Source organism: Malus sylvestris, chromosome 15, assembly GCF_916048215.2.
Source record: "Malus sylvestris chromosome 15, drMalSylv7.2, whole genome shotgun sequence".
In the NCBI taxonomy this organism is placed as follows: Eukaryota; Viridiplantae; Streptophyta; class Magnoliopsida; order Rosales; family Rosaceae; genus Malus; species Malus sylvestris.
Window position 1 is genome coordinate 35,286,651 of NC_062274.1, and position 143,427 is coordinate 35,430,077.

The 143,427-nt window shown below is 38.4% G+C and overlaps 9 protein-coding genes, 2 long non-coding RNA genes and 1 pseudogene across 18 annotated transcripts; 7 read left to right on the plus strand and 5 right to left on the minus strand.

The window, feature by feature from the left end:
- Positions 1–19,499: 19,499 nt before the first annotated feature.
- Positions 19,500–21,571, plus strand: LOC126602932 (uncharacterized). The gene is made up of 2 exons (XM_050269741.1): positions 19,500–19,828; positions 21,517–21,571. The coding sequence occupies exons 1-2, from the start codon at positions 19,500–19,502 to the stop codon at positions 21,569–21,571; spliced, it is 384 nt and encodes a 127-aa protein (XP_050125698.1).
- Positions 21,572–21,896: 325 nt separating this feature from the next.
- Positions 21,897–23,903, plus strand: LOC126604604 (uncharacterized). Its single transcript, XM_050271890.1, has 2 exons — positions 21,897–22,485; positions 23,672–23,903. Exons 1-2 carry the CDS (start codon positions 21,981–21,983, stop codon positions 23,710–23,712), a joined length of 546 nt encoding a protein of 181 aa, XP_050127847.1. The 5' UTR covers positions 21,897–21,980; the 3' UTR covers positions 23,713–23,903.
- Positions 23,904–28,169: 4,266 nt separating this feature from the next.
- On the plus strand, positions 28,170–32,367 carry LOC126605300 (transcription factor TGA4-like). 5 transcript variants are annotated; one of them, XM_050272669.1, is made up of 10 exons: positions 28,170–28,402; positions 28,575–28,676; positions 29,500–29,668; positions 29,767–29,841; positions 30,231–30,290; positions 30,376–30,453; positions 30,550–30,616; positions 30,762–31,033; positions 31,509–31,736; positions 31,822–32,367. In XM_050272669.1, exons 3-10 carry the CDS (start codon positions 29,510–29,512, stop codon positions 31,972–31,974), a joined length of 1,092 nt encoding a protein of 363 aa, XP_050128626.1. In that variant the 5' UTR covers positions 28,170–28,402; positions 28,575–28,676; positions 29,500–29,509; the 3' UTR covers positions 31,975–32,367. The 5 variants fall into 5 exon arrangements, with proteins under 5 accessions (XP_050128626.1, XP_050128627.1, XP_050128629.1 ...); XM_050272670.1 differs by having other exon boundaries at positions 28,170–28,372; XM_050272672.1 differs by lacking the exon at positions 28,170–28,402 and having other exon boundaries at positions 28,418–28,676; positions 31,540–31,736; positions 31,822–31,970.
- A 2,470-nt stretch (positions 32,368–34,837) lies between these two features.
- Positions 34,838–40,532, minus strand: LOC126603933 (alanine--glyoxylate aminotransferase 2 homolog 1, mitochondrial). Its single transcript, XM_050270966.1, has 9 exons — positions 40,055–40,532; positions 39,696–39,926; positions 39,326–39,496; positions 38,499–38,642; positions 38,214–38,393; positions 37,797–38,022; positions 36,272–36,385; positions 36,042–36,128; positions 34,838–35,200 (listed from the first exon to the last, which is right to left on the minus strand). The coding sequence occupies exons 1-9, from the start codon at positions 40,322–40,324 to the stop codon at positions 35,157–35,159; spliced, it is 1,467 nt and encodes a 488-aa protein (XP_050126923.1). The 5' UTR covers positions 40,325–40,532; the 3' UTR covers positions 34,838–35,156.
- Positions 40,533–49,217: 8,685 nt separating this feature from the next.
- On the minus strand, positions 49,218–74,616 carry LOC126602345 (uncharacterized). Of its 3 annotated transcripts, none has more exons than XM_050269180.1 (26): positions 74,449–74,616; positions 74,032–74,222; positions 71,719–73,950; positions 70,444–70,519; positions 69,375–69,497; positions 68,755–69,001; positions 66,850–67,326; positions 66,589–66,774; positions 66,158–66,454; positions 65,153–65,797; positions 61,550–61,949; positions 61,324–61,442; positions 60,925–61,101; positions 59,781–59,969; positions 59,018–59,578; positions 58,850–58,909; positions 58,425–58,753; positions 57,797–58,229; positions 56,479–56,946; positions 54,894–55,010; positions 54,676–54,797; positions 53,862–54,594; positions 52,669–52,923; positions 51,035–51,217; positions 50,318–50,659; positions 49,218–50,121 (listed from the first exon to the last, which is right to left on the minus strand). In XM_050269180.1, the coding sequence occupies exons 2-26, from the start codon at positions 74,213–74,215 to the stop codon at positions 49,372–49,374; spliced, it is 9,705 nt and encodes a 3,234-aa protein (XP_050125137.1). In that variant the 5' UTR covers positions 74,216–74,222; positions 74,449–74,616; the 3' UTR covers positions 49,218–49,371. The 3 variants fall into 3 exon arrangements, with proteins under 3 accessions (XP_050125137.1, XP_050125138.1, XP_050125136.1); XM_050269181.1 differs by having other exon boundaries at positions 60,931–61,101; positions 74,032–74,226; XM_050269179.1 differs by having other exon boundaries at positions 74,032–74,226.
- Positions 74,617–78,798: 4,182 nt separating this feature from the next.
- On the plus strand, positions 78,799–80,721 carry LOC126604689 (uncharacterized). Its single transcript, XR_007616714.1, has 2 exons — positions 78,799–78,961; positions 80,481–80,721. It is a non-coding gene; the product is annotated as an uncharacterized LOC126604689 (long non-coding RNA).
- A 3,579-nt stretch (positions 80,722–84,300) lies between these two features.
- LOC126605389 (glucan endo-1,3-beta-glucosidase 8-like) lies at positions 84,301–86,373 on the plus strand. The gene is made up of 2 exons (XM_050272772.1): positions 84,301–85,092; positions 85,219–86,373. The coding sequence occupies exons 1-2, from the start codon at positions 84,758–84,760 to the stop codon at positions 86,321–86,323; spliced, it is 1,440 nt and encodes a 479-aa protein (XP_050128729.1). The 5' UTR covers positions 84,301–84,757; the 3' UTR covers positions 86,324–86,373.
- A 342-nt stretch (positions 86,374–86,715) lies between these two features.
- LOC126602933 (glucan endo-1,3-beta-glucosidase 8-like) lies at positions 86,716–88,402 on the plus strand (annotated as a pseudogene).
- A 94-nt stretch (positions 88,403–88,496) lies between these two features.
- LOC126605390 (protein SLOW GREEN 1, chloroplastic) lies at positions 88,497–92,138 on the minus strand. 2 transcript variants are annotated; one of them, XM_050272773.1, is made up of 4 exons: positions 91,228–92,118; positions 90,409–90,555; positions 90,073–90,153; positions 88,497–89,061 (listed from the first exon to the last, which is right to left on the minus strand). In XM_050272773.1, exons 1-4 carry the CDS (start codon positions 91,909–91,911, stop codon positions 88,873–88,875), a joined length of 1,101 nt encoding a protein of 366 aa, XP_050128730.1. In that variant the 5' UTR covers positions 91,912–92,118; the 3' UTR covers positions 88,497–88,872. The 2 variants fall into 2 exon arrangements, with proteins under 2 accessions (XP_050128730.1, XP_050128731.1); XM_050272774.1 differs by lacking the exon at positions 90,409–90,555 and having other exon boundaries at positions 91,228–92,138.
- A 495-nt stretch (positions 92,139–92,633) lies between these two features.
- On the plus strand, positions 92,634–93,008 carry LOC126605391 (uncharacterized). Its single transcript, XR_007616937.1, has 2 exons — positions 92,634–92,828; positions 92,874–93,008. It is a non-coding gene; the product is annotated as an uncharacterized LOC126605391 (long non-coding RNA).
- Positions 93,009–106,076: 13,068 nt separating this feature from the next.
- LOC126603521 (probable ATP synthase 24 kDa subunit, mitochondrial) lies at positions 106,077–111,259 on the minus strand. The gene is made up of 7 exons (XM_050270397.1): positions 111,093–111,259; positions 110,724–110,817; positions 110,284–110,428; positions 109,395–109,505; positions 107,368–107,514; positions 106,691–106,813; positions 106,077–106,430 (listed from the first exon to the last, which is right to left on the minus strand). Exons 1-7 carry the CDS (start codon positions 111,129–111,131, stop codon positions 106,367–106,369), a joined length of 723 nt encoding a protein of 240 aa, XP_050126354.1. The 5' UTR covers positions 111,132–111,259; the 3' UTR covers positions 106,077–106,366.
- A 1,190-nt stretch (positions 111,260–112,449) lies between these two features.
- Positions 112,450–116,797, minus strand: LOC126603522 (iron-sulfur assembly protein IscA, chloroplastic). Its single transcript, XM_050270398.1, has 3 exons — positions 116,566–116,797; positions 114,192–114,410; positions 112,450–112,735 (listed from the first exon to the last, which is right to left on the minus strand). Exons 1-3 carry the CDS (start codon positions 116,723–116,725, stop codon positions 112,593–112,595), a joined length of 522 nt encoding a protein of 173 aa, XP_050126355.1. The 5' UTR covers positions 116,726–116,797; the 3' UTR covers positions 112,450–112,592.
- Positions 116,798–143,427: the final 26,630 nt, after the last annotated feature.

Sequence of the window (143,427 nt, forward strand, 5' to 3'; positions counted from 1 at the left end):
TTTTCTCTCTTGTACCGATGTTTAGGAAGATTTATATTTCCTTTGCTTGATTTGTGCCACATGTCATTGATAACTTGTCCATTTGTGATGAATCATATGCCACGTGGAGCTTTGTGATGCATCATTTGTATGCAACGAAATTTACATGTCTACAACTTCTTCAAACCATGCTGAGATTCTCACCCTACATGAAGCTACTCAAAGATGCTTCTGGTTGAGAGCAGTTGTGGAACACATTCGAAATACCTACGAAGTTTGAAGGTAACATAGCTTAAGAATAGATACATCAAAGAAGACAACACCAAGCACATTGCACTGCTTTTTCTTTCATCAACAACAAAGTGCATCAGAAGATTGAAGTCAAGCAAATCCATTTCTAGGACAATCTTGCCAACCTCTTCACTAATCTTTGTCGAAGACGACGTTTTAAAAGCTTGTTCAAGGAATTGGTATGCGTAAACTTCCTAAGTTGTAATATTATTAGTTCTCTTTGGAATTATGTTATACTTAGGGGGAGTATCTCAAAGATACTAGCTTAAACTTAATGTAGTATTTTTCCCTACGATTAGAAGCATTTTTCCCTTTGAAGTTTTAATGAGGCACCATCTTGGGCTGGTCATACACTTGTGTAGGTCCCGTAGACATTTAAATTGGTTTTGCATTTAACTTACCGTTTTCTTTTGACTATGGGCTTTTGTCCCATATTGGGTTTTACCATATCTGGATTTTGTGAGACTTATTTCCATATGCAAGTTCCTCCTCTTTGAGACTAACGCGTTCCTAGTTTAGTATTGATGAGTCGACTTCCTCAACTTTACTTGATGACGAATCTACTTGAGTAAAATACACACTCAAGGGAAAGTGTTATAGATATTGGATTGGGATTGTGTAAATCCCAGATAGATTTGGTTCCGAGTTATTCTTTCCCTGTAGGATTGTATTACTTAGAGGACAAATTAATCTTCTCCTGATTCTCTACTATAAATAAAGCCACTGGGTATGGAGAATAACCAGCACACAAGAAATCTCTACAATTTCTCCACTCTCTTTTTCTCTTGCCACACCCCTTTATTCCCTTCCAGTTAAATAGGCCACAACACACTTCAACTTTTCCAAAATAAATGGAAGGCAAAATAAAACCTTCAGTCAATATAAACACCCAAATTGATTTTTTTATTTTTTTATTTTTTTTTTTTAATACAATACCCAAATTGATTTTATAATCACTACAATATAACTAGGTCACTAATTTGTAATCGGAATTTGTAGCGTAAATCCTACAAAATAACCAAACTGATTAGGTGGGTTGTTAATGGATAGGCCCATTAAGCTGGTGGATGGGTTGATGTGTTATTATTTATCTGTTTGTTAATGGACATGAGTACGTATCTTTCAAATCCATTAAGCCCAAGCCTAGGCCAACCCTCTTATTTGGGTTTTTTTCTTTCCTTTTTTAATTATTTTTTGGCTGGATTGTGAGATATTTTCATGACTCATATAAGCAGATGGGAAATAACAAGAATTTAGAAGATGCTAAAGTGGTAGGAAGAGGAAAGTTCTTCATATCTTTTTTCTCTCTTATTTTATAGTTTGAATCAGTTATCCCTCTTTTTCTTGTGTGTCTACTTGTTAAAAGGAGAAAAATCGTCTACAATCGGAGTCTAATCAAACCTAAACCTCTGATACATATAAGCAAATGAGGAATGACAAGAAGTTTGAAGATTCTAAAGTGGCAGGAAGAGGAAAATTCTTCAATTTTTTTTTCTTTCTTATTTTATGGTTTGAATCCGTTCTCTCTCTCTTCTTGGACGCCTACTTGCCAAAAGAAGAAAAATCGTCTAGCATCAGAGTCGACCCAAAACTAAACCTCTAAAGTGGTATAAAGAGGAAAATTCTTCATTTTTTTTTTGTCTCTCTCTCTTATTTTATGGTTTGAATCCGCTATCCTTCTTCTTTTTGGATGTCTGCCTACCACACTTCGCGCCTGCAGCGTTTTCGCCAGACGGTCTTTGCCAGTAGTGCCATCCTCCCCGCACTTGTCAAAAGAAGAAAAACCATCTAGAATTGGAACCAAACCAAAAATGAACCGCAATCAAGTTAGTCTGATTTAGTTTAGTTTTGTTGATTAACTTTTAGTTTTCAAAGTGGATTGATACAAAAACTATTATGCGATTTGGTTCACAATTTAGAGAGTAAACCAGTTCGTGCTCACCACTAAATACATACATCTTCGAAGACAAAATAGGAGAAATTGCAATACGAAAACTTGAATTGTCAGGCAATACATGTGTCAAAATTTGTCTGAAAAAACGTGATATCTTCATATCCTAACTCATATATTGAATCTAAAATTGGTGACGCCAACACTTAGCCATTGTTAGTGGCATGCCGCTTTAGATTGCACTCAAGAATAAGATCACAAATACGAAAAAGCAATCGTTTAGGTGACGTATCTTTTTGTTTATTCAACCATATACAGAGAGAAAGAGACGGAGAATATGAAATGGAAAATCACTAAGGAATCGGCCAACCATGACCAGTCACCACCATTATTCCAAACTTTATACACGTCATTGCCATCAAGTCCTAATTTAATTATAGTTATTATATTTATTTATTTATTTATTTATTTATTAAGCTTATCCTATCTTGTTTTCTCCAAATTATTTTAATCAACTCTTCTCTTGAATAATTCAAACTAATTAATTTTTAGGTAAGGTTTACTCAGATGATTAGCGATGCCAATACACTTCTCATTAAAATAATACATCAAAACGACAAGATCATATAGCAGAAGTACAGCCTTCTCTCATTATAATATGAATTGTCATAATTTTTTTCTCTCTTAATTATTAAAGAACATATTCAACCATTACAAATAATGTATTTTCATCATATAATTTTTGTATAGAAACCGTTCAATTTCTTAATATTCATCGTTCATACAAAAATCATTTGAATCGAATATCGTTTAATAATTCAAATGTATCAGGTAACAAGTAATAGAGAGGATCGTAACTTCTTTGCTATGTTGGTGTGGAGTATTTGGACAACGAGATGTGAGGAGCTTTTTGATGGGAAGAAGTGGAGTAGTCATGTAATTTGGAATCAAGCAAGAGATCTTTGCCGATGCAAATTTCCGTCGTCTCTAGCTTTGATGAAAATGTACCTGCAAAACCATCAACACCTTTGATCAAAGACATAAGCCTCACGCGCCCATGAGGTGGGGGGGGGGGGGCTAGTTAGGCCAATGGATCTTTAATGCCAAAGTTAGTTCATCTGAAAGAGTATAGTGTTTAGGGCTTTTTAGGGTAGCAAAAGCCTCTGAAATTTGGTAGAATATGGGGTACATATAGGGGAGAGGGTCGGCCATAGTGTTAGGGTTTTATCTTACACATCGCATCCTATTGGCCAAGGTTTATGGAGAAATAATCTCAAGATATTAAATAGGAAATAATATCTTGAGATAATGGAGTAATTATCCCTAATTGATTTAAATTGGGATTACTTACTTGAATAGAGTCAATCTTCAATTAGGAATGTATTAAAGATAGAATTTGGGTAATTAATCCTTATCTTTAATGCTTTAACTTTTCCTTGCCAAGGGTAGGTGAGCTGTGGGCAGTCGTATTCAGCTACTGGGACCTTCAGCGGAGTGAACTACACATGGAAGTATTTGGGATTATTTTAGGCTCCACAAATGTCCCCACACCTCTTGAGCTACACGTAGGAAAATGGCAGTAGGTATAGAAATCCCAAGCTGCATGGGTTTGTAGAGTTATTTCCCAATGTGAACTTGATCTCATTTCTTGATTTGGAGATAGACTTCTTCTAGGAAAAGGAAACCAATTGCCCCCAATACCTATTTAATTATGCCTTAAGCATGAGATTAAATAAATTTGGAGAACAATCATCATTCCAACAAGGAAGAGAGAAGCCAGAGGAAATGTTTTCCTTCTCCCCTAGCTTTCTTCCTCTCTTGCCCTTGCAAAGAGTCGTCTCTTGTTGTTGTTGTTCTTCTCCATGTCATACCAAGTAAGGAAAATTTGAATTTTCTTCTTCTTGATTTTTTGGGAGTCATGAGACTTGAAAAATTGGCTCGACAAAGGCCAAGGAGGCGAGACTGACGTGGCAAGGATGCCACAGGGCTACTATGCATGGTAGGCAGCGTGGGCTGCTAGTGGTGTGGCGCAGGCACTGGCTGGACTAGGCTAGGAGCTTGGCTTAGCTAGGGCCGAGGGGACAGACGTGGGGAGGCCGGCTTGGGCTGGGCCTTTAAAGCAGCTGGGCACGGGGCCATGCAGGTGGGAGGTGAAAGAGTGAGAGAGACCGGCGTGGGCTGGCTCTCGAGTCCTAGTGGCCTGGGCCTTGTTGGGCTTGCATGCAAGAGAGAAAATGAGAAGGGAAGCGCAAGCCTCCTTCCGTGTTGGGCTGGAGTGGCATGGGTCGCATGTATGAGAGATTATGGGCCCTTTAAGCCGTGTTAGGCGAGAGATAGAGAGCCAGGTCTGGGCCGTGGGGCCTGCAGCTACTAGGATCTTGCAGTTTGGGCTCGTGCTGAAGAACAGAGAGGAAAGGGTAAGCTAGGCAGCAGGGCCTGCGTTGGGGCGCTAACTTCTGCAGTCTTTTTTACATATTATTTTTTTTCTCTCTTCGTAAGTTGCCTTCTAAATATTTTTCTTTGTACTTTTTGCAGAGATTTTGAGATGCCTTCATCCGATCACAAAAGTGACGAATATCCTCCACCTTGGTACTTTCAAGGTGGTTCTTCCGGTAAGGTGGGCTACTTCAAGGCTGCATATGTCAAGATCAATTCCGACTAGTTGATTCGGGATTTTCTTGAGACGTACTAGCATGTGATTCTGTCAGGGGTTCTATTCAAGCTGGTGAAGGATGATAGCGACCATGAACCGTGCGACGAGGGTGCCACTGCTAGGAAGAGAGCTATCAAATTCCATATGTATTACTTCATGTTGGGATTTACCTTTCCCATGCCGCGTCTTTTCTAGGAGGTGATCTGCTCTATGAAATGTGCGCTTGCTCAGTGCTCCCCAAATGTAGTTCGTGCGATGGTGGGGTTCTCAAACTTGAGCAGGTTCTTTGATCTTGGCTTAACCATAAATGAGTTCTGGTACTTTTTCGAAATTGACCACAAGGAAGGCGTAGGGCAATTGAGGTCTTGCCATAGACTACTTGATGTTTCCTACAAAGGTAATCACGAATGGGCGAGAGACACTTTAGAGGTTAGTGGAGAGTGAGACTTTGACTTTTCTCCTGAGCTGCATGTCCCGACTATCTTTATCAGCAGTAAGTGAACTGCTTCATTTCTGGCCTGCTTGAATTTTTGTTGAGTTGCTCCATAACTTCGTTAACTGATCGTCATTCTTACTTTGTGTAGATTCAAAATTTGGCTCAACTCCAAGAACTTTAGCGAATATGAAGAAAGTGCACATCACCTTAGGCATTCCTACTAAGTACCGTGAGTGGCCCTGGCTGCTCAGTCATCTTCGTAGTGAAAAAGGCAGATTGCATCCAAAGCAAAAGATAAAACAAATAAAGGATGAGGCGCTTACTCGTCCGATCACTATTGTAGAGCCTGCTGCCAATAAAGGTGGAAATAAGAGATCTTCCTCACTTGCTTTTGAGCCTTTGGTTGAGAAGAAGCCAAAGACTTCTTCTGCTGCTCGTGGTGGCTCATCAACTACTAAGAATCTTATTATCAACTTGACTTCTTCAAAGGGGACGAAAGAGTCCGTCGAGTCTGAGCCTGTGAAACTTGTTGCTCTGAAGGTAGCCACGTCCATTGTTGAGAAGATTGCCTAAAGGAAAGGCTCGGTTGTGCCCCCGGTGTTTGGGTTTGTGTCGAAGCACGCGTCGAGAGCTAAGTCTGGTTCTGCTTCTAATAGGCTCACAGCTATGAAGAGCGGAAATGTGGATTCTACTACTAAGGTGGTTGCTGGGCCTGTCCCTCCTCTTATCGTGATTGATTCATCTGCTGAGAAGGGGAAGTCTGCTCGCATGGGCAATTGTGAGAGATCTATCGAGTCTGAGGCTGGGGAGTTTCCTGAAGTTTGTGTGATGCTAAAGGCTGACTTGTTTAAAGACATTGAAGTATGCGTCAAGTTTGGTGACAGTGTTAGGAAAGTTGTTGTCCGCTCAAACTCTTTTCTGAAGTGTCCTGCCTACTTAAGGAGGTTCTCCCTGATTGCTACAATGCATAAGACTTTGATCCTAGTAGCTGAATCTGTACGCGTTGATCAGGATGTTGTCAAGTACGCTAAGGAGGTCGAAATGGCGTTGACGACTCAACTTCGATCGGTTGCTAAAAAGATCAATAACCTCAAATCTGAACTCACCGTTTTGAAGGGGTCTGATATCTTTGCCCCCACTTCTATACAGCTTGAGACCGCTTATCAAGAGGTCTCCCATTTGAAAGCTAAGCTTAGTGCGACTCCGACGATGTTGGAAGTTGCAGGGAAGGGAATTAGTAAAGTTTCTCAGGTGGTCAATGACTTTATGCGTGTCATTTCAGAGCTACAATCTGCTTGTTTTGCCAAGGATGAGAAGCTTGTCTCCATGCATGCTGAATATCTCGTCTCAAGGATGTTGCCTGTAAGCTTAAGAACAAGGAAGTGGATCTGCAAGGTGTGCTATCTGCTAGCGAGAACTTGAAAAAAGAACAGGATCAGCTGCAAAGTGCTCACATTGGGCTTGTTGAGGAGAATTTGCAGCTGAAGTATGAGAAAGTCAGTCATGAAATGGCGTTTGTTTCTTGTCAGGCCGATTTCTACAAGTTTGGCTATGTAGACCATCTTCAGGGTAAGTCGTTTAATTATGAGTTTTCCGAGAATGACTTCGAGACTTTCTCTATTTCTCCAGTTGATCAGCTTGATTGCTCATTTGAGGCTGCCCTCGGTGGAGTAGCTGAGGGTCAGGTAGTCCAGGCAGGGGCAGTTGAGGATGAGCTTATGGAAGCTATGGCTGCTAAGAGCAATGCGGCTGCTGAAGGTGTGGCAGTCGAAAGACCAGTGGTTGCACAGGTTGCCAATGAGTAGTCTTTTTGCTTAAACTTAGGAATTTTCTTCTTTTCCATTTCATTCTGCTTTATTTGAACTTTGTCGACCTTCGAGCCAGTTTATCAATTTGCTAGAAATTTAATAAGCAGATTTCCTTGCTTCGTTTCATCCTTCTATTTTGCCATGTCTTTTTGCAAAACTTTACCGTAAGACGAGCAGCTGGATGAGCTACTTCAATGAAGCAGTCGATTCCACGTCGTCACTTAGGTTTTAGTCTCGGCTTTGATGCTCAAGGAGCTTTACCTGCAAGAGAAAAAAATGCAAGATTTCTAACTTATAAAGCTGGCGGCCGAACTCGTAGCCTCCGAAAGAAGCAGGTGAGTTCATGTAGCTGTTATAATCGTGAATCTTGGCTTTAGAGGCTTCACTAGCCTTGGCCCTTCCAAGGCATAAATTGCAAAATGTTTAACTTATAGAGCCGACAGCCGGATATGTGCTTCTCATAAAAAAAAAAGGAAATTCGTGTAGCTATTATAGTCGTACATTTTAGCTTTAGTGGCTACATGAGCCTTGGCCCTCACGAGGCATGTTATGAAATTTTTAACTTATAGAGCCGGCGGCCAGACACATGCTTCTCGTAGAAAGCAGAGGAAATCCGCGTAGCTGCTATAGTTGTACATTTGGGCTTTAGCGGCCGTACGAGCCTCGGCCCTCTCGGGGCATGTTGTGAAGTTTTCAACTTATAGAGTCGACAGCCAGACACTTGCTTCTCGTAGAAAGTAAAGAAAATTTGTGTAGCTATTATAGTCATACTTCTGCTTTAGCTCTTGTAAAACTTAAATCGTAGACCGTTGGCCGGAAGCGCTGCTCTTTAAATAAGCAGACGGGTCCGCATAGTCATAGCAGGTGTAAGTCTCGACTTACAGATTGCCTTGGACTGCCAGTCGTTGGGTCGTCTTACTTACAGAAGTAGACGACCTGCGTGACCACTTTAGGTGTCATCCCTGGCTCTTGAAGGCGTTTTAGGCTTACGGTGTAGGCAAAATTGCGCCTCAAAAGACATATCCTTCGAACTTGTAACTTGACTCCGCAGGTTACCTAACTAGTATTGCAACATTTTAAAGCCGAGCTACATTCATGAAGACTTGCACATTGAAGACGGACCATCTAGTCACACAAATTATTTCATGGACAGGAATCCTGCACTTAACGTCTCTTCCGGTTAAAGACCCGGGCTCCCGCGGAATTGAATCCTTCAGTCGGCTAAGTCTTTCTAGGAAAATGACTATTGTGGCCAATCCTTGAAGTCATCCAACTCAGGTAAACTGAGTAATCGTACAACCTATCCACATCTGGATATTCTAGATCAGTTTACCCTCTTCTAATGGGAGAGCACACGCCATGTTTGCAAGAGCAGGGGTGTCTTCTGCTGTCACAGAGGTGGTCAGTTTTTTATACATTCGGCCCAGGCTTGTGAATAATTCCTTCAATCTTCATTAAAAATAGAAAAATGTATTAACTTTGCTTATAAGCAGTAATATCACAACAACTGATAATCATCAGCATGCAAGGTCTTGTTCGTTGAGCTGCTTAAGTCTTTGAACTTTATTTGTCTTGAACAGGGTCCAAGGAATGGCGGGAGGTTACACGTAGTACTTTCTCAGGTTGTAGGCATTCCACTTCTTTTCGATCTTTTTTTCGCTCATAGTGGTAAGGAAGTAGCTTCCCTTACTACCTATTCGACTAATTTGTACGGACCTTTCCAGATGGGAGCCATCTTTTTGGAGCCTTCTCGGTGGGCGGTGATGAAGGCTTTTTTTAGGACTAAGTCTCCTACCTAGAACTACCAGATCTTTGCCTTCTTGTTGTAGCTAAAGAGAAGGTGCTGCTAATAGGTCGCAATGCAGATGATAACCTTCTCTTGTGCTTCCTCTGCCAAGTCTAAGTTTATGGTCATTTCCTTCTCGTTCTACTTGAAACTTGACAGTACAGTGCTGATGTTTGGCACCACGACGTCGGGAAGAATAATCGCCTCAGAGCCATACGCTAGGGAGAATAAAGTTTCACTGATTGTTTGTCTCTTGGTGGTGTAATAAGCCCACAGAACACTTGGGAGCTCGTCTGGCCACTTGCCTTTCTTGTCAGAGAGAGACTTCTTGAGGCAGTCTATGATGGTCTTGTTGGACGCCTCGGCCTGCTCGTTGCTTAGCAGATACTAGGGAGTGGACATGTGCTGCTTGATGCCATATTTTTCGAAAAACTTCACCAGGTCTTTGCCCACGAATTGTAGTGGTCTGTGACGATGAAGTGAGGGATGCCAAAGCGAATGATGTTCTTCCATATGAAGCGCTCTATGTACGTTTGGGTAGTTGTAGTCATGGGTTCGGCCTCAATCCATTTTTTGAAGTAGTCAGTTGTTATGATCATCATGCATCTGCCCCTAGTGGCAGGCGGTATTGGTCATACCAGGTCAATCGCCTACTGCATGAATAGCCAATGGCTTATCTGCGGCGAAGTTCCTTGGTGTCTTGATGTATGGTTGGTCATAGTAGCCAACGTTAAGAGCTTTTTACGCCAGGAAGCGACCTTTAGAGTGGTTTCCATAGACGTTTTCATGGATTGAGCTAAGAATCTTTAGGTCGTCGGGAGGCGATAGGCAGCAGAGATGTGGTCCTGAGAAGGATCTTCGATCGAGCATGTCGTTCCACATGTAGTAGCGTGTTGCCTTCATCTAGAACTTCCTAGACTCCAGTCTGTCTGTGGGTGTCATGCCCCAACCCGCGAATAAGACTATTCATGAGCTAGGGTGTGATCCATATCGTAGCTATAGAAATAAATTCTACAACCAAGATATAGTGGAAATTTTGAAATAAAATTGATTAATACCTACCATTTTGTCACACCCTAACCCACCAATAAAGGCTATTCACGAGCTAAGGTGAGAGTCATATCTTAGTTATAGAAATAAATTCTACAACCAAGAAATGGTGGAAAAATTGAAATAAAATTGATTAATAACTGAAACACAATACATCACATCACAAAATCTTACATGATAAAAGTTGAATATGTAGCGGCATAATTATAGTGCACAAATTAATTTACAACAAAAACTACAATAATTAAATTGTAACAATTCTTTTGAATGCATGAAATGTATGCAAGTGAAATGCATGAATGGACTCACTCCCTTCTAATCCCGTCAACACATACCAAATGCACCTAAGCCTGCACGTCTCATACCATGCTTATACCACTTGACTCCGAATACCTTAGAATATGAGTTAACTCCCGTTAATCCCTTAACCCCAATTTTTGTAATTAAACTCTCAGTTTCCACTTTATTATACAGGCACTTCCCCCGACGTCCAATTGTATATTCAAGCCCTTCCTCCGACGCTTGACATATACAAGATTTCATTATTTTTATAATCAACCAATTTGTATACTCAAGACCTGCACCCTACGCCTGACATATACAAGGTTCATTATTTTATATTCAAGGTAAACTTCATCCCTTGAATATCCTCACAACTTAAACACTTTACACAAGTGAGCACTTGACACAACACAACTCTTTTTCTTTTTTCTTCTGCATGAATGTTTATGTATATGTCATGTTCATATAGATATCAATACTCACCTGTTATCTAACAAACCTACAAGCTTCTACATAAATCAAATTGATTAGTAAGAGTAATATAATCATAATATTAACAAAATAATAATCTTTAATGTAAATGATGAGCAATATGTTACCATTTGCTCATTTTTTTTATTGTTTCAATTTCATTTCCTCCCTCTTGTTCTCTTTCTTCCTTCACTTCCTCTTCCTCTTCTTTAATATAGCTGAAATTCTACATATGTAATAGGAGTAGGATTGCTGAAAAACTTCCATGAAAGAGAGAGAAAGAAATTAGAGATGTTGGCCATGCAAAGAGGTTGGCAGAGAAGGCTAGCTCAACCAAATATCAGTTGTTCGAATTGGGGTACAAGTCAACACATAGATTGGATTGTCGTGGATTTTGGATATGTTATAGATGAGATGATAAGGAAGTGTTTTGATCAAAGCTCTAAAAAAAATGGGGTTTTGGTGCTCATAACATGGCTGTCCAGTTTTCTGCAAGATTAGAGACTGAGGGGCATTTTAAACATATTGGACGATTGCACCGTTGGATTTTCCTACAATTTGGATATATCATGGTAGAGAGATAGACATACAACTCTCATGAAGAAAGTACTATGATATAAACTATGGATGATGATGTTTTGGTCTGTTAAATAGGCTGGACGAATTTCTAGTTTTTGGATATCTTTCTTTTGATAGATGAAAATGACAGTGAGTTTGGGGGAGATTTGTTGGGTAAGGTCTCATGTATTTTTCTGGGATTTCTCTCACACTTTTTGTACATCATTCTTAAGGGAAATAAATAGAGATTTTCGATAGTTTGGTGGAAGTGCTTCTCATGGCAATGATCTCCAAATGTAAATGCATAAACAACACAAGATTTAAGTGGTTCACCAAATCGACTACATCCACTGGGGTTTGCTTTCATTGTATTTCACTATATATATATGAGGGACTTACAAATACAATGAAAGATAGCTTAAAGCCTTAAGAACATGTAAAAGAAAGATAAGGAGGTAATATGTGATGCGAAATATATAAGCACACAAATTAAACCCTCTTTTTATCAATTGTAGTAAAGTATGTAAATAGGGATCGTTCTAGGCCGGGGATTAGGAGGGATTGCTAAATCACTTGGAAACTGACTTGAAAACGTAAAAACAAAGTTTAAAACACTAACTAGACTCAAAGAATGCAAAACTATACTTTAAAACACTAAAACAAACCAAAAGACTCAAAACAGCCCCTAAACACTCAAAACTACCTTAAACACACAATCTGGGCAGTTTTGGGACTCTAACACAAACTTGGACGAATTTTGGTTTTCTAATGAACTAAAACACTTAAAAACATAATCTAAGACAAGTTCTAATTAATATGACTCAAAGAAATAAGATGGGGTTGATTTTGGACGAAAATAATTAAATTAAGACAAGAACAAAGTAAACAAATTCTTAGACAAATTTAAGTGAATCAAAACATATTGTAAAATGAATTTGAATGAAACTTATGGATGGAAGGCTAGCTAGGAGGTTCTTCTCCACACATGTCACACTTGCATACAAAACGATTTCCAGTTGCTTTTCGATAAGCTATGAATACTCAACACCCCAAATTAACCGTGAATTGCACTAATTAACCCTCAGTTTTTCCACAAGTTATTGGGTTGGATGATTGCATACGACAACCCAAAACATTCCCTACAAGTTCCCTACATGAATTGCATAATAGAGATACAAGCAAGAATCATTAAGTTCTATGAAAAACATAAGCATTGACGAGGCACTCATTACTATGATTTGCATGAAACTTATGCCAAGAATTTACTTAATGTGATTGTGACTAGCAACCTTCACTACTTGTGAATATAAGTTCATAACGATTAGGTGAAACTCCCTTAGATTCTAGCGTTAAATTCATGCATGAAAATTAAGCGTGCACTCTCAACCAACATACACAAATCATTTCTTATACGATCGGATAAGTAAATTGAATTCACAACTTATGAATCACAACTGGATGTAATCAAATCATATTGCAAGTATGAACATGGTTTCGAATCACCCCCTAACTAAGAGGGATTTAGTTCCTCATACTCACAAAGCAAAGATACATAAAATTAGACACTAAAATCAAAGGAAAGAAAACACCTAAAATGCTCCAACTTGGGTAGCAAGTGCATCCAAGAATTCTCCTTTGCTTGCTTGCGGCAGATTGCTTTGTGGACGGATTTTTGGGTAGTTTTATGATGTAGAATGGATGGGGAATGGTATGGAAAGGTTTAGGGTAAGTGTGGAGGAGTGTTTGAGGGTTGGAGGGTGGTGGAGAACTAGGCAAAGAGGGTGGAAGAAGGTGGAGTGGCTGTTATGTTTTCTAGGCACTAGAATGGTGTTTTTTGGGTGTTTTGCTACCTAGAGGTTGTATGGACGAATTTTCTGTGATGAATGATGAATATGAGAGTGTGAACCCTTTGCCAAGGGGTGTAAACATGTATATATAGGCCCCAAAAACCTTAGAGAATCAGGTTAGGCTAGGGAGAATGCATGGCAAAGAGTGTATGTGGTGTGCAATGGTCCAAGGGTGAAAATGAAGTGATGATGCAAAGTGTGAAGGGTAAAATGGAGTGGTCTTGAAGCTAGGGAGCATGAATGATTGTGTACATTGCATAGAGATGGAAAGGGAGGTGAAAATGTGTCAATAAATGGGTCAAAGGTGCAGCAACATGTGGTACACAAGGCATGAGATTCCAAATGTGAATGATGGAGCATCAATTGGTGCATGTTATGGTTGTGAAAGTTGTCTAAAATTTTTTGGGTGAAGGGAACAAGAGGTATCAAGCAATTAAGTGTAATAATTAAATGAATTGAAGCATGAAATCAGAAATTATGTAGGGGACAAGAGTGATCAAGCATGGCATGGGAATCCAAAGGGAATTCTATGTTGTTTTGCATGGCAATGAAGGCAAGTTGGGGTGACAAATTTTTGGGCTGAGTTCTTCATCTTTTGGACCATAATTCTTCACATTCTTGGCCTCTTTAGTTCTCAAATTCGTCCATCCACTTTGGCCCAAATATGTGACATGCATTCCAAGCTCCATTTTGCTCCAAAATGCTCCAAAATGCATCTTCTTGCCTACTTTGTCCATAAAATCTGAAAACACACAAAAATGACTTTAAACATTAAAATAACTAAGGAAACACGACATAAATGCACAAGAACAAGCCAACTAAGTCGCATAAATATGCTCCTATCAATATGAAAGGGAGAATGGCTTTTTTTGGAGTGGTTCTTTCTTCTTCTTTTTTTCTTCTTCCTCTCTCGTTTTCTCCATGTCCCCCATTGGTTCTTTGCTCCTTCCTTTATAAAGATTGCATGACATCTTCATCTCCAAAATATCTCCCAAGTGTGCCAATAGAAAGAAACCAAGTGTGGTGCCAATCATTAGACATAAAATGTGTTCCAATACCAAGACAACAAGTGTTGTCCTAATGATTAAGAATGATAAGTGTTCAAGCGGCAAAGCAATAATTGTCAATTCAATTATGAACAAATGAATATCATGCAAGATGTTCCTTACATCAAAGGCCACGTCCAAACTCTAAGGAATATGAATCCCACCCGTTCTCACCCCATTGGAAGATTTGGAACAAAATTGAATAGAGAATATTGTAGCCAAATGATTAGCCTTGTGAATCAACACTTTAAAACCATAAAATATTGTCAACTTATGTACTTAGACACACGTATAAGCCAAAGGCTTCCCACCTCCACATTTTGGAGTGGTGAATAATCACCAATCATTAACTCCTAATGATTACAAACTTTCCACCTCAACCTATCTAGAGTAGTAACTAACCCCTCCTCTTTATTCTCTGATGGTTGCCAAAACACCACTTAGCCTTTGTGAGAAAAATCAAGTCAAACTCATCCTAATCCCCTTCTCCAATTCAAACTAAAAATATCTCTAATTACATTTGAACTTGAAATAATACTAGTTAGTTTTTAAAATAATCTTGTAGCAAAATGAACTTACGTTGACACTAGTATCATATCAAAAGTATAAGTTCTTGTACACATAGCGTATAAAAAGAATCCCAATAAAATTATTACATAAAAATAACTTTGCTCATACAAACACACATATATAATTATCATTTTTCAAATATGGGGTATTACAACGGGGAGCGTTCCATTGACTATGTAGTCGATGATGGGATCTTGCCAACTCAGGGTTATGTCGATTTGCGCCACCTCAAATGTTGGTTCCTCATCTATGCTCGGCTTCTCCAAGTACTAGACTAGGATGGAGCCTTGAGTTGATGGTCTAAGGCAGAGCCTAGGGCTGCTAGTGCGTCTACGTGGGCATTTTCTGCTCGTGGAACTTGAGTGAGCTTGTACGCCTGGAACATCGCTAACTACTCTCGTACCTTCTCGAGGTATCGGGTCATCCTTGGATGTTTGGCTGCATACTTTCCTGAGGTTTGGTTGGTGATCAGCTGGGAATCGAAATAGATTGGGAGCTTCTTCACCGCTAGGTCTTTCGCCAATCAGAAACCTGCTAGTAAGGCTTCATACTCTTCTTCGTTGTTTGACGCCTTGAAGCTTAGAGTGATCACTTGCTCGAGCATCGAACCGTCCGGTGTAATGAGAACTAGGCATGCTCCCGATCCTTGGTAGTTGGATGATCCGTCAACGTACAAACACCAGAAAACTCCTCCAAGTGGGGCTGGTGCGGTTAGGGCGTGCTTAGCTGCCTCTAGGGTGAATTCTACTACGAAGTCAGCTAATGCTTAGGCCTTTATCGCCGTGCGGGGTTGGTATGCTAAACCGTATTGGCCAAGTTCTAATTCCCACTTCATCACTCATTGAGAAGCGTCTAGACTATGCAAAATTGAATGTAGTGGGTATTCCTAGCAGTCTTCTCCGGCTGCTGGGGGTCAAGAATGATGTTCTCAGCGTCTTCTTTGGGTTTCCACCCTGATTCCTCTGCCAAGGCATTGTCGACCTTCATGCCATCTTTTAGACCTGCCTGCTGTAATTGCTATTTGGTGGAGGTAGAATCGTTTTTCTGCACTTTAGCTATTACTGCTGGGGTAAAAGACTTCTTCTTCGTCTCCTTGAGAACTTGTACAGTGTATCATCGAGACATGGCCTGGTCGCCTTTGATCTCTCCAACTACTCATTCCGGATGTGAAATCGAATCTTCTGATACTCGATCAAGGTCACAGCTCCAATCTTCACTAGCCAAGGTCGGCCCAATATCCCATTATGGGAAAATGGGTAGCTAACGATCATGAAGGTCTGTGATGAGACAATTGAAAGGCTGGTTATGTCGAACATCATAGTGCTAATGGTGATTGAGGTGAGTCCGTTGAATCCGGTCAAGACCTCCACTTTGCTTTTGATCATGTTTTCCAGGCCCATCTTCTGGTGACTGACAGTTGTAGAATGTTGACTGAGTTGTCGTTGTCCACCATAGTTATGTCAACGCTAGTGTTAGCCGGTTGGACAGAAATCACCAAGATGTCGTCATAGGGAAAGTCTACTCCCTCCGTGTCCTACTTGATGAAGCCGACGATTGGTCCAGGTACAACATATATGGCTTGAACCTAAAAGATAGATCTTGCCTGCTGGATCTTCCTTTTCTTGGAAGTGTTAGTGGCCCCCAAATGTTCAGACTCGACAAAGATTTCGTTGATTCAGATCGTCTTGGCTAGAGGTTCGGCATCGATGTCTGTTTTTCACCTTGGCTGGGCAACTAGTCTGTCGACATACTGGTCACACTTTCCTTCCTTCACGAGCTTTTCAAGGTACTTCATCCATGTGGTGCAGTCGTTAGTTGTGTACCCAGGACCTCTGTGGAATGTGCAGTACTTCGTCTGGTCCATCTTGGAAGTGTCCCCTCTCATGGGTGGCAACGTCTTGAACCACAACTTGTCCTTGAGGTTGCGAAGGATCTAGTTAATCTAGACTAAAAACTTGGTGTATGTCTTGGGCACTATGCCTCTCTTCGTCGGGGATTGGTCCCTACGTCTGCTTCCTGGCTTTTTTTTGTCATTGAGTGGTTTATCACTCGCCTTCTTCTAAGTCGGCTCTGCATCTTTGCACTGCTGTTCAAGCGACTTTTGGGAGCGCTTAGCCTCATCCTAGATGGAGTGTTTTTTCTGCCAAAGCATAAAAGTCTGCTAAGGTCAGGTTCTCACCATTGATCAGCTCTCCGAAAAATGGGTGATCTACTAGGAACCCCTTCGGGAAGGCTAAGCATGCAATGCTGTCATCGTATCTGACGATCTTCGCCTTCTCTACCTTGAACCTCTTGACGTATGTGCAGAGATCCTTCGGGTCTTTCTTCATGTTGAAGAGGTGGTCAGACTTCTTCTTGATCAAGCGGTAAAACGAATATTCCTTAGTGAAAACAGTTCACTGAAGTTCCAAATTGAGCATGGTGGTAGGGTGTGGAACCAGTCTTGCACCTCACCTTGGAGCGTCATGGCAAAGATTTTGCATATGAGAGTGTCATTATTAGCTTATAGGGTTATAACATTTTGGTAGTGCATCAGGTGCCTGTTCGGATCTTCATCTTCTTTTAACAAAGTGAAATGTGGTGGGCTAAATTTTCGCGGTGGCTCCGATTGCTTGATCTCGTCTGTAAACGGTGACCTGCTCAAGTTGGCCATGACTCTACGAAAGGCATCGTCGGTAATATCAATGCGCTAGAATCTGTGCAGCTATTCTGCTACGAGCCTTTGTACTTCATCTTGGATTTGAGCCTAGTAGGGCAGTAGCATGTCCTGCTTGTCTATGCCTCGATAGCAGTACACGTGGTTTATTCTGCGTTGCTGGCCATCACGCTTGACAGGGCTACTAATGAAACTTAAGCTGGACTGTTATCGTGCTATCTTTGGTCAGTCATGTGGCTACCTACTCCGGTGCCTCGCATGAGGATCTCCTTGTAGGCCTAGCCTCGTGTAAACTCTTCGTCTGGAATGTCCTGAATGCTCGTCAGAGTATGGACCCAACCTCGAATGCACACTTACTCGTGAGCCGAGTCAGGAATGAACGCTTCTCTGTGCATCTAGACGAAAGAAAACGTTTTCCTGAGTACCCAAACGAGAGGGCACACTACTAGAACGCACATTTCGTAGCGAGATGAGCGGTTCTTTGCCAGGATTTCGCTGGAATGAGTCACGTTCTTATGCTCTTGTCCTGCTTTGAGACACCTCGTCGGGGGCACGCTGCATCTCGATGAGCTCCATGTGCTGGTTCACTAAGGTGGTCTACTGCGCGAGGGCATTTGTCAAATTGGCGACCTATTGGGGCAAGTGATGCTTACCATTTGGATTGGAAGAGCTTGGATAATGGGCGTTTCCATGTGTGGTGGAAGAGTAGTGGACTGCAGGTACAAAGCTCGAGCCCATAGCAGGCATTCTTACAGGAAAATGGGGTGAAAATAACCTTGAGTCTATTGCAGGACCGGTGGTTGGAATTTGGATCGCTAGAGGTGGCCTCGGATTGGATTAGGCCATGGGTCGAGTCACCAGAGCGGGTTGAAGGGCGGGTCAACCTGGCTGAATGGTTAGGTCGTGCGTGTGAGCGCGTTGGGCTCACGCTTGTAGCTATTGGCCTTAGGCCTTGGTGGTTTGGGCTGCCTGACTAGAGGCTTGAGCTGCTGCGACTTGGGCCTCTTGGGCTCGGCTTGCGGCTTGGAGGTCCTAGGCTCCTGCCCGTGGGCCAAATAATGAACATGAGCCTCCTACCTAGAGTTTTAAAGGTTAGACCGCTGCAAAGGCAGTGGGGTTGCTATTTATGTTGTGGCCTGGTAGCCTTGCCATAGCTACTGGGTCGCGGCAACGATAGTGGTGCGGCTCCTCGGCGGTGGGGCTCCTCCTGCTATCACGTTGAGCCTTGAGGATCACTATTGTGGGGCTATATCCTCGTCTCCACTCTCCAATTCAAATCCTTGTATGTACGGGGTTCTGTTCGTCATGGTTTTTGAATTTCCTACCATTGTATTCTTTCTCTAGGGATTGACCAAGAAACGTTTCTAGGAAAAATTAATTTATACAATTCAGCATAACAGAAAATTCAATAAACAAATGCAAAAGGCTTCTTCGAGTATTTGATTCAACTCTCACTGAAAACAACAATTTGTCGATGCAAATTTCTGGCGTCTCTAGCTTTGACGAAAATGCACCTACAAAACAATCAACACCTTTGATCAAGGATCTAAGCCTTACACGCCCACAAGGTAGGGGTGGTTAGGCCAATAGATCTCCGATGCCTAAGTTAGTTTCTCTAAAAAGAGTAAAGTATTTAGGGCTTTTTAGGGTAGCAAAAGCCTCTGAAATTTGGTAAAATATGGGGTATATATAGGGGAGAGGGCCGGCCATAGTGTTAAGGATTTAGCCTACACATGGCGGCATCCTATTGGCCAAGGTTTATGGAGAAATAATCTCAAGATATTAAATAGGAAATAATATCTTGAGATAATGGAGTAATTATCCCTAATTGATTTAAATTGGAATTACTTACTTGAATGGAGTCAATCTTCAATTGGGAAGGATTTGGGTAATTAATCCTTATCTTTAATGCTTTGACTTTTCCTTGCCAAGGGCAGGTGAGTTGTGGGCAGTCGTATTTGGTTACTGGGACATTCAGGGGTGTGAGCTGCTCGTGGAAGTATACGAGGAGCCTGCCCATTTAATGAGGGTAATCTTGTCTTTCTTGGTCAAAAGCCCACGTGTTGCCTCTAGAATTTTTGAGATTATTTTAGGCTTCACAATCTCCTTCTTAACTTTCAAGATGCCAACAAAATTGACCAAGTGTGGGGTGATGATGCTATGGAGGATCCGGCAATGGCAGCATCCACCAGCGACGTATTCAAAGTCAATGTTGATGGAGCAATATCGTTAAAGGGATTGAATATAGGTGTAGGAGTTGTTACTAGAAATGACGATGGGGCTTTAATGGCAGGTTGTGCAACACAACTATATGGTTATTTCGATGCTTTAACAACCGAATTGCTCGCAGAAAATGAGGGTTTATTATTTGCATACGATGCGGGATTCACTTCTATTATATTGGAACTAGATTCCAAAAGCATAGTGGATTTAAATGTTGCAAATGATGCTTGTTTTGATAGGGATGGTACTATATTGAAAGAGATTGATATCTTGAATAAGAGGTTCTCTTATTTTTCATACCAATGGCAACTACGCGAAGGAAGCATGGTGACTCATGAATTAGCAAAATTTGGCCTTCACAATGGAGGTTTTCATATGTGGATAGAAGAGGAGCCATGTAACGACCCGTCCTTAATTTTACAATTTTATTAATTTTAAAAGAGTGAATTGACGAAAATGCCTCTAGATGTGAGATTGTTGACTTTCATTAACCGTCATTTCGTGATGCGTATAAGCTATTATTTTACCATATTCTCAATGTACTCAATGGTATGAATGTGTAGGCGCAAGCAAAATCGAATTTGGAGCTACGATGGAGATTTTATGGACTTACGAACATGAAGGGCGATTTGGTAATTTTCATGTATCGGGAGATATTTTATGTTTCATCCTTTTGTGGCTTAGAGTTGTGTGCCACGTAAGGCCCACACCCCATTCTCTCTCTCCCCCGTGTCTCCTACTCTCTCAGGATCCCTCTATTCCCCATCTAACTTTCTCTCATTCTCAAACTCTCTCATTGATTAGGATTATTGAATTATCGAATTATCGATTTACCTTTGCATGATCATCGTGTACTATTGGTGTTTGTACTCGCCCAGGCCAAGGCCAGGCTTCACGTGTATGTTCACATTGCACCGTACACTCACTTGGATCCATTGTAGGTACCAATCCCGTCCTAGATTGCTATAGGCAATTAGGACTCATGTGACGTGCATAGTGCCAGTCTTCATGTGATTGTACTACTAAAGCGTAAATCATTGTTACACCCAGTCCTGTTCGTGTTAGAATATCTCTGCATGAACTCGTGTGTTAGTACATGTCGATGAGCACTCGATATGATATATACGCTTATGTGAGATGTTGCGATTATCGAATGTTATGTGCTTACGTATGAGATATTGTGAAATATTGCATGCTCTAGATATTACAATTTATGGAAAGTATTTTCTTACTATCTATATATAGTATGTTATTTTGGAAACTATACTTGTTTTACAAGGGGTTATTATATTTTCAAAAAGATTTTACAAAACTTTATTTTTAGGCACACTCACCTTTGTTTTTCACCCATCCAGGTTTTAGTGGCAAATTTTGTGTTGACGAGGATTTCTGGCATAAAGTAGGTATTAAAGACTACTTCCGATGGTATAATTCTTATCCAACCTTTACTGTACTTTGCTTATGTTCTGGCATCACGTGTGAAATGGGTTCATGCCCGCTCACATGCGCACTCTTGTAATTAGGCACTTTTAGGATTAAATGTACTCACTTTTTCCACATCACTACACTTTTGGCTTCGTCACTCTCCTGGTGTCGGCTAGCACAGCTTGATTCAGAGTCCAGGTGGACTTTCTGGGTCGGGGTGTGTCAAGCCACTTTGGCTCAATCCTTTTAAGTACATTTGGAGAATGATAATTGAATGTAAGTGGGGAGCAACTTGGTGAAGTACTTTTTTTCCCTCTACATTGGAGGTTTTTAATGAGGCTTCCCTTGCTCCCCCAATCTTCATGTACTCTATTATTTTTACAGAAATGAAAATTCAGTTTCAGATTAAAAAAATATGATTCAAATGTATCAAATAAATGAATGGTTCATTATAAATATGTTACTTGGTACTTATAACGTCATCTAATTCCATATACTTGAATCCATAAATGATCTCTGATTTATTTTCTCTTTACTCTTGCAGTATTTCTTTTCTCATTGTTAAAAAAGATTTCACACTCCCCTCTCCTATGGATTAAGCTAAATAACTTCAATGGAAAATAATACCATCCTAATAACTAGAGAATGCTCTTTGTGTTTTTTGTCCATTTGGTTTATAAAACCAAATCAAATTAAAGGAATCGGTTTACCATGCGGTTTTGATTTTTATAAGTCGGGAGTTAACTGAACCAAACCGTTTATAATAAATATATAAAATAATACATAATATATAATCTTTGATTACCAAAGTTTACGAGGAGTGTAAGAGAAATTAAAAATAGTGTATATATAGGAAGTTTTAAGATAATATTTCTTATTTTCCCAAACTTAATATTGTGGGAAGCCTTATGAAAATAAGAGAAAATAAACTATTGCGGGGAGCATGTGTTGCATATTGCATAAAGAATACGGGCCCACAAATTCTGTTTGGTCCTCACTAGTGTGGATATGATGGATCTAATCAAAAGTGAGAACAGTGTGAGACTTCTATTCCAAAGTAAGAGAACTAGGTTTATAATTATTCCAAAATCTGGCTTTGCTGGAGTGGTGATGCGAGCAGCGGGGGCTGTGTTTGTGGCAGCGGCTCGGTATTCAATCACGGCGCCGAACGTCGCGACGGCTGAAGCTTTGGCGTTGCTTCATGAGTGTGAGATGGGTGCCTCCTTGGGTCATAGGTCGATAATCTTTGAATTTGATTCCCTTGAATCCATTTCTTGTTTATTGGACTCGTTGGAAAATGACAGTTGGGAGGCTTTTCCTATCTTGGCGAAAGTTAAAGATTTGGGGGAGTCCTTTCAGGATTGTCGTTGGTCTTGGATTCCAAGATCAGCCAATATAGCGGCGGATTCTCTAGTGTCGGCAAGTAATCCGAAGATGTGCAATGTTATATGGGTCGACCAACCCCCATCTTCATTGGTGCATGTTCTGAACAATGATGGTAACCCTGTCCTAAGTAAGTTTTTTTGTTTCGACAGTGGAGGAGGTGACGTTGTAGCATTACTGCGGCGTCTTCTCTGCTATACCCTCCTGCATTGCTCAATTCTTTTGCTTGTCTAGCTCTGTGCTTGCCTCGTCCTGCAATAGATTACCCAGTTTATCAAAAAAAAAAAAAAAAAAAAAAAAAAGGAGAAGTGCTACGCAAGTGCAACTTTGTATCTGTTTTTCCTTTTTTATTTGACCAATTCACAAAATTTGGTGTTTGTGATTAAAATCATTAATATCGTAAATCAGTCGACAAATATCATCTCTTCAAAAAGTCAATGAAAAAAAAAAAGATCATTTGGTCAATTAACTATAGAAAATAGATAGACGATTATTAATACTTATATCAATTATGATTATATGTTTTCCACAGTTTGATGACTAAATGACCTCATATTTTATTGTGATTTTACATAAGTGATCTTTACAAAATCATCTATAAAATAAACGGGTCAATCGTAAACACGAAATTTTGTGAATCAACCACGAAGCGTTTTGAGAGGCAATTCTTTCTTATTCTTTGAGTAGCCCGGTATTATTATTTTTATTTTTCAAGAGATGCTACTACAGTCTGGTGTATTCCTCTTCGCTTAGAAGTGAGAGATCTTAAGTTCGAATCTCGTGGATGATGAATTCGATACCAAATTAGGCTGCTTATTGTGTGATTTAGCCGAACTTCCCCTCCCTTTAGTGTAAAAATATCGATGTACTAAAAAAAGGAGATGTTATTTTCACTTTAAAAAACTATTTTCGCCCCGAGAACCATGACATTGGATAGAGGAGACCTAAAGACATTGCATAGTTGCCCTTCCAAATAAATTTGAAGGAGCGTTGTTGCGTATGACATTAGGTAACTAATTATCCGTGTTACGGTTACTTACATTTTAACTTAATGCCTAAACAATTATGATATGGCTTATTATATTAACACCCCACAAATTGTTAAATAAATCTCACACACTTAATACACCTCACATTTGCTTTTTCAATTAAAAATTATTTAAATACACCCCACATACTTCCTCATAATACCGTAACATCCCACATTCTCAACATACACCTTACATTTTCTACATAGACCCCACATTCTCTATACACCCCACATTTTCATACAAACATTGGTTTTTATATCTCATTTTGTTTTCTTTTTCGAACAGAAATTTTGCAGAGTTGCTGCTTTCCATGGAGCAGAAAATGAGATTGAATCGTTTCTCCAAATTTGTGGGTAAATTATAAGGTGTCTGAACCTGTAAATATCTTAAATGCTCTCTGTCCAATAGGGAGGATCACCTTCTATAAAGTGCATCCATTTTCATCTGTCTAAGCTTGTGTGTTATTTTTCTATTAGCAAAGATTTCATAATTCTTATTGGAAATCTTTCTTCTTCTACATTTGTCATCTTTTTTAGGTGCGTTATTGTGCCATTGTGTTCCCAATTTAACTACTATATATGGCTGGAAAAGACCAGATTCTCTAGTTCTATTTCAATATATAATATCCATCAATACTTGTCATTTTCTCGGGATGCATTCTCTAAATGATTCTCACACTCTTTTGGTTTACCTCATGTTAAGTTTCTGAAACATCAATTTCGTGTTCCATTCATCAAAAATAATTTTTCTCAAGCAACGTGTTGTAGTTTCGTTAGTTAGGGATTTGTTCAACAATGGAAGGTGGAAAGGGGTTTTGATAGTTGAAGAAGATAAATAATACATTAAGTGATTTGGAGTGTATTTAGAACCTAATAAGGTTGAAATTGTCATTCCACAATAAGGAACACAAGTTATTTAATATTAAATTTTAATGTGGGGTGCTAATAAAAAAAGGCTTATGATATTAGCATATGATGTAATCGCAATTTAAAGAGTGCCCAACTTGTAAGGAATTTTTTTTTTATCAACTAACTAATAAGTTTTTTTTTTTTTTTAACAAATGATATGGGTGAGGAAGTGAGTTAAGCCTCACAATGGACTAGCAATAATGTAGTTCAAATTAGCTTTTGGCGAGAATCGAATCTAAGATCTCTCACTTACAAGTGAAGATGAATACTATTAAACCGTAATACTAAGTGGCCCTTATGAGGAAATTATTTTTTCATAATTTGTACAAGGGTTAGAGCCTATAAGTTATTAATGGCTTCTTTGTTGTTAGATATGGAGCATGGAACTTTTGGTTGCTGGAATCCTAACCTAAAATCTTTCCTTCCAAACGTGAATCAAAATACATGGAAATTTAAGTAGTAATCAAAAAGTTATAATCGATATTGCACGTTTGGTTTCAAGCATTTCAGAGTGGTTTAGGTGAATTTGATTCTTGGATAGTTTGAGTTGGACTTTCATTGCTTATAGACACACGCTTATAGTGTGAGTTTGATAAAGGTGAGTAGTGTAATACAAATATATTTTATAAACACACTCATGAGTTCAATATATTGTATAGAAAGAAACACACTCATAGTTCAATGTATTGTGCTAAAAATAAGAATTACTCTCATTGTACTCATATTTTTAGCCCACTCTAGGAGAGATTGCTATATTAATGACATCATACTCAATTTTCGGCCCACCATCCAAGGCCTTAGGCCTTCAAAAGTGGTTTAGGTCAGTGTGATGTTTATGTATAAAAATCAAACACTGTAAATTTGATTCGTATCACACTATTGCCGCAATGAGTTTGATAGAAGTCTGTTTTTATAGATTAAAGGTAAGACCCATCTACTTTTTTTTTTTTTTTTTTTGTATTTTATGATTGGTTACGTATTTTCTTTCTCTTGTCATTTCTATCACAAGTTCAATTAAACTTTAAAAAAAAAAAAAAAAAAAAAGAATCTCTCTCATAACACTCATATTTTCTTGCCCATTATAAAGGCCTTAGCCATTAGATATATTGCCCTGAATATCTAGCCAAGTGAGCGATATCCCTTAGTATTAACATGTTGGATATCTTACTCGATGTGCGGTATCTCATTTTGCTCAACTGACTGAATATCTTATGTTGCTTTGTTAGCGATAACTATTTTAACTTGTTAGATATCTAGCTCTGAGTGCAACTGTTTTTGAATGCAAGTGATCTTGAGGAGGTGATGCGTGGGAGGACATGGTAGCGGTGGTAACATTTATTCCTTTTTACTTAAAATGTAATTTGCATAAAATCTAATTTTATGCAGTTTGACTCACATGCTTAACAAAAGTGAAATTGCCTAATTTTCACTCAACATTGTTACTAAAAAAACTCACTTTTCTTTCTACTCATATTGCCTTACGTCCTATTAGAAATGTGGTATCATAGTGCCTATCTTGACATCGTAGCTTTAAGTTAACACATATCCCTTTTTAACCTCATTAAAATAATATGTAGCCGTAACCTACTAGTATAAGCCTCTTAAAGAAGTCCACAAAACATCCACAAGAATGATGGATCTGGCTACCAGGCTCGCAACATCAACCCAAGAAGCTCCAATACCGAGTGCTACACCTTGAGTGATAGAAAGCGTTACAACCAGAACGATCCACTTGAACACTTTCCGACCGCTTAAACCGAGTAATGGACCAGACAATTTCCCGATACAAAGTTTCAAAAGACGGATCTAGTCAAATGTCAGCTCCATACTACATATCGATCTTCAACAGGGAAAAAAATCTACGGTGAGACCCAAGGAGCAACTCAGGAGAGCGCTCTGTCTGACTACTTTCCGATTGCTTGAGCCAAGTGGTGGGTCTGACAACTTTCGGATGCGTTACCCCAAAGTGTAGACCTTCTCAAACATTAACTCTGTTGCATGTGTTGATCTCCAATATTGCATGTAGGCCTCGTCCGTTAAGCAAACCCCCAGAATTAAGGCCCCAATATATAGCATTTGTATTGAGAGACTTTGTGAGCCTAACAAATATATAGCATACATTCTCAGTTGACGTAGCTCATTTCTTTGGAATGAACCACTTAAATCTTGTTGTTTTTACTCCTACAACACACTCACACCTACCAGGGTTGACTATACTTGACCTTCCCGTATTTGAGCATTAACACATTACATTGTCAATAGATCGTGATACTTCTCTACTCGATGGTGTGACTATTTGCCCTAACGCATTACATGATACTGAAAAATTGAAATAATTTGCTACTCTACTGTATATGAAATGCTAATTTCTAGTGGCAATAGTGACACGTTCCCTTCATTTTATGGGACAAGTCATTTTCCTTTGTGATTTTGCTACAATAAAATTCCATTTTGTGATTTTAACCATTGCAGAGAACAAAAATTTATGGTGTTTTGCAGTATACAATAATTCAAACTTTTTAATTATTAGATTTAAATTTTATAACTTTATTAGAAGATTTAACGATTAGAGGTCGCACTTGGTGCAATGGCAAGTGCTTTCGCCCATGAGCGGTAGGTCTCGGGTTCGAGACTGGGGAGCAACCTCTCCATAAATGGGGGTAACGCTAGCCGACATTCACCTCTCCTAGACCCTGCGTAAAGCGGAAGCCTCCTTTATTAGAAGATTTAACGATTAAAATGTCCAAGAAACACGATAAAAAAATCCATTGTAAAATGAAATAGTTACAACTTACAAAGAAAGAGTATTTGTAGCCGCTGCTGTTCCCACTCTCAAAAAGGTTGGAACCCCAACAACAAAGTCAAAACCCTAATTAGAGGCAAATTAGACAATAACACGCAAAGCCGACCCCACCTCCAAAAACTGCCACTCCATCCATTCCCGCGAAATTATCAACTCCCCCACTTTCTCTACGCACTTGTTCACGCACCTACATCGCGCGTTAAGATCAAACGCCTTCCGGAACCCAAAACTCTACTCGAATACCCGGGAATTCCCGAAACCTGGGCAAATAACAAACCGGGAATACGAAGCGAGCGGAGCACTCGCGGGGAGTGCGTAGGTTAGGAGAAGCGTAGGAGAGCCATCCACCTGGTGCGCACATTAGCTGTGGGTGGGATATTATAGTGGGAGGATGAGGATTACGACGCTCCTTCTTTCAGCTTCTTAATCTTTGACACGCACACACTCTCTCCCTCTGTATCTAACACTAATACCCACATCAGCTTTCAGACACAGAGGACCAAAAATACAAATATAATTTTGTTAAAAATATTGTATACGCCATGTATTTATTATTTATTTAAAATTAAAAAGAGATTTTTCTTTTTGTTCCAAAAAGGAAAAAGAGATTAGCGGGAAATACAATTAAGGGATTATAATAATTTTTTTAAACAAACGATTATCTTCATTAAAGGGAGGAATGACTTAGCCTCATAATAACTAGTAATAATGTGATTTATATTCGTTTTTTGCGAGAATCGAACATAAGACTTCATACTTACAACTGAAGAAGAATACCATTAGATCGTAGGTCCATAATAATTTTGAATACAATCGATATTTCTAGGTTAATTTAAACATTTTTTCTTCTATTACAAAATAAAATTATCAACAATAAAGAAATTTTGCACAAACTAAATTTACTGATTATTTTTTTAAAAAGTATAGTTACATGTGATCCTAACAAATCTCTAATTTAAAAAATAAAAATAAAAACAAAAACTCATTCCCATTCCACTTTATCTCTTTCTCTCCCTCTCGCTTTCTCATTTTAAAAATTAAAAATAAAAAATTATCCACCTACACAAGTTGAGTGAGCTTATGCTAGTTTGATTGAAAAGAATGAGGGTTTGAAATTTAGACGGAGTACTAGATTCTCGAAAAAGATTCTAACCACTAAATCAATGCACTACTTGCAGTGGTCAATAATTATATTGAATGGAAGTAATTAGTACATCAATTTACATTCAGCACGATGGAGAAAATGTTTGAATTGGGGAAGCAGTGAGTCGATGAGTAAGAGATTTCAACCGACGAGTTGCAATGGTGAATGATAATTAAGTCATTGGGATATATTTATTTATTTGTTAATGAGTATGTTAAAGAAAGATTAGATTAGATGGGATTAAAAAGTTTGAAAGTTGTGTGTTTTATAAGCTGTCGTCGTGTTCTTTCTCTCTCTCTCTCTCTCTCGCTAAGTCGATGATGGGACTTGCAGAGCTGAGACTATCGACCGAGAGCAGCAGCAGCAGCAGCATCAGCAGCTAGAGCCAGAGTTTTCGATTCCAAATCCATATCTCTGCTTCAATTCAGATATTCAGTGAGTTTCTGATCTTTTCTTTTTTTTTTCTTTTGTTTATGTTTTTGTGTTTTTGTGGGAAGCACGAGGGGGAACTGGGAAGAGATGATTGGTTTCCGAGAAAAAGTAGAAGAAGAAGAAGAAAAGTAAAGCAACTAGTTTGTTTTTAGTTGTTGATGCTAACGCAAGAAGAAGAAAAAAAGATGTTTGGTTGACTTGGTATCGTGTCTCAAAATATTTGTCGTCCTTCCTCCTCTGCCTGCTTCTTCCATCTCTTTTTTCTCTCTGTGTGTTCATATGATCAACGTTTATAACTTTTGTTGTTAATCATATTGCATAAGTCGTAACCATATATGGAAATGGAACCTGTCCACCTTAGGAGAAACCTTGTGCAGTTTCAACGCCTAATACATTTTGTATGGTATATTTTTCGACAACCTTTCGTTTCGTTTCTGTCCTTAAAAGTATGGGAAACCCTTGTTACCTTAGCAACTTCACACTTTTGATAATTTCTTCAGTCCCTTCGGAGTGTAGGGATATATACTTGTTTCTCTCTAATTTTTATCAATTCGTAATGCAGTCGTTTCTTGTTTTTTTTTTTTTTTTTTTTTTGGGAAACTTGCAGTTGTTTCTTGTTTTATTGTTAACTAATTGCAGTGTATTATTAGTTACGTTGGAATTCATATACAAATAGACCTTAGATGGATATCGGTTTTGGCATATCGATCGAGATTATAGAAATCTGGTTTTCCAACTTCCCTCTTTCTGAAAAATCTTGGAGGTTTTACGATCAACATGCTTTTATATATGTAAAAAAAATTCATTGGGTTTCTTCCATTGCCAGTTGAAGAAGCATGAATTCTCCATCCACCCAGTTTGTCACCTCAAGAAGGATGGGAGTGTTTGAGCCTATCCACCAAATTAGCATGTGGGACGAAAGCTTTAGGAGTAGTGGTAATTTTAATGCCTCAGCATCCATGATACTGGATGAAGACGCAAAACTAGATAACCAGGTGAACTTTTGAAATTTATGCCCTTTGTTCTTGTTTCCTGGCGCCCGCCCACATTAGTCCTTTTTCTCAGCTGTTGTGTTATCATTGGATTTCTCTAGTCAGAGGATGCTTCTCATGGAATTCTGGGACCTTCTAGCAAGTATGATCAAGAAGCAACTAAACCTACGGACAAGGTAAGAATTCCAGAATTCTGCTTCACCCTCATGGTGAACTCTTTTTTTTCTTTAACAAAGCATGCAGGTAACTATACTGCCCACATCGCTTCTGACTCTCTGTTGATGATTCTTCTTTATGATACATAGATATTTCTTTTCGATATATGCCCACTTCTCTTTTGTGCGTTGTCACGAAATACACATGTACCTGCAATTCCTCTTTTACTGTCATGCTTGCTTTGTTAATGTTCACGATTTCAGCGATTAGTCATGACTCATGAATGGAGATTGAGACTAATGAAGTATTAGTTGAAGTAACTGTCATTTTCCTTGTTCTAGTAATTCATCTTGGTAGTTAATGCTATCACACCAGCAGCTTATACATTAGTTCTGTGTTGAATATTTAGGTGCAAAGACGTCTTGCACAAAATCGGGAGGCTGCTCGTAAAAGCCGGATGCGAAAGAAGGTAGGAAGTGTACTAAGTATTTGAAAGGATATGATACATGCAACCAGTGATGTAATGGACTAAGTTGATGAGTTTTCCAATACAGGCCTATGTTCAGCAGTTAGAAACGAGTCGTTTGAAGCTTATTCAACTAGAGCAAGAACTTGACCGAGTGAAACAACAGGTCAGGAGAAGATTACTTTGCTTTTATGTGATTACTATTTATTGATTGATTCCGAAGAATAACAATTGATATAACTTCTTTCCTCCTAAATTATAGCAGGGCGTGTATATCGGCGGTGGATTGGATACTAATCCTCTTGGATTTTCTGGCACCATAAACTCAGGTTTATTTGTTTGTCTGCATTTTGCCATATCTTCATTGTGTTGTGTCATTACCTTTATTACGTGTTTGAAAACAAATTTTTTTGCCCTTTCACCTTTGATTTTCATGTCCTTGTATTCTAAAATTCGAAACTCCAAGTTCTGCAGGTATAACAACATTTGAGATGGAGTATGGACACTGGGTGGAAGAACAAAATAGGCAAATTTGTGAACTGGGAAGTGCTTTGGACGCTCGTATAAGTGATGTAGAGCTTCGGTTCCTTGTGGATAACGGCATGAGTCACTATTTTGAACTTTTCAGCATGAAATCAACAGCTGCGAAAGCTGACGTTTTCTATGTGATGTCTGGGATGTGGAAAACATCAGCTGAACGGTTTTTCTCGTGGATTGGAGGGTTTCGCCCTTCAGAGCTTCTTAAGGTAATTTATGGTTTGACAGGATTCAAAAGTGAAGATGATAGATGCATTTTTGTTCTCTGGACTTGTCGGGTTGCGGTAGAACTCATAATATTAGAGTTATTCATTAAAACCAAAAAGAATCAGCAATTATAGGATGTCAGAGGATCTAATGTTTGCCCTGTAGGATGATTGTATGTTAACTTCATCTTCGGGATTTCAGACCTCAAAATGTTAGAGGGAATTAGAAATGCACATCATGAGCATTTTAGAGGGATTTGCAAATTAGTACTTGGAATGATTCATTTACAAATCATTCGTACATGTCTTTGCAAGGCTCATGACTATTCTCCGCTAGCTAAAATTTTGTGGTTCATTCGTTACTAACTTGGCCTCAATCTCTTGGGATTTGGAAATCCCTCGCCAAAACGTGGCCTTATTATTCATTTGGCATATTTTTTTCAACACTAAGTTCCAGCATTGAGTACATAAATTACAGGTTCTTCAGCCTCACCTTGACCCGTTGACAGACCAACAACTTTTGGATGTTCACAACCTTAGACAATCATGTCAACAAGCAGAAGATGCTCTTTCTCAAGGTATGGATAAACTCCAGCACACTCTGGCCGAGACTGTGGCAGCTGGTCAACTGGGCGAAGGCAGTTATGTCCCGCAGATGGCTATTGCGATGGAGCGATTGGAAGCTCTTGTGAGCTTTGTGACCCAGGTAATGTTATACTCCATCCGCCTGTTTCCTGTTGGAGTTTTATTAGTCCAAGTTTTCTGACTAAATGATCTTTTTACCCAAACAGGCTGATCATCTTCGGCGGGAGACCTTACAGCAGATGTCACGCATCCTCACAACCCGCCAGGCTGCTCGAGGCCTTCTTGCCTTGGGAGGGTACTTCCATCGCCTTCGGGCTTTGAGCTCACTCTGGGCTGCTCGTCCGCGTGAGCCTGCCTAACTTTAGCATCAAGAGCATTCAAAGTGATGAGGCTCAATATATCAACAGGATAATTACCACCAGAAAAGAAACCAGAGGTGCTTTGGGTAATGTTGTTCCATATCCATACATATGTAGACATAACATAATCCAAGCTGCCGAAAATTTTCAAGCAGCATCCCATATTTTCAGAAGCTGTAAATATGGAGTCATTTTATCTGCTGGAAGCTTCTATGTAAATAAGTTTATTTTCGATGTCTTTGTATGTTAGAAAACGAGATTTACAGAAGTTAGGATTTGAGTCTTATCGACGGAACTGGATCATGTTACGAGGTTATCGTCCTTCTTTGATGTGTACTGACTGTTAGTGCGGTTATCGTCGTGCTTTGAACATGAACGGTCTTGTTCTGGAAAGGTTTGTTAAAATAGGTCTTGATAGTACGTACTTGATTGATATGTATAGAAGCCATTCACCTGATGATGGACATTTGTTTTCAGTGGGGATGGGATGCTCGTTTTCAGGTACGTTGGCGAAATTTTCAGACTAGTGCGGGCATCGGAAGAGAAGTTTTCTACTTGCAACTAGTGTGCGCAATCAGCCCTGTTTGCGAGCTACTGAAAACAAATTTGTGGTGTCCGGCAAAGGTGGCTGGAGAATCACTTCTGGCAACTACAAAAGTCACGTTCCGTTTTGCAGCTGAGAAGCAAATTTTCGAACAAAGTCCAGCTCCGAACCGAAACCCTTTGCCTACTCCCTAAAAGCCAGAACTAGTTGTGTGCTTTGTTGACATGAAACCCCAAATCTTGCCTCGCGCAAATGCAAATTGCATCGTTGGAATTTTCAAGCTAGGGTTCATCTTTTGTTTGAATAAAAGAGACGAGATTGGTTGCTAATTTGTTTGTGAATTAAATTTGAATATTTGAATATTTGAATTACGCAGGTGAGTAATAAATGGTGTCGAGTTTTGCTCGGCGGTAGAGGAAGTTCAAGAATCCGTGGACATGTAACATTTGATGGCTTGTTTCCGTAGTTTTAACCATATTAACAATATCGTGAACGTAACATATCTTACATGTATTTTTGTTATCAACAACATTTTATCCGACTTGTATTTTTGTTATCATCAACATTGTGAACACATAGACAATTTACGCACAACATGAACATCGTATCAACAATATCTAGACTATCAATACTAGATCTATGATATCAAGGTTATATCCATGATATATATCAATGTAGGCCTAGTTGAGGATCCATGTTTGAGAGACAGGTTGGTTTGGCCTTATGATCGTCGAGGGATTTATACTATTAAATCGGGATATCACTGTATGCATGCCAAGCTAGCTCAAAGGGTCAATTTGGGTTCATACTCCTCCTTGACTGTTCCTGGAAAGTTATGGAAAGCTATATGGAAGATTCATACCCCACCTAAGCTGCGAAGTTTCTTTTGGAAGACAGTTCATAATGCTTTGGCTACGTCGGCGGGCCTTTTTAGCAGGCTGGTGGCGCCATCACCTCTTTGTCCAATATGTCAAATTCACGAGGAGACCATTGAGCATCTCTTTCTTTTATGCCCGTGGGTGGAATTGATATGGTTCGGTGGTATGTTGAATCATAGAATTAATCGCAATTCTATTACTACTTGGGTGAGTTGGCTTGTCACCCTCACTAATTCCACTTTGAACTCGAAGGTTGAGGTGGATAGAGTGTTATCCTATGTTGCATTCACGTGTTGGCAAATTTGGAAAACTAGATGCAATTTCCTTTTCCAAAACCTTTCTATTATCCCGAGGAATGTGATTGCTGCCATTGACACCTCTGCCCGTGCATTCCATGAAGCCTCCAAGGCCACGGTGCTTAACTCTTCACTGACCAACCTTGCTGCTCAGGTGCCAGCCCGTTGGAGTCTTCCCCCTCCTCCTTTTGTCAAGCTCAATGTCGATGCTAGTTGGGAGCAAGATACAAAATCGGGTTTCTCAGGGGTTGTTGTTAGGGACTCTTATGGAACCTTTATTGCTGCTAGGAGGAGTTGTATTGCTGCTCAATCTGTGGCTGAGACAGAGGCGATTGCGATCCGTCATGGCTGTGAGATGGGTGTTGCTATGGTGGTTTGTTGTGATTGAATCTGATTCCCAGGATTCTATTTCTTACCTTAAGGGTAAGATTTCAAATGGCAGGTGGGAGGCTTTTCCAGTGTTGACGAAGTGTAAACTGCTTGGAGATTCCTTTCAAGACTGTCGCTGGTCTTGGACTCCAAGATCAGCCAATATGGCGGCGGATTGTTTAGCGTCGCAAAGAAATAGGGAGATGTGTGATTTTACTTGGGTCGATAGGCCGCCATCTTCTTTGGTTCATGTATTATGTAATGATGGACTTCCTTGTCCTCCCTGAGTTAGCTGTGGTAATGGGAGGGGTGACGCTTGTTGTTTGTTGGTTGCGTCTGATTCCTTCAACCCCTTGCATTACCCGGGTTCCTCTGTTGTTTGCCTCTGGGTAGGCTTCTGTTGTTCCTTTGGCATCTTTGCCCTGGTTTTAATCGGATCTAGTTTCTCAAAAAAAAAAATGTAGGCCTAGTTGAGAAATTTCACGTCTTTCTTCCAATCCTATGTCATTCTTGTCTTCTTTTTTTCTTTTTTCTTTTTTTTTTCATATCTTTGGCAAACGAGATTTCAAACTTGTGATCTTTTCTCAATTTTGTGGGATATGGATTTTTTTATTTAAAATTAAACACAAACAGTACATAGTAATTTCTAGCCGCACGACCATGAATGGATAGGATTCCTAGAACCCTCACAAAGAGGATCCGGAGCAGATCCTCATCCAATTTTGTGCTTCATGACAATGAAAAAAATATATAAAAAAAAAAGCAACAGTGGAGGGTGTTGAAAAGCACTTCCGGCTTAGTAAATATGAAACATTCATCCTTAATTCCTTAACAAGGAACAAACATGCACAGCTTGTTTCACTCTTGTAATGGCCTCTAGCAATAAACTAAAGGAATCCATTTTGGAGCACAAATTTGTGTCCTCGCTCCTCATACATGGATTCGTTCCATCCAACGACTTCTAGACACCTTCGACAAGAGGATCAAGCTGCTCCTTCTCGTGCTATATGAGCACGAAAGCTTGGGATTTAACTTCACATTATTCAAAGTTTTTTACAAAGCACATTATCAGGTTGGCTCTTCGTTTATTAGCCCTCACAACTTTGACATAGAGTAGTCCAAAGCATCAACAAGGAAATCTGCAGTCATACAATTACAATCTAAGTATGTATTCCAACCATAATAACGTAACCCGAGCACAATAATTTCATCATTTATACACAGCCACACACACAGTTAAGCATGGACGTCAACCATTCATACAAAATTTAACAGTTGAAAACATGATGTAGGACAGTAGGAAAAGATAGGAACATCAAAGATATCCGGACTCACTCCGGCCTTTGGCATCGTGGAATCAGTTTAATAGAGAATTTAGAAAAACTCCAGCATCACACCAAAGGTGCCTTGGAATCACTCCAAGGTTGCTGTGCCTCGCACACAAGCAGGAAATCCAGAATTTCCTTTCACTAACACGTATTTTAAAAGCTTATGCAGTGGCCATTTTTATAGGCTAATTGGTACATGAATTTGGAAAGATCCACGTTAATAATGTAAACAGAGATAACAACTTACATGGCATGGTTACACCGCCACATGATGTCATGTGCCAATGAAACAAGGACATGTGGACAAAAATTTACACATTTCTTTCTTTCATTGGCACAGGATGCCACCGTGGTGGTGTACCCGTGCCATACAATTCCTCAATCGAGAGACTCAAAGACGATGAATTTGCAGACGACATGTGCAAACTGCATTTGTTACTTAAGCAGAAAGACTCTCATTTGTTGAACTTTTGACTTGGCTCCTCCATCACATGTCAATCATTTAAGGACTTGCCAAAGAATAATTGTATGTATGCATGCATGTAATATACACCATGTGTGTGTCCTAGGTTGATTAGATTGTTCTTTCTCAGCTCATAGAATGTTTTTCGGTTACCACTAATTTATACCAATGGTAAGAGATGACAAGTACCTGCATCTTGTTTGGTAAAACACATCGGTGGCTTTATCCTAAAAACATTTCCATGTAGTCCTCCTTTCCCAACTAGAACTCCGAGCTCTTCAATCAATAACCAAACTATGATTAGCATGTAAAAAGGAATTCCATGGGGGCAAATGTAAGCAGAGGGAGATAAATGTAACTTAAATTTTGAGCTTTGAAAAATAGAACTAACAGTATGAGCAGGGAGGGTGTCTTGATACCTCTGAGTTTCTCAAACAAAATAGCGGTTTCTGCCTTCGCAGGTGTCTTCTCTTTCCTGTCAGTAACAAGTTCTATCCCCACCATTAAGCCTCGGCCTCTGACATCTCCAATGACTGAAACAGCATTTAGAGGTCAAAGTATGGCACCACACCAGGAAGGGAAGTGCAAGTTTTTTAACTCAATCAGTTGCGACTCAACTGATTCTACTAGGCTTAGTGTAGTAAGCGGGCAAAATCAAGTCGGAACATTTAAAACACTAACAGGGTTATTTAAATGATATGGAGAAACTGTTTTATAACTAAAAAGAAAGCAAAGAAAGGGATATTTAAAACCAGTCGTGCATGTAATGATTAGGCACTCAACCATACTCCTGAAACATCCTTTTCACAGTTCCCTTCCGTGACCAAAATATTGTAAAAGGTTTGTTGAACCAATTTGTTCTTGAAAATCTATTTGTTTGTAACAATGATTGGGCATTATGAGCAGCGTTCATAAATATATACAACTTTTTATGGAAAAAAAGCAAGGGTGATTTATTCATTACCCATACCAACTATTATAAGGTTTATTTCATAACAGTCATCGCCCTTGTAGTATGGTCCCTTAGATCTGTTAAGTATTTTGTTTATTTAAATAAAAATGAAAGAGAAGAGGAAGAAGACGAATGGATAGAAGGAAATCACCCCACGTAGCAAACCCCACCATGTGAAGCCAACACCAAAAGCGCAAATAGACAAAGCCACAAAACAGCTAGACCACAAGCACTGAGAAGGCAAACCCAAAATGACACCAACAAAAACCCCTTAGCAACACAAAGAAAACAAGCATAAAACACGGACCAAAAACACAAAAATGTAGCTGGTGGAGAAAGCATTAACCCCACACTGCTGTCACAATGAATAGGCAGTAGCATGCTAGTAGACCCGATTAAAGTAACAAGAAACCAAGACAACAAGAAGCATCACCTACAAAACCTCCACCATGCCACAAACATATGAACCCTGACTTGCAACAAAATCCCTCATTTCCATTCTTTATGCAGATATCAAACCAAAAAAAAAAAAAAAAAAAAAGAAACAAAAATCAACTTAGTAATTAAAACCATCAAATTTATGACCCTTAAAGGCTTAGTATGGAATGGTTTCTCTCAAAGTGGACTTATCCCACGGTGGCAGAGTCTCAGCCCATGTGCATGAATGGATGAGGGAGATGATCACGTTAGTCCTCTGAAAACATTTGGAGACAAGGAAAACTGGAGCAATCAACTCCAATTTTCAGTGGCTTCCAACCTTTGCCTCCACCCAGCCACCAACATTATATTCCATCATTTTGGAATAATGTTGGTGGAATACCACAAGGAGCATAGGATAGCTCTGCACTCCTCGATATTTAATCTTTGCTTAAATATAAAAGAATTAAACTGGCTCAGTGAACTTCTCAATCAATAAAGGGCCATGGGATATATAAGTGCTGGAAAATTCATATTTAAATTAAAGAGAAAGCACTGAGTTCGAGGGTGGTTACTTTCATATCTTTCCTGAAGGTCTCTCAAACGCCCCAGTAAGTGAGAGCCAACATCAGCACAATGAACTTGACGCTTCTCCTTATCAATAACTCTTAGCACTGCAAGCCCTCCAGCAGAGCATACAGGGTTTCCACCAAAAGTGTTGAATTGAATCTTTTGGGCTAGTACACTTGCTATTTCTGGTGTTGTCACCACTGCTCCCAATGGCAATCCATTTCCAATTCCCTGGAAGTAAATTAGGAATAAATTTTGTAAATTTGTAAGTTATTTCTTTTCACTACAGCCAAAGTCATCATCCATAGAAAAGGCTGGAAATGAAATATACATCACAACCGCATAGTACTGACATACACCAAAAAAACATAATCCAATCCTTTCAATAGTGAAAGACAAAATCTCGATTGAAATATAAAGACCTTTGCCATGGTAACTATATCAGGAATGACATCCTGTGTTTCAAAGCCCCAATAATGGCTTCCTGTGCGGCCAAATCCAGTTTGTACTTCATCAGCAATGCAGACACCACCAGCCTTGCGAACAAGGTCATAAACCAGTTTTAAATATCCAGGGGCCAGTTCAACTGCTCCTCCAACTCCCTAAAGTTAGATAAAGCAAAAATACTTCATTAACTATCGGCATTCTCATCACAGTGTTCTATGTATCAATTTTTAGCCACATTAAAAACAACAGTAAGTTCTCACCTGTATTGTTTCAGATATAAACCCAGCAATTTTTCCTGAAGTTCCATAGTCAATGTGATCTTGTACATCCTTAGCATAACTTTTGGCATCAGATCCAAAGATCCCATGGTAAGGATCTGGATTTACAACGTGATGAATTTCACCCTGAGATGAGAAATCAACAATCAAGTAGATAATGCAAAGAAATTGGCATCTCTCACCAAGCGTTCGTGTATGATGGATTATGTAGTTTTAAATTGGGTAACACTGGAAAAGTAGTAGTTATCCAAACAGTGAAGACTCGGCAAGTGTATGGACTGATGAATGTACATGGCATAAGCATATGTTAGAATGAGTTATAGATAATCTAATCATTGACTAGCAAGTTTTTTCAGTCATAGGACACCATCTACAGTGAATGTGTATAACTGTTATTTGAATAAGAATGGGGAAAAAATTAAATTCAGATATAGTCTTAATAGCATTTGTAGAATTTTACTTTGAGAATGTTGCGCCTGCAAAACTACAAAACATGTCAGAAAGATGAAAAAGAAAAAATCATGGATAACCCTGGGTGTACATCAAGAGACCAAATTGAACAGCATACACACCAGTCGCGGGTAACAGTTGTTGGACTAGTAAGGATATACATCCAATTAAAATTTGATAAACTGGTTAACTTAACCAGAACCCCTTCCCTACCTGGCTACCTCCCCGAACAAAACTATAGTTACCCCCACCAGGTTCTACATAGAACTAATAATGGCATAGCAAGTTTAGATGTATTCTAAAAAGAGCACGCCTGGTGATGGAACTTTGGAGCAATGCTGACTAGTGATTATACAAACCTGTGGAATTGGATACTTCCATGTGTTCAAAGCCGTCAAACCAATTGTATTAGAACTTCCCCCATGATATGCATTTCTCAACGAAATCATACCGAGACTACCACTGTATAGACGAGCCATCAGCATTGCTAATTCATTTGCTTCTGTCCCAGAATTCACAAAGTAAACAACCTGTATTTTACAACCGTCTATCTAATTAGTAGTTGGAGACAAGAAAAAAGTGATAATGAAGCACATAAAAAGGGTAAAGCATCTACCAGAAGTTCGACGAAGATGCCAAAATGAAGTACATGTTTCCAATTATAATACAACCATAGTTAGTTATTAAACTTTGCGATGCTTGAGATGAGCGAGTAATCGAACAACAGACCTTTAAATTTCCAGGCATTTTGGAAGCTAATGCCTCAGCAAAATCAGCTATTGCGTGGTGTAAGTAAATGGTTGTGGCATGCTGCAGAAGCTTGCTCTGTTCTATGATAGCATTCAAAACATCTGGATGGCAATGTCCACAAGAAACGGTTACAATCCCGGCGAAAGCGTCAAGATACCGCCTGCCATTCTCGTCGAACAAATATTGCATCTTCCCTTCAACAATATTGAGCTGTGCAAACAACGAGAAATGGAACTAATTTCAATTCCTGAGTGAATGAATTTAAAAACCCAAAACCCAAATCCAAAATCCGAATCCGTAGAGAAAAAGCAAGCAAACAAACAAACAAACATACATACAGGGTTCTGATAATAATGGAAAAGAGAAGGACCCAGAAACTTTTTTCGCTTCTGGAATACTTGATCGGCTCGAGGTCCATTGTAAGGCCGAGGCTCGTAATCAAAAGGTGGCAGCAACGGTTCACCAACACCAGCGGCAGCAGAAGAAGAAGAAGCCGTAGTAGTAGAGAGAGATGGCCTGCGATAACAATGGTGGTAGTCAGCAATCTTGGCCTTAGCCTCTCCCCTTCCTCCTAAAGCTTTGTTCAAGAGCTGCCTTCGGAAGGCCATGGATGATTTGATTCAATTTGACGAGAGAGAGAGAGAGAGATCTAAAGGCCTGAAAATCAGAAATATATTGAGTGGGGAAAGAAAATGGAGTGGATTGACCGAGGAAGAGGGAGGAACAAGGAAGTTAGGAACTAGATTACAAAAAAGCAGCGTCAGCCAGTGTTCAGTTTAGTGCGTCTGACTCGAAAGATTCCTTCGTAAAGCATCGGTCTATGAGAGCAATTCCACCGGAGTGGAATTTGCCCAGCCCTCAGTCCAAAAAACGTGCCGGGCCTCTGTCAATCAAGTCCAGCGGGTGAAATGAACTGGTACCCAGCCCGAGCTGGGCAATGGACCAGCCCAAAATAGACTGAGCAAGAAGCCGGCCTATTGGCCTGGCGCGTGCGATTCACGCCGGTTGGGCGCGAGTGCCCGACACGGTTTCAGAGCTCGGGCCCGCGTGACAGGCGCACTGACTCCTCCCCCCGAGTTGGCGACGTGGCTTTCTTTCGGCCGTTGGATTTCCAACGGCTAGTTTTCTAGACCGTTGGATTTCCAACGGTAAAAAAAATTTAAATTTTACTTTTAACATAGACCGTCGGATCAAAGATCAACGGTCCACGTTTTTTTTACAAAAAAGTAAATAAAAAAAAAAAAAAAAGGCCCCAACGGTCAGAAATATGACCGTTGGCCACGTGGCAAGTCCCTGGCTCTTGGATTTGAATATTTTTCAAATCCAACGGTCCAGATTAATTAACTATATTAAAATTCATTAAAAATTATTAAAAAATACAGAAAAATTATTAAAAAATACAGAAAATTTTAAAAAAATTACAGAAATATTTGAAAAATGTTAATTTTTTTCCTATAAATACCTAACCCTCATCTTCTACCTTTACATCACATTCCAATATTTTCTACACTTTCTATACTATCTACATTTCAATATTTTCTACACTTTAAGAGAAAAAAATGTCTTCGTGGGAGCTCATTATTGTAAAATCTTATCGAAATCTTGGCTAAATTATTGTAAAACGGAAGTGACACGTGGCGTGTCGGGATTGGTTGAAAATCTTAGCGGAAATCTATTCACAAAATAGTACGTTCAGATAATGACATGTGGCATGACGAGATTGGTTAAAAATCCTATCCGAAATTAAAACTATTTGATTTTCTTATTCTTTTAGACAAAATTTAAAAATATTTTAAATGGGCTGGGTGCCAGCGCATTTTGTAGGGATGGAGATCGTTTGTGCCAGCACATTTTTTCACTATGTGCCAGCGCATTTTTTTAGGGATGGAGATGCCTTGGCCTATTACTGTTCATTGGAGTCTGTTACTGTTCATTTGAGTGGATAAATGCGCTGGGTGCTGGCGCAAAGTCCTTAGGGGTGGAATTGCTCTGAGGAGATAGAAAGAGAGGACGGTTACTCACGTCACCTACGTTATTGGGGTGAGCTAATACTTGCTTCCGTTTCCCAGTGAGAATCTAATTTACTGGATACTATGGTTTTAATGCTATTAAGTTTTAAATTCGTTTCTTGTTAATGGCGAGTTTGAATCATATTATTGCTACCCCTTTATGAAATTAATCTCATTCATTATCTTTAGTGTAGATAATATCATTTGTTCAAAACAAAATAAATAAATAACTGCATAATTGACAATTATTGCCTAGGGAATAATAATTGACCGACTGTATGTCCTCTTCTTAAATAAATTGCTTGGTGCTGATAATCCATCTTATTGTTCTATTTTCTCATCCCCATTTTTTATAAAATCTCAATATTGTGGCCAATTTATTTAACAAGGGAGAGAGAGAGGGTTCGGCAAGAGAGGAGAAAGTTTAGGGATTTCTCTGTATGTATGAGATGTGTTATTCTCCTTACACAATGCTTTTATTTATAGTAGTAAAGAGTAGACAAATACTTGTCCTCCATAAAGAAAAGTGCGTGAGAAAGTGCAAAGTCAAATTAAAAGTCTACGGGACGTACATCAGGGATATGACCAACCCAAGATGGGTGCCTAGTCAAATCCTCTTTAGGTAGCAAAACCCAAAGGGAAAAATGCTCCTAATTGTAGGAAAAAAGAGTACATTAAGATCAAGCGAGTATACTTCAGGATACTCCCCAGCTAACAATGTTATAACTCAGAAAGTTTATGCATAACAATTCCTTGAACAAGCTTCTAGAACGTCATCTTTGGCAAAGATTTGGTGAAGAGGTCAGCCAGGTTGTCCTAGGAGCAGATTTGCTTGACTTCAATCTTCTGATGCTCTTATTACTGATGTGAGAATAAGAACTTCGATGAAATGTGCTTAGTGTTGTCTCCTTTGATGTATCCATTCTTAAGCTTTTTGATACATGCTACATTCTCTTCATAGATTGTTGTAGGGACGTCAACGATGAAATAAGGATTGCAAGTACTTCAAATAAGTCCCACAACTACTCTCAGTCAAAAGCCTTCCCCGAGTAGTTTCATGTAAGGCGAGTATCTTAGCATGGTTCAAAGAAGTGGCAACTGAGGTTTGTTTGGTTGGCCTCCAAGATATTTCAGTGCCTCAAACAGTAAAGATGTAACACATTTAAGAGTGCACCTTGTGCTGGTCGGATAAGTACTATGCATCAGCATAACCAACAAGGCATGAATCGACTCAAGAACTGAGGGGGGCTGCAACACCTCCCATGGATTTGTATGAATAGAACAAACTCAAATTCGTCGTACCTTTGAGGTAGCGGAAGATGTCTTTAACACTTGTCCAATGTTTGTGTGTGGGCGCATTGCTATATCTTGCCAAAAGATTGACAACATCAGGGTCTAGTGCACTTAGCTAAGTACAATAAAGTGTCTATCGCACTTCGATATGGAACTTCAGGTTCCAAATTCTCTTTTTCATCTTCCTTTGGACGGAAGGAATCTCATTTGGCATCTAGTGATCGAATGACCATAGGAGTACTCGAAGGCTTCACTTTATCCTCATTAAAATGATGCAACACCTTCTGGGTGTAATTCGACTGATGTACTAGGATTCCATTTGAACAATGCTTGATCTCCAGGGCAAGACCATATTAAGTTTTCTCAAAATCTTTCATGTCAAATTCCTACTTCAGGTGCATGGCAATTTTCTCAAGTTTTTCAAAAGTCCCAATGAGATTCATGTCATCTACATAAACTACAATGATTGCAAATCTTGAATGTGACTTCTTAATGAACACACAAGGGCATAGTTTGTTGTTCACATATCCCTGACTTATCAAATACTCACTCAGACGGTTATAACACATCCAAGCAGATTGCTTCAATTTATAGAGTGAACGCCACAACCTAATAGAAAGGGTGTTTAGTGGTCTAGAATTATTTGATCCAGCCAATGTAAGTCCTTCGGGAACTTTCATATAGATTTTCGTATCAAGATCCCCATAAAGATGCACTGTTACCACATCCATAAGCTGCATATCTAGTTTTTTGGAAACTAGCAAACTGATAAGGTAGCGGAAGGTAATCACATCCACTACGAGCAAATATGTTTCAATTTTCAATAACCAATCCCAGGGCGTTGAGAAAAGCCTTGCACCACAAAACGTGCTTTGTATCGCACTATTTCATTCCTCTCATTACACTTCCTTACGAAAACCCACTTGTAGCCAACAGGCTTAACATGTGGTGGTGTAGGAGTTACAGGGTGTTTTGCAAGAGAATCGAGTTCGACTTGGATTGCTTAGTTCCGGTTTAACCAATCAGTTCTACAGTGACATTCATCAATAAAACGAGGTTTAAGGTCATCGCTCAGCATGATCTCGGTAACTGTTGCCTATGCTAATGCATTGTCGATTATTATCTCATTTCTACACCAAACATTATCCAAGCTAGTATAGTGGACCAAAATCTCTCGATTCTCGGGAGATGGATTGGTTTATTCCAAGGCCCTTCTATAGTCTATAATTTCCTCATGTGTTGGATACAATAAGTAAGCGATGGTCATATTCACGGTATGATTAACAACTTGTATTGTGGGTTGCCCCTTCTAGGGTTGTGAATCATTTAAACCAAAGGGTCTGCCACGCTTCAAGGTAGGAGCAGAGGATTGGTTAGCCACCAAAGTATGAGGGTTCACCACGGAGGCGTCCCGTCCTTCCAAGAGGGAAGTCTATCGTACATTTGGTACATCTATCTTTCCAGGCACGTTTGTAGCTGGTATATGTGATCTCTTCACTCTCGCTAGATCAGTGAAAGCATCTGCCATGCTCTGAGCTCCGCTCTATCTAGGATGCATCGCACTTCAGTCTTAGGAATGTTGACATTTTTATCTCCCCCTAACGACTGGAAGACTATCTCATAGAAGTGACAATCTGCAAAACGAGTGGTAAAGAGATCACATGTCAAAGGCTCTAAGTAATGAATGATAAAAGGATAATCATAATCGACATAGATTCTCATCCTTCTCTGATGAGCTATTTTAGTATGTAAGGGCGGCGCAATCGGCACAAAAATCACACAACCAAAAACGTTTATCGCATGTCGAGTTTGTATCTGGTAACCAACTGAAAGGCGTTATATGGTTAGGTCGCAACAAACCCCAAACAGACCAACATAGCTGGGTGCAATATTGCATAGCCCAAAGCAACGATCGAGAGCTTGGTATGTATAACCAATGATTGCATAATCATTTGAAAGCGCTTAATGAAAGCTTCTATCAGGTGGTTCTGAGTATGAACATAGGGTACTGGATGTTCAACTTCAATCCCAACCGACATGCTGGATGTTCAAGTTCAGGGCACACCATCATGATTATCCGATCAAATTTATTCAATTGAATAATGCTAGAGGAAAGTTTTCAATGTGAGTTCTCCAACATTATCGAATCGAATGAATTTGATCGAATAATTAGGGTGGTGAGCCCTGAACTTGATAACCTGAGCCAACAATTTCAAGAAGACAATGTTTCTTGTAGACAATAAGCACACATGTGGCCAACATGTGGAAGTGTCAACCAATAACATAAAGTATCTAAATGGTTCGCAGAGTGGTTGAATTGATCCACAAATATCCCCCTAAATCCTTTGTAGAAAAGTAGGAGGATAAAAATGAATCTTATCATAGGAAGGCTGAAAGATGAGCTTTCCCATATAGGAGGTTTGGCATCTTATATCCTTCTGGATCGTGCCTAAGCTTCGTGTTAGGGGATCCCCGTGTGAAGATTTGAGGATACGGCGCATCACAACTCGTCGAGGATGTCCTAAATGGCCACGCCAAAGAAAAATTTTGTGTGCAATCCTTAAGGTAGGGCCAGCCACATAGTGGCATTCAATGGGCATATGGTTGTAGTATACAGTTCACTCGGGATACGCTTCATCTTCTCTAGAATACGCTTCTAGCCATATTCATAGGAAGTGATACACAAAAATTAAGCTCCTTTTTCTACATAGGTTTTAGTGTGATAGTTATTCTCTCGAGTATCTTTAAAGCTCAACAACGTTATTCCTGAACATGGAGCATAAAGTGTCTCTTTAATGGTCAAATCAGTGCCATTGGACAACACTATACGGGCATGTCCTTATCCTTCGATCAAGTTGGATGGACCTGAGAGGGTGCATTCTTAGGTACAAAGTTAGTGAAATAGGTGCATTCAACGGTGTGCGTGGTTGCACTATTTGCAAGACAACTAACTTCACTACTAGTCATATCTAGAAATAAATTAATTGAATTGTCACATACATAAAAGGTTCGTAAACATAAATTTTATTCAATTCATTATTCGAGAAAATAATCCATAAACTTAATATCCAAAATTAAGACAAACATCAACAAAATAATCCAAACATAAAGCAAAATTGTTTAAAACTTAAACCAAGAAATAACATAGGGGTTCGCCCAACATAGGGAATTCGGCTCGAGGGGTAAAATTTGGCCAAATGTGGGCCCATGACCAAGAATCTAATCTTCCATCGGGGCAACATCCTCCTAAAAGTCAGAAACCTCCATCTTCGTATTCTTTGGTTCATCCACTTGAGCAAAGTTTGATTAAAACCTCTTACGACAAGAATGATACTCAGCTACGACCTTGGGAGGAGCTCGCCAAACATGGGACAACGGTCCTTCGAACCACAGCGGTAATGTTGTATTTTTATGCACATATATAAGCAAATTCTATCAAAGTACCAAATATCAACATCATATGCGAAAACTAAAAACAATCCCAAAAGAACACAAAAAATTTATGTGATTTGGCGTAAAGTATACGTCCACGGGTGAAGCACAGCGAGGAATTTCACTAAACAAACGGAGATTACAAAAGAATGTTTAACCCTTTCAACCCAAATCACAAAAATTACCAGTGTTCTTAAAATCGGCCCATGTGGCTGTGTAGGTGCTAAACAGTGAAGGCCCACTGCGATTCAATGCAAATCATTAATCGATCTGGAGCTAGGCAGCCGCCTAGGCGGCACCTAGGCAGTCCTAGGCGGTTTGGTTTTTTTCTTTTTTTTTTAATTAATCGTGTGCTTTTTTCTTTTTTAGTTTCATAGTGGTATACTTATGGAAATGGTGTACCTAATTCGCAAAGGATGGACTAACAAAGAAAAGAAATAAACTAGATACAACAAGGTTAAATAATTTAGTCTATGTCCACCCCGGCGAATTTAGAGCATAAATCTCAACAATCTCCACCCCGGCGAAAAATTAGCAAACTTCAAAATCAAATACAAACTTCAAATTGGAATAACAAATACAAACACAAAGTGATCACCAAATTCTTTGGAAACTGATCTCCACCACGACTCAAAAAATCCATAAGTCTTCAAATCTTGAAATTTCCTTCAACACTTCTCCAACAAATTCCATTACGGAAACTAACAAATTGAGCCAAAAATTCTATACAAAGCTTTGAAAAACCAAAAAGTACGAACATTTCAAGAAAGTCATGAACATCAAACTCCACCTTATGACAAATGCAGAGTGAACAAACATTGCCTCAAAGACAAACAAAGGATTTGGTATACAAACTCCCAAGATCATTCCTCCCATCAAATTCTTCGAATATCAAATTTCACCAACGATGCAAAAAACTTCATAATGATTGGCAAGCAAGCCTAAGCCGAACCTGGCTCTAATACCACTTGTTGTACTTTTTATGCACAAACGGAAGCGAATTCTAACAAAGTACGAAATATCAACATCATATGCGAAAACTAAAAACTACCTCAAAAGAGCACAAGAGATTTACGTGGTTTAGCGTAAAGCTTACGTCCACATGCAAAGCACGGCGAGGAATTTCACAAAAAAAACAGAGATTACAAAAGAGTGTTTAACTCTCACAACCCAAATTTCACAAATTACAAACCTTGAACCAAACAAGTAGAGAACTCGAACAAACGGAATTCTCCCAAATTGTTCTCTAACTTATAAATTGGTTCTCACCACATTGCTGAATGAATGAGCCATGAATTTGCCACACACTCATGACTCCAAACGGTGCCCTCCACCCAAAACCCAATTTAGAGAAAACTCTCTAAACTAATGGTGTGGCACACAAAATAAACTAACTCTAAGGTCCTATTTATAGCGCATAGGACTTAGGTTACAATGAGAATTCTAATCCTAATTGGAAGTAAAATCCTAATCCTAATCAAATAGTTAATTAACAAAATCTCTCCACCAAGCAAGGAATCCAACCAAGAAGTGAAATCCAAACTCAAATAGGACACCAAACAAAATAGGTAACGCAAACTTAATTTTTGCGTCATCCTAATTTTGAGTCGTAAATCCCAACAAGTAGCACATGTCCATATCCATGGTGTCAGGTGCTTTTCCCTTATTCTTGAAGTTCGAGAACTTAGGAGCGAGGTTAGAACGCTTTTGGGGCCTGGTTTCCTCCTTTATGTGAGCCTTGGCTCTATTGACCTTGGTTGGACGACTTCTCGTTGCGCCTACCACGCTTGGAACGGCAGTTCGGGCATCAATTTTCGCTATTGTGTGCTTCAGGCACAGCGATCCCGCTAGTAGGTCGAGCTTGATGATTTTTCATCAATAGTTGATTCCACTTTTCAGTAAGAAGTAAAACAGTGATCAAATCCAAAAACTTAGTGAACTTCTGAGCCCTATATTGTTACTGCAAGACAATATTGGTCGCAGAGAAGGTCGAATAGGTCTTATCCAAGAAATCCTCCACGGTCAAATCCTCGTTATAGAACTTGAGAAGTGATTAGATTGAACAAACTTCAGAATTGTATTCATTCACAGACTTAAAGTCTTGGACGCGCAAATACTGCCAGTTGTGTCTTGCTTTAGGGCAAGAAGATGTATCTTTGGTGATCGAAACGATCTGCCAAAGCGACCCATAAAGCTCGTGTATTTTCCTTAATGAGGTACTGGGTTTGCAATGCATCATGAATGTGTCTTTGAATGGTATCAAAGCCTATGACTTCATATTTGATATATTCTTTTGATTTTTGGTGGCATAGAAAATTAATTTGAAGTTTTATAGCAATAAAATTGTCTTTATTGCCATTCCAACCACCATTGCTACAAACACCACTCTCGCCTCAACCACCATGTCTACTACCGGTCCACCCCAACCAGCATTCAAAGCGCTGACAACCCCCTTCCGTTGATCTCTTCTTCTCTTCGTCCTCTCTACAAACCACATGCATGCTGACTTTGAGCCAGCCCCAAGTCAAAAACCGATATCTTCTTCCCCTTTTCCGATTGAATCCTTGGTTGCCAACGCCTTCGTCTGGTAGGTCCTCATCTTCGCATCCGAGATCGGTTTCACCAGATGATCCGTCTTCTTCAGCATCGAAAAATAGGCCATGTCAATGTTTGGTCATGGAGATTGGGAGGACGAGAAAGAAAGGAAGTTCAGGGAAAGGGGAGGTCGAGGGTAAACGGAGTCGGGTCTGTTGTTAACAATTAAAGATTTAAAAGCAATTTTGAATTTCATACCAAACACGTTTTTAATAGGATACAAAACATGCCGTAATTTTCTCGCAAACCTGTTAAATAATTTACAGACAGAGACTCTCCCGAATATACAAAATCCTCCTGAGGTTTGAACTAATGAAGTGAGTGACTCACATTAGCGGGAGATAGGCACCACCATGACCTTTCCTGAGTACAAGTGGTCCAACATTGTCCGGAACCCTATCTAATGCGTTCATGCATGCATCAATGACATCCCCAAAGCCAGTAGCGACAGTAGCCAGTTGTAACCGCAGCTTCAAATCTCTCGTCCTTCTCAACAAGCATCTAAACGACCTCCCCAGATACTTGGCCCAGTCAGCTGGCAACCCTCCCCCCGTTAGCCAAACCGAGAGTTGGGATTGGTCCCCTCTCGCTGCCACCTCTGCCCTATAAAATCTTGCTAGATCAGCAAGCATCGAAGGCTGGAGAGGAAGCACGGCCACAAATTCAGCCACAAACTCTTCCATTACTTCTGGTTTCAGCATCTGGTTCCAAAGTACCAAAGCCCACTCGCTTGGCTGATTAAGGCCATAGGCTTCAGCAACAATGAGGGCTTCTTGAAAACGAGACTGTTCAACAAGGGCCCGCCTGGCATTGGTTTCCGAACGGTACAGCCACTGGAAGTCAGGCATTCGAATTTGAAGGGACACAAGGGAAGCCTGAGCGCATGCAGCGCGTGTTTTGTTGCCAGCATCGATGGATTTGTGAACTTCAGCAGCTTCAATGTAATACCGCATAGAGTCTAAAAGATCTTCATTCTGATCCTTGTCATAACGGCCAAACCACTGCTCAGATGACTGCTCCGCTCGTGACTCTAAGAGAGCAGCCGTTTCATGTTTCATGTCAAAATGATTGTAGACCTGACAAAAATGGTATAAAGATAACAGCTCTTGTATTAGATAGCTGTTCAGAGGCATATGTAGGCTATTAATTTATTTTATAGCCTGGATTAAGGTGCAATCCAGTACTAAAATATCAAACACATAATTTTCCACACAATTTACTGTACCACATAGGCCGTAAGGGTCACAAGAAATCAAGACTGCATATACTAACCATAGCAAAGGCATCAAGGTCATTTGGATTGAAATGCTTGAGTGATGTGAGAACAGCCATTCGAAACCCTCTAACAGCCTCAGCAGTGCCAGCACTTGCATCTGCCGCAGCAGAATACTTCTGAAGAAGGAGATCCAGTTGACCATTTTCTATCAGAATTCCAAGAATGAAATTGAGGGCATGGAAGTTTCCTACTCCAGTTATGAGACGGGCCAAACATGAAAAATCACCCTCAGATACATACGCTTCTACCCTAGTAGCTGCGAGGGCTACAAGAACATCAACTCCATCAAGGCAAGATGATAATTTGTAGAAGTGGTGGGACAAAATTAGAAGCTCAACCTGAAAACACGATTGAAGGCCAAAAAAGCATTAGCGCTTGAACATGAAAGATGGTCCAATTAACCGTATCAATAATTGATCCTTTTCAATGATCTTCCTGTGTCCACTCTCTTAGTTTCCCCTTCTCACTCTAAGGGACCCTCTGGGTGGAGTCATTCCAAATTAAGGCATTTTGATGACATTATCAGGTTTAATTGTTTGCTTAGACTACTACAATCCACATATGCCAAGATTCAAATAAGAAGAAGAGGAAGACAACAAATAGATTCAATACGTTATGCTTTGATTGTAAATGTTCAGCTTAATATTGTCGGGCTCGTTGTTTGACAGCGTAACCTTTTCAGACTCAACAATAACATCAAGATATATCAGTACCTCACAGGCATGTGGTACTTCTTGTCCGGTAATAACCAAACGCATCAATGCATGTCCAATTTCTTGCTCAGAAGAGCAAAGCTCTGCCCACTTCAAGAAGTCTGAAAATCTCCACAATAAAGGAGCAGGTCCTTCTTCCTTTTGAGAATCCATATACCCTCCACGATGAGCAGCCAATAAGCCCTGAAACATAAGTTTGACATACTTTTAAAGCCATTTTGTTGTCCAAAATGTAACTACCATTAGGTAGAACATACTGCACAAAGCGTAGTCAAAATCCAAAATGAAACTATATTCCATAAGTGAATCATGTACGTGTTCATGTACAGGTGAAGACTCGAGAAATACACAAGCCAAATTTAAGCTATTTTCTTACTAATAAAAAAAATTACATAGAAAATGAAAAATTAATCACGCATTAAGAAGAAAAGTGTATTACCCTGAAAAGAAAAATATTTTTATTAATACCAAAGACAATTATGAAGTGTCGATATTGTATCCACAATCTGAATATCTAGCCTAAAGTAAAATACTGGACCTCTCAAATAGAGCTTAGTTACAAAAACCTCAAGACTTGAAACCTAAATTCATTTGACAGCTGCTAACACAGTCATCATTATAGAAGAGCTACATTATACGTTACATAAAATATTAAAAACTATACTGTCAATGGTTAATAAGTGGTTTGATATTTGAATTTTCAATTTTTTGCCTACACATCTTGTATACCGACCAAATTGATTATCAATTACAACTCTGGAGATTTCCTAACAACAAGAGTTATTGTAAAAAATTTGATACAAATACGATACGGTAATTGACAGAGAAGGGATAGATGGCTTGTCTTTGCTTTCTTTGAAATCAATTCATTACCAAAACAACTGGATAACATGACACCCAGAAAATAACCAATCAAAATTGAGGAAGAGAGAGAAGAAAAAACAAACACCTCCTTAGGAAGAAAAATTTATAAAAATCTAAAAGATGAAAACTGTTGAACATACTTATTGAAGGGGAACTATAGATAGTTCAATTAGGGTTCAGAACTTGTGTTGTGTCTTCTAGACTGTTTATTGTGTTGTCGATTAAATTACTGTTGGCACACAAGAACCATTTTTTTTTTTCAGCTAACGATTATATAGACTATGGAAGTGGTTCAAGTAGAGGTGACAACAACAATGGTAAAATATAATTTGCAGGATATATAAGCAACTTTCTAGATTCACAATTAGGCGAATCATGCCTGAAAGAGACGCGGGGGGGGGGAGGGTGTGGGGGCCGTGGTATACACACAGAATATTTTGTATTGGCAAGTCACCATTTCTCATGTATTTATATATACCCTTGAAGGAAGTTGAGGTTCCACCCAAAAACCAACTGGAAATTAGGGGAGTGGCCCAACCCCTTACAAGCACATGGAAGGTCCCTTAATTCCATAATGTGGGATTCATAATCTCAACAATACTACACGTTTTGCATATGTATATGGATATACACAAAGTTTCTGTTCACAATGAGAACAAATGTGTCTAACACCACGAATGCTGACTTCATCCCCCCAACCCCCCCCCCCCCCCCAAAAAAAAACCAGCTGAACATAAAACAAGCGAACAAGTAAATATTTTTAAACAAACCTTTAGAAAGGATTCTGCAAGAATTTGAGCAATACTGGCCGCTGGCATTGAATGAGTTCTTACAAGGAGATGCGCCTCCTCAAATGACTCCTGTGCTTTAAGGGAAAGCAGCTGTAGTAATTCAATTGGCTGCTTATCAAATGCCTCGGAAAATGAAATGCCTAAGATGGTTGCGGCTTTGGCGACTGCTATTATCTTCTTACATATTCCACGCCCACAACCTTCAGAAAGATTGGTTGCAAGACTCTCCAAAACCTTCGATATTCAGAATATCACGTTAATTTAAGGACATTAAGTGCATCATCCAAGTAACCGAAACAATATTGGGTCTCTGTTAGAAGAGAAAGAAGGGGTAGACCACAAATAGCCATTAAGAAAGCTATTGAGCTTGAACTAAAAGTTCCAAGTTAAAAAACCAAGTATTTACTTGAGCCGTGCTAGCAACCAAGTATTAGCTCAGGTGCTCAATCAGTCAAAGTCTTTTGATTAAGTCACACGTCCCATTTTTTATATTGCTTTTGTTTCTTGTTTTGAAAACTACTTTTTTCTAATTAATTACAGAGCTGCAACTGAAGTCCAAATTTTATTTTATTCCATCTTCTTCAAATCGTATGATGGAATAGGGTCCCCAAAAACTGAAAACAGGGGAAGCTGGCAGCACGGTAAGAATCAGAAAATATGCTCCGATGAAGTAAAAAGCATAAACATGTTGAAACATGTTGCTGGAAATAAAAAAGAAATATAGACAAGTTGACCAGTACCAAATAGAGCTTCCAATAAAGAAAACTTTAGATACCCATAATCCCAGAGAATGAATTAACCGACTATTCCAATAAATCAGGCGCAAGAAGTTGCAACTCAGGATGAAAAGTTTGATGGGAAATTCCACGCTGTGATGTTTGAAGAACTGAGGGTTGAAAAGAAAATCAGTGGCAGCTCTGTCATTATTTAGAAAAATCAGTCTCTGAAACAAGGAACAAAAGCAATGTAAAAGTTGCAGACGTGGCTTAACTAAAAGCTTTTGCCTGATTTAGAGCCTGTGCCAGCATATGTTGCTAGCACGGAATTTATACTTTATACATGTGAAGAGAACATGAACAAAACCAAAAAAAAAAACAAAGAAAAAAAAAGAAAAAACATAGCGTGCAAGAGAAGGAGAGAGAGATGAGAGAAGGGCAGATTTGCAAAATAACCTGCACTGGGTCAACTTGATGCTGTTCATTCAGTATGTTGTACGATTGCATAACAGAACGCACCTCCTCATCTAGCATTGATAAGGATACTTTCTTACTTGAAGACATTCCTGCAAGTTTCAATGCAGCATCCACAACTACAAATTCATATGGGATTTTATCTGGAGATAGCTTATGCTGGAGTTGCTTTGCAGCTGCTATTTGTCCAAATTCCAATAAGGAAAGAACAGCACTTTCCGGCTCTGCTGGTCCTACCCCTTCCTCCCATCGTGAAAATGACATTTCCATTTTTATGTTTTCGTCCTGAGATTGTAAATCACTTCTAACGTTGGGAGGGTTGGAACCATCATGAAGATCAGTGTGTTTCTCTACCGCATCAAGTGGTGGCCGTCTTAACAGCCCGTACCCCTTTGTCCTCCGCTTTGTCTTTGTACTCCCCCCTGTGGTCATTGGAAAGCTAGTATCTAATACATAGTTCTTGTTATGTGCCTGGTTATTTTCTCTTGGATCATGTTTCTCAACCGTTCTATTCTTAAATGTACCAACATGATTGTCCATTTTTGTTATTAGACATGCAGTCCGGTCAATAATACTGGAGCTATTTTTCATAATCGGGTCACGGCTGGAACTGCTTAAATTGAAGTCTCCTTCATCCTTAATGTGTGCTTCTGATTCTACTGCCAAGAGCCACACTTTAGTCTCGATTTCTCGAATAAGATGAAGTGGATAAGCTCTGGAAAATTGATTACCCCAATTAGTGAAGTTATTAAACAAAGACATAACAATGAAATAAAATGTGTTGTATGTAACATACGGACTGGACAGGGTTATCATCCCGCTTAACCATTGTAGAGAAAGCAGCAACAGCTCATGAAGCTCTCTAGCTGGAAGATCTTTTTCCAAAGCTTCTGCATGTTTCAGGAAAAATAACCCAGCCTGGAAACCACGTCGTAGCAAATAAGCTCACAAAATAAACAACAGACTGTCAATGAATTTTGGTTCAAAACTGTTTCAAATAGAAGGACAAAGTACCTGTAAAGCTGGGAAAGAGTATCTGATGAACAACGTTTGGCAATGGCCCCATAATGCAATTCTCTCCTCTGGAACATCCCAAAGAAACTCCTTCCATTCAGCTACCATTGATTCAGCCTAAATTGGTAAACAGTAGAAAACAAAAAGGAGAAAGAGGTCAGAATATTCTCACGATTTAGGTGATGCAATATTACCATGTTCATATTCCTTAACCAAGGATCACATTTTGACCAAGGGAACCTAAAGCATACATACATATTACAAATTTTGAAGAAAACATAAACAAAGAAAATACCTGCAACCAACCTTACTAGATAATCAATCACTATCTGTCAACTGATTAATACTGATAGCTAACCCATACCTTTCCTAGTTTCCTTCTATAAATTATAGTGTGCTTAGGATAGATGACCTGAAGAACGTTGGGGTTCCACCATAAAACCAATTGACAATATGGGGAGTAGCCCAACTACTTATAAGCACATGCAAGGTCCCTCCTTCCTCCAAAGTGGGATTCACTCTCAACACGCCCCCTCACGTGTGGCGAATTATCGAGCCTAGCTTGTGGACAACACAAAACCAATTGGCAATATGGGGAGTAGCCCAAATACTTGTAAGCATAAGCAAAGCTTCCTCCTTTCCCCGGTGTGGGATTCACTCTCAACATGACCCATACAGTACTGATGCGTACATGAGGTATCCATATGCCCTTTTAAACCTTTTTATTTTTCTCAAAAAATAGTCATGGTTCTCAGTAGATGGGTTGCAATGTGCAATATTGTCAAGGAACTATCCAATTTTTGGAAACTAAAAACAGGTATAAATAAGATTAGAAGGTGCATCCTCTCCTATTTCCATACTATTTAATTGTTTATTACGGCGGATATCCAGGAAATATAACCATATCTAACACCAATCAGGCATCTGTAGAAACTTACTAGAGACATAGGTTCAAAAATTTTCAGACCCTTGGGAGATGCTATATGTATACAAGAATGTAGAATAATCACAGTTTCAGTTAAGTTCTCCTAAATAAAGTGCCTATCAATCTCAACATGTTTAGTAATACCAATAGCATCCTAATTGTGGCAACATAGCTTCATTGGATCCCTATGAGCAATACTGATAACTGCCTAATTGTCATAACACAGCTTCATCGGGTCCCTATGAGCAATCTTCAAATTTCTTATTGAGATCTTCAACCACAGTAGTCCACACACTGTAAGGCCCTAAATTCTACTTCCACACTAGATCTGGCCACAAATGACTGCTGCTTACTCTGCCATGTCACTAAATTGCCACCACCAATTGCAATACCCTGTAGTTGAGGTCTAAGTTATGAAATAGAACAGGCCAATCAGGATTTGTGCAGGCCTCTACTCAAAATTGTCATGCTTCAAAACAAAAGGCTTACCAGGGCTTATTTAAAGTATCAAAGAATGCAGAAATCAACTCAATTAATATAGTTTTACCAGCCACCAACCAACTAGTCTAGCTGCAGCTCAAAGTCCAAAACAGTTGTTGCACAAATTCTACAGCAGTGGCTAATTGCACAAAGTCATTAGTATTTAAATTCAAAGAGCACCTGATTTTCAGTTACACGATGAACAGCAGATTTCCAAGGTGCACCACTGGCCTCCAACTGTCTGGCCCAGTTCCGTGCCTGCTCCCAGTGCCTGTTATTCTCCAGTCCCGTTGCAAGGGAAACATCATCTAAAGTCTCGCTCCCAAGATGTAAAATGTCATCCTTGCGTAATAATGGCTCTGCTAAATTAATTTTCCAATAAAGACGTCGGTAGTATGTTGCTGCGGACCCTCCATCTCCAAAATCAGTTGAAGCAAGCAGTTGCAGTAAACATCTTTTCTCGTAAGGAGATGGACATGTCAAAAGCATTGAATCTGCAGCTTTAATGGAGGTGAAGCTGATCCATGATGTACCAATCTGCGCTTCTCGTCCAACATTTACTGGCAGGCGTGTTGATTCTTCTTTAATTCGGGCAGAAAATGAACCCAAATGCGCTGAGGCTTCAGATAGGCGCATTTGTGAAAATGCCTGAGGTGGGAGAAAAAATTTATACATTGTCATACCCATCTATTCAGTTCCAGAAGCAACAGGATATCAATTGAACAATGTCAAAATCTTTATAAATTAACGAAGACCTTTCAACAATATTGAACGAATCCCTTCCATCTAAAAGACAGTAAGAAAGACAATAAAAATCCTTCAATATTGATAATAGCACAAGGTTATTTAATCTATGAAGAAGTATGCATTCATGATTTCTATCACGCTGAGAAAGAGTAGTAAAGCATGACAATGTCAGCGCACAGCTTGATAGCTCAAACTTCACCAGGGATAAACCAAGAAATTCTAACATAAACAATGCAAACCATATGCCAATTGCTGATCATCGGAGACAGATATGAACTGTCCACACATACTAGCAGCTCTAGGAGCAGCACGTTGCATCTGACAACATAAAGTCTCAAGTACCAGCAACTAGACATCCTTAAGGCTATGTTTGGGAGAGGGATTGAGGTCTAAGTTATTAAGAAACGGATAGCAAAATGGTAGAATGAGGGATTAGAGATGCCCTCCATGAGCATTACAAGGGCATGTGAGAGATATTTGTAAATGACTCCTCCCAAGTAGGAATTTGCAAATCAGGCATTACAAAGGCGTGCTCATATCAGGCATTTCTAATCCCGCCTAACAAACATTTTCTAATCAATTTCCTACTAAATTGACCTCAATCCCTTGGGAAATCCCTCACTCAAACATAGCCTAAAAGCAAAGGACGGGAAAAAAAATCCCTCTGAAATAGCCTATTGAAAGGAGGAACCCTCTTCAAATGAAAAATCACAGATGGAAGGGATTTTTTATTTTAATTTTATTTACAAACCTGGAGAGCACGTATGAAAGGTAAGAGAGAACATGACGGAAGGAACATTTCAAATGCCCTTAACAAAGGCAGGAACAAGTGTTGCTCACAAAGCACTGCAACCATCTTGGACAGCAAAGCAGGCCCTTCCTCAGAATCACTGGAAACATTCATACGTTCCCCAAGTTCTATCTTTCTTTCCCCTTTAGAAATAAGGCCCGGGGAATCAAATATATTTGCACGTGGAAGAGAATTTGAAATATTAGAAATTGAAGCATCTGAGGGATCTCTTGAGATGGGCTCCAAAAGCCGCCTTCGTTTTGAATTTTTCCTATTGTAATGAAAACACATGCCTTTACTTCCTGCTGGAAGGGAATTAGTAGCTTCCACGGCTGCTCCAACATTTCTTGCAATTCTGGAAGCAATATCATTCACCTTAATAGAAGAAGTTTCCCTGTGGAGCATAAAGTTGCAGTCAGAAGAAAAATAATGCATCAGTAATGACACCTGAGAAATTCATATCACAAAAATATCTAAACCAAGTGCGGAGTCAGTGAGTCTCAACATAAAAATATTCATATAGATATAGTTTTAAATGAATACACAATCCAGGAAGCATCATCAATTGTAAATGAATATCAGCACTAACCTTGCAGCAGTAATTTCCAGCCAGACTGTTAGGCAAGATATTGGAGACACATCTGAAAAGCAAGAGGCAATCATTGCCAAAATTGACCAGGACAACTCCTTCGCTTTCATCAAAATGGCCTCTCCAGGAAATTTCTGCTTTTCACATTCTGCTAATATTCTAAAGAGTTCGACCGGGACACAAATGTTTTCTTCTGGAAAGGACACTTCGCTATTCTTTTCTGTAGTATCTAAATACGAGGAGGAGCTAGCTTTTCTTCTTAACTGCATGCCTTTCAAAACTGTTGAAATATGAATTTTGAGACGTGGATCACTAAACTCCTTTGATGCCTGAAAAATTATATAATGAGAAATGGTGCAATATTATTAAATATCTGGTTCACATCAAGATTGTATAATACGTTTTAAATTAGCAGCAATATATACCATTTGGACCACCGTATTAAAAGGATATCCTCCAATCTGAGCTTCCGACAAAAATCCGACCTTAAAGAGACAAAAAGAGGAAGGAATCCAAGTTTAAGAAAATTTATATTCACAAATCAGATTCATTTTGTAATTAATGACAATTATGATATGATAATATGTACAAACCCAATCGTTGTCTCTTGCCAATACAGAAAGGTATTTTGTACTCAAAGGAAGGTGATGCATCTGACAAAAAACTGTAACTAAATTCCAATGATGGCTTGCAGCTTTCTGCTGAGATCTTAACTCCATTCCATCACCATTGCCACTCAAAAGCCAAGAACCACATGTCTTTACATCCACCGTTTGAGGAAGGCTAGCTTTTTCCAAGTGATGTAAAACAAGCATGAGAGCTCGTGAAGGTTGTCTACTAGCAGCTACATTTGGAGTACCCTTTTGCTTACCATTGCTTGAAATATCCTGGTGCAGATATTCATCTGCGAGAGCTTGAGCAATAGATACTGTTATATCACTTTCATGGCTAACTGCATGAAATTCAGAACTCTTGGTTGGAAGTTGCCGTAAGCTCTCAATATTTTCATTCGATTTGTAAAAAGAAGAAATCCGTCTCAAGGCTGCAATGTCTATGCGGAGCATGCTGGCAGAAAAGCCACAAACCTCCAGGAGGAGAGCACATGATGCCATCAACACAGAATCCTCAAAATGCATAATTGCAATTGGCATGACCTACAATAGAGCAGAATAACAAACTTCAAAGCATGATCCGTAGTAAGCGTTTGACTTTAATCTTTTTATGAAAGCGAGGGCTCAGCAATAAATAAATTTAGACCAGAAGAAAATCATCCATAATACAAAGTTAAATATTTCTATACCAGTAATTATCATTCACCAAAAGTATAACACTGGAATAGAAGAAACTAAAACTTACAGATGCAAGAAGAGACTTTTCACTTTCTTTTATAGGTCCAAGAAGTGTTTGAACATCTGCTTGAACATTTGTTTGTCCATGCGCTTGCCTTTCTGACTTCAGTTTTTGAACTCTCGCAGTAAGTAAATGGTTAAAAGCTGCTAGTGCACGTCCACGATGTAAATGGTGCTCCAAGCCAAGTGAATTTTCCTGGAGTCAATAAAACTACTAAGATGAGAGGCACAACATTGTAACAGCACCAGAGAAGCAATAAATAGGGTTTTTCTTCTTTTCTTTTTTCTTTTAACGTTTCAACAAATATATATTTGAGCAGTTGTAGAATGGTATCAACATCATCAAAATGAAATCCTACAACTCCATTGTGTTAACTCAGAAAGAACAGTAATGCACCAATTCAGTTAAGAAATTATTTTAAAAAGATATACCCACCAAAACAAACATGAATAAATGAAGCAATAGAATGAATAACCGATTCCTCAGCAAAACTAAAACAAAAAAAACAAATAAAACTACTAAGATGAGAGGCAGAACATTGTAACAGCACCAGAGAAGCAATAAATAGGGTTTTTCTTCTTTTCTTTTTTCTTTTAACGTTTCAACAAATATATATTTGAGCAGTTGTACAATGGTATCAACATCATCAAAATGAAATCCTACAACTCCATTGTGTTAACTCAGAAAGAACAGTAATGCAACAATTCAGTTAAGAAATTATTTTAAAAAGATATACCCACAAAAACAAACATGAATAAATGAAGCAATAGAATGAATAACCGATTCCTCAGCAAAACTAAAACAAAAAAAAAACAATTAATCACAGCCCTTTGCTCTTCCATTTTAAGAAATATATTTTGTAGTACCACTCAGTAAAATATACATCTACCATTCAAATTGAGATAAAAAAATGAGTCAATAAACCAATTTCCCCCAACTTCACTAGATTAAATACGACAATGCAAGCAAGAAAGTCTAATTAGTAACTAGATGACAGATAAGTTGCAGTTCAAATCACAACAACAACAAAGCCACTGTGGCAAATACACGGTCAAACAAAACTATCTTTAACGGCTAATATTTGATGATGGAAGCTAAAATTAGTCTGATATGAGTAATATTAATAATTGTTAACACGAGAAAAGCATACAGATACCCCAAGCGCAGAATTATAGAGTTCCTCCTGAATGTGTTTTTGGATGGTAGCTTCCAAGGAGATTGCGCCGAACTCAGTATCCTCATCAGCATTTATGAAAAATTCTGCATCTCTATGTAACAAACCTTCTCCTATTGGCAGACCTGACACTGTTTGCCATCCAAGAGGACCCTGCAATATCATGCAAGTATATGATACAACAACCAAATCCAAATAAGCATACACCACTAACAAGTGATGAGCACAGGAGAATCTGTATGGAGCAAATAACATGCCATTTCAAGTCACAATTGACCAGAAATCAAGAGTAAAGAGAAATTTGTGTGTGTGCACAAACGTGCCCATAAATAATGAAAGGAATACATTGATACATGATAAACAACAAAACAAGACCTGCACATAAAGCTGAATCAGTCTCCGTAGAGGCTTAGGAAACCAGCATGGCAGCATTTGTCGAAGTGATGTATCACATCCAGAAGAGAAAAATATTTTGCAGCGCCAATTTATATAATCTGAAAGAGTTGAATTGGAAAAATTGTAAATAGTAAATAACAACGAAACAAATTATCAAAGAACTAAAAGTGCTTTACTGCTGCAAAACAGGGTAGCTAAAGCTTACCATTATTTGCCTTAGGCCCCCAAAAACTGGAAATGGGATCATGCCCAAAACATGCTGATACAAATGATTGCCACAATGTAGGGAAACGCTGAAGAGTAGGCCTAAGATTCTCTAGTGTGCACTGGGCTGATGTGCTGCTATGCCTCGTTACACTACCACTACTCAGACAACTTTGAACTGGGACAGAAGCATACATTAAGGTTGCCACAGCTGCCAATTCTGCCCCTCCTTCAGAAATGTCATCAACGGTACGAATTATTTCATCCATCTCTGGAACGCTTAGGTTACTACCAGGAACTAGATTGTGTGACATGATCGTGCGAGCATTAGAAAATGATGCTTCATACTCGCACCCCTTTACCCTAGAGAGGAGCAACCATCTTGCCCATTCACAATCTCCCTGTAGGAATGCATTGCAGAAAACATATGAGACATGCATGGTGTTTTTGACAATAATAAGAAGGTAAGGGAGAAGTCAGAGGACTGCATATATGATATATTATCAAATAGAGCTCATGAAGCAATTTAGAAGAGTGGCAGGAAAACAACTCTCCATTAGCCTAGGTGACTTCTAACACTGCTGCCTCCCCAATGACGGATGAAACAAGAAAATTGGCACAGAGGTTAAAAATAGAAAATATCAAGTTTTGCAACATTTATTCCAAAATTACACAATAGTGAACCGAAATCATAATGAATTGGAAAATAGGGTCGGTTTCTCATGCAAACTACGAAGTACTTCACAACTATCCAAAATAGTTTAATAGACATAAAACAATCGTGGGCACAGCTGTAAAGTGATGTCAGTCAAATATGACTCCTTAAAAAATAAAAAATTATAGAATCCATAAATTAGCTTTGTTGGAACAACCAAATGCTGTGGAGGAATTAAGAGGGGTTTCAGTAAACTACTTATGAATAGAGAAAACATTAGTTCAGTAAACTACTTATGAATAGAGAGAGAACATTAGTCAGCAGATTATCAAAAAATGGATATCATATTTTATCAACATTAGGGGTGTTTTCCAATATTTTAAATTTCCTAAGTTTCTCCTTGAGAATCTAGATTTAAGGAGAAATCTTGATTTTGAGAGTATATGTGGTACACCTTGTTCTGTTCCCCTTGCCGTACAATCTAGATTTAAGGAGAAATCTTGATTTTGAGATTATATGCAGTACACCTTGTTCTGTTCCCTTTGCCATACTTTCTTTCACTTTATAATGAATGCCTTGTTCCTTATAAAAGTAAATACATAAATGAGCTCCCCCACACCCTACGTCAGAAAATGTTTTTAGTTTTTTGAATAACCCAGGACTAAACTTGTCAGCTTTCTGACACATCTATTAAACTGGGGCTCACAGCCAAACCCTATAAAGTCTGGGGGCAAGAAACTTTAGCGATTTCTAGATAGGTGCTTAAGGGTTTAGAACCTGACACCACATCATACTTACCAGTGTCAATGGCATAGATTTGTTGTTTGTTGTGGATCATGGATGAATGAACTAAGAGAACCTGAGGAACTTCAGAAGAATCTAAAGAAATAAGTGTTTGCAAAACTGTAACGCAACACCCTCACCCACCCCACCTCCCCCAACCAAAAAACAAAACAAAATTGTTATGAGAGGGGGGAGTAGGTGGAAAATATTTGGTAGAGTCCGATTTGAGAATTCTTGTGAGCTTCGGTATTTCAGTGGGGCTACTCTTTTCCTGTTACCTGTCTGATTGGAACACAGTGTCTTAGAGTCTTGTTCTTGCTGTCTTATATTTAGACAAAGTTTTTTAGTGGCTTTTCTTTTTTTTCTTCAAAGAAGCTTTAGACATTGCAATTCAGGTCTTACAGGCCAGAGGACATCTTGTCAAAAATTTCATGAGGTAAGGTAATTAAAGATCTGAAGCAAGGCCTTTACCCCATAAAAATATGTTACCAAAAAAAGGATCTGAAGCAAGGGATGTTGTGAAAGCTTCTACACCAATTATTGCAATTAATACAGAGGTGAGGCTGTTTGACTTTGCTGAACTGAAATTTGCAATGCAGTCATCAGTACCAACATATTAAAATGTACACACAGATTTTAAGGACCTTGTGCTTTAGAAATTGGAGAAATTAAATTTTTTTTAAATAAAGGGGTGACTGAATTTGAAATTTGCCTATTTAGTTTTATTTGCTGATTTATTATGGTCTAAGGAAGAGCTACAGGCATCAAATAACTAGAAGTCACAGGTATTCAATGATTTGAGCTGAATGAATTCTTTAAATACGGAGTAATGTGCAAGTACTTGGCTCTGTGTAAACAATTAATGGTTGACTATGAAAACTAATAAGGGTTTCAAGGAACTATATTGAATGGGGTAATCATGTCTAGTGTTATCGGCTCATCTGAAAATAATGTCCTCTTTTATATAAGTTTGGTGGTTTTGATGTAGGACAATTGATACAGAAGCATCTAGAAAGTCCCAAGGCTACTTTCCAGTTGACATATACAATAAGAGATAAGAAAGTAGGACAACTGATGCAAGATCTCTCAAGCAATTAGCTAGATAGAGAACAATATAAGAGACGCTAAAGTATAAAGTGAGATATCAGGGCACACCCCTTTATAGAAACACTTGGTTTCATTAATCCAGAATTTACTTTCTTCATAGGTTTCAAATGGAACTACTTAAGACTCCTAAGAATAGGTAAAAGACTCATTTATAAATTATAATACAAAAAATACTAGAGACACATCATATAGTAGTAAACTCTTAGAAAACTTCAATGAGATTGAGTTTTCATTAGACCAAATACATTGACTACTAATAACTCTTGACATATACTCTTGGATTGACTTTTTGACATTTTACAATGGCAGTCCTCTTTCCACCAAAAAAGCCTCGCTGTTGGACTTCAGCCAGCAAGCTTAGTCCTGGGCTTCCATACAGACGTTAACCAAACTGCTGCAAATGCATCTAGTTACGTATTTAATGCTGTAATGGAGCAATAATTTCTAAAATCTAGGCTTTATTGATGTAATAGGTCTTGTCAACAATACTAGAGAAACATCATATAGTAGTAAACTCTTAAGATGCACCATATTACTCCTCTAATGGGCACCATGGGGTTACAATTCCTTCTATTTATAAATAGAAAAAAGTTAATTGCATTTTATCACTAAACATCTAACTGTAAATGTTAGGGACCAAAAAATGAAACAAATTGCATTTTATCACTAAGCTATCTATGGGTGGGGGACCTTCAAAGTCCCAAGGGATTGAAGCCAAATTAGTAAGGCATGGACAACAAAATGTAAGATAGAATGCATTAGAAAATTATAAGGGCATGTGAGAGGGTTTTGCAAATAACTACTTGGAAGGAGTCATTTATAATCTCTCATACATGTCTTTATAATGCTCATGAAGTTCATTTCTAATCTCCTCTAACATATCCTAGTGATTTGGAAATCCCTCTCCCAAATATAGCCTAAAGTGATACAAAGTGCAGTCAGAGGTAGACATAACCAATGTAATAGCATAAACAAAATAACAGCCAATAGAGTAGATAAAAGGAAATTCTGTTAGAGTAGACCAGCTTTGAGAAGCTCACTGCATATCTTTAAACTTACCGCAGCTTCCTGTAATGATGCAAGTGAATTATTATCTTGTAACAACTCATGCTGGTCCAGGTAAAGGTCCAGAAGGTATGGCAAGTTATACTGCGCACAATGATGTATGAGTAGCTTATGCAAGGCTTGCAAGGTCCCGACATGAAATTTTCCACATTCATGTGGAAATTGAGGGACTGATAAACTCTCAATCTTATCATCCTTGGAAGGCACTTCACACTTGCTAGTAATGAAGCCAGAACGGGCAAGCAGAAGTAATATATCAGCAGTGCCTTCCCAATATTCCTTTAAGAAAATAAAGTTTCTCGCAAGTTTCTCTTGCATCAGCATCCTTAACCATATGGAGCACATGTTATTACATGAAAACCTGAAAACTTTGATTTCTGGAACATCCATGCAGACAGCATCCAATTCTTCAATAGAGCACAGGTAAGCACCATAATCAGATCGCCTACTGCATCCAACATTTGAAACAGGCTGTAACCCATCCAAGCTGACTTGGAGGCTTCCAACTGCTAAAAATTGTGGTGGAATAAGGTCCAGGAGTCTAGAGACTTGCTCCCAGTCGCTGTGGCATACATGGTACTCAAGCTGTGATTCCCACAACACATGCACACCCATAAAAGATGGCTGATCCAAGACTATCTGTATTAAAATAAATTTATAAGCTTATAAAGTTTAATCAATCAGGGTTTTTCCAATCATGGAAAATAGAAGAATTGTCAAGAAACACACAGGAACACAAGAAAAGACCTTAAAGATTCAGGGATTTCTAAAGTGGACATAGTTGATATTCTATATAAATCATATGTAATATATAGTTAAGCTCATTTGGAAACTTTTTCAACCATCATGTTCCAAAGAAGCTTAAATTCCAACCACAAATTCGATGGATTGGATATTACACTTGAGTTTCAGCACATGTAGAACCTTTACAAAGACCAATTTGAAGTACCTATATCTGACTATATGTATATGGACACAGAAATAGGAAGAGTGACTTACCCGTTCAATGGTTCTTTGGTCATAGAAACTAAACCATACAGCCGCACAAGCCCAGTATCCAGCATAAGCACTATCTTCATCAACCATACGAACATAAGGATTTTCATTGACATTTGCCCATGAACCAAAAACAACTCCATCAATGTCATCGCACTCAATGGTAGAATTGTTGAATGCATGTGAATGCAACAGGCGCAAATAATATCTCTTAGGCAAACTTGAACTTGCTGGAATTCTAATGAATTCTTTCTGCCGTCCGTGAAGTGTTTTCCAGAAACTACTGCTAGGGTAAAGTCTCTACACCACAAAAGTTTAAATAAACAATGATAAGGTAAGTTTATAAACTGCAAAGGAAATCATCTGGTTGGTACTTGAAATCATACCAGATATGTTCGTAAGGTAAGAAAGACATGTAGTACAAGTCTATGTACCTCAATGAGGGATATCCTATCCAATATCTTCCACTCATATGGGCCCAAGTAGCCATATCTATTCATCTCTTCAGTGATTTGCACTCGTAAATATCTTCTAACTGTGCCAAATAATAACTGCTTGAGGCTAGCTTCTACATCCTCTCCAAGCCTTTGCAATGTGGCCACAGCAAGTCCAGATTCACCCTGCAGGTCGTCAAGTATATTATTGCTGAAACATAAAAGACAATATCTTCATATAGCTAAGCATCAGTAAGCTACCTTCAAAAAGAGGTCATAAGCAATAGCTCTTCCAATATCACGGACTTCAGTGAAAGTATCATGAGGCTCTTTTCCAGGAACTGAATCTCTTGAACGATGAAGATGGAGTTGAAGAACTGCTAAGGGGAGACGACCAGTGAGTAAAGCATCATTGACTACTGCCTTGAGGTCTAAATTATCTATTTTCCAGCGTGCTATCATCTCTTTGGGGTTTTCCAAGGGAAGAATTTTCTTCTCTAAGAACCCCCCTCGTGGCACAAGAGATACTTCACTCAAATCCTCCGGGTCCAAATGCACTGCAGGATCCACAGGTGTCAATGCAAGATTCTCAGAATAGTTAAAGGCAGATGTAGATACAGGAAAGTCTTGTTGTTCTGATGTCTCCAAAGATACGGGGTCTACAGAAACAACTATCAACTGAGATTCATCCTGTGATAAATCATTGTCTAGTAGTGCCGATGTTTCCCCACTGTCCACCTGTAATAATATATTACTTACATTAATTGCAGTAAGGAAAATATGATTTTTTTTTTTCCTAATAGGTTATAGGATAAAGAAACATTTATGCGTAAGAAAGGTAAAACAAAGTGGACCTCAAATGCAAAAGCTAATATCAGCTACAAGTACCAGCCTAAACTAATGAAAAACAACTTGACTATAGAGAAGCCTACAAATTACAGAACAGCTGCACTCCAATTTGAAGGGAATAACAGGAAAAAAGACAACTCCCACAACTACGATGCAGTAGATGACCACAGAGAAGACCAAAAGGGACCCTAGCTCATAAACGATCCAGCTCCACACCACAAAATGAAAACTCCTATCCCATTCTTTCCATGATAACCAAAAGATCTGATATCAACCTCCCAGATCTATACCCCTCTTCATTTTCATGTAAGTCTCTATCAAAACACCTAAGGGATTACCCGGCTCTCTTTGCTCCCTCATTGTGATTTGAAAAGCTAAAGTTCCTTTAAAAGTATGTGTGTCAGCTTGGATAATGTCTCATGGATAGTTAAATACCTATGCTTTGTTGCAATTTAGGTAACCCTTTGTTTCTCTTTCTCCCCATGGGCGTATTATGTGTAGAAAGGCTGCAGAAAGTTTGGATCATTTGTTGTTGTTGTCCAGTGGCTTTTCTTGTGGGATCAGTTAATTTAGGAGGGTTATATTGGTCCATTCATTTGGAGGAGGGTTATATTGGTCCATTCATTTTTTATAAAGAGACAATTTAATAAGGGCAGAAAAGGCAAACGAAGAGGGTGGTCCAGCAGACCAGCCCAAACACCGCAACCACAACAAGCAACAAAAAAAAACTACTAAGAAAAAACAAGCAGCCTAAAACAAAAACACAGTCAGAGTAGGGACGAGCTGCCTTCCAATCTAAGCAGAGCAAGGAAAGCGATATTCCAGAGAACTCATTAGAAACTGTGGTCCTTAGGGCCGATAGAAACTTAACTTTATCCCATATCTCCGCATGTAACACCATAATCCTCAAAGATCCTTTGATTTCCCTCCATCCAAAAAACCCAACACTCTGCGAAATATACAGCCGAACAAAACCCTGGGTTTTCCTCCCCATCCATGACGGAGAATGGGACTCACTGAAAAGAAGTTAACAATTCTTTGCGATACCCAAGCGATACCCATCTCCCTGAGAAGGTTAAGTTTTTTGGTGGAAAGAAAAGGAAGGTAGTGCTTATGGGAAAGGTGCGCTTTTGGGGCTTCCTTGTGGGCATCAGTAGCTTCAGAATTTAGAGTTTTCTTCTTTTATTATTTGGTCAAATTGGCCTGAACTCACTGGCAACATAACATGCTGGACATTTGGAAAGAACATTACCCTACATATATTGAAACACAAATGTGGTTCCAACTAAAAATCTGGAGAGGAAAGAGATGACTTACCAATTCTCTGTCCGGTCTCTTATATTTTGAACCAAGTCGAGATTGCAGGTTTCGTATTATCTCCAAAAATTGAGCCATCTCACGAAGTCTTCTTGAATTTTCCACTTCATCTTGTACCTTTTCTGGTAAAACTGGCAGAAGTGAAAGCATCTGGGTCCTATCATATTCATATGCATCTTTCTTATGTTCAACCAACCAATACTTACGAATCATTTTGGTTGCAAAGCAAGTTGCCAACGCAAGAAGCCTGAAATACAAGAATGAACAAAATAAGTTCCACAAGCTTAAGTATAAAGACCATTGTAAAAATATATATGAGACATGTATGGTCATTCCAATCATATCATATACCAAAAAGAAAAGGCAAGCCAGGCAAAAGGTGCACAAAGAATCAAAACCATGAACAATTCTTGGATATAAAACATCATGTGTCCACAACACTTCAATTTGATTAGCAGTATTGAACAAATACATGGAAATAAGATTAGTCACTACCAAAAACATTACCCTTAAGGTCTATTTGAACAGCTAATGTGTCATTTCGTTACTTGAGTAAGAAACGGAACAAAAATAGTACTTACTCAGAACATCCACCAATGCAAAATGGTAACTGAACCTACCTTGATGCAGCAGAAACCTCATTATCATTGCCAACTTTATGAAGCATCAGATACACAGCACCAAAGAGTAACCTTAATACTCCTTCTTCTGCCAAATTGACACCAACAAGCATTTCTAATGATCTGTCCAACACCAAAATGAATGATTAAATATTCATGATAAAGGAATGAGAGAAGCATTCATTCTGATTTTTGTCACAAAAAGAAGCAGATGGTGAAAAAGGGTTGTTGAAGCAAGATTGGTTATCAGTTCAGTTGTCAGCTACGAGATTACCAGAACTTGTTAAAGCAATTTTCTTTGCTACATCAAGTGTAAAGGGGCGTAATCTTACTGTTTCCCCTCTAAAGGGTCTTAGTTTGCACATCCTAGTAATGTTAATCCTCCTATTAATTTGTACGTTCTGTCAAACAGATTAGTAAAGGCAAGTCACCCACGTCAAACAATTAAAAGGTGAAAAAAGGAATAAAAATATGTTTCACCAAACACAACAGCTGCAACACCTCCACGATCACACATGACAGGGGATATTGCCCACCCTTTTGGTATCCCCTTTGTTGTTACCAGCTGTGAAGTTGCTGCGTATTAAGTTGTACAAAGAACATAATTTTGAGTCCTTTGATTACACCATATATTGGTTCAAATGGTTGTCATGTTATACCCAATTTGTTTGACTTGAGGTAGAAATTGAGAAATCAACATTGCTACATTGTGCAATCCCTTGGTATAAATATATCAAATTGAATTATCATGCACCAGAGTGAAATTTCATTCAAACTACAAGGGTACAAAGTGTAAATGACCTTGAAAAGAATGCAGTTTTGCCAGTTTATAAATCATGTGGCTACCTAATTTGTGATAATAGAAAACAAGTTTTTACATATTATCCTACAAGACCTACCTGTTTCAGAACCTTCTAATGCCCTACCTTCAGCATATGTAATGCAGAAATGTACAGAAAAACATATTCAAATAGCATGATCCAAAATACACAAGCAAGAATCACAATGCAGAAGATCATTTTCCATAGGAAGCAACAACAATGCAGAATCTAAAAGTAGAGAATCACACCGTTCTATCTCATCAAATTTCAAGTAGTCCAATGCCAACTGAAGTCGATGCATCCGAGATATTTTCAGGTTCCATCCTGACATGGCATTGATTGCTCAGAATTTATTTCAACATGCCTTGAGATGCAGAAACTCTATGAAATTTCCCATATCCAATATATTTCTATAAGAAACAAATAAGAAACCAAAAGAAAAAAAGTTGGTCACGTGACCTTACTTGTATTTTGGTCTTTCTATAATTACAAATTTACAAGTTACAACTTGGTTTTGCAACGCCATATTAAAATGCATCTATAATAGCTGCTAACGTACTGCTAATTAAAGACATAAGAAGTTAACACCATGAAACACTCCATTAAGTAGGTTGGTCAAGGAGTTGTATTTGATATGGGGTTTGGTAGTTGAAAGGGAAGAAGTGGATATCTCACATTTGCAGTTTGTGGCACAACTCCTTTTCCTTTCTAGGAGGGATCAATTTAGTTGTTAATGCTAGAAGATTTAAGTACTGTGTCGGTGATGATAAATAAATGTAAATGGTCAAATGAGGGGATAATACAAAAGGAAAAGTAGAGGATTTATACATGGTCTTGCGGTGTGAGGTTGGTAGATGGCCTAGGAAGGCAAAAGATTGGAAAGTTTCAAGACAAACCTATTTTTAGGGAAGGAATATCAGAAGGATGATAAAAAATGGTTAAAGAGATTTTTTTTTTTCATACCATGGAGAATTAACATCTAGTATACACGTATGTCACACACATGTAGCATGTATACAGAAATGTCCTCACAATATGAGACATTTTTATTTTCTAATATGCAGCAATTAATTTACTTTTTTAATTATTAATCTAGAAAAAAACTAGAGGCAGGTTCTAATTTGTTTCCTTAGCCTTGATATAGCAAGCTAGAGTTGTGGTTCATTATTGTTTGTTTGATTTATTAACCTCCCAAAAAAATGATAAAAAATTCTTTATTCCCTCTTTGCATAGTTATCAAACCACTGAGAGTACATTCTCTACATATGCGAATAGTTAGACCTTGATAGAGAGAAGAAGCATGGTAATTTAAAATATAATGCATTAGTGGTCAATTAACCATTTGTCGGCTGACCATGAAACAATTATAAGTATAACATGAATGCAAATCCGGCACAGTAGTATGGACACCAAATCATAAAGGATATGAGGTTAAAAGATAGGCTTTCTCCTACAAAGATTCATATGTGGTATAAGCTATATAAGGAAAAGCTAAAGAGTTCTGCAGAGAACTAAATCCTTACCGTTTTCCAAACACAAGCGATCTGCCTCTTCAGCACTTTCATAGAGATGGACTCTGTCCAAAATTTCAACATTCCAGGGTGACCAAGGCTGTTGAGATTCTTTCATTTCCCTTGTGCTTTTAACTTGATCTCCGGTGCCTGAATTGGTCAACTGCCCGCACCCAATAACTTCAAGAGGAAGAAAATTTGATGAGACTGATACAGAAGGAAGCACTACTGAAAGACCAATTTCTGTTACCAAATAAAAACATCCCTGGAAAGTGCAGCCCACTGCCTCTCCAACAAAGGCTTCTTCCCTCCCTTGGAGATAAAACATTTCACACCGTGTATTCAAAAAGTTGTCATCACAAACTACGAACTCAGCATGCAGATTGAGATGAACAATGTGAGAACCCTTCGGGTTCATCATATTCCTGTTCTTAACAAGCCGAGTAATTCCTAATGGAGAGAAACAGATAGGATCATATTCCCTAAACTTTTGTGGGGGAAGAAAGATCTTGCGCATCAAGTGTGGCTTCTTTTCAGAGTAGTAAGGCTTCTGATCTGTTAATTTTGAAGCAGAAAATCTACCCAAAAATGAGCTGGATCCCTTCCCTTCTCGCTTACCGTCCAACTCTTGGTTTCTAAGCACATTACTTCCACAATCATCCAGGAAAGAAGATCTGTCATTTGTCATGGATTGAATAATAGAATTCTGTGAACCAGATATGTTAGAATATACCCTTTGGTGACCTATATCACAACCACCAACCTCCCAACCACCCAACATGCCTAGCCCTTGCTGCTGAATATGTGGAAGTAATTTCTCATTTTCATAATACATGCCCGGTATATAGTCACCAGCTGAAATCACATATATTACACCATAATCATCAACAACAGCTATTAGGGAGGTATGTGAAGCAGCAATCAACCTTTTGAACATTCTCCTATCAGAAGAATCACCATGTTGCAAAACTCTTTTGTAATCAACTCCATCAAATTCAGTACTGTGTTGCTCAGAACCTAGAGACAATGCTCCTTGCTTATGAAAATCCAACTGAGGGTTGAGTCCTAAAGTCTGTGAAATACCTAAATGTGCAACATACTCACCGGACATTACTCCATAGAAAACAACTAAGCCGGATGCATTTAGACAAATAAGAAGGCTATCAGAAAACTGGAAGTCTGTCCATTGTACCACTGAGCCAATATTTGGACACTCGTCAAGCTTCACTGAGGAAACACACTGAATTCCCCGCCTATCTAATCTAGCAACTAGAAGTACATTATTTTTCTTAGTATTTTCACTTTCATCACTAGTATTCAAAGTTACAGGATCAACCTGTGTGAAAACAAATCCAATAAAGCAATGTGAATTGCTTGAAAACACTCTGGAGCACTTGTATAAACAGTTCATTCCAAAACCAAAAATATTAGACAAAATTTCAGATTTGAAATGCGGACCAGATGAAGTCAAATGTGTATTTATAGAGTTATCACTCTCTGACTCGTGAACTGTTTCCAGGGTGCACTCATTTGACACTGAATCACTGTTAGAAGGGAAGTCCAGAAATGGTAAATTACTATTAAACAAACCAAATGAAACGACTTTTGCAGAGCAAGGAAACAATGACTTTTCTGGGAACTTGGTCAATATGTTACCATTGTATTCAACAGTTTCAACTTTTGTCAGAAAAGATTGCAACCATTTCTTAGAAGCAATGCCTTCTGGCAACTCGTCGTTCCCAGGCACATTACATTTGTTATGGGGACTTTCACTGTCTCCATTGGCTCTGTTTAAATCAATATTTCCAGTGGCATTAACACTCAAGCTGGTAGCTTCCTCCACCACCATATTTTCAACTAAGGAGGCAGAAGGCCCCCATTCCACCCACCTCCCCTGGACATACTCACCATGCAGTGCATTCCTGTCAACATCAGTGTTTCGGGTGGATTCAACAAAAGCATGTACCACCAGACCTTGCTTGCCAGATACAAACAAAATTTCACTAAATAAAGCATCCTTGTTCTGATCATAATTATCCTCACAGATACCCCAAGCCAAAGAGTTAACATCACCAACAAAAGGGTAGTTTTCGGATCTTGCAATTTCCCTATCAAAGGTGAAATCATTATCAAAATCTAGAACTGAATCATCCCCTATTGAATCTGACTTGCCAGGGGGTGTCAATGTTTGTGAGCAGAAACCAGAGCCAGTCTCCAGATTACTACTACCAGTTGTAGAGTCCCCTGCAGTAAATTACAATAAGAGAAATTAAACCCGGTAACAGAACTGGGAACTAGCAACACAGTAAAGGTAATAGGAATCACCGCTAAGTAGAGGAATAAACAAGGCTTCGGAGTGGTAAGAAAGCAGTAACAATAGCTGTCTCGTTGGAGAAATAAAAGCTTGGCGAAATTCGGAAAGGTTTAGGTGGGCAAGAGAAGGGCCCCATCTCTGTAGCTGCAGAACAGCAGCCGCCGCAGGTTCTTTATCAACCAATGACAAATCCATTGCGATCCTTCCTTCAAGTCGACAAATCAAAATCAGAATCGGAACTTCAATTTTATGTTTATGTTTTGGTATAACACATACACACACAGAGCACAAGAAAATCACACTCCTGTATGCATCAAATTCTTCTCCTTTTTAGGTTTTGGTGCATACAGCAACAGGTACAGGATCAGGATCATCAATTTTCAATCCAACATGTATGTATCGATGACGAAAAAGAAAGAAAAACTAACTTGTACGGTGCGGAGCGTAGCGGTCTTCTCAATCGCCGGCCGGCATCGTTTCGGAAGGACGCCGGAAAATATTCTCCAGGAGGTGAGATTTTCAATTCCCGAGTCCCGACCGAGGAGGACAGTTTCTGGTTTTTGGAGCTTTCAGGCAAGTAGTGAGCGAGCGAGCCAACCCAGAATCCGAAGAAGTACAGACTAGCGTGGGCATAATTGTCAATTCATAGGCTATGATCGAAACACTGCTCCTGTGCTCAACCGCCATTGTAAAAATGATAGTTTTTTTTTTTTTTTTATAAAGGGGGACAACTAGAACTAGTGGCAAGTCACGGTTATTTCTCTTTTTTTTTGTCCGAATAGGCTATAGAGAATTTCATCCTATCTGTGTCAAGGGTCAAGCAGACTCACTAGTTCGGAGCATCAAACCCGGGACCTCCCATATTTTTTTTGTTTATTGGGAAGCCGCAGTTCGCTTCCTTACCACTAGGCCACTTGTTGTGGTTAAAGGATAGTTATATTCACACACATATTTTACTTCTCAAACACCCTTATTAATATTTTGTTATTGATCATTTTTAGTTCATGTGATCGGTCGAAAATTAAAAAGGGTATAGTGAGAAGTAAAAGAAAATGCAAATAGCACTACCTTATAAAAATTATATGAATGTGAATATAAAAATTTTTTGTTTTAAAGTAGGTTACTTTTATTTTACTATCTTCAAGTTTGAAATAAATCACACTTTATTATTTTTACTTTTATTCGGCTCACTTTCATACTTAAAGTTCTGTTTTTCTAACATTTTTTTGTTAGTCAATCCTTAAAATGTTATATTAATTGATGATGTGGCAGACTTATGGCCCACCAAATTTATGCCATGGGCAATGAACATTAAGAAATAATTATTTAATAAAAAATAGATTAAAAAATAGAAAGAAAAGTATCATTTTTCTCTTCCCCCTCTTCTTCGACTATCGCTAACTGCAGCTTCATAAAAATTGCTGCACTTGGGCTTGTTTTTGCGCGACCTGGAGAACCACTTTGTTCACACTGAGAAAAAAAAGGGAAAGAAACAAACCCAATTCATGGACATGAACTTGGTTCTCCCACCACATTCTTCTCTGCTTGGGACCTATCCGCCCCCGACCTTAGCCCCACCTTATTTAGCACTCCTCCAGCCACGTCACCACCATTAACCTCTGCACCGGCCTCTTACTCCTGCCCTTCATTGCCAACCTCATAGAGTTGATTCAGCTCATTCTCTTCCCTAAAATCATCACCAGTCCGATTCTTTTCTAGCTCATCCAGCTCGCCAACCTCCAAGTCATCTCATTCACTAACAACCGCCACACCAACTTGATTCCCTAATCCCTTTGTCTCTTCCCAATCATTTTATTCATTTTTGAGAACCTGTCTCATTTATGTTCTATTGCTTCCAAGTGCATATATAAGGATAGTAAAATGGCACAAATAAGAATGTCGAACTACAGGCACTGATTAGCTTTATGTGAACCCTAACCAAACAATGAAATAACAAATTAAATTTTGTTTTGCAACTGAAAACTAAAATAATTAAAAATGCAAGTGTGAGGCCATAATTTTCCAGGACTAGAGTAAGGCAAATTGGAACACGAGTACCTCAGAAGTCCAGTTGTCCTTAGCGGAGTACACAAACGGAGCAGCATTACCACCATCATCATATTTCGAAGCGGTACGCGAAGTCTGACGACTTTGCTAAAATTGACCACGTTTGTTTCACAAGATATTGAAACCTGATCTAGTAAGAATCCATTAAGAACAAGTAAACAAAAAAAATCAAAGAAATCATGTGGCAAGATGTATGCATAGCAGTTTCTACACTCATTCACATGTCAACTAAGATTAAGCATGATGTGTATTGTTGGACCATGATTTTCATGGTCAAAGTAGGTCGGATCAGAATACAAGTACCTCATAAGTATGTTCATAGACTTAGCAGCTTCCGCAGCAGAGTTGCACAAACGGATTAGCGATGTCACCATCATATGGTTCTGGAGTAGCGTGATAAGTCTGATGATTTTGCTGAGATTAACCATGATTGTTTCGCAAGAAACAAAAACCTGATCCATAAAAGAATTAACCAGGTTTCCTATATTGTTAGAGTTCCTACAATATAGGGTTGGCGTGCGCCATAAGTAATCCAACTCCTAAAAGGATACAATATCTACTCCTAGATATATTATGAGATTCTCTTAATTTAATACGAATTCCATATCCTAAAAAAACTTTGTCTTGACTAGTATAAATACACTTTTCTAGGGTTTGTTTCTGGTAACGTAATTATCGCACACTTATTCTCTTGCCTCCTACTTGAGTCTCATAATATTTCTTACTAACTTGACCCTCAAAGAGCATTTGGCCCGCACCACCCCTGGTTCTTAGCTGCTTATAGTTTTTTGTTATTTTACAAGTTAACAATTTTGTGCATCTCCACCCTTCTCAACGGTGTGGAAATTTGGTTTTAACAGTTGGTGTTTTCATTGAGAGTAAACTCATATTCCACCCAACCAAATCACTTTACTACAACCATGTCTGTAGAAGGAATTTCAGTTAACGCTAACATTAACACAATGATAGGAAACAATTCATTCCCCGAGGCTTCCATCACTCACATCGTGAACAATTTATTTCTCACCATAGACTAGATTTGGAAGACCTTACTGAAGATCAACGACTATGTCGACAAATTGCAGAATACCTACACAACTTCTCGAGCAGAGGGCAAACTTCATGGACATCTAGAAAAGGATAAAAACTCTGGAAAACTTCAATATGACTACTCTACAAACTCATATTCTTGTCTTCACCTATAGGAATATAAGTATTATAACCCCAAAACGGTAATTCCATCGTATCAACTCTACTCCAACCCCAACAGAAGTTGCTAATCCGAGAACGAGTGCCCCGCATAATAGTCAGACTATCAATAATACCTCTACAGGCGGGATCCGAGTCTAACGAGACTCCAATCCCTTGGACATTGCATAAGTTCCTCGAATGGAGCCCCATCATCTAAACTTTGATGACCTTGAATCCTCATAAGAACAAGAACGTTGTTAGCCCCTAAATTGTGACAAACTTTGGGATGCATCGAGGGAAGTTCAACCTCATATTCCTAGCAAGATCGTCGCCAAGGTTAGGAGCTCTCTTTCTTTGAGTATTGAGTGTGCACTTCATCCGGAAAATCTTACATAACCCAAGTTCAAGTACTTTCGTGGAGATTCTTATCCGAATTTCCACATCATGCATCATTAGAATGCTATGGCATTATACAGCATGGTTAAGTACTTTAGTACACTTGTGCGAAGTGTGGCAAGGTGACGTAAGCATGATATAGTTCAATTTACACGCATGATTGGCAGAACTTTGGATTCCGTTTAATCTTATTAAATTAATTCGTGATCTAGGTTAGTCCACGTGCTTGTGTTCATGTAAAACAATTTTAAGAACATGTCATAAATTTAAATTAAGTTAAAAATTCCAACCTTAGATTTCATATGAAGATGAATTCATTGTTGAGACTCCCAAATGTTAGCCCTCTACTAGTATCCATACGAATGAATCTTCGATTGTTGAAGTAGGAAGACGATGAACTGCTAGGTCTTTCTCATCCAATAGGTGCAGTGGCAATGGTAAAGTAGTGTGGTGTTTTTTTTTTCAAATTCTCTAAATTGAAAAACCCCAAAGTGATCTTTTGGTAAGGCAAAATGAATGAAATAAGTAAAAGGCAGAAAGCTTTTGGTTTGAAAGCTTGTAGTATTTTTGTTGAATGATTTGAGTGTCCTTTAGTCTAAGCCATTCACTTGTATTTATAAACCTTTCACCTCTTCCATCAATGTTTCCTATGTTTTCATTTGAAGCCTACCTAGGATTACTTTCCAGAAAGTAATGCACCAATAGAAAAGTAATTCAAAATATATGGGTCGTGAATGAGGATTCACTACAAGAAAACATGGGTTAGGTGACAACATTTTTTTACGCCCATAAATTCATCATAGTTTAGTATAATAAGTGAGGAATTAAAAAAAAAAAGAAAAAGGTATCACATACAAACTAGCACGGGATACAAATTGTTTTTGGAATGTTGTTCATCACATAAAAATCTTAGATTCCTCACAAATTTTTAAGTGGCAAATTGTACCGCCCAATAATTTCTATTGGGTGACAAAAATATTACATTCTTCACATAATCTAAGATAAGGCCACGTGGGAATGTGAAGAAAGACAATGCAAAACATTTTTGTACTAAAGGTAGAGAAAAATTTTTAAAAAAATAATTAAAATAATTAAAATTCAAAAGCCCCAAACCAACATCTACGCCCACCCTACTTAATCTCTTAGCCGACTTATTATTGGTGGCCGCAAGTACCATTGTTCTTTCGTCTTTCTCATATCTCTACTACTTGCTCTCATACTTTACTCTGTTTTATTTACGATGAATTAGTTTATCAGCTACCCTTTCTCCTAATTTCTTCTCCAAAGGTACTCAAATATCTCTCTCTTGAAACTACTGAATTTTTCTTTATTTCTCTCTTGAAAATTAGTCTTAATCGTGAAAATTTTGAAACTTTTCTTATTTTTTGTATTGGGTTTTCAAGATACGAAGAAACCCAGTTGTAGAAATCTCACTCGTGTTATTGGGGTGGAAGATGTTTTCATTTTTTATGTTTAATTAAATTTTAGGATGATGTTGATATGTATTTCTAAATTCGGGTTTACAATTTGGAGTCAGAAGGGAGTCCTCTCTGTGCACTCCTAGTAATCTCTATGAGTATTGTCAGTGACCTTAGCTCTTGAACTATTTGTACCTTGCGCTTTATCTAGGTGTACGTTTCAATCTAGAAAAGAGAGAACTTGTTTTTTGTTTCCAGAGCTCTGTGTGCTTATGAAGGTTGTACATTTTGCATATGGGGTTTGTATATTAATGTAAATACACACAAATTGTTTAGCTCTTGAAATAACATTTGTTTTGTTTAACGAAAATATTAATAGGCTCCAGTGTATGGTATGCACCAAAGTAATGGAGCATTGGATGTGCATGGCCAAGGCTCTCGGTAATAGCATGGTTCGGTTTATGCTAGAAAATCCTTGTTTTAGATATGGGATGTTAGTTGGGATGTGTTTGGTATGTTTTATGGATCTTGATGTTTATTTTGGTGATTGAATCAAATTACGTTCTTTGTTTAACATTTCGTGATTTTGATCAGTTAGTAGATTTAGTAAGTCAGAGGTCGCACTTGGTGCGATGGCAAGTGCCTTCGCCCATGAGCGGTAGGTCTCGGGTTCGAGACTTGGGAGCAGCCTCTCCATAAATAGGGGTAAGGCTAGCCGACATTCACCTCTCCCAAACCTTGCGTAAAGCGGGAGCCTTGTGCACTGGGTACGACCTTTAGTAGATTTAGTAAGTCGAGAGGAAGAAGGGAAATGAAGTTTTATAACTATAGTGACGGAACTCAGCCATATCAAAATTCTTTTCGAGTAAATTCATTAATGGGACACAAGAAAAAGCTCATAGATTTTCCCACTAGGTATTCAACATTACATTGGGTTCACATTATATGGAGTTTTGGTTATGAGGGAATCAGGGATAGAGGTACGAGTTGGTCTTATTAGAATCTTTCTCCCCATTAGCTTGTGATGTGTACAAATGCCCATGAATGTATTGTCTCGATTATCTACTACTTGTCTCATTGCATTGGTATGTATATTTGGTTCTGAATTAATTTTGTCTTCTCTTGATTTTGCTTATCCCACCAATATATCTTTATGCTAATTCTGCTTCTTGTTACTTGTTGAGAAAAAATTTATATGTGCCTAGTCCAATTTAATTCATATTAAAATAGAAACTACAAATCATGTTTACATACAGGTTATGCATGAGATTTGCTTCTGCATCAGTTAAGGACAACATACAAGTACTCAAGTTGTGTTTTCTTAAGCATATTATAGTTGATATGTTTGGAATGAAAAAAACTAAATTGTTTCTATTTTATTATGAAAGGAAAACATGAAGAAAAATAAGGATGAAGTGAGAGAGAAGTTGATCCAAGGAGTACTCCACCAGACTCCATACATGTGTCATTGGATGAAGAGTTTGGAATCATGGTTGAAAACCTTGGAAGGAAGGGAAAATTTGTTAATGGTGTAGGTGTTTTTCCTCGTATGGATACCTCTGGTTGCATTCTTCTATAACTTTAAGTTTCGAGTTAAATGATATGAGATATCAGATCAAGCTTTTGTTAGATGGTTTCCTCAAATTGCAACATGAGAATGAATAACCGAGAGCTCTATTGGGTTTACATAATGATGATGAAAGTATGTTCACAAAACTCAAGGTGTTTTTTGCTGCAAGTCAAGGGAGGACCAACAACTATACAGAATCTGATGGTGATATTTTCAGAGGGTGAAAATACTTATCCTAAGCTAGAAGAACATGATTTGGAAGAGTACTGATGTTGATATTATGTCTTTTACGGTTAGTTTCAAGTATGCACATGGTACACTTCTTTTGTTAGCACCTAAATGTGCCTTGGGCTTCTCTTTTGTTAATACCCAAGCTGTCTGTATATAGGTGTTAGTGCCCTTCATTATTCTGGCTTAAACTTGTCTTTTGTTGGTACCTCAAGCTGTCTTTTGTTAGAGCATCTTCAGTGGAGTCCCTAAATCGGGACAATTGTCGTATAAAATGGTATAAAACATATATAGGGACAAAATGAATCTCCAATGGATTGGAAAGTGAGTCCCTAAAGTATAGTGACTCATCAGATACACATTGTATGTCATCTCATATAAGGACTGTATATCGAACAACCTTGAGTGGAAAACATGGTCCACAATCCTAATTCAAGTTTTTAATGCTTTTAATTTTATTATTTTTAATTAATTAAAAAATGGTTAACATAAACAAAAAAATGTGCACCTTTAGTGGAAAACGAGGTCCACAATCTTGATTGAAGACTTTAATGTTTTTAAAGCTTTTAATTAATTAAAAAAAAGGTTAACATAAATAAAAAAAATGTGCACCTAATCAAATTATCACATAAAACCATAAAAACTTCAAATTTAGGGATTTTATTATAAAGACTACCATTAGGCCACCTCCAACCCTGGGCTATTGGCTAAATTTCCCCCCAAAATTTCCCCCCAAACTCAATCCAACCCAAGGGAAAACTTTGGGCTAAATGCTAAATGGGAAACTGAGGCCAGATTCCGCCCAAAATTTAGCCCAAAAGTTGGTGTGGGCCTCGTCGAAGGGATTGCTTTTTAGCGTTTGGGCGCCAAACGCAGCCCACGATGATGCCTAATGCGCCTAAAGCACGAGGCTTCCGACTGTTAGGGACCCACCCACGTGGGCCTGTTAGCCACGTTCCGCATGAGCCCTAACGGCTCCTTCCATCCAACAGCCTAGATTCAATTTTTTTTTATATTTATATATTATTGAATCCAACGGCTGAAATCGAATATAATCAAATCTAACAGTAAAATAAAAGATTTAACGGTCCAAATTTAAATCCAACGGCTAAAATAATATAAAAAAATAATTTAACTCAAAATTCACCCAAAAACTCTATAAATACCTATGTATTTGTTCAAACATCCACACAAAACTCAATTTTCTTGTACAATTCTTCCGATTTATCTTTATACCATTTCTTTCCATTTCCAAATTGTTCAACATGGCAAGAGAGCATATTAAGGGTCGTAATTGGACCTTGAAGAAGATGTTGCTTTATGCTTGGTGAAAGTTGTGAGAAAGTTTGTGAAAGTTGAAAGTTTGGTGAAAGTTGAAAGATTGGTGAAAGTTGAAGGCTTGTTTTGTGGAAAATTTAGTGATTTTTCAATATTTATTGGAATTTAAATATTTTTTGATTAAAATGTTCATAAAATTAATTTACGATAGTCTACATATTTTATCTTTAAAAAAATTAATTTAAGAAAAAAATTAGCCTAAGTTCATTCTTTAATAATCCTAGGCTAAAATTTTAGGCCAGAAGGGTTGGAGCAGAAAAGATGTTTCTGGGCTAAAAGCTAAATTTTCTAAGCTAAAAAATTTGGCTTTTAACCCAAGGGTTGGAGATGGTCTTAGAGGCAATATTTCTTTAGAGACACAATGATTCCATTTAAGTCCTTATTTAGGGACTTCAACCATCACTTTTGAGTACTCATAGAAGGACTTAAAAGGGAATCATTGTGTCCACAAAAGAATATTGCCTCCAATGACAGAGTTCTTATGGTAGAATCTCAAAATTTGAGGTTTTTACAATTTTATGTGATAATTTGAGTAGGTGCAATTTTTTTGTTTATATTAACTTTTTTTTAATTAATTTAACGTTATAATATTGTAAAATATTTTTGTGAATATTTTAACTAAAAAAAATCTGATTCTGACACCAAATGTTTTTCTTCACGAAAACTAATTAGAATTGCTTCATTATCAGATTATGTCCTAGCAAATTAATTAGGTACATAGTTGGACACATGAAAAAAAAAAATTAGAATTCATATACTGTAATGTGTTAACCTCGTAATTATTATATTTCATATATTGTAATATACTAATATATTGAAGAAAAAAAAACACTAGTAATAGGGACCATTGAATGTTGAAACGAATTATAAAAAAAAATAAAAATAAAAAAAAATAAAAAAAACCAAGAGGCTTCCGCTGGAGGCAGCTCAAGGGTTGTTGGCGACTCCAATTGCACCCGCGCGTCATCAGCTATTGAAATTCATGCTGCACAGCAGCATTCGGTTTGATGGACCAGCCTTTCCACTTAAATTATTCAGTTGGGTCCATCATTGCAATTCCTCAATATGTGGGTACATACACTATGTATCCGGTAAGTCTCTATACTTTGAGAACTTACCTTTCAATCAATTGGAGATTAATTTTGTCCATATATTTGTTTTATACTTATTTTATACTGTGATTGTCTCTATATAAGGACTCCACTGATGCTCTTAGCACCTCAAGCTGTTTTAGACTTCTCTTTTGAGATACTTCTCTTTTGAGATACATCACCATGACTTTAATTTTTAGGATGTACATTTGGTGAATGTATTTGACTTATGTACTTTAATTGTTGATTAATGAAAATGTAAAGTATTACCTTATAATGGTTATGAACGGCAATTCTAGATTACGAAATAGGAAAAAACAATTAATTCATCACTATTATTTCTAAATAGGTATTTGATTTAAACGTATGTGACATAAGTTGCACCACATATCAAAGGAATATATGATGCTTTTAGCGTCATTGAATGCAAACTATATCAATATCTGTGATCATATTGGGTGACAACAAAATCATCACATATAAATTTGATACGAGATGAAAAAATAGGCCACAAAATTTTGTATTTTGTGACATATAATTCGTCACACATATTGTTACTAAATGACAAAAGTGGCGTCACGTATACTAAAAATATGTGGCGAAAGTAAAATTCGTCTAGTGGACTATAGGTGATGCAAGTGCCAATGACGCTAGAGTTTCGTCACATATAGTCAAGTGTGACGAATTTTTATGTTTATGTTATGAATGTTTGTCGTCACCTAAGCCATATTTTCTTGTAGTGATTGGCATAACCAAGACGGTGGTTTTGTTTAAATCCATGATCATTTTCCCTCCAAAAATACATAAAAGTGCTTTGGTATCTTTGACAAGTAAAAACAATTTGGGCATGCACTGTTTATTATTAGAGTAAATTAAAGGCCCAAGTTCTATTTCCTTGTAAAACACCTTGACCAAACCAAGGCTCAATAATATTTTTAGTGTAAACATTACCGTCCTCTACTCACATTTTTGTACTGGTTGCCCAATTATTAAAAGAAAAAATTGTTGTAATATATGATGATACACTAATAGTGGAATATACAAGTTGTAATAAAACAAAAAATTTCCTATGTTTGCAAGACTCTCTAACAAAAAACCTAAATGAGCCTAGTTTTAAGGCGGCGCTCATTTCATGCAGAACTGTGAATTGTAGAAACCCAAAATTAGAAAAAGGAAATAGTTTGAGAAAACTTGACACCTTGTATGGCTCTTGTATACCAACAACCTAAAACTGGAAATATTAGTTACAGCCTTTGCAGACCCATGTGATGTACGTACTTACCTTACTCTAATGCGGCCATCCGTATATTTAAAACTCTTCCTTCAGCCCCAAGAAACCTCACCATAAACCTAGGCCCTGTAGCCAAGATATCATTAGCAGTCACTAATTGTGTGGCTATCTTCTCAGTAGTGCACCATAGTTCAGCCGGCTCAAACCATGGCTCGCGCCGTGTTTCTCGTATGGGCCTTGTCCGTGAGTTTGGCCACAACCAACCTTGCACAAGGTTTGGGTGTCAACTGGGGTACAATGTCATCGCACCTTTTGCCTCCTAAAAAAGTTGTTCAGATGCTCAAAGACAATGGGATCAAGAAAGTGAAGCTTTTCGACGCAGAGCCTTGGACCTTGAATGCATTGGCCGGGTCAGGTATTCAGGTCATGGTCGGAATCCCGAACGAGAAGTTGGAAAAGCTTGCTGATAGTTACTCAGAGGCACAAGAATGGGTGAAGGAAAATGTTACCGAATGGCTTCGCGATGGCGGCGTTAGTATCAGGTTTGGATTAAATTTCTTTTCCCTAATCTGCATATATAATTAGCATGCGTTTTTCTATCCTTGAAATTAGTATGATCAGAGGTTTAATTAACATATTTTTGTTGTGTTTTAACTTTTAATGTACAGCAATGTGGGTGTTGGTAATGAGCCATACTTGACGAGTTACAACGGTACCTACGTTAAGACTACTTACCCGGCATTGAAAAACATTCAAAAGGCCCTAGATGAATCAGGAGCTGGGGGCAAAGTCAAAGCCACAGTGCCCTTCAATGCTGATGTTTACGAATCAATGTCAAACAAACCATCAGACGGGTGTTTTCGAAAGGATATTAAGAACAATATGGTCGAGATACTCCGTCACCTTCGTGACAGTAAGGCCCCGTTTGTTGTAAACATCTACCCCTTCCTTAGTCTCTACCAGAACGCCGATTTCCCACAAGAATTTGCTTTCTTTGAGGGTGGTAGCAAGCCAGTTAGAGACAACAACATCGAGTACAAAAATGTGTTTGATGCAAACTGCGATACGCTAATTAATGCACTGAAGAAGGAAGGTTTTGGTAACATGGAAATCGTAATTGGGGAAGTGGGATGGCCAACCGATGGTGACAAGAATGCCAATATAAAAAATGCTAAGAAATTTTACGATGGCCTCCTCAAGAAACTTGGCAAGGAGGAGGGCACCCCTCTTAGGAAGGGAAAAATCGAAGTCTACTTGTTTGGCCTTTTCGACGAAGACCAGAAAAGTGTGGCTCCCGGAGATTTTGAACGTCACTGGGGTATTTTCCGATATGATGGACAGCCAAAGTTGCCAATGGATCTCAGCGGAAAAGGATCCGGAAATCAAATGCTGAAAGCCGTACAAGGAGTGGAATACTTGGACAAGCAGTGGTGTGTGTTGAACAGTAGCGTTAAGAACTTGAGCCAAACGCAAGCGGAACTGAACTACGCTTGCGCTGAGTCTGATTGCACAAGCTTGGGGAGTGGAAGGTCATGCAATTTGGATCAACAGGGAAACGTCTCTTATGCTTTCAACTTCTACTTCCAAACAAGAGACCAAGATGTTCGAGCATGTGATTTTAATGGGACGGCAACTATCACGAAAAGCAATCCCTCGGTAGGAGATTGCCTCTTCCCAGTTCAGATTGTCGGCGCCGGAGCGTCGAGGCACGGTGCGGTTGGTGCGGCTTATGCATTAAGCATCTTTGCAGGACTGTTGTGGATGATGATATGAGCTACTTCACCATTAACTAACCACGTAAAATAAAAAAAGTTAATTGTATATGGCACTGTGATTAATCAAGTTTAATTATCCATCTACGATGCTTGTATTAGATAATTACGGTGTCCTAAATTGTGAAGTGCCCTACCTAGCCAGTAGCTAGTTTCAAGGCTCGTTTCTCTACAGCCTTGAGCACGGGATATATGTACGTAGGATGCAGAACAATTTAGCCAACGGAAAAAATGATATGAGAAAAGTAGACACTAAAATTGCGTCCGTACGTAGGAAGTTTAGTAGAAAAGAGGCAGCTAAAATTAGAAAAAATTAGTCCAGTAACAAACTTTCTTGGCGCTTCCTTTGGTGTCTTTTCTTATAAATAAGAGGCCTTCAAATCCGCCCAACACATGCATATATCTTTGTCTAACTCCACTCCATTGGCTAAATTCTTCGTCTTAAACTCCATTAATCATAGAATTAAGGAGCAGTCACAGTTCAAAAGAAGTGTCGCCATCACGATCAGTAGCTACCTAGCTAAGAGCTAAATGTTTCTTGTATGGTGGTTGTATTCCGTAATGCTCGGAATCTGGGTGGACCTGGACCTTGTTCAAGGTTTCGGTGTGAATTGGGGGCAAATGTCGTCGCACCCTTTGCCTCCGAACAACGTTGTTAAGATGCTTAAGGACAACGGGATCAAGAAGGTGAAGCTTTTCGATGCAGATCCTACGACCATGAAAGCCTTGTCCGGCACTGGAATTGATGTCATGGTCGGAATTCCCAACGAAAAATTGAACAAAATTGCCCATGATTACGCAACTGCCCGAAAATGGGTCAAACAGAATGTCACTGCGTATCTTCATGACGGGGGCGTCACCATAAGGTATGCATGTGCGTGTGTTCACGTCCAAAATGTGTGTCATCCGATTCAAAAATTAGCGAAACTGACTGACCTGATCCATCTGTTGTTGTTTAATTGTCTTCCACAGCTATGTGGCTGTCGGGAACGAGCCATTCTTAACAGGTTACAACGGTACTTTTGTTAAGGATGTCTACCCGTCGGTGAAAAACGTTCAAAAGGCCCTAGACGAAGCTGGCGTTGGAGGAAAAATCAAATGCGTTGTTCCCTTCAATGCTGATGTTTACGAATCTCCTTCCAACAAACCATCAGACGGGCGTTTCAGAAAGGACATAAAGAAAAGCATGTCGCAGATACTGGAGTTCCTTCGTACGCATAAGTCGCCATTTGTTGTCAACATTTATCCCTTCCTTAGTCTCTCCCTAAGCTCCGGCTTCCCGAAAGAATTCGCTTTCTTTGATGGTGGTGGCAAGCCGGTTAGAGACAACGGTGCCCAGTACAGCAATGTGTTCGATGCAAATTACGACACACTTCTTTGGGCGCTTAAGAAGGCGGGCGTCCCGAACTTGGATATTGTAATTGGGGAAGTAGGATGGCCTACTGACGGCCACGACTATGGGAATAGCAGATTGGCGAAGAAGTTCTATGATGGCCTCCTAAAGAAACTGGCAAGTCAAGTGGGAACCCCTCTTAGGAAAGGGTACTTGGAAGTGTACCTGTTCGGGCTCTTTGACGAGGATGAGAAAAGTATTGCTCCGGGGGACTTTGAACGCCATTGGGGAATATTTCGCTACGATGGCAAGCCTAAGTTTCCCATGGACCTCTCCGGCCAAGCGTCGGGACATCAGATGCTAAAAGGTGTAGAGGGAGTGAAATACCTGCAGAAGCAGTGGTGTGTGTTGAATAGCGATGTTAGGAACTTGAGCCGTGCACTAGCAGAGTTCAATTACGCGTGCTCGCAGGCAGATTGCACAAGCTTGGGAGGGAAGAGGTCGTGTGACTTGGAAATGCATGATAGAATCTCTTTTGCTTTCAATGAGTTCTACCAAAAAGGAGACCAAGATTACCGGAAATGCGATTTCAGCGGCATGGGAACAAAGGTGACACGCGATCCCTCCAAAGGAGATTGTCTATTCCGGATACAGATTGATCTACTAAGTGCTGCCGGGCAGAGGCACGCCTTAAGTTACGCATATGCATCACTGCTTTTCGTCATTGCCTTCTTCACATTATTTTAACCATTTCCGTCTGTTGGCATCCCTCAACATTGACATGTACGCTCGCAATTTCAACTCACTGAATTAAATTTATCGTTAGAATGTTACTAAGAAATTGGAAAGAAAGAACGTTACATCTAAAAGTAAAGTTTAAAAGTGAGATTCGACCAAATTGTACATCAAGTATCACACGTTAGAAACATCAGTTAATTTCAAGTGTACCTACAAGATGCATATGAAGAAACCAAATTTTCTGACAATAGTAACAGTTGGAGCTTGTCATGTTTCCAAAAGCTACTGAATCGCCAATCAACGGGAAACATTTTAGTACCTGCATTACAAGTGCAAGTTGTGGGATTAGGAAGAGGATAGTGGCAGCCCAAGCAATCTCAAATCCAGTTGAATGCAACCGAACCCAGCCCTGGTATATGAAGGATACTCAGCAGTTAAATGTATAATTGCCACAGATCCCAGATATAAAAGTGCAATCATCACTTCCGGTATGAGAACTCCTTATGAAAATCCTTCTTAAACTGTTCCCCGGATTTGTTGTTGGCTGCTGCCAACACAACATCATCAAGAAATCCCCTTTGTGGAGATTCTTCAGGCACTAAAGCCCGATATGTTTCAAACTGTTCTGCAGCTTCCTTTTTCTGATCTAGTAGACTGTAGATAATTCCCTGAGACACATGCCAACTAGTTAGTAATCATTGCACTTCTGAAAGCACCACTTTTTGTTTCTCTTTCTGTTTAACGACCATTAGTTCTATGATTTTATCCCATACACTCAATGTGCAACGTGCATTGCACACTGACTTTTCAAGCTTATTCCAGTGTTCATGCATTCCAGTGTCCATGCATTCAAGTAGGATTACAGTATACTTGGGAAAGAACCATATAACAGAAAGCAAAACTTCCCCTCTTTAACAAGTCCAACAGAATAATTCCTCAAACTAGTAAAAAAAAAAAAAGAAAAAAAAGCATGACTCGTCTCTTGCCACAACTTCTGTGTTTAATTGGACTAATCTCTGCAAAAGATAGACCTAAATGAGACATGGGAGGGGTAGCGTTGTTAAAGTGATTTTTCTTTCTTGATTCTGAAAATACAGTTTGTATCTAAGCTAGTACAACTTTGGAAATGCTTGACAAAGCAAATACGTATAGGGTGGAGTGCCTTCTTCGAGCACTCATTGATCCTGCAACCCAATCTATTGTCTTAACAACCGTAATGCAGAGACAAATTTGTGGTGCTCCATTGCACATAGGTAGCAGGCTGTTAAGCTAAAACGAACCAACATGAAATTATATGTCGCTCAAGGACGATAGCTATCAGTCACTGGGAGAAATAATATCTCATATTAGATACTATTAATTTTGTTGGTTTACCGGTATTCCTGAAAGATTAAGTTGTTAGAATGTAGGTCAACTATTGTCTTATAATCCAACATTTCCTCACATGTGACTCCCAGTCCCATACCCTTAGACTGCTTTACTCATAAATTCAAAATCAACTGGGAGGTTGCAGTTCCAGGTGAACTTGGGATCCCTTGGTATGATACATGGTAAATTTTTTTGTCCCAATGTTTTTAAAAGCTAAAGTTGTTAGATTGTTAGGATACCAGTCAACTATAAGTTTTAAGGAAAACCAAAGAAAAACAAGCAGAAGCAAGTGAATGATGTGATGAACTCACCTGACAAAGATAAGGCCGAAAATCTCGTGGATCTGCATTGACCAGATCATGGAATTTATTCAAGCCTTCTTCCAGTTCTCCCTAAAATGCATAAATGCATACAAAAGTCACAAAGTTTGTAAACAGACCATATTAATTCTGATTTCCGCCAACATAAGTGGCAACAGATAACAATAGGTTTTACCTACAAGAATTCAATTTGAACAATGAATTTATGCTCTCAAATACAATTCAAGAACTTTCATAGAGTGATAATTTCATAGGACATCCCAATAACCACACCCTCTCCAGTTAACGAGTTTAGAAAATGAGGGTTTGGACAGATTTATCAGTTACCATTATAACATGCATCTGTGCAATCAGAATTCTTATATTCCTCTCCTCAACAACTCTTTTTTCATGCCGCGCAATTTCTAAAGCATTATTAAGCATTGAAAAAACCGCTGGACCTTCATGGTTTTTGTGCATAACCAATGCCAGACCCTGAACAAAGAGAAGATCAGTAAGGTTTTCAGTTTCTCAAGCAAAGAAACATAGGCTACTGTAGAACAATAGTGAACTATCAATATTCTGACTACACCGTCATTGATTATGCCACAATTTTAATGTGGTCGAAGTTGAATACCAGTTAGGTAACTGAAAACGCAAATACTCAGTGAACTAGATATATCTGTTGAAATAAGGTTTCAACGGAAACCCAACAAAGAGGATCAACTCGTAAAGTAGAATGTTTCAACTTCTAACACCAAGCCCGAAACGGTGATGAGACAAAATGAAGCAATGCAGTTAACAAGAAAAAGACAGATGGAACTAGAAATAAAAGTTGTTTCTTACTCTAAAATCCCTCTAAATTCTAAATTAGAAAAACAGAAATACGAAACGAACTAGAAATAGAACGTAATTTACGTGCAATTCTTATGAAAACCAAAGACACAGCAGCCAGCACAAAGTTTGATTCATCCACTGAGCCAATTCAACAATACGCCAATCCTTCAATTTTGAGTTTAAAGGGATACGTGCCTATTACTATGATCCATCCAACCTCATTAAGTAATCAAAATATATATAATTATAAGATCAATCAACTATCTGAACATAAGTAATAATAAATGTATACAAAGCCCCAGAAGGCAGTATCGATTAGCAATGGCATACATGCAAAGCTCTGAGCAAAAAAGGCCTGTCCTCCAAGATTTGCTGATACAATGTTTTAGCACAAGTGAGTTGGCCCATGATCTCATAACAAAGAGGCAGCATTAGCCTCCATTCAAGCTCGTGCGGCTCAAGCTCAATCAACCTCTCCACATAGCTGACAGCCTCCTCTGCCTTCCCTCTCCTCAGTTTCCCATACAAAACAACCTTCAAAGCACCAACATTTTTTGGGTCGTCCACCAGAATTTTGTGGTACATTTGCTCCTCCTCCTCCTCCTCAGTTTTCCCTTGGTGGGTAGTCTCTATCTTGTCCTCCAGATTTGGAGTAGTTTGAGCAGCTCGTGACACAGCTGCCCATTTGAAACAGCCAAACCCAGCAAAGAAAACTGACCCAAGAACAACAAAACCCACAAGTGCTTTTTGCGGCAAAGTTGTTAATGAATCTTTGGTTTTGTAGGGTTGGAAACAAAGTGAAAGTTGAAGTTTAGAGGAGGAGGAGGAGGAGGAGGAGGAAGAGGGTGTGGAATAATTGGTGAGAGTTGAGGAGCGTCGCCGTCTGAGTGTAAGAGGGTGAGAATCGGAGTGGAGGAATAAGGGCTTGCGATTGTGGCTCAGAATTTCAACTTCAAGAAGAGGAAGAGAGCAAGCACTCGCACTCGCACTCGCAGCACCACTCCCCCAAACCATCTCAACCTGCAACCGGTAAGATTCAGGAGCTTAAAATCATATAGCAGCAGCTGGCCAAATAAAAGCAGGGAACAATATTTCAAGTGTTGCATTTGCATTGCGGATTTTATTTTTAAGTCACCACTTCACTTCTTGAAATTCAAAATTCGATCAATTTTGAGTTATGAGCTCTCTATTCTCCTTAAAATTCATCTTCTAAAACTGTGAACACGAAAAATTCCTGAAACGAAACAGACAAGAACAACGTGCATAAAATAATATTTGTGTTTGATGATTTTGGGTTACAATCTCTCTCTAATTTGATCCTCTGATTCAATCTCCGTAAGGTGTTGATTTGTGGATGTTTCGTTGATCCAAGGGCCGTCGAGGCTTGATCTTGGATGAACTGTTGGAAGTTTCTTCAAGGGGCCGTGGGCTTGATCTTTGAAGGTGGATTTGAGCGGATCTTCAAGGAGCAGTTGGGGCTTGATCTTGAGGATGAGTGTTTCTTCAAGGGCCGTTAAGGTTTGATCTTGAATAACGGTGATGAACGGATCTTCAAGGGCTTTTGGGCTTGATCTTGAAGAACGGTTGAATGTGTGGATTTGTTGATGTTTGTTGATCCAAGGGCCGTCGGGGCTTGATCTTGAATTGGTGGATGGTTGATCCAAGGGCCGTCGGGGCTTGATCTTGGAAGAACGAAGAACGAAGAGAGTTTCAAAGCTTCAAAGATTTGGGGGATTCTCTTCCAATTTGGGAGTAGAGAAATGTATTTGTGAATTCCTTCCTTGATTCTTTGATGGAGGAGCCTATTTATAGGCTTTGGGAACAAATCACCACCATCCATTTGTTTTGGTGGATGTTGTAGGTGAATTTTGGTGGATGTTGTAGGTGAAACTTGGTGGATGTTTGTAGGTGAAACTTGGTGGATGTTGTAGGTGAAACTTGGTGGATGTTGTAGGTGAACTTGGTGGATGTTGTAGGTGAACTTAGTGTATGATGTAGGTGAAGTGAATGAAGGTTGTAATTTTAATACAATGGTCAACATTTATTTCACCAAAATTTCAATGTTTACAAATGTAATCTTAATGCAATGGCTAACATTTATGCCACCGAAATTTCAATGTCTACAAATGCCCCCACTTTAAGGCGCGTTGTATACATGTGCTTGTTACATGTAGGAGATGCGTTTTGAAGTCCCTTAATGTAGTTGTCAATCCAAGGCCCATCGATGCTTGATCTTGAATTGGGCTGGAGATTTCTTCAAGGGCCGTTGAGGCTTATTCTTGGACTTTGTTTGAAATTTCTTCAAGGGCCGTCGAGGCTTGATCTTGAAGGTTGAAATTGGACCACAAGGAGCTTTATGTGGTAGATGATCTTTGGCTTTGGTAGTGGATGAATCGGCACGTATTTGTTTTTGCGCTTTGTTGACTTTCCACAGCTTTGATCTTGAACTGGGTTGGAGGATTTTTTGGATTCCTCTAATTGTTGATTTTCCACAGCTTATTCTTGAACTGGATTTGATTCAAATATGGTGGACGCTTGATCTTGAATCGGACTTGTGATTTCCTCAAGGGCCGTCGAGGCTTGATCTTGAATTTGGTCGGAAACTTCTTCAAGGGCCGTTGATGCTTGATTCTTGAAGGTTGACTCGAACACATGGCAAGCAGGCACGAGGTGAAGGTGACGACTTGTTGCTTTGTTCAATCTTTCTAATTCACACCTGAGCAGTTTGGTCAACGGTATGATCTTCAAGATTGATGGGCTCTTCTTCCAGTTGGTGACTTGATCTTTAAGGACTTGATTCAAGGGTGGTGAAACGGCACATGCAGCCCACAACGCCTAGCAAGTCGACCCAAGAATTTGAAGGTCAAAACGAGCCCTCCACCCAAAGTGATTGCAAACCTGATGATATGAGATACTTTTGATTTTGAAGAAGTAGCGGATGAATCGACACGTGCTTTGTTGTGCTTGTCTCCACATGCTTCAATGTATCGTTTTCCCTTGTCTTATCTATTCTTCTGGTAGAATGTAGCATCTTATCGAGTTCTTCAGCTCAGACTCCTTCTGCTGAGCTGACTGTGCAGGCTGCATTCTTCTCTGCTTGTTTCTTCAGACATATTGTTTTCTTTATCCTTGTCTTTGTAGGTAAGAACAAGGAAAAAGGAAAGGACAGGGAGAACGCATGATATGAGATACTCTTGCTTTCTACCCTGGTGATATGAGATACTTTTGCTTTGGTGTCATTTGTTTGCAGAGGTACCCCAAGGAATAAGAAACACTGAGTGACTCGAGAGGCTTCGTTGGGAAGGCATTCTCGGAGATGAAGAAAGGTTATGTATGTCTGCCTTGCTATGGAGGGTGAAGGTGGATAGTTATAGGAAATTCTTTAGTACCTGCAGAGGTACTATTCTTTTACTCGTGTCGGCAACCAATGCATGGTTGATCAGTATGGCTTCACGTGCTTTCTTCTTTATCAGAAATCTTCAACAAATTGTCCATAATTTTCGTCAAGCTGAGTGTGCATGTGACATGTGTTGACGAGGCTGAAAAAGATTGGCGCCTTTTCGATATCTGGGATCGGCGCTTCGACAAATTGCCCGTGATTTCGGCAAAGCTGAGTTTGCGCGTGACGGGTGCTGACGAGGCTGAAAAAGACTGGCGCCTCTTCGATATCTGGGATTGGCGCTTTAACAAATTGCCCGTGATTTCCGCAAAGCTGAGTTTGCGCGTGACGGGTGCTAATGCGTCTGGAAAAGCAAGATGCTTCTCCGATTTTTGAGTTTGCCTCTTTGATTTTTGAATTGGCCTCTTCGAATTCTGAGCTCACCTCTTCGATCTTTGAAATCCCGTCGAGTGTTGATCTTTATAGAGGCACGCAGTTCGTTTCAAAGCACACTTGAATTTTCGCTTGTAGAAACTCCCTTCTTGCACTTCTAAGATCTTGATTTGTCCAAACTCTTCTTTCTTCAACACCTTTGAAAATGTCTGGACCCTCCGACCGTCGTTTTGATTTGAACCTTGGTGAAGAGGTAGTCCCGTCTTCTCCAGATAACATATGGCGCCCATCCTTCATATCCCCTACTGGTCCTCTTACCGTTGGGGATTCGGTGGTGAAGAATGATATGACCGCTGCGGTGGTGGCCCGAAACCTTGTCACTCCCAGAGATAATAGACTACTTTCCAAACGGTCTGATGAGTTGGCTGTTAAGGATTCTCTGGCTCTCAGTGTGCAGTGTGCAGGTTCTGTGTCTAATATGGCCCAACGCCTATTTACTCGAACCCGTCAAGTTGAATCATTGGTGGCTGAAGTGATGAGTCTCAAACAGGAGATTAGAGGGCTCAAGCAGGAGAATAAACAGTTGCATAAGCTCGCACATAGCTATGCGACAAACATGAAGAGGAAGATTAACCAGATGCAGGAATCTGATGGTCATATTTTACTTGATCATCAGAGGTTTGTGGGTTTGTTCCAGCAGCATTTGCCTTCGTCTTTTGGGGCTGTACCGCGTAATGAAGCTCCAAATGATCAACCTTTGGCTCCTTTTCTTCCTGGAGTTCCGCCGAGTGGTGTGGCTTCAAACAGTCAACCTCCGGCGCCTCTCATTTCTGGAGCTCTGCCGAGTGGTGAGGCGACACCTGATCATCCTTGAAGATCCCCTCTTGTAAATTTGATTTTATTATTATTTTTTTTGTAAATACATAATAACATATGTATTTATTTATTTATTCTTTTGTAATAAAATTGACTTTCTTTAATAAAACTTTTATATTTTTTTTTTATTTTGATATGACTGAACTTGAAATTGAATGTTCGAGCCGCCTACGTACCCTTCCAAAGAAGAGATCAAGCCATAACGTAGTTCAAATTAGTGATGAATTTAACAGTAATTTTGATGATGATTTTGCCGTACACAGTTTATGCTTTTGCGGGCCAGGAGCTTTGGTTCATGCAGTTTAGGCTCGTGCGAACAAAGAGCATGAGTTGTCGCCTTTCAAGGGTAGTAGCGCTTCGAGAATCTGCCATTGATAGGGCCGATCTTCAAGCCGTCTTCAAGCCGTCTTCCACCATGATTAAGTAGGCGCCATTGGTGTAGACTTCTTGTATTACGTATGGTCTATCCCATTTTGACGTGAACTTGCTCTTTGTCTTGTGAGTTGTGATGATAGGCCTACGCAATGAAAGGACGAGATCTCCCATTTGAAAAGAACGAGGGAAGACTTTCTTGTTGAAGGCCTTGGAGAGTCGTGCTTGATAACACTCCAAGTGTTGCTGGGCTTCGAGTCTTTTCTCATCCAGGGCTTCCAGCTCTTGAAGGCGCAATTTTGCATTCTCTTCATCAGTCAAGCCTTCTTGAAGAGCCATCCTTAGCGAGGGGATTTGACTTTCGAGCTGTAGAATAGCTTCCACGCCATATACGAGAGAATAAGGTGTAGCTTGGGTAGGTGTTCTATATGTCGTCCTGTATGCCCAAAGTGCTTCGCCTATTCTTTCATGCCAGTCTTTCTTTGTTCTGCCAATTACCTTCTTCAGGAGGTTGCACAATGTCTTGTTAAATGCTTTTGCAAGACCGTTGGCCGGAGCATGATACATGGAGGATTTGTGCTGCTTGAACTTGTATTTCTCGTAGAGCTCGTCCACGAGTCGGTTGGAGAACTGTTTTCCGTTGTCAGTGACAATGTAGCGAGGCACGCCATATCGGTGGATGATATGTTCCTTGATGAAACGGACGACAGTTTCCTTTTTGACTTCCTTCAGGGGTATGGCTTCAGCCCACTTTGAGAAGTAATCTGTTGCAGCCAGGATGTAAGCTTCTCCTGCAGATGACTTTAGCGCAATTGGTCCTACTACGTCTAATCCCATGCATCGAATGGCCATGAAGTAGTTGTAGGGTGTAATGGTTCAGGCGGTTGATGTATGAAGTTGGCGTGAAATTAGCAGGCTTGGCACCTTTTGGCGTGTTCTAGGCAGTCCTTTACCATGCTTGGCCAGTAGTAACCCATTCTTTTGAGCTGGAAATGAAGCTTCGGTCCGGACTGATGCGCTCCACATATTCCTGAGTGTGCTTCTTCCATGGTTTGATTGGCTTCTTCCTCGCCTAAGCATCTCAGAAGTACTCCTTCAAAAGATCGCCGGTAGAGTGTCCCTTTGTAATAGAGGAAGCGATGCGCTCGTCGACGTACTTCAGAATGGTGTTTTGGATCATCTGGGAGTATTCCATGCTCCAAGTAGTTGATCAGCGGTTGTCTCCATTCTTCAACGTTGACCGGAAGTATGGAAATAACATTTGTATCACTTAGTACCATTTCAGTGACAGGCGGGATTACCCATCTTTGGCAGACTGGCACGTTTGTGGCTTCGTCTTCTCCTAACGTTATGCTCGAGGCTAGGTTGGCGAGAGCGTCTGCCATTTGATTCTCTTTTCTTGGCACGTGTTCTAGTGTTACGACCTTAAATCTTTGTAGCAATTGCGTTGCCAGCCAGAAGTATGGGACGAGATCATTTTTCCTAACCTCATATTCAGTCAAAAGTTGATTGATTATGAGCTTGGAGTCGCCATATATCTCAAGGGCTATGATTTCCATGTTGATTGCCATTTGGAGCCCGATGATCAGTGCTTGGTACTCAGCGACGTTGTTGGAGCATAATTCGCTTAGTTGGAATGAATAAGGTAGTATTTGCCTTTGTGGCGACATGAATACTACTCCTGCTCCCGTTCCGTCTGCTCGTGCAGATCCGTCGAAGAACATCGTCCATGTCAGAAATATGTCGATGTAGAACACCTCTTCGTCAGGCAAGTCGTCTGAGATTTTCCAATTGGCTGGGATTGGATGGTCGGCAAGGAAGTCTGCTAGCGCTTGTCCTTTGATGGCTTTAGCTGGGACGTAGATGATCTCGTATTGATTGAGAAGCAATGCCCATTTAGCTAGTCGTCCTGTCAAAACTGGCTTGGATATGACATATTTGACCGGGTCAGCTTTAGCAACCAAGTGGATGGTGTAAGCATGCATGTAATGTCTAAGCTTTTGGATGGCAAACATCAAGGCAAGGCACATTTTTTCTATTGGGGAGTAGTTCAACTCAGCGCCGGTGAGCGTTCGACTGAGGTAGTAGAGCGCTCATTCTTTCTGGGATTCGTTTTCCTGTGCCAAGAGTGCTCCAACTGAACTTTCCTGAGCAGCGATGTACAATATGAGCGGTTTTCCTGGTACAGGTGCCCCCAGGACAGGTGGACTTGATAAATACTTCTTTATGCTTTCAAAAGCATTGTTGCATGCTTTGTCCCATACGAATGGAACATCTTTCTTCATGAGTCGACTGAACTGTTAACAACGCCCTGCAAGGTTGGAGATGAAGCGTCTGATGAAGGCTAGCCGTCCTTGTAGACTTTTCAACTCGTGCAGGTTTCTTGGCTCGGGCATGCTTTGAATGGCCTTGATATTTGATTGGTCCACTTCAATGCCACGATGCTTGACAATGAAGCCGAGGAACTTTCCAGATGTGATGCCAAATGCACATTTTAACGGGTTCATCTTAAGGTTGTATTTTCGCAACCTTTCGAACACTACTCGCAAATCCTTCAAGTGATCTGGTATTTTCTTTGTCTTGACCACCACATCGTCTACATAGCATTCTACATTCTTGTGTAGCATGTCATTGAAGATCTTCTGCATTGCGCGTTGATATGTAGCTCCAGTATTCTTCAGGCCAAAGGGCATCACCTTGTAGCAGTAGATACCTTTTGGAGTGCGGAAGGCTGTTAGTTCCTTATCTTCAAGAGCCATACGAATTTGATTGTATCCAGAAGAGCCGTCCATGAATGATAGTGCCTCATGGCCAGTGGTCGCGTCCACCATGATTTCAATGATTGGCAATGAGAAGTCATCATTTGGGCAAGCATCATTGAGGTCTCGGAAGTCTACGCAAACACGTATTTGTCCAGATTTCTTAAGAACTATGACGATGTTAGAGATCCACTTAGGGTATTGCACCTCTCGAATGAAGCCTGCTTCGATCAACTTGTCAATCTCAGCCTCGATTTGTGGGATGAGCTCGGATCGATAGCGTCTTTGAGTTTGCTTTATTGGTCGTGTTCCAGGCTTGACTGCAAGATGATGCACAACAATGATAGAGTCGAGGCCGGGCATTTCCTTGTAGGTCCAAGCAAAGACGTCCTTGTACTCTAATAGCAGCTGGTAATACTTCTCTATTTCGTCTGCACTTAGTAATGCACTTACGAAGATAGGCTTTGGTTCCTCACTTGTGCCTAAGTTGAGTTCTTTGAGATCGTCAACTGTGGCTTGCCCCCCATCTTCGAGTTGTGACGGTGCTGCAATAACATCTTCCTCGAGGATTTCATCTTCTTCACCTTCTTGGATTGTGATGTGGAAGACGTCTTAGGCCTTTTCTTCGGTGTTGACGTATCGAGCTTGTTGGCATGAAGATTGTCCAGTGTGGATGATGGTGCGCCTTTTCACTTTCAGTGATCCAACTGTGTTAACCTCTAAAATTGCTTGGCGCTTCATTCTTGAAGGAATGGAACTTCGAACATCATCCTTTTCTGCCAGACGATCGATCTTTTCTACTTCTGGTGTTGTCTTTCTCCTTTTGGAAGGCTCTTTGGCTTCTCCAAGTCTTTTCATAACTGACTGTCGTGGAGGAAAGCTAGTCGTATCGCTTTGCTTCTTAGGTTTCGATAACCTTTTGAAAACAGAGCTTCGAGATACTGACGTGTTAAGCCTTTTGAAGACGGAAGTTCTGTTTTAACCACCAATGAGTTTAGGTGCCGAAACTCTGGTCCTTGAACGATTCATTCTATCGAATACTGACGTCTGAGGGGCAGTTCGAGGCTCCTCTTTATCTTGTATAATGCTCACACTGATGTGTTGAGCGCTAGCATTTTTTGCCTTGCTGGAGATCTTCACCGGTGCATTTGGTGTGAAGCCAAGTCCAGCTTTGTTGTTGTTGACCCCGTAACCATGCTTTTCCAACTTCTTCTGAGTTTTAGTAAGATCACGTTCGTTGTCTTTTATGGTATTCAAATCCTTCTTTCCCAAATTTGCAGAGGAGGTGAAGTTGTACCCAGCTTTCGACATGAGTTTGTAGGCGTTTGGATCAAAACCTTCTTCGGTCCTCTTGGTTGGGAGAAAGCTTGGTTCTACCCCCTTTGGCAGGCCTTTTATGAAGCCTTGTGATGGCCTTGCAACCTTAATGTCGCTTAGCTGTGTCAGAGGCAAAACTGCATTTGTTTTGAGCAACTTTACATTATCCATGTGCCGCTGTGTATCGGTTTTGCTTGCTGCAGTTTCAAACGGGGATTGACCATTCTTTCTTCTCAACGTTGGGATGTATCGAAAAACGGGTATGTTTGGTCCATTTGAAGGCGTCCTATTCCCTCTGGTTGTTGCAGGTTTAGCAAGCTCATCGTCATTTTTGCTTAAAGATGGCATAGCTTCTTCTTCTTGCTTCTTGGGCACGGCTTGCCACTCCTGTTTTTTAGGTGTTGCTTTGCCCATGGATTTGATCTCTTTTGGAAGAGTTTCGGGCACCATGTCTTCATCCATGTAGAACTTGGCGTCTGCGAAATGTGATTCGGCTTCGGTGAATGGCTTGGTGTCGCCATAGATCACCTTTACTCCTTCTCGGTAAAATTTTAAGCATTGGTGAAGGGTGGACGGTACTACTCCATTCGCATGGATCCAAGGTCTTCCTAAGAGCAAACTGTAGGAAGTTCTTGCATCAATCACGTGGAATATTGTGCTTGACTTGAGTTCACCAATGGTCATCTCTACTCGGATCATGCCCATCGCTCTTTGTCCTCCTTGGTTAAAACCTTGGATTAGTAGACGGCTTAGGGATAGTTCATCCACCTTGATGCCGATTGTGGTCATTGTTGACTTTGGTATGATATTTATGGCTGATCCGCCATCCACAAGCATGCGGCTGACTTTGTGCTCCCTTACGTAACCAGAGATGAAGAGAGGTCGGTTGTGAGGCTTGGATCCTAGCAGCAAGTCTTCGTCGGTGAAGTGGATTGCGTCCTCGGCGGCACAGCATGTGGCACATTCATGTGGTTGAAGCTTCAAGCTTTCATTCTTGCTTTCTTGCACTTCATGGTCGTCGGAACTTGCCAAGACCGCTGCCAGTGCTTTTCGCATCTTTTTTGGCAACCGGAGCGCTCCCTCGATGCTAAAGTGTGTTGGCATACCTTCTTCAGTTGTAAGAGTCTTTTCCCCCTCAGTGGTGACAACTTTGCCTTTTGAGGGTTCTTCCATTTCTACTTCGACCATGTGACATGCAGTGATAGTGCACTGTTGGAAGAAGTCCTCTGGGAAGTATTCGTGCAAGGAGACAGGAATACGTGGCTCTTGCTCCATAGGTTCCCCAGCATATGTTGACTTAGCAGCTCTTATACTTCTTTTAGGCTTCCTATTGTTGCGGCGACGATGCTTTCTCGGTTGCTCCCTCTTTGGCTTTATAACTTGTGGTCTTGGCTTGCTCGTCTTCTTATAGGTCACCAATGTCCACCATTCTTCATCATCGATAGGTGCATCCTGGTCGTTTGCCCCCAATGATGGTTGTGCAGAAGGTGCCGTGTAGCTTGTACATTGATAGGAATGGTCGGGTATTTCTTGAAGAGGCACGGGATCAAAGGACCCGAACACGATCGTAGTGGTATGCGTTGCGGCTGTGTCTTCTAGGGCGAGCTCAATCCGCCCTTGCTGTGCCAACTTCATGATGAGTTCTTTTAGGATGAAACATTTGCCCACATGATGACCCATGATACGATGGTACTTGCAGTACTTGGGATCGTTGGTACGATTCATCTCTTCAGGGCGTTTGCATTCAGGCAACTCAATCACCTTCTTCTCCAGCAAGTCGTCCAGCATTGCATCCATGTCAAAGTCCGGAAAAGGGTATACCTTCTGCTCCAGTTCCCTCAAAGTGTTTTTGTACCTATCTTGGGTGTGGGAAGGCTCACTTCTTTTTATCTCATTTGCTTTGTTATTGAAGAAGATTTTGACGAGTGCGGACGAGGTCTTGATAGGGATGGTTTTGGTGGTAAAAGCTTCATTGGCGGGCTTTTTCCCATGATTGTTTGCTCTTGAAGTAAACACCTTATCCCTTTTGAAATCGGTGATTGGCTCATTCTTTCCATGGTGGGCGATGCTCAGTTCCATGTCGTGGGCACGGGTGGCTAATTCTTCAAAAGTCCGTGGCTTGATACCTTGAAGGATGTATTGTAAACCCCATTGCATGCCCTGGATGCACATCTCGATTGAAGAAATCTCGGAGAGTCTGTCCTTACAGTTGAGGCTTAGATTACGCCATCGGTTGATGTAGTCCATGACTGGTTCTTCCCTCCATTGTTTCGTGCTCGTCAGCTCCAGCATGCTCACAGTGCGGCGGGTACTGTAGAAGCGGTTGAGGAATTCCCTTTCCAACTGTTCCTAGCTGTTGATGGACTCGGGCTCCAGGTCTGTGTACCACTCAAAGGCGTTTCCTTTTAACGAGCGCACAAACTGCTTGGCGAGGTAATCTCCCTCCGTCCCTGCATTGTTGCAGGTTTCGACGAAATGTGCGACATGTTGCTTTGGGTTTCCCTTTCCATCGAACTGCATGAACTTTGGTGGCTGATAACCCTTCGGCATCTTCAAAGCGTCAATCTTCTTGGAGTAGGGCTTTGAGTATAGTACGGAATCATGTGAGCTTCCTTCATACTGCGCCTTGATGGTGTTGGTGATCATCTCTTGCAGCTGCTGGATAGAAAGAGATCCTATAAGTGCCGCTGCTTGGTCTGGCTCCGGCTTCACATCGATTTTCTTCACCGGGGGCTCGTCTTCTTCGTCGTCTTCCTTCTTCAGATGATCAATCTTCGGGTTGGGTTTCTCGTCATCCTGCGCCTCCAGTCGGTTGACGAGTGCTGCAATTTGTAAGTCTTTTTCTTCCACAGTTCGGGTTAACCTTGCAATTGCTTCATTCATCTGAGCCAGCTGCTCATCGATTGAAGTTGCTCCGGTAGCCATAACTTGCATGGATATGTTGTCGCTTGAGTCAACATCGGAAAACAAAGACTCGGAGTACTTCTTCGGGCTTTCCTCCCTTGGTGCCCTTAGCGAGGCCAGGGTGATCACAGGTTCGTACCTCGGGTACTTTTGTTCCTTTGGCAGGGTTGATGTAGGGGTGGAAGAGGAGGCAACAAAAGCTCTTGCCTTGCTTCGAGTTACGATGCCTGAAATGGCACCGCCTGCGGTAATGATGCTCTTGTTCTTCGTGTTAGTTGTGGGAACAGCTTGAGCCTTCCTTGATGCCATTGATTTTGGAAGTGTGCTCGAATTTCTTGAACGGAGAAAGAGATGAGAGGTAGAGATGGTCCCACTGGGCGTGCCAATTTGTGAACACGGAAAATTCCTGAAACGAAAGAGACAAGAACAACGTGCACAAAATAATATTTGTGTTTGATGATTTTGGGTTACAATCTCTCTCTAATTTGATCCTCTGATTCGATCTCCGTAAGGTGTTGATTTGTGGATGTTTCGTTGATTCAAGGGCCGTCGAGGCTTGATCTTGGATGAACTGTTGAAAGTTTCTTCAAGGGGCCGTGGGCTTGATCTTTGAAGGTGGATTTAAGCGGATCTTCAAGGAGCCGTTGGGGCTTGATCTTGAGGATGAGTGTTTCTTCAAGGGTCGTTAAGGTTTGATCTTAAATAACGGTGATGAACGGATCTTCAAGGGCTTTTGGGCTTGATCTTGAAGAACGGTTGGATGTGTGGATTTGTTGATGTTTGTTGATCCAAGGGCCGTCAGGGCTTGATCTTGGATGAACGGATGATGAACGATGGTGCTTTCTTCAAGGGCCGTCGGGGCTTGATCTTGAATTGGTGGATGGTTGATCCAAGGGCCGTCGGGGCTTGATCTTGGAAGAACGATGAACGAAGAACGAAGAGAGTTTCAAAGCTTCAAAGATTTGGGGGATTCTCTTCCAATTTGGGAGTAGAGAAATGTATTTGTGAATTCCTTCCTTGATTCTTTGATGGAGGAGCCTATTTATAGGCTTTGGGAACGAATCACCACCATCCATTTGTTTTGGTGGATGTTGTAGGTGAATTTTGGTGGATGTTGTTGGTGAAACTTGGTGGATGTTTGTAGGTGAAACTTGGTGGATGTTGTAGGTGAACTTAGTGTATGATGTAGGTGAAGTGAATGAAGGTTGTAATTTTAATACAATGGTCAACATTTATTTCACCAAAATTTCAATGTTTACAAATGTAATCTTAATGCAATGGCTAACATTTATGCCACCGAAATTTCAATGTCTACAAAAACATAGGTAGGACCCAACACCCCAAAACACACAATAAGACTATGTCATATGTACAATAAAATTGATCATGAATCTCCTTTATGCTTTAACATGCAACAATCAAAGAATATTAAGTCTAAAAGAAATTGAAGAGATGAAAAAATAAAAAGAAATTGATTAGCCTGTCAGAGCCAAATCAAATCCATATAAGAAATTAATAGATCTAAGTCAATATGGAGAGAATTTTGAGTTTTATAGAGATGACTTTCAAGTTTCAACTGACAAAATGGGATCAAAATCAAATTTCAAGGGCAAAGTGGAGCTAACTTTGACTTTCAAAAAGTAAAATAGCGATTTTTGAGTTACATGGAGCAAAATGAGATTTCCAGATGGCGTAGCTAAAAATAAGTCTTTTTAACTTGAGAAATGCTAAAGAGACTCTCTCAAAATGAGACTCTCCATGGATCTCTACCACCTCACAGTTTAACATTAATATCTATGTCAATATTATAAAACATTGTGTCAAAATTATAAGGTGGCTGTCCATGAAAAACCCAATTTTATGATAATCTCTTTAGCATTTTTCTTTTAAGTTTTATATAAACCAATGAGTTTACTTAATCTCAAGCGAAAATGATCGATTGTTTACATTTTTTATTTTTAAACTTTGTTGTGAGTATAAGACCACTTCCATCACATTAAGGCAATACTTGCCCCCATCAATTGTGCAAAGGTAGTTATTGCTTTATTAAATAATAATTGTCCAAGTGCATTTTTATTAGTAAATGCATTGTCCGGGCAATTGACATTAAAAAATTAATATTATGTTTAATTTGAAATAGAACTTTTAACCAATCTTGTAACGCTTCTTGTTATTATCCGAGCTTACAATCTAATCGCGGTCACGCACGGTTCATATTTCCTTTATTTTAATTATTTTTTGTATTTATTTATAATTTTTAAACATTTTTTAATAACAAAATTAATATAGATTGTTGGATGACCTTTTTTTTTTTTTGCAATCAAGAGTTCAGATTGTGTCACGTGGCACAAGTCTTCTTGAGATTTTTTTTTAATTTAAAAAAATTTGGATTAAAACGAACCGTTCCGTCGGATTTGGGAAATCCAACAGCCCATACACTCTCTTAGGCACTTGGTTGGGCAATTGTGGCCCGATTGAGCAGTCGAGCCTGCTTCCCTTTCATTGTAGCTGGACTGATTGGGCTTCGGGTGGAGAGGATTTTGTAGGTTTTGGAGAATTTAATCACTCAATTACTTGCGCAATAAAAGAGGGGTGAACTTGCTCTAAATGGTAAATGAGTTTCTGTGTTTAGTTTGCGCCTTAATTAGTTTTGCAGTATCTACCCAAGCGAAACTTGCAAATTTTGCAACAACTAACGTGAGATGTCCAGCTATTTCTGTTCGTCTAAAATTTAGGAGAAAAGGAATATGCATGCTAATCTTTGAATTCACAAAAATACCTAATGCAAATTACGTGAAACAACTTCCATGTTAGCAAATAAAATAACCTTGTACATAAACATTTTGTTCTTGTACTAAGATTTGTAGCGGACTTCAAATTATAACTATTTTTAATGTAATTATATTAAGCCCACCAAGCTCCACGAACAACCCACAAGATTTGTACTTAAAAACAAAACAAGTAAATAAAACAAAGTTATCACTTAATATTACAATCTATTGATATTCTTCTTCACTTGCAAGTAAGAAATCTTAAGTTTAATTCTCGCCAAAGGCGAGTTTGAATCACATTATTGCTAGCCAATAAGTGAGGCTTAACTCACTCTCCCACCCCCTTAGTTTAGTGTAGATAACATCGCTTGTTCTAAAAAAATGAAATGGTATTTGTACAGTACCATGGAACAAAAATTCCAAAATATAATTATAAATTGGTCATAGTGATAACAGCTTCCCAGTTCTCACCTGGACCTGGCAAAGCAAGTATTATACTCTAATAAATCTGAAAAATTACAAAAGCGCGCATAAATCTCATGGATTTAATTGCACTGCAAAGTCGAAACCAATCAGAGCCTTATTAAAACAGGAGGATTATTCCCCCAATTACCCCCAACTAAGTCATCAGTTTCCAGATTCTACCAAAATATTTGGTTCATCTCAAAACAAGCCACTCTCAATGCAATCCCAGATCCTTAGATGAAGTTTCGGATGTCTAACGACTTCACATCAACCATTGCCTCATCCTTAAATTCCTCCCTGACAAATATTCAAAACAAAACTACATATCAGTCCTGTGAAAGGCAAGTTACATCGACTAATTTTCACCAATGCCAATTTAACGATAATAAAGACTCAAAAATATATATTGTTAGGAGACTGCAAGCAAATGTTTCAATCTCCAACTCTAAACAAAACAGTATGCTGAATCCATATCGACCCTCAATCGTTTAGAGCTGCAAAAAAAAAAAAAACATACATGACAAAAGAGGAAGTAGGCAAAGACAAGGATAAATTACCGTTTCTTCTGAGTTTCCATTGCCTCAAGAGCATCCTTCTTAAGTTCCTCCAGCTGTGCTTTGGCTTTCTTGAGTTCTAGCTGTTCTTCATACTTTGGTAGGTCCTCCTTACGAATTCCAAGCCTTAAAAGACAAGGTTAGACTAGATCAGAATTTCGTATCTCATATCAGCTATGGAAGAATACGATAAGCAAGAGTTTAGCCATATGCAAACCAATCAGTGGACAGTGACTTGGAGTCTGAGACACAAGGGGTTTACAATCCCCAGATTACAATTGTGACCATCATAAATAAGATTAACTTCACCCCGCTGATTACAATTTTTTCAAAAAGAAAAATAGTATCCGGGTTTGGTGGTGGAGTGCAAGAAGGAAATAGTGCAGCCAAAATCAGCTTGAGATTGAACATTGTTTGAAAATCCCAGCATGTCAACAATGGGATTAGACAGGGCAATGCAGTTTTAGTCTAAAATCTAAAAGGAAAAAACAAATCAATGCTTTAGCAGAAACTACTTTTTATATGAGAGTTCGCAATTAACCATGAAAAGATGTGATCCAAGAACTTAAGACTATGCAAGTAGAGTAAAGGTGTAAATAAAAGTTAATCGAGTGTCCTGCTCTGTATTCAAAACATTATTTAAAATGAAAAAAAAAAAAGGCAAAACATCTGTCACCTACTTCTGGTTTATTTTCTCAAATTCTGCCATGAGAACAGCCATCCCCTTTTTATCACTCCTCAAAAGTGGTTTCTTCAGTTCCTTTTCGACTTTCTCCAATGCATCCATCATCATAGCCTCTGCACCAAATTCGTCAGTGAGACCTCTCCTGCAAAAGGGAAAGAAATAAGTTAATTGGCAAATGTAACGGTAAAAGCGTTAAGTATGGATGTTCGCAAGGCAGACGTATGCGTAAACAGAAAAACCCTAAATGACAATACGTACTCAAACAAAATCCATCTTACATTACATATAATCCTACCAAAACAATACCACCACATAGAACTAGATTTTAGCATTACACTGCAGGCAATCAGACGATGCTTAAGTTATTGTAGCCCAAAGCTAAGTCCAAAATATAATATTCTCCTCAATCTCCTCCAATCAGCCCCTCCACAACTTCTGCCACTTGCGTAACCATGCCTGACATCCTGCTGGGATCAACACAATTGAAGTCTACAGAATGGTGAATAGACCATTTTCACCTCCACACATGGTGCAAGGTGATAGACAAGGTTTTGGTCTTTGCATTTCAATCTTATCACATGTACTCACTTTCCCGTGAGCAATCAACTAGACCAAAATCTGCACCTTCACAGGTGCCTCTGATTTCCAAATGGAGGAGTAAGAATAGAAGGCATTATCACCGGCATTGTCACACAGGCTTCGAAAGAAAGGTACAACATATTGATTCCAGTAACAACATACTAGAAACAGCTCTATTGCTAAAAAAATATTAAAAATCTCCAAAGAAGAGAACAAATCAGCCATCTTCCTTGCCTTCTAACCATTTAAGTTCTTCATTAAATCATAGTCCCAGCTGAAAGACGGTTTTGCATGCCACCCATCTTCTTGAATCCCATGCATGCTTCTTCTTATCATATACCATAAAGCTTCGTTTTAAGGAAAGAGGCCACAACCATTTAGTGATTTGTATCTTAACAAAAACTTCACTACACATAAACCGCCCTTCTGCATTGTTAAAGACACTACCTCGCTTCTAATTAAGTGCTCTCTTTCCTTCCCAACTCAGCCCACAAGCATCTCTCATGATATCTTGCGCAACAAAAAATTGTGTAAAGGACGACTTTGCTGTTTACTGGCCTCCCACGCTCCCAGTCGCCTCACCGCCTGAGAACCAGCCAGCCTTTCCACCTTATCTTCTTGGGAACTTATTCCAAATATACATTCCCAGAATACATCCCCTCAATACAGAATCACAATTAGTAAACTTATCCAAAATTTCCCCTAAACATTACTCAGTGTTTAGAAACATCATGTAGGATGAGCACAAATATTAATAGCATTAATGGCCAAAAGAATAAGGTAATTGTTTCTGACTTTAGATCACTAAAATGACAATCACACTAAATTTGGTAGAAACTATATATTAAAGAGTAAATTGCAGCTATGGTCCCTTAACTTTAACTTAATTGGAGCAATGGTCCCTCAACTAAAAATCCATTACCATTGGTCCTTCAACTCATCAAAACGTGCAGCTATGGTCCCTCAACTAAAAATCCATTACCATTGATCCCTCAACTTTAATTCAACTGGAGAAATGGTCCCTTAACTTTAACCCAATTGTAGCAATGATCCTTTCAACATAACTCGTTTTGACAAAAATTTTGACGTAGTTGACGAAAATGACCATAATTACACACTTCGATGAGTTGAGGGACCCTAATTGTATAAATGGTCATTCCAACATAACTTATTTTGACAAAATTTTGACAAAATTGTTGAAAAGGACTATAGCTACACATTTTGATAAGTTGAGGGACCAATGGTAATGAATTTTTAGTTGAGGGACCATTGCTCCAATTTGATTAAAGTTGAGGGACCATTGCTACAATTTACTCTATGTTAAAATAAGGCCTCATGAGTAATAACAGAAACAACATGGAGTATAAGCACAAAAATTAAAAACCACATTAATCCCATTATACAAAGGACATTCAACAATTTGAAGAACAGAGTAGCACGTACTTGATCCTAATTTCTTTCAATGTCAACAGATATGTTCGAGCATCTGGGATATCTTGTGTTCGGGTTTGGATGGTGTGTTTGATGCGCTGGGATTCTGAGAACAAATCAGCCCTGCAAGACACACAAATGCATTAGTAACCACTTCAAAAAAGTTAAAATAATGAAAGATGGCATCTGATGAAGAAAAACACAGAACAGCGCATAAGCTCCCTCCTCTAACGTGATTGTCATTTTATCTACATTTCTGAGTCATATAATACCAGTAGAAGTTAATGGAAATAAAAGCACAAGATAAAAGGAGATCTACAGTAACAATACAAAATTTTGGAAGTCAAAAGTAAATTATCCACTTCTGAGTTACAGAATTACTAAATGTTCATGATGGTCAAATGAATTTGGATTTGAGTAACTTTTTGTACAGATGATTCTAAGATGGAGATCTGTAAACTAGATGGTTTGGATTATTAAACCTCATTGAAGAGTGCCTCGAACAATGAATCACTCTCAACGAATGGGATTACTCTTAAGAAGGGGGTCATATATTATATATGCTATGGTTCAGGTTCCTTCACTGTTGATCACAAATATTGATTGTCCATACCCTTTTTCCCTTATCATCCCCTCCCTGTCAATTTCCTTATTTGCATTACCTACAACTCCTTTCCTCTGTAAACTGTATCAGTATATCATGTAAAAACTATACAAAAAGATTACTAATGAAGATAATGTACATTCTAGAAACATAGCACTGCCATCCCTTGTGTTTATATATTTGTCACGAAATGTGAAATTATATAACATGTGAAAACAAATAGGCACATCTGTGTACAACAATAAAGCAATTATATTACTCTAAGAAATATACTGGTAAAGGGTTAAAAAAACTCACTTCTCGCTTATGGTTTTCATGACCTTGGCATACTGAGAAACAGCAGCTGGATCCTCTGGGTCAATGGTGATCTTCTCTTTGCGAAGTATACCAAGAGCTGTCTCAAATTTCTTTTTAACATCCAAGAAGATGTTCTTCAGCATCTCTTTACCCCTCAAACGTAAGAAATGTTCAGTAAGGTTTCCTCAAATAATAACAAAGGAAAGACATAAATAAGATCAACAATGGATAGCCAGTCACCCATAAATACATCCTACCTAAAAGACACAAAAATACCAGATATCAAGTTTGGAACTTAACATTGTATAGCACTCACATATTAAAACCAATGTAAATTTGTGAAAGGCGTAAAGCAAACCATTGTTCTCAACGTTAACCTTGCAAATCACAATGAATAGCATCACATAACCTCTTAAATACGGCCAAGCATTTTGACTCACCATCACCCTTTAGCACGGGGCGACTTGCTTCCTTGGCGAAATAACGGACCGGAATAACGCGATCCTGTTGAAGAATGACTCCATTGCCACACAGCTGAAACATTACAAAGAAAATTAATACAAAAATCCATGAATCCCTGGCTTTCATTTATCCAGAGATAAACACCCCCGAAGCATTTCGCATATTCATCATCTCTCGGATCACGAAAACTTCACATTACAGTATATCGCAAACTATGTCATCTGATACGCGATAATTTTAAGAAAGTTAAAAACGAAGATCTGAAATGCCCTAATTATCTCAAACATTTTCTCAGAAGCCAAACAGCTAAAGAAAGAAAATTGAGAAATGAGGATCGAGTGACTGACCTGTCTTGATTTGGATAAGAGGCGGGAAGAGAAGGCCATGATCGTAGCTCAGTCCTCGTATTCTTCCTGTTCGTTTTCGATTTAGGGTTTTGATTTGATTGCTCTGAGGCCTCTGAGCTCTGAGAAGTGTACAGAGAGGGAATGAGAGAGACAACGAATTCCTCTGCCTATATCTGGATCCTGGACCGTTGGATGCTCACTTGAGGACGTAGTCTCTCTGGTATTTTACCACAATGCCACTGCTATACGATTTTATTTTTCTTTCTTTTTTCTAATTTTTTTTAAAAGAATAGAAGTTTTTTTTTTTTTTTGAACAACCGATATTATCTACACTAAGAGGAGAGGGTGAGCTTACTCTCACAATGGGCTAGTAATAATGTGGTTCAAATTCATTTTTGATGAGAATTGAACCTAAGACCTCTCACTTATAAGTAGAGGAGTATCGCTAGAACATAATACTAAGTGATCTAAAAGAATATAAGTTAAACTCGTCATTTGCACTAATAGAATTTGTAATCTTACACGTTGATTGCTGGACTATAGTACTAATAACAATTTTCTATTATCATATATTTGCTTTATGATTTACTATCAAAACATTTGTGCACGTGTCCACAAGACACTTTATTTTTCTTTTTGTTTTTCTACAATACGGTGGCCTATCTAAGGTCATTTGTGAGACGGTATGCACAAAGATGTAAGGCTTTTAGTATTTTGGTTTGGAAATTGTTATTAGCACTAAAAAAATCTCATTATACACTCTAAACTTTCTATATTAAGAAAGAAAAATACACTTGTGAGTTATGAGGAGTGTAGAATGAGATTTTTTTGAGTGCTTATAACACTTCCCCTTTGGTTTTACTAAGTTTTTCTTGTTTGTGACGTGCAAGTTCTTGACAACATTATAAACAACAATCCAACATTCAAGTACAAATATAATGGTACGTATCACTCGGTAGTATAAGTTTTGCAGAATGGACCTGTTAGAAAGATTCACTAGATTTCTATATTCAAGATGTAATCATTGACAACTTACTAATGATAGTCTAGCCTCCAACATGTAATTTTAACAACCAAAGAAGAGGTGATGTGTTGTTATACTTTAATTGCTATTACAGAGGTTGGGGGAACGTGATGTTTGATTGGGAAATCCATCTACTTCAAGCACATGGAGTAATGAAGTAGGAGGAATCTTCTGAGGGCAATGCTCTCAAAAAGGAACTCTCGTGTAAACCACACGAGAGTTGGTTTACACAAGAGTTCCTTTTTATGCTCCAGATGACCGGAACAAATATTAACAAGAAGAATGTGAGAGAGTTACTGGGAAGAAATAAAATACAAAAAACTGGATGCAGACTTGTGCAGTAATGCAATTGACATTAATACGAGGTTTTAAGTGCATCACTGAAACATGTAGCGCAACATACTACGTTAATACACACTGGAAGTTTTCTTAATCATATTCTATTCATTCTATTCAAAGGTTCCATGTACGTCATGCTACATCTCTGCGGCAAAAGATTTACCGCATCCACATGTCTGTGTAGCATTGGGGTTCTTGAAAGAAAATCCTCCACCGATAAGAGCATCACTGTAGTCTAATTGCATGCCATACAAGAACAGGAGGCTCTTTGGATCACAAACTGCAAAACAAGGGGAAACCGGAGTTGAGGCATCCTTGGCAAGCACAATGCATAAGTTATTGAGAAAAATCCAAACAAACCCAGTGCAATGTAATATGGCATGGCATAATGTGTCAAATAGTCGAAATACAATCAATCACCCAGACAACAGAATGGTCAAGAGAGAATGTAAAACACATATACTTAACATCTTCTGCTCACAAGCTTTTTGTTGCATAAGGCCACATTAAGCGAGTAGATCTATTAGGCAAAGTGGAAAATGGTGCCCAAATCTTGATAAAATGGGGCAAGGAGAAAATTTGACTAGTTGAGAAGTAGTTGTGGAGATTTTCTTTGGAAAGGGAATACCTGTGAAATAATATCATCATAAGCAGATATTACCTCGCCAACAAATAGAGGTTGATGTAGGAGCCAAGGTCAGAAATTGATAATTAGTCTTTGTAGTTCCTTCCCTAATAAATGCAGTTTACACATGTACTTTGTACGCTTATTGTATTTTAGTCACTCTATGTTACACGACTAATGTATTAGGTGTCATAAATTAGTATTTAGAATTCCCATGTATATTAATGTGGATCTTTTGTGATTCATGTAACAGTTAACCTATTGAAAGGATACTGTGTAAGCTTTTAAAATCATTGTTAGTGAAAAGAAGTTCTGAATTTTCTGCTTGTGTGTGAGGCACAGCAACCTCGGGGTGATCCCAAGGCACCTTCCATGTGATGCCAAGGTGTGGTGCCAGAATTTTTCTAGTTTGTCTGTTGGAGTAATTCCAATACACCTTTGTGTGATGCCAAAGGCTGAAGTGAGTCTAGATGTCTACCATGTTCCTAACTATTCCTATTGTCCTGCATCCGATTGCAAACCATTGTTAAGATGCCAAAGGCCAGAGTGAGTCCGGATATCTACTATATTCCTATCTATTCCTATTGTCCTGCATCAAAGGTTCAAATAAAATCCCTTAGAACTTCATGGGATTCATCTTTTCATGCCCTCCAACTTGTTGTGGGCAATGGGAACATAATTAGGTTTTGACAACATAAACTGATGGGGGAATTCATTCGTGATTATTATTCGCGTCCTGTGATCAGACATAAAAAGTAGATTTCAGATCTTCCATGAAAAACTGCATTGGGATTGGAATATTCAACATAGCAATGCTGGTTTTTAAAAACGACAGACTGTCAAATGTTGACATGAATACAGCAAGTCCTAAAGATAACTTTGTATGAAAGAAAGAAAGTGTCTATACAGTTTAAGATATTCATGAGAATGCTTCAACATGCACCCTCAGGTAAATGGACAATCAATCGGTCATCTACAAGGCTACTAAAATTGAGAGTGGAAGTCGTGCAGTCATAACACTAAAATACAACAAGTAACACACAGATAGATTATCTGTCACAAATAAGCACCTGCCTCACATGACAAAGAGAACGAAAATATACAGACTTACCCATAATCAAGCCATTATATTCAATGATAGAATCATCTGGCCTTGCATTTGCTTTACTCTCGAAGTCCATGGTATAAGACATGCCTGAGCATCCACCCTGTTTAACACCAATTCTCAAGCATAAGTCTTCGCTGCGTTCAGATCTCATCTTATTGAAGTGCTTCAATGCGCTGTCTGTAAGTGAAATTGCAGGTGTGAGCCCCTCGGTTTTTGGCACAGCTGAAACACAAACAAATCTCAGTACCATTGGATTATGAACCAAACGTAAAAATCACTGGAGAAGAAACTGTCAAATTATCAGAGAGAAGGGCCAAAGGCCCACTTTCAACAACATTGATATTGTCCCAACTTGGTAATTACCCAGTGCCTAGTCCGCCAAGTGTCGGGTTTTATCCACCGAACTAAAAATCCCCGCCTAGCACCGTCTAGGTTAGACGGCGCTAGGCGGTTGACCATCGCCCCAATTAATGCCTAGGCGTTTGAAAATTAAGAAAGGGCGCCTAGACCTGCTAAGGCACCCGCTTTGACCGCCCAGGCGCCCGCCTAGTCCGCCCAGACCTGCCTAGGCACTAGCTTAGGTTGCTACTTACTTAAACAGAAAATAGATAACTTTCATTTTGCATTTTATTTTTTCAATAAATAAGAGACTTGTTGAATACTTAAATGAATACACATTATATGCATGTTCCCTATGTTTTCATTATGTTCCAATACTTCATAATATAAATGTTATATAATGAAATTATATATATTTTAAGTATAAACAGACACTTATTTACACGAAATATAATAGATTTACTTAAATCCATCTAGTCCGCCTAGGCGCTAGGCCCCAGCTTACCGCCCGACTAGCAACTTTTAGAACCTTAGTTTTATCACAAATGACCTCTGTATTAGTTGGAGTGGGATCGAGATATGTTGATGCACAAAACCGGAGGTCTTGGAACAACGTAAATCTGACCGTGAATCTGCAAGAAAAGTAAATAACATAAGATGTATTGTGGTTCACCCCAATGTTTGGGCTACGTCCACACTGATATTGTATTTCTGAGAGGATTGTGAGGGAGAGAGTGTGAGAGCCTTTGTCATGAGATTGAGGCTTTGAGAGGGCCTAGGAATTGGCCTCTTCCAATTGTGAGGGTGAGGAGTCCTTTTATAGAACAAAGGCTCCTCACTTATTACATATTTGCCCCTTCCTTTATTACATAATTACATTTAAGTCCCCGAGTATTTATACGAGATCTAAATACGGAGATCCTAAGTATGATATAAACAGTAGTCCCCCAAGTCTTCAAGAGAGTCTTTTGGCTGGAGACTTGAAATTCAGTCCATGTGTGGACCGAAGTAACTAGATGTCGTCTAGAGCTGAATACTCGATATGAGGCCGCGCTCAATGTGAAATGAGGCTTAACTAGATGTAGCACATGTTGTGAGGTTGCTCGGCTTGTGGCTTATGTTGCCTTGGTTAGCTCGGCTTGTGGTGTTCAAAGGTAAGGGAGTCCCTTTTATAGAATAAGGGCTCGCTCCTCAATACATAAATATGGGCTAGAGTTTGATGCTCTCTAATGATGGTGAGGAAGTCCCTTTTATAGAATAAGGGCTTGCTTCTCAATACATGAATGTTGGGCTAAAGTCCCTCAAGTATTTTTCATGAGGTCCAGTTGAGGCCCAATATATGGTAAATAATATGGGAATTTAAATGTAATTATGTAATAAAGGAAGAGGCAAATATATAATAAGTGAGGAGCCCTTACCCTCACAATTGGAAGAGGCCAATTCCTAGACCCTCTCACCCCTTCTCAGAGCCTCACTCTCATGACAGAGGCTCTCACACTCTCTCCCTCGCAATCATCTCAGAAATACAATATCAGTGTGGACGTAGCCCAAATTTTGGGATGAACCACGATACATCTTGTGTTATTTACTTTTCTTGCAGATTTACGATCGGATTTACGTTGTTTCAAGACCTTCGGTTTTATGTATCAACAAGATATTTAAACTCTTTTTTTTTTCTCAGAAATGATATTTCAACATAAACTAAACCTGTTTTATCACAGGACTCAACACAACAATCTCAAACTACACTCAAATCATTTCAACCAGAAGTTGGCTCAAGTTCAGCTAGTAAAAACTCTAGTTCACTAGGTATATAAGAGCATACCATGTACAAAACCCAAAATTCAAACAGCATCATTTGTACAACATGATTGATGAAATTGAAAAGAAAGAGAACACCATTTCTAACCTACTCAGATCAATTTCAAGTCAAATCGAATCAAATTCAAAACAGAAGCAAATTAATAAAAAAAAAAAAATTGTACCCACAAACTGAATGAGTAAAAAAAAAACAAAGACAAATTTTAATACAAAATACCCGAAATTGAAGTTGATCGAATTGAAATGGGTTTTCTACGGCTGAGGCTGATCGACGAAAACCGAAAAGATACTGAGGTAGAAGGTAAGGAGGTTGAAGGGGCGTTCGCCGGCAGACGAACAAGAGATGGGCAGTGCGTGGTAATTGCAGACAGCGCCATCGTAGAAGAAGAAGTGAAACTGATTTTCTCGGGGTTTCCTTTTCTTCGTTTTCTTTATTTTATAGAATCGGAAAATATGTTGTTATATATCTGTGACTCAGGTTGGGAGATTTTGAACAGAAAGATCCTAGCCGTCGAATCATCTGATGGTTTTCGTTGAGTGAGTGATGCATTCAGTTGTTGCGCAGATCGATATAGGGATGGTATTTTATCGTTCAAAAACCCATGTACCAATTACCATAACAATTTTTTAATATAACAAAATATATTACTACTGTCGTGCCAAATTTTTGGTACATCGAATTTTAGTATGCCAAATAGTTCGGTTGGCATGATATGGTAATGATAATTACTACTTTATTTGGGCCAAAATTTGATTTTTTTTTGCCCAACCCAATTCAAGGCCCAAACGTGTTTTGGCCACTCCCTTTGGGTTTCTAAAACCTTTTTATTTAATTATGAGAATTTTATAGGGATTCATTTAAGAAATAATAAGTAAATAGATGGAAGAATTGCTGAAAGAACCCAATATCCCTAAAAAAAATAGTATAAAGATTCCTAAATTTCATCTCTACGTTCTTTAAAATTGTACAAAAATTAACTTGATAGACGAAGTTAGGGAGAAAGACATCCCAATTTGATGAAGGAGAAGATGAGATGACTCCAGAGAGAGAGTCGCCGGAACTGGAGCAACAAAGATAAAGTCGGTGGTAAATGAGTGAAAAGATGAAGAGTCGCAGCGCAAGAAGACTTAGGTTTTTTTTATTTGGAAAGTAGAGGTTAGAGAGTGAGATGATTGGATAAATGACTAGGAAAAAGAATATAAAGTGCATATTAATGATAATAATACCTAATTATATATAAATGAATAAATATATGATATAATATTAATAGTAGCGGTACGGTACGGTATACCACTAGTAATTGTTTTGAATACCATTACTATACCAAAAATGTATGGTGTGGTACAAATACCGTACCATTACTAATGGTACAAATTTTTTGGCACAACTTTTGTATGGTACAGTTGGTAATTCAGTTGGTATGATAATTTGGCAAAAACTTCCACCCCTAGATAGATACGGCTCTTATTAATTTTGCTAAACCTTTTTCATTTTTTAAATCAAAAATCAAGAAAAATACGTTTATGTTGTAGTCATATTTAGAATAAAAATGTAATTATATAAATCATAGAGTATCTAGTGATATCTTAGAATATTCCCTAAGTTAGATATTATCCTATTAGAGTTGTAATCCTATTAGGATAAGATTTAATATATCTTACTATTATAAACAAAGGCACAATAAGGTGATATAACACACACCTCACAATTAAATCTCTCTCTTCTCTCTCTTCTTTCTGGCCTCCCCCTCTCCATTCTCTTAGAATTGTTCAATAAATTAGGCATACAACATATTATTAGCACACTCTTGTCAGAAGCTAAGCAACTGAAGAATCGTGAAGGAGGCTTTGTCCTACAAAATTCAAAGGCTTTTATTTGTTTTCTACCAATCAGGTACACTTAGAATAAAGTAAGATATTTGAAATGTCCATGAAGCATGAAAACATTCTCCATGATGCATGAACCCCCTATATTTATATTTTCCTTCCGATATATATAGCTTTAGTATTAATGAAAAATGAAAAATGAAAGATGAACAAATGTGGATTATAAAGATGCTAACTCAATTACCACTCACTTGACTCTGATACCAAATGAGGCGGAAGATCTAATGTTAATAACAATGATGACAATTAAACTAAGGGCAATAACTAGGACTAAATATGCCATGAAACCAATTGTTATAAACAAATAGAAAGAATTGTGATAGAGATTTTACTACACATGTAAATGGGCTAAAACTCCTATAATACTTGCAAGAATGATAAGGTTATTGTAGTATAAACGGATCTCGCAAGGTTGTTCTCTACAGGGATTATTAAATAAATTGAAGCAAATCAAATTCCAATTAATTGTTGTAAAGGAGAAAATTGAGGTGATTGATTTTTATGGCCTAATTTAATAAAATGAATTTAACTAATATAAATAAGACAATCTGCAATATTAAAACTGGAGGGAAAAGAAAATAGTTTTGGAGAAATCAAATTAAGAAAGCACTAGGGTTCCACCATCACTTAGCAATCTCATGAACTTTTACTAATTACTTATGATCTACACATGCCACTTTGAAAGTTAGATTTTTCTTATTCATATTTTACTTGGAACCTCCAACATAGAACATATGTCTAACATGCAACTCGTCCGGACGTTTGGATCAAATCTAAATATGAAAGACTCATTATGCTCTATGAAAACCCTTTGAAAAACCATGCAACCCTTAAAACGTGATGTTCATCCTAAGTGAAATTACAATTATTAATCACAAGAAGCTAGCGTTAATTTCAGGGAACCTTCCGACCAAAATTGCATCAAATTACTTTTCTAAAGATCCTAATGGTGATTAGGCATTAAGAAAATTAGATAGTTTAAACCAGTGATTAATAATTCAAAGTGTGCATGTAATCAATCATAAGCAATTAAATAAAAGGGAACTTTAACGAAAAGCATCCGGTACTGTTCACTTTAACGAAAAACCACATTTTTACACTAAAAAATCAATCCTGGTACTATTCACTTTACCCTTTATTTTGTCCTTATCATTAAAACTCAAAGTTTTCAAGTCATTTTCATTAGTTTTCCTTAAATAAAAATAACATATTCATGCTAAGGCTTAAGGCTTCGCTCTAGCAAAATAAATTAGTTACACATAGGGGTGGGTTCGGTACAGTTACTGTACCAAAACCCTCGTACCAATTACCGTACCAAATTTTGGGTTTGGTAAAATCTATTACCATTACCATACTAAACTTTCGGTATACCGAAATTCGGTATTGCCAAATGTTCGTTTGACATGGTATGGCAATGGTAATTGCCACTTTATTTTGAGACAAAATCTGTTTTTGCTTTGTTCAACATTTCATATTTTGTGCCTCTGTAATAAGACAAAGATATATAAACCAAATGCATAGACAGAAGAAAATTCTCATAACAAGTGCCCAAATGGATTTTGGATTTCCACCTTCAAATGGATTTACAGCCGCATGAAATGTTGACGAATTACTTGAAAATTATAAGCCTAAAACAAAGAATGGAAACATAAAGCAGTAATTTAAATTGTAGCCTAAATTCATCTATTATTCATCATTCATAATTCACACACACAATAATTCAAATTATGCATCAAAATGAAAATTAAGCTTGCAATCCAAATAGAAGTTACAAACCAAAACAAATAGAAGTTAACAATCCAAATAGAAGTTAAAGTTTCAAACCAAAGGAAAATTGAAACTAAACTTCAAAAGGTAAAATTCATTGATCAATTCTTCAAGTTTAAGATGTCGAAGCTTTTAGAGGAGGCATTGAACTTGTAGAAGATTGAGTTTGTGTCAAGCCTATATTACAAACGAAGAAAACATATTAGTAGCAAGAAGAATTAAAGTTGAAAACCATTTAACAAACAAAGAAAATATATTATAATTTATAAATATGTGTTATATTATAATTATATATTATATAATTTATATAAATTATATATTATATTATATTTTCGGTACGGTATGGTAATACTGTGGTAATGGTATCCATTACCAATACCGTACCACGAACTTTCGGTACGGTACAATACCGTACCATTACCGTTGGCACAAAAAATTTGGCACAAAATCGGTATGGCACGGTTGGCAATTCGGTTGGTATGGCAATTTGGCAAAAAAATCCAGCCTTAGTTACACATATTCATAATTGAAATCATAGGAAATATTATGAAAAATAAAAAGAATGAAAACACCTTAAAGTAGAAAATCTCCAAAAACCTTAGCAATTGCTCTATGTCTCCAAAGTTGCATAAAAGAAAGTGTAGAAAAAAAACTAAGAACGGCAAAGCAATATATTTGCTAAGCCATCCACAAGCTCTAAAACATAGGTCTCTTATTCCAATTAGGAAACTAAGAAAAATAATAAAATATCTTACAAAATAAAACCCTAATTAAACTAGGAGAATCTGCTAAATACTTGTCCAGCCACGTTTTAGCCTCAGATCTCCTCCAAATCCGGCCCAAGATAGCTTGTTTTTAAAGATCAAGACGTTCCGAACACATCTCCAGAAGGTCACGAAACCATCCGAGGTCATCTTAGGCTCCAAAAACGCTATTTAAGCCCATAAACGTCATTTTCCAACACCACGCATCACTCCTTTATTTTATTGACAAAAACTAACCGCTTGGTGGAAAAATCTCAAATTTTGATATGATCAAGCTAAGTAACTCATAAACTTCCTCCAACTGGAATTATTCCAAAATTATTACTCCAAAATTCGTCCATTTGGTCATGTTTTGCTCCAGAGGAAGTCAAAAGTCCTATATTAAAAATACAATTCAAAGTATCAAAATTCTTCCAAAATATTAACCAAAATATACTAAGAATAGGGTAAAATATATAATATAAAGTCTACTCATCAAATTGAACAAATGATTGGTATGTGTTTACCTTGAATTTGAGATATTCAATGAATTGACTATGAGTAAGGATTTAATGCCATTTAAAATCAGTTGTTACGAAAATATTCTTCATAATGAAAGTAATGAATTCAAAATAATAATGCAAATATAATTTGAAAATAAGTTTTATTGCAAAACTTACACTGGAACTTGCAATTGATTTACTGACGATTGAGTCAGCAAATAAGAAAATGACTGATGAAAAGGATATTGGTGCACACATGCATCCTTGACATTTGAAAATTAAAAATGTTTACAATTTTTTATTTCTTTGGGTATAGTGTGAACTCAAATAAAGCTTTTACTGAGAAATTGTGGAAATTCCAAACTTGAAACTTTCTCCTCTATAGTCCACCTCTTATAGACTTAGAAAAGGAGTTGGATGATGACTTACTTTTACTATTGATGAATGATGACTTGCTTTCACTATTGATGAACAATGAAATTTATTGGAATAATTGCTATTTTCACTGTAGAACATGGATGATTGAATGACTCCAAACTTTGTCAGAATCATTGGTGCGAACAATGCCTGAACGTTTAACATGGTGATTTTGGAAAGATGACTGAAGTTTTCTCGTGACGTTATGCAAATGGGTCTTGGGAATTTTGGTAGTTGACCCATTTGGTTGACTGTGTTTTTTGGCTTGTTGAGTTGGCTGGTTGTTGTGAGGATGCGTCTAAAGATTCGGATTCTGCATCTTTTTCTTCTTCTTCAGTATGGAGTATCGTTGCTTCTGCAAGTAATTGTCGAGCTAGGTCTTTGAGTTGGTTGGCTTTTTCTTTGCCTTTTTAGCTGGTTGACTTAAATGATTTGGTTGTTCCGTTGAGTGATGATGATAGACTAATATCCGATAAAGATTTTTCCGGGATGGTTGGTAGAGATGGATGTGCTAGCTATGCCGGAATTACTGGAGATGGAGTAATGGAAAATTCTGTGAAGACCAGACCGATGGTCTTTTGATGGTTGAATTTATCCCATCACTTAACTGATCTGACTCTGTAGACTTTACTGGTTTCGACTTCATAATTCCACTTCATGATCCATGAGACTTTGTACTTGGCCATGAATATTGGGAGAAGTGTAATTCTGTAGTTGAATCGGCTTCTGTCAAATTTCTTCTGGAAACTGGTGGAGAGGACCTGCATAAGCTCTTTTGGTAGGAGACTGGTTGTTGGGTCGTGAATTGACCACCATTTTAGGAACCATGCAGGAAAATTTAATCTGAAACTCTTGTCAAAATTAATGAACCATGAATGACTAAAATCTTTAGTTTGATGGAGAAATATGTTAGTCAATGCATCAATATAATCAAAGTAATTGTAATGGTTATTGGGAATGTGGACATATTGGGTATGAAGAGGTTTGGTTTTGTAAAGGGGGATTCCTGATTCGGTTAAAAACCTTCCAATGTAGAGAGAATGGTAGAGGATTTTGTTTTCTTGAGTTTTGTTGTAGAGATGTTTGATTGAAATGGACTCGATTTCACCGAGGATGGCTTGATAGTATTATATTGTTTTATGTGGTTTTGTAGGATGATAATGGAAATTGGGTGGAAAGACTATTTTGGCTAATTTTTCTAGTGCTTGTTCTTGATTGAGATTGAAAGGTTGAAAAGATATTCACTAGGGTTTTTCTTGACATATGGTGATGTTTTGGTATAACTGATTGGTTGGGATGATGATGATTGGTATGTTGAGGTTGAATAAGGATCATATTGACTGACTAATGCTGTTTGATAGTTGGGATGTGGTGTTTGGTAATTTGGCCTAAGGTTGCCTAATGTGGAACCTAAAGGAGTGAAACGGTTGGTAATGATTAAGGTCGATGAAGAATCTGGGTTTGATTCTTGTTTGACTGGTGGTGGTGGAAGAGTGGCTGGAAGCCTCATCTGATCAGGTCTTCTTGCTGTCATTCTTCCTCTGCAGAAATTCTTTGGTTAGGAAATCAGGGATGCAATTTAGACTACCTTTGATGTATTCAATTTCAAAATAAAAAATACTTAACATAGCTTGCCATCGTGCAAAAATTTGTTTTGATGCAATATTTTGAACATCTTTTTGTAAAACATGTTTTGTAGATTTGCAATAGACTCTGACTAAAAACTTTTGATTTAATAAATCATCTTGAAATTTGCTAATGTATAATACTAAAGATAATATTTCTTTCTTAATAGTTTATAATTACTTTGTGTTGGATTCCATACTCCTGAATGGAAACGAACAATTTGTTCAGGAGATTCTGAAGAGATTGACTGTTTGAGAATACCCCCGTAACCAATTTCAGAGGCATCCGTTTCAACAATTTTGAAGGAATTAGGAGTTGGAATGCTAAGATAGGGCAAATTCTTAACATGTGATTTGATTTGTTTGACTATGGAGGTATGAATATTGGACCATAATGAGGAATTTTCTTTTAGACAATCAAACAAGTGTTTGCATTGTTGTCTAAGATGTGGATAGAATTCTGCAACATAATTTAAAGATCCTAAAAATTTTTGTAATTGGGTTTTGTCAGTGATTTCATCCGGGAACTTATCTGCAAATTGAATTACCCTATATATTGCTTGAATGGTTGACTGGTAGATATTGTATCCTAAAAATCTAATTTTGGTCTAGAATAACTTAATTTTGGTTGCTGAGACAACTGATCAATTTGACTTAATTATCATAGCAAACATATTTAGGTGTTTCCAATGCTCATCTATCGATTTGGAATAAATGAGAATATCGTCAATATAAATAATTGAGAAATGACTGTATTGATTAAATATTTTGTTCATAATATTCTGAAACTCACTGGGTGCATTCTTAAGACCGAATGATATTACATTCCATTCATAGTGACCAAAAGAAGTGACCAAGGTATAAAATATCGATGATATCAGAAATATCGGTAGTCCAAAAAACATGGAAATATCGATGGAAATATCGGGATATTATCGATATCGATAAAAATTGAATAAAAACCATGGAAATTGTAAGAAAAACTTGGAAATTTTTATTGAAACTTTGCAGGATGTTTATTTAGTCAATTATCTATTAGTTTATCACAAAAAATTGGAAGGAAATTCATTGCATGATGGATTTAACTTATTTAAGTTGACTATATAGCGAGCTGGCAAACATTGTGAGTGTAGAAAATATGTAGTAATTAATGAAAGAAGTTTAAACACACCATAATCATTTATATATAATGAATTAGTACAATATTTTACACTTTATACATTGCATGGTAAGATACATGAGTGACTTAGTACCACATAGAGTTCCTATGAGGTTCAAAATTTTCACTATCTTCATCATCTCTATGTGTAGAGTAAGTGTATTATGAAGAGTAGTCATCAAATGGATCCGAGATTGGTTGACGTTGTCCATAAGCAAAATCATTTGAAGATTGAGTCTCAGATTCTTTCCATGAATCACTTAATTCAATCCCAATAGGAATGGGATATGAAGGGTAGGGAAATGGTTGGTTATGAGTATAACCATAGTTACTACTTCCTACTCCAACAGAGTCCGAAGTTATAGATAACGAGTCATCTTCTTGACTTTACAAAATCCCTTTGCCTCTTTCTCTACGAGTATAGTCTTTCCTTATGGCACCAATTCCTGGTCTTGCCCGCCTACTACCATGGTCCTCATCCTGTGTTGCATGCGTGAAGTTTGCCTCACTAGTGAAGGGGCTCATAAATTCGGGAGGTGGTCCAACATGGTTTCCATATCCACCACTACCTCTAGCTCCACTATATCCTTCATCATTCCCACCTCCGGTGGTAGGTGAGTCTCCTGATCTTGTAGTAGAGCTATCATTAGTATCAACATGATCTTGTGGTTGTGTAGGATTGGAAGAAGGTGGAATTCTAGTGTTTCTTGGTCTTGGCCTCAAAAGTTCTTCCAAAGAATTAAATAGGAAGTAAAGAAAATAATTGTAAGAATTTAAGTAATTATAAAAATAATATGGAATAATAAAACCTAATATTAATGAATAATAATCCAATTTGATAATAAAATAATAAATAACATTAAACATATTAAAATTATTCTAGGGAATAATTATACAACATTACCTAATTACTTCAAAAAATTAACATGCAAGTATTATTTGGTTCTTGGATCACATGCACGGGTCCACACAAAATTTTTTGTTGTTGTATAAATTACAATAATATAAATATAAGTTCGTAAACTTACCTTAAATATGGAACCCTTTGTGTAAAGGCCAAATAGAATCTGTGTGGAGCAACAATAAAATAATAATTACACAAATGTAACAAATCTGGAACTTTCGATGTCGTATGTAGTAGCAAAACCTTGACGATCCTCTGCAGCTTGCCATCTGTGAATAAATGAGAGAGAAAGAAGGTATTTAACATTTAATTTGGAGTGGCGCGAGTTGCAGATCCATTTATTCAATTTGAAGCTCTGAAATGGCTCTGGAATGGATCTGGAATGGCTCTGAAAGGGCTAAGGGAAGAAGAAGAAACGAAAAGGTGTAATAGAGGTTTTTCAATTTTCGAAGCGTAAAAAATGTGTGATGATCTGATACTCCACCTCTGAGAATGTGAAAGAATATTACGCGTGACACATGGTTTTGAATCTTGATGAAACCACCATTATTTTTGTCTTGTCAAAAATTGTACAAGTTGTAAAAGTTGTCAGGGTTTTGAATTATTTGGATGCTCTTTTTTTCTCACACGCTACCCACCACACACACATACAGAGTCAGAGACTTTCACATCACATGCCACCACACACGCACACAGAGACCACACACGCACATAGAGACCTTAGTCGCTCTCTCTCAATCTTTCTCTCTTCTCCCACACACACACACACAGATCTCTCGATCATTCTCTCTTCTCCCTTCTCCCACACACACGCACAGAGACCTCAGTCTCTCAATCCTTCTCCCACATGGCCTTCTGCTCCTCCCTCGCCTTCCTTCTCGTCTGTGTCTTTCGCCTGGTCAGCTCCGTCTCCATCTTCCGTAACCTCTACGCCCTTTACGCCCTTCGTAGTACTACGTCAATGGCATCATCATCACCATCGAAACCTCGTCTTTCTCTCCCTTTCTCTCGGTATAGCTAGGACAGTAGAACCCAGGAACTCTCCAACGAGGCCGTGAGTGTCGAGGAACTTTCCAAACACCTCCGACCATTTCACGGCAAATGGAAGTTATAAAAACATTCCTCTCGTCTTGTATTTCATTTTGATACCTAAATCAGAGTCTAGGGTGCTCTTTTACAGTCGGTCGGAGCTTTAAAAGCTCTGGCGTTCTTCTCCGATTCGCACCAGCCTAAAATATCACGATATTTGGACGATATTTCAGTGGATATGTGTGAAATTATCGGTGTCTCACAAAAACGATATTATCGACAAAATATCGTCAATAATGTCAAAATTTCAGACATTGGGAGTGACAAATGCTGTTTTGTATTTATCATCCTCATGAATTTGAATCTACCAAAATCCAGACTTCATGTTGAATTTTAAGATGATTGTAGCTTGACTAAATCTCTTAATTAAGTCTCTTTTGTTAGGAATTGGATATCGTATCCACTCCAAGACTTCATTAAGAGGTTTGTAATTAATGGCTAACTTAGGAGTTCCTCTTTCTAATTCAGCATTTTTTAGGACATACAAAGTGGGACAAGACCAGGATGATTTACTTTTCCTAATGATTCCTTTATTGAGAAGTTCTTAGATTTCTGTTTTGCAGAATTCCATAACTTCTTGACTCATTTGGATTGGTCTGTCTTTTGTTGGTATTTTCTTCTCATTAAATTCCTTATTGTACGGAAGTTTAACAATGTGTTGTTTTCAGAGCCAAAAGATGTTGGGAATATTCGAACAAATTTCATTAACAAGTTTCTTTTGAAAGTTGTCAATGCTTTGTAACAAAAATTTGTTTGTTAATTGTTCTTCAATTCTTTTGTAATTAATTTCTTCTTTTAAGAAATTAATTTGTTGTGATTTTATGGTAACTAGATTGATGGTTTTTGAGATGCTATCTTTTTGTAATTGTCTTAATTTTTTGAGATATGTTTCCGTGCAGAACTCAAATGTGATTTTTTGTCCTAACATTCGTGTGGTTATACGGTTATGGTGTACCTTAAAAGGATATAGGAAAGCTACGAAGAGGAGACCTAAAATGACTGGGTCTGAAATATTTTTTTATCAAAACAAATGGAGTTTTAAAACAAACATTGGTTTGACAGACATAAACTTTTGGGATTTCATATTTTAATTGCATTGGTGACTGATTTGCAGCACTAATAATTTCTGTTGATTTATGAAAATACTTAGTGGGAATTAAACCTTCTTGAATACAATTCAAGTATGCACTTGAGTCGATTAAGGCAATTGTTTCTAACTGAAAGTCTTGAATTATTATTTTTAGTTTAGAATGCCATTTTTGGATCCTAATTTTTTGTAGTAATCCTAAAACTAGGTTTTCTGTTGGATTTTCTATGGACTTGGATTCTGATTCTTGGTTTGAGGAAGAACTATTGTGTTCTTCATCATTATTGCTAATGAGTGCTTGTGTTTGGATACTACTGAGATGTGAGCGAATTTTTATGTTTTCTGATTTTAAGGACTTAATTTCTTCCTTAATTTTGTTGACTTTTCTTTGTAGATCTTTGACCGTAATTTCTTTCTTAGCCTTGTTAAACCTTTCTAGGGTTGTGCTAAGACAGATTTTTGGGGCCACTTAGGGTTGACTAGTACTGGCTTCTTCAGGGGAGATTAACTTCTTAAGTTTCTTTAAATAAAATGACTTTAATTTAGGGCCATCTACTTTGCTGATTAACTCGATAAGAAGATCTTCTTGTGCTTCTTATTTATTAAGAACTGAAATCTTTTTACAACAAGTATTAGTGCATCCAATTTTAATGTTGGGGGATGAAAGACTACTTAAGGAATTACTGGAAGAAGACAAATTAGAACCTAAATCATCTTCGGATTGACTATGGTCAGTATCTCTTAATTCTAAGACTTGGATTAGCTGGGTTTTCTCTTATTCAGAGATTTTCAATTGGTTGATTGTTTTCTTGACTCTACATTTATTTGCATAATGACCGGATTTGCCACACTTGTAGTAATTTCCTTTTTGTTCTTGGTTTTTGGAATGAAATTTTCCTAAGGGTTTCCTTTTCCACTTGCTGAACTTGGGTTTCTCGTAACATTTATTTGTTTCAAAATTCTTATTTTTGAATCTGTTATATTTTGGGTGTCTCCTACTGGATTACCTATTTGAATACCTATTGTAGGCTTCTGATTTTTCTTTTTGTTGGATGGAGCAATATGAGGTAATTTGTATTGTTCAGAAAATGTGCTTAATTCATATTTGGCTATTGACCTGTCTTTGTTGACTTGTTTTGTAATTTCCATATCAATACACATTTTCAATCATTCTTTTTGGATAATATTAATAATATTTCCTTAAGTAAGGGTATGATATGGTATGAAACCTTCTTCATTAACTAATACATTTCTAATTTTATGGGCAAATAGATTTGGTAATCCATTAATGAATTTTTCTTTCCAAAATGGTTGATTACTATCCTCTCTAAGCATGACTCTAGATATGAAAACATCTTTGTACCATCTAAAATCACTAAGATGTTTTCACGTCTAGAGTCATGCTTAGGGAGGATAGTAATCAACTATTTTAGAAAGAAAAATTCATTAATGGATTACCAAATCTATTTGCCCATAAAATTAGAAATGTATTAGTTAATGAAGAAGGTATCATACCATATCATACCCGTACTTATGAAAATATTATTAATATTATCCAAAAAGAAGGATTGAAAATGTGTATTGATATGAAAATTACAAATCAAGTCAACAGAGATAGGTCAATAGCCAAATATGAATTAGGCACATTTTTTGAACAATGCAGATTACCTCCTAGTGCTCCATCCAACAAAAAGAAAAAAAATTAGAAGCCTACAATAGGTATCCAAATTGGTAATCTAGTAGGAGACACCCCAAATATAACAAATTCAAAAATAAGAATTTTGAAAAAAATAAATTTTATGAGAAACCCAAGTCTAGCAAGTGGAAGAGGAAATCCTCAGGAAAATTCTATTCCAAAAACCAAGAATAAAAACAAAATTCCTACAAGTGTGGCAAATTCGGTCATTATGCAAATAAATGTGGAGTCAAGAAAGCAATCAACTAATTGAAAATCTCTGAAGAAGAGAAAACCCAACTAATCCAAGTCTTAGAATTAAGAGATACTGATCATAGTCAATCCGAAGATGATTTAGGTTCTAATTCATATTCTTCTAGTAATTCCTCAAGTAGTCTTTCATCCCCCGACATTAAAATAGGATGCACTGATACTTGTTGTAAAAAGATTTCAATCCTCAATAAACAAGAAGAACAAGAAGATCTTCTAATCGAGTTAATCAGCAAAGTAGATGACCTTAAATTAAAGTCGTTTTATTTAAAAAAACTTAAGAAGTTAGTCTCTCCTAAAGAAGATAGTATTAGTCAACCCCAAGTGGCTCCAAAAATCTGTCTTGGGACAACCCTGGAAAGGTTTAACAAGGCTAAGAAAGAAATTACGGTCAATGATCTACAAAGAAAAGTCAACAAAATTAAGGAAGAAATTAAGTCCTTAAAATCAGAAAACATAGAAATTCGCTCACATCTCAGTAGTATCCAAACACAAGCACTTCTTAGCAATAATGATGAGGAACACAATAGTTCTTCCTCAAACCAAGAATCAGAATCTAAGTCCATAGAAAATCCAACAGAAAACCTAGTTTTAGGATTACTACAAAAAATTAGGATCCAGAAATGCTATTCTAAAATAAAAATAATAATTGAAGACTTCCAGTTAGAAACAATTGCCTTAATTGACTCAGGTGCATACTTGAATTGTATTTAAGAAGGCTTAATTCCCACTACGTATTTTCATAAATCAACAAAAATTCATAGTGCTACAAATCAATCACCAATGCAATTAAAATAGGAAATCCCAAAAGCCTATGTCTGTCAAAACAATGTCGGTTTTAAAACTCTATTTGTTTTGATAAAAAATATTTCAGACCCAGTCATTTTAGGTCTCCCCTTCATAGCTCTCATATATCATTTTAAGGTACACCATAACCGTATAACCACCTGAATGTTAGGACAAAAAAATTACATTTGAGTTATGCACGGAAACAGAACTCAAAATATTAAAACAATTACAAAAAGATAGCATCTAAAAAACCATCAATCTAGTTACCAAAAAATCACAACAAATTAATTTCTTAAAAGAAGAAATTAATTACAAAAGAATTGAAAAGCAATTAACAAACAAATCTTTGTTACAAAGTATTGACAACTTTCAAAAGAAACTTGTTAATGAAATTTGTTTGGATATTCTCAACGCCTTTTGGCATAGAAAACAACTCATTGTTAAACTTCCGTACAATAAGGAATTTCATGAAAAGAAAATACCAACAAAAGCCAGACCAATCCAAATGAGTCAAGAAGTTATGGAATTTCGCAAAACAGAAATCTAAGAACTTCTCAATAAAGAAATCATTAGGAAAAGTAAATCACCCTGGTCTTGTCATGTTTCAATAACCAGAAAAATTCTGCATTAGAAAGAGGAACTCCTATGTTAGTCATTAATTACAAACCTCTTAATGAAGTCTTGGAATGGATACAGTATCCAATTCCTAACAAAAGAGATTTAATTAAGAGACTTAGTCAAGTTGTAATCTTCTCAAAATTCGACATGAAGTCTGGATTTTGGCATATTCAAATTCATGAGGATGCTAAATACAAAACATCATTTGTCACTCCTTTTGGTCACTGTGAATGGAATGTAATGTCATTCGGTCTTAAGAATGCACCCTGTGAGTTTCAGAATATCAATATAGTCATTTCTCAATTGTTTATATTGACAATGTTCTCATTTATTCCAAATTGATAGATGAGCATCGGAAACACCTAACTATGTTTGCTATGATAATTAAGTCAAATGGATTAGTTGTCTTAGCAACCAAAATTAAGTTATTCCAGACCAAAATTAGATTTTTAGGATACAATAGTCACCAGTAAACCATTCAACCAATAAATAGAGTAATTCAATTTGTAGATAAGTTCCGAATGAGACAAAACCCAATTACAGAGATTTTTAGGATCTTTAAATTATGTTGCAGAATTTTATCCATATCTTAGACAACAATGCAAGAAAAACCCCAGTGAATATCTTTTAAGTATCACTTTCAATCTCAATCAAGAACAAGCACTAGAAAAATTAGCCAAAACAGTCTTTGCACCCAATTTCCATTATCATCCTACCAAACCATATAAAACACTATAATACTATCAACCCATCCTCAATGAAACCGAGTCCATTTCAATTAAACCTCTTTACAACAAAACCCATGAAAACAAAATCCTATACCTTTCTTTCAACATTGGAAGGTTTTTAACCAAATCAGATTGGAGAACCTCTTCATACCCAATATGTCCACATTCCTAATAACCATTACAATTACTTTGATTATATTGATGCATTGACTAACATGTTTCTTCATCAAACAGAAGATTGTAGTCATTCTTGGTTCATTAATTTTGACAAGAGTTTCATATTAAATTTTCCTGCATGGTTCCTGAAATGGTGGTCAATTCATGGCCCAATAACTAGTCGTTTACTAGAAGAGCTTATGCAGGTCCTCTCTGCCAGTTTCCAGAAAAAATTTGATAAAAGCCAATTCAACTACAGAATTACACTTCTCCCAATATTCATTGCCATGTATAAAGTCCCATGGATCATGAAGTGGAATTATGAAGTCGAAACATGTGAAGTCTAGAGAGCCAGATCAGTTAAGTGGTGGGATAAATTCAACCATCAAAAGACCATTAGTCTGGTCCTCATAGAATTTCCCATTACTCAATCTCCAGTAATTTCGGCACAGCTAGCACATCCATATCTGCCAACCATCTTAGAACAGTCATTATCGGACATTAGTCCATCATCATCACTCAAAGGAACAACCAAGTCATCCAAGTCAACTAGCTTAAAAGGCAAAGAAAAAGCCACCTAACTCAAAGACCTAGCTCAATAATTATTTGCAGAAGCAGCGATGCTCTATACTGAAGAAGAAGAAGCTGCAAAATTTGAATCTTCAGACGCATCCTCACAACAACCAGCCAAAAAACACAGTTAGTCAAGTGGGTCAACTACTAAGATTCCCAGGACCCATTTGCATAAAGTCATGAGAAAACTTCAGTCATCTTTCCAAAATCACCATGTGAAGCGTTCATGCATTATTCGCACCAATAATTCTGATAAAGCATGGAATTATTCAGTTAGCCAGCACATTCCCACCAATGATTCTGACAAAGCTTGGAGTCATTCAATCATCCATGTTCTACAATGAAAATAGCAATTATTCCAACAAATTTCACTTTCATCAATAGTGAAAGCAAGTCATCATTCATCAATTGTAAAGTAAGTCATCATCCAACTCTTTTTCCAAGTCTATAAGAGGTGGACTATGGAGGAGAAAGTTTCAAGTTTGGAATTTCCACAATTTTTCAGTAAAAGCTTTCTTTGAGTTCACACTGTACCCAAAAAAATAAAAAATTGTAAACACTTTTAATTTTTGAATGTCAAGGATATCTGTGTGCATCAATATCCTTTTCATAAGTCATTTTCTTATTTGCTGACTCAATCGTCATTAAATCAATTGTAAGCTGCAGTGTAAGTTTTGCAATAAAACTTATTTTCAAATTATACTTGCATCATTATTTTGAATTCATTATTTTCATTATGAAGAATATTTTCATAACAACTGATTTTGAATGGCATAAAATCCTTACTCACAGTCAATTCATCGAATATCTCAAAGTCAAGGTAAACATAGACCAATCATTTGTTCAATTCTTTCTATTTGTTTATAATAGTTGATTTCATGGCATATTTAATCCTGGTTATCCTCCACATCAAATTACCAATAATTCAATTAACAGTATATATATATATATATATAAATTAAAAGCAATTAGGCTGTGGCTCGGCACCGTTGGCCTGCAACCCAACAACATCGAGCACACCACCTAGACGACGTCGTTTAGACGTTTGGACCACGCGACAATAGCCTTTTGGGCTTTACTACGCTTACATGGACACCAGGTCTCGGCCTGGTAGGGTTATTGTGGGACTGCAACCCCTCTAGCCCATTCTAGAAACTTTTGAGTTGTTGGGCTTTGTCCCACTTGTCCCTAGCCAATTTGCAGCAGGGCTGCATGTTTGTTGGGTCCATTTTGTGCCCTAGGCCTACCTGCAGCAAGCCCACGTTACTTGTTGGGCTACACTAACCCTCAGCCTAACTCGCCAGCAGCTTTAGATGATGCTGGGCTTGAACTACCTTGGCCCAAAACCCAACCCCAGCTTCGGCTAAGCTTCCCGCACTAACCCGTAGGCTAGCAATTGCTGGGTCCGCATCCCGTGCCTATTTTTGGTCCAAACCAGCAGCCTTTGCTGCCGGGCTCAACCTAGACCACATGACCCAAAGGCCCGCAGCCCTCCACGAGGCCAAATGGTTTGGAACTGTGCTGCATGGCCTGTTCCAGCACCACAGCCAGCCCATTTTTGGCTGGGCAGCATTATTTTTTGACCCAATTAGTTTATTTGGGTTCTTTGGTTGACGCTAATTATTTTTAATTTAATTATCACTTGGCCTATCGCCAACCGAAGCTAATATGACCCGTCTGTCATTATTTTTTGCTTCCACGATCGACCCTATTTAGTCCCTATCTGTTGAATTAATTATGGACTAGCAGTCCATTAATCTGATAATTAATCCAAAATTATTGACTTGAAGATCACTTTTGGACATTAACGATTCAATAATTTTTTTTCTACTTTGAATCGTTGACATCCTTTCGTAGTCCCGAAGCTCTCACACTTGAGTTCCCGAAGCAACTCAAATCGATTACACTTAAATCATCATATTGCATTCTGTGTTCTTGCAGGAACATCTCCTTTATGAACTAATCATTCATAAAACTAAATTGAACTTGTAGTTTCATATTTAGTGCATTTGAAACCCGAAGTTTTCATTCAAAACTTACCACATGAAACCTGTAGCTTCATGTTTAAATTAAACCTATACATGTCGATAGAACCCGAATGTTCTACGGTGTATGTCTAAGGTTTACCGTATAACTAACCACGTTTTGTTGTACCCTCTGTTTTAGGGACATGTTGAACTTGAACAAGCTCGATTTTACCGTTCTGGACGTATCTGGAAGAAACTACCTGAAGTGGGTTCAAGATGTGAAGCTCCATCTTACCGCAAAAGGGTATTAGAGTTACTATCGAGGAACCTATCGACGACAACCCTGTCGGCGAGGCTGAGAAAGCTACTGCAATGATTTTCATTCAAAGACACATCCATGATGCACTGTAGAGCCAGTACCTCACTAAGGAGGACCCACACACCCTCTAACTAACTTTGGCCAATCGTTTCGATCACCAGAAAGACATTTACTTGCCTGAAGCAAGACACGATTGGAAGCATTTTACTTTCCAAGACTTTAAGTCTGTGAATGAATACAACTCTGAAGTTTGTAGAATCCAATCACTGGTTAAGTTCTGTAATGTGGACTTAACCGACGAGAAAACCTAGTCGACCTTCAATGCCACCAATATAAGGCATATAAGTTAACCAAATTTTTGGATTTGATCTATGTTTTACTTCTTTCTAAAAAACAGAACTAGCTTTTGATGAGAAATCATCAAGCTCGACCCACTGGCTTGAACTCTCCACTTGAAGCGCATGCAACTAATTTTAGCAGCTATAAACGATGAAAGAATCATCGTGGCCATGGAAATAGGCAATAAAGCCAGCCACAGGCCCAAGGTCAACAGAGCAGAGGCCCACCCAATGGAGGAAATTTGACCTAGAAGCGACAACCCCTTGCCTCTAAGGGCCGAAACTTCAAGAACAAGGGCAAAGCTATCGTTCAATCAACTTTTACTGAATTGGATATGTACTACTGCTATGTATCAAAGGATCATTGGTCACACGTATGTCGAGCTACCCCCAAGGCCATTGCCAATAATCATTCCCATTGTGAGTCTAACTTTGCTAATGTAGAACATCCCAAAGATACTACTACATCTATGGAGATATTAGTTTTCAGGAGGCATCAACTGCAATGGAAGAATAAAGTTTTATTTTTCTAGACATGTTTTTAGGGTGTTTTTACCCTTAGTGGCCGAACCCCCTAGGTGTGGCTGAAACCCCCCTATTTTTTTAGGTTTAAGGTTTAATTTTTGGCAATTTTTCTAAGTCTTTGGAATAATTTGTTTGGTTTGGTTTGGTTTGAATTATGGATAATCATTTTATCGATTTATTAATTGAATGAATGAAATTATATTTATGCATGTGACCGATTCAATTAATTTATTCCTAGGTATGAATAGTGGGGAAGTTAGTTGTCTGGCTGATAGTGCTACTCCACACACCATCTTGTGTTAGCGACACTATTTTACTAACTTCGTACATAAAAATGCACCTTTGAAAACCCTCTCAGGCTCATCCAACCCGATAGAAGGATACGGAAATGCTCATATAATGTTGTCTAATGGTATTGTCTTAACCATTAACGAGGTCTTCTATTCTCCATGTTTCAGAAGAACGTTGATGAGTTTTAGAGATATTCGAGATAATCAATATCAGGTTGAAACCATTGAAGAGAATGGTTTTGAATTTCTTTGTATCACTTCTTACGAGTATGGCCAGAAATGTATTCACGAGAAGCTGAGGAGTGGGTTGTACATCATAACCATTCGCGGCATAGAGACCCACCATGTGGCCAGTCCTGTGCCTGGGTTCCAGAGCACTTTGTTGTTTTGGCATAACCGTATAGGACATTCTGGACGTGACATGATGTGCCGTATCCTCAAATCATCACAAGGGCATCATTTACCTCCCAAAGTAGGATTTTTGCCATGCAAAGCTTGTTCTTTGAGGAAGTTGAACACTCAACTCTCAATTACAAAGATTATTCACTACCCTCCTAAGTTTCATAAGAGGATTCAAGGGGATATTTGTGGACCTATCCATCCAACATGTAGATTATTTAGATACTTTAAGGTGTTGGTTGATGCATAAACTCGTTGGTCACATGACTGCTTATTGTCCACACGAAATGCTGCATTTATGAAACTCCTAATACAAATAGTTAAGCTTAGGGCTTACCATCCTGATTATCTGATCAAGTATATTCGACTGGATAATGCTTACGTCACAGATTTTTGACAATTATTGCATGTCAGTAGGGATTGAAGTTGAGCATCCTATACCCTATGTTCACACCTAAATCAGCTTGGCATAAGCTTTCATAAAGCTCTTTTAATTGATAGCTAGGAATTTAGTTATGCAAACCAAACTGTCGATATCTACCTAGGGCTATGCAATATTCCTCGTAGCTATGTTGGTTTGCTTGAGGCCCATAGCTACGCAACCTCATTCACCATTACAGTTGGTTACTGGATACGACCCTAACGTTTTGCATTTATGTGTGTTTGGGTGCATAGTCTATTGCCAATAGCGCCACCACTACATACCAAAATGGGTAATCAGAGAAGAATGAGAATCTATGTTGGTTATGATTCGCCATCAATTATTCGCTACTTAAAGCCCTTGACAGAAGATCTCTTTACCACACGTTTTGTAGATTGTCACCTTGATGAGACAGTTTTCCTGTTGTTAGGGGGGATAAGAAAACTAACGTTCATGTAGAATGTTGCGAATTATCGTGGTATACTCCCACTATGTCTCATTTAGATCCCTGTACTGCCCAGTTTGAAACTCAAGTGCGTCATATTCTAGATCTTTAGAGCATTGCTCAAAGCATATCAAATATTTTTACTGATCTAGCAAAGGCGATGAGATCACATATACCTGTTGCAAACGCACTTGTAAGGATTCATATACCTAGAGTACGCCATAGTAACGCCCTGGAAGGTTGAACCGTCCCCAAGCATAAGGCGGCCGCACCTTTCATGGGGCATGGTACATTGGTGGCTAGCCAATCATTTGCTCCTACCCTAAAACATGGCAGACCTTATGGTTCAAATGATTCACAACCCCGGAAGAGGAAAACGACACAAACTAGTGACCTTTGTCTGAATCCGGCCATTGCTTACTTATCTGTTCCAATGCATGAGGTTATTTTAGATTACAGTGATCTTAGATGAGACAACTCGGCCTCCCGAGAATAGCAACATTTTGGTCAATTATGCCGTATTGGATGAGGTTTGGAATGGAATGAGATGATCATTGAAGATGCATTTGCGTATACAGTAGCTACTGATATCATGCTTAGCGATGACATTGAATCACATTCTGTTGATGAATGTCAACATAGAATAGGTTGGTTAAACTGGAAACAAGCAATCTAGGTCAAACTCGATTTGCTTGCAAAACGTAAGGTGTTTGGGCTTATAGCTCCTACTCCATCACATGTGAAGCCTGTGGATTACAAGTGGGTTTTCGTGAGGAAGTGTAATAAGAAGAATGAAATAGTGCGATACAAAGCACACCTCATAGCACAAGGCTTCTCTCAATGCCCTGTGATTGATTATGATGAGACATATTCCTCTGTATGGACGTCATAACGTTCCGCTACTTTATTTGTTTGGTAGTTTCCAAAAACTGAATATGCAGCTTACGGACGTGGTAACCGCATATCTCTATGGGGATTTAGATACGAAAATCCACATGAAAGTTCCAGAAGGAATTCCATTGACTAGTTCAAATAGTTTTAGACCACGGAACGCTTTCTTGATTAGATTGAGGATATCACTCTACGGATTGAAACAATCTAGACAGATGTGGTATAACCGTTTAAGTGAATATTTGACAAATCAGGGTTATGTGAACAACGAACTATACCCATGCGTGTTCATCAAGAAGTCATATTTCAGATATGCAGTTGCAGTTTATGTCGATGATATGAACCTCATTGGAACTCTCGCAGAGTGTGAGGAAATTGCCTTTCACTTAAAATCAGAATTTGAGATAAAGGATCTTGGGAAAACTTGATATTGTCACAAAAGGTTTTGCAACATTTTAATGAGGATAAAGTGAAGCCTTCGGGTAGTCCTATGTTCGTTCGGACTCTACGAGATCTCCTCCATCCCAAGGAAGACATTTTAGAGCCTGAAGTTCCATACCTAAGTGCAATTTGTTGGAAATGTGACCTAAAGCCAATCATATGATGATACTTTACGGACATTTCACATGTTAAAATAATCTAGTTTAATATAAAGGGTAAAGATTATTGTTTAAAGTCGTCTCATATAAATGTTATATGCTTAAATGATAAGTCCAAGGAATATGTAATTGGGAGAATGTGATCTAAAGAAGTTAGATTCATGAGATTATTGTATACATATCCTAAACGTTCCTGATCATAGGATTGCCAATTGGGTATTGACAGTCCGTTAAGATCAGTACGTGCTATGTCTTCTCTTACAGAGAGTGACTAGTCTCAAATCATTGGTGTGACTGACACAAAGACAAGCATGTAGATGCTCAATAAAGAATGAGTCCACTGAACACGATCAACAAGGAGTTCTCATACTCGTGTCACATAAGAACTCATGGTTGGGATAATGCAAAGTAGTCATTTGACCTGAGGCATCATAGTTGTCTTGTGGTTAGGTCCTTGATTTTTGACTATGTCAAAGTCACTCTGTCAAAGGGTGTCTACGACATAGTTGGGGTTAAGCCACTTAGCCATGGAGGCAAGTGAATGCACAACAAGGGATCTCTAACCTTCAAATTGTTTGAGGAAAAATACTCTATGATATGATTAAGAATCTTTGGCCAGAGTATGAATGAGATTTAGGATATGATTAAGAATCTTTGGCCAGAGTATGAATGAGATTTAGAAAGTCATTCCAAATCACATTCAAGATAATCTTATAAGTAAAACAATCACATTGGATAGTAGACATGAATAAACTATCAAACCAAACAATGTGGTCAAGAGTATTGTATTAGAGAAAGACTGTATTGCATTGTAATCCTAAACTGAATAGGTTCTCCACCTCTTCTGATTAGCTTGGGTAGCCTTGACATACTGCTAGGTGTCACTCATGGTTTGTGGAAGCCCTAAAGGTGTATAATCACTAAAGGGAGAATTGAAAGTAAGTTTCAATTCACAATCGATTTGAAGAGTTCTAATCGCCCACTGCCTTGCTAAAATGAACCTAATGGATTGTACACCGAGTAAGGAAAAGATTGAAGAAACAGCAGAGATGAGTAAGGATAATTAAATGGTTTAATTATTTATGGTTAGGATTAATTAATATGTTAATTAATTAAACAAATAAGTTCGTCATAGACCTCGGGTTAGTTTTGGGCCTCAAAGCCCAATGAGATTTGAATGTCAAGCCCATTAACATAAGTTGTATGATAACTTAGTGAATAAAAACTCAAAAGGGCTCAAATAGCCCAAAGGCACAAGGAGGCCGACCATATAGAGAAGGAAATAGTTTTGGTTCTTTTTGGTCACTTAATTGAAGTGACTATATAAAGGACTTTATAACATTTTCATCATTAGGATTTTCTTTGAGGAAATTGGAGAAAACACAAGCTCTCATTTTCTTTTTAAGAGGCCGGCCACTCTAGAGGAAAAATAGCTAGCAATCTTACTTCCTCTAGGTCACTCATATCTTCCTCAATGCTCTCCTTGGTGTGGAGACTTAGAGGTTCTCTATTTTAGGAACTTGGAGAATCCATTCATCCATCCTCCTCCAAGAAATCCATGGAGCTAAGAAGTAAGGAATGAAGGCCCTATCTCTTGGGTGATTAGCCTTTGCTTATGCAAAGAGAAATCAACAAAGGTATACTATTTCTCAACTCACTTTGTTCTTGAGTTGAGTCTTAGTTCACCAAAATTACTAGGCCTTGAATTTCATGGGTAAAGTTTTGTTTTTGAGTGCATACAAGCATGATTTTGCCTTTTAATTGTTAATTGCATGCATAGATGTTGCTCAAATGAACTAGTTTTCACAAATATTTCCTTCACAATTGGTGCTTTATTGTACTTGGCTCAATGTACTAGACCCTACATCTCCTTCACTGTTAATCTTTGGCTAGATACAACAATGTGCATACCCGCAAACATTGGAATGGTGTTAAAGACATTTTTTGCTACCTTAAAGGTACGATGAATTTGGGCTTGTTCTACACCCACGAATCCTTTAGAAGAGCAACCACCCCCTCGGTCGTCGTGTTAATTCTCGCCTCGTTGGTTACGTAGATATTGGTTATCCGTTTGACCCACATAGGGCACATTCTCAAACATGCTATATCTTTATCATTGGAGATACTACAATATCTTGGAGGTCTACTAAGCAAACGCTAGTTGCGGCTTCTTTGAACCATGCTGAGATTCTCGCCTTGCATGAAGCATCATGTGGGTACTTTTGGTTGAGAGTAGTCATGGAGCATATTCGAAGCACTAGTAGTCTTACTACCATCGTTGGCCATCCTATGACGATCTTTGAAGATAATGCAGCATGTATCAAGCAGTTAAAGAAGAGATACATCAAGGGAGACAACACCAAGCACATTGCATCAAGGGAGACAACATCAGAACGTTGAAGTTAAGCAAATCCGTTCCTAGGACAACTTGGCCGATCTCTTCACCAAGTCATTGCCTAAGTCTACTTTTCAAAAGCTTGTCCAAGGAATCGATATACGTAAATTATCTAAGTTGAATTGCTTGTAGTTCTCTTATTTGGAAGTTATGTCTAACTCAGGGGGAGCATCCAGAAGCATACTCACTTGATCTTAATGTACTCTTTTTCCTACAATTAGGAGCATTTTTCTCATTGGGTTTTTGCTACCTAACGAGGTTTTGATGAGGCACCTATCATGGGATGATCATACTCCATTGAGTTCACTACATTCGTCCTGTATGATGTTTGTTTTAGCTATTATGCATACTTCTCATTTGTCTCCTTAGTTTATGGGTTTTTACCTATCTTAGGTTTTACCATAGCGAGGTTTTGTGAATTTTACTATCAATGCATACTTTCTTTAATTTGAGATTCGCATTCGCCCGTTGTGTCGACGACTTCATCAATTGTTCTACCTCAACTGCTGAAGACCTAATGCGATGTTTTGTTTGAGTATTTACACACTCAAGGGGAAGTGTTGCAATCATATTTAGAATAGGAATATGACTGTGTAAATCCTAGTGTATATAGGGATATCTTGGAATATTCCCTAAGTTAGATATTATCATATTAGAGTTAGAGTTGTAATCCTATTAGGGTAAGGATTTAACTTATCCTACTACTATAAATAAAGGCACAATGGGGTGATATAACACACACCTCATAATTAAATCTCTTTCTTCTCTCTCTCTCTTGCCGTCGGTCTCCCCCTCTCTATTCCCTTAGAATAGTTTAGTAAATTAAGCCTACAATAGTTTATACAATTTCATGCATGATTGAAAGAAAATACCCAAAAAATGAACATTATTGTAATTTCACAAAAATAAAATTGAGTGGTGCTAAACCCAACCATTGTCCTATTTTCTTACCTACATTATAATCTGAACCATCATAAGAGCAATTCCAACCCATTCAAGGCAACTAAATTGCCTCTCCCCAAAAAAACCTCTCCGCCCACACCACGTCAGCCACAATTAAAAAATTGCAAAAATAATTAAAAATAAGAAAAACTATAAAAATTAATTAAAAATATAAAAAAATTATATATTTTTCCTATAAATACCTAACCATGTTCCTCCACCTTACACCACATTTCAATATTTTCAAATACTTTCAACCAATCTTTGATTATTATCTGGAATTAAAAATAAAATTATCTTTTATTATTTTGTAAAAAAATAACAATATTTTAATACCAATAGCTTGGGCTATTCAGTTAGGGGTGGAGATGCACTTGGATAGTTCTTGTTCACTAAAGGCAGTTACTGTTCACTTTAGGGATTGGGTTGCCTATAGCCTAGGGGAACATTTAGGGGTGGAGCTGCTCTAAAAGGTGAAAGGTACTTTTTACTCTTACTTCGCACACCGTTATTTCTAAAATGTCTTGAATACAATTCACACCATCCGGCCCAATTAGACGACAACCCATTTCCCACAGGCAATAACTTTCTCTTTAGAAATTTGGAGGGTAAGACCTTGACGCGGCCCATTTTTGTGAAGTCTGAAAAGAGGAGCGACATCCACGGTTGAAGTTAAAGTTGAGTTTGAATATTTGTGGGTTTGATTGAGATGGAGAAAGAAAAAGATTACGTTGAAGTGCCAAGCCTGTGGAGGATGATTATCATCAAATTGAATGGGGTGGGTAGCTCATATATGTGTGGAGTTCGTTGTTGGGCTCTCTGCTTTTGTTACCACCCATTTGAGAAATTATTCTATTTTATTTGCGAAGGTGTGAAGTGACCAAACACCTTATAAGAGATAGTGTTGACTTCTGTTGACTATTGTGTCATGGTAATGACACCTATGATGAACTATCTTAATATATTATCGTAAAGCTCGACTCCACAAATGTGTAGACAAAACCATTCATGTAACAGTGTAATGAAGAAGACATAAGCAAGCAAAGTAAGGGGCAATGTGGCAAACATATATACACCCATCAGCCTAATCAGATGGGTAGAACCCAACAAACCCAAATTGGGTCTCGTGACTCGATTTCTGACATAGTCAAATTTCATTATTCCTGCCATCTTTTTTGACCCCATTTCTTGGGGGACAAGGATTGTTTGCCCTCCCACTTTTGGTGCCCTCTTGTTTTGTGTGGTCACGGTTAAGCCACGTCAACATTTTATATTGTTTTTTTAAAGAGATAATAAGACAAAAATAAATAGTAATATAAAATGTTGACGTGGCTTAACTGTGACCACATAAACATGAGGGCACGGGAGGGCAAACAATCCTTGTCCTTTCTTGGGTTTGATTCCTCTTAACCTCTTCTATGTCTAAGTGATGTTAGATTTCCTCATTCCTACCCCTATTTTCAAATCGAAGTCAGAAAGTTCTGAAACTTTTTCTGATAGTTCTCTCTCTTTTTTTTTTTTTTTTTTTCTTTAGGTAATTCTGGTAACCATTTTCATC

Coding starts and splice junctions, on each gene's coding strand:
- LOC126603521 (XM_050270397.1), bottom strand. CDS start 111,131: ATGGCCTTCTCTTCCCGCCTCTTATCCAAATCAAGACAG. Junction 110,429..110,723: donor CCCCGTGCTAAAGGGTGATG/GTGAGTCAAAAT, acceptor TGAGGGGTAAAG/AGATGCTGAAGAACATCTTC. Junction 107,515..109,394: donor TTGAAAGAAATTAGGATCAA/GTACGTGCTACT, acceptor TCCCTTTTGCAG/GAGAGGTCTCACTGACGAAT.
- LOC126604604 (XM_050271890.1), top strand. CDS start 21,981: ATGATGGATCTAATCAAAAGTGAGAACAGTGTGAGACTTCTATTCCAA. Junction 22,486..23,671: donor TGATGGTAACCCTGTCCTAA/GTAAGTTTTTTT, acceptor TTTTTCGAACAG/AAATTTTGCAGAGTTGCTGC.
- LOC126602345 (XM_050269180.1), bottom strand. CDS start 74,215: ATGGATTTGTCATTGGTTGATAAAGAACCTGCGGCGGCTGCTGTTCTG. Junction 59,579..59,780: donor AAAAGTCTCTTCTTGCATCT/GTAAGTTTTAGT, acceptor GCTCTATTGTAG/GTCATGCCAATTGCAATTAT. Junction 52,924..53,861: donor ATCAAGTTGACCCAGTGCAG/GTTATTTTGCAA, acceptor TGAATATCGAAG/GTTTTGGAGAGTCTTGCAAC.
- LOC126603933 (XM_050270966.1), bottom strand. CDS start 40,324: ATGGCCTTCCGAAGGCAGCTCTTGAACAAAGCTTTAGGAGGAAGGGGA. Junction 38,023..38,213: donor ATATAGTTACCATGGCAAAG/GTCTTTATATTT, acceptor ATTTACTTCCAG/GGAATTGGAAATGGATTGCC. Junction 36,386..37,796: donor CCTTCAGGAAAGATATGAAA/GTAACCACCCTC, acceptor ATGCTGTTTCAG/TCATTGGAGATGTCAGAGGC.
- LOC126605300 (XM_050272669.1), top strand. CDS start 29,510: ATGAATTCTCCATCCACCCAGTTTGTCACCTCAAGAAGGATGGGAGTG. Junction 30,291..30,375: donor AAAGCCGGATGCGAAAGAAG/GTAGGAAGTGTA, acceptor TTTCCAATACAG/GCCTATGTTCAGCAGTTAGA. Junction 31,034..31,508: donor GCCCTTCAGAGCTTCTTAAG/GTAATTTATGGT, acceptor CATAAATTACAG/GTTCTTCAGCCTCACCTTGA.
- LOC126602932 (XM_050269741.1), top strand. CDS start 19,500: ATGGCAGCATCCACCAGCGACGTATTCAAAGTCAATGTTGATGGAGCA. Junction 19,829..21,516: donor ATTGATATCTTGAATAAGAG/GTTCTCTTATTT, acceptor TTACTCTTGCAG/TATTTCTTTTCTCATTGTTA.
- LOC126603522 (XM_050270398.1), bottom strand. CDS start 116,725: ATGGCGCTGTCTGCAATTACCACGCACTGCCCATCTCTTGTTCGTCTG. Junction 114,411..116,565: donor TCGATCAACTTCAATTTCGG/GTATTTTGTATT, acceptor TTTGTGTTTCAG/CTGTGCCAAAAACCGAGGGG. Junction 112,736..114,191: donor ATATAATGGCTTGATTATGG/GTAAGTCTGTAT, acceptor CTTGTTTTGCAG/TTTGTGATCCAAAGAGCCTC.
- LOC126605390 (XM_050272773.1), bottom strand. CDS start 91,911: ATGGTTTGGGGGAGTGGTGCTGCGAGTGCGAGTGCGAGTGCTTGCTCT. Junction 90,154..90,408: donor CACAGATGCATGTTATAATG/GTAACTGATAAA, acceptor TATGCATTTTAG/GGAGAACTGGAAGAAGGCTT. Junction 89,062..90,072: donor TTCGGCCTTATCTTTGTCAG/GTGAGTTCATCA, acceptor CATGTGTCTCAG/GGAATTATCTACAGTCTACT.
- LOC126605389 (XM_050272772.1), top strand. CDS start 84,758: ATGGCTCGCGCCGTGTTTCTCGTATGGGCCTTGTCCGTGAGTTTGGCC. Junction 85,093..85,218: donor GATGGCGGCGTTAGTATCAG/GTTTGGATTAAA, acceptor TTTAATGTACAG/CAATGTGGGTGTTGGTAATG.